Source organism: Oenanthe melanoleuca, chromosome 13 (genome assembly GCF_029582105.1).
Source record: "Oenanthe melanoleuca isolate GR-GAL-2019-014 chromosome 13, OMel1.0, whole genome shotgun sequence".
Lineage (NCBI taxonomy): Eukaryota > Metazoa > Chordata > Aves > Passeriformes > Muscicapidae > Oenanthe > Oenanthe melanoleuca.
Window position 1 is genome coordinate 17,386,820 of NC_079347.1, and position 144,179 is coordinate 17,530,998.

Sequence of the window (144,179 nt, forward strand, 5' to 3'; positions counted from 1 at the left end):
CAAATGAAGAGGATGGGACCCAGTTTATCAACTTACCATCTCTCTTTGCCACCCTTTTACTGTTTAGATCCTTAGTTACCAGATATAATGAAGCAAATTTGTGCTTGACACATGAATATTGATGAGGAAATGACTCATGGTTTTTAACAATTTATAATAAATAGCATAGAGGATGGTGCCTGATTTCATAGAGGAAAACCACATCTGCTCTTAAGAGCTTCTAGTGCTCCTAGTGGCTTTCTCCCTGTGTTTTCACTAAAGTCTAAACTCTGAAACTTAGGTTTTTTTCCAGTTATCTGTTTTTCAGCTTTGCTCTACTTCTGCTTGAAGAAAATAAAATAGAAGAATTAAAAGTGATGCTTGAATTTAATAGCAAAGGTGCTTTCCTTTTGGTTGATTTCAAAGCAAGTTGTGCAGAAATCCTTTCTGCAACCTGAACAGAGCAAATGCTTCCAAACAGTAACACTGGTGGTGTTTGCAATATCCTTATAGAGCTCTTTTGTCCTAACTCATCCTCTTTTCTTACTGATCCTCTTTTTTTCCCTTCTCAGGAAACTGCTTTTAAACTGATGTTGCTAAACAAGCCATAGCTTAACAAATTCTTTAACTTTTACCAGGAAGAAGGAAGGGAAAATGAAATTATTTCTTATAGAATCAGAATACATGCCTCTGTTTACCTTAACCCATGACTATGAAAATTCCTGTTATTGGCCATTAACTCAAATTTATAGAGAAAACCCCTGGGAATCAGGCTACTTCATACCTGGCTTACAGTCCAACACAACTTGAAAAAAATCTGCTTTAACTTGGCTCCCTGTCAAATCTCTTGCTTTATCAACCATTTTAATATATTTCTTCAAAGCATATTTAGTTTGCAGAGGAAACTGGTGTTGAATTTCTCTCTCAGGGCATTTTAAACCCATTGTTTTGTTCTGTGTGCTCATGTTTTCTATTGGTTATGACAATCATTTGTGTTCTATGAAGTGCTGCATTTATTTGCTTAATGTTATTCCATATCTTCTCCAAACAGCCCTGGACCAGGCATGGGTGGCTGCCTGCCTGGAATGCTGACAAATATCAAAGTTCATGGATGGTCAGCAGAGCAATGAGCTGTGCACCACCCTGTGTGGAACATACTGTATTTTTGAAAGGCATAAGAACAAATGTATTTCTCTTTCAAGTGTTCCAGAATGGGAATGAAGTTTTTTTTTACTGGCAATAGCAGGAATAGATTAATTGGCATAGCAAATCCAAGCCACATTTTGCTTCAGCTTTGGGCAGGGGCAGAGCAGAACACAATAACTTGATTTCTGACAGAAAACTCCTTTTGCACCACATAAATTAGTCAATTAAGGCTCACTGATAATGCACCAGAATATATAGGGGGTGTGTATGCATTATACCTGCCCTACAGCACCATGACTCAACCTGGAAATGGGTTAAACTGCTGCTTAACTGTTTATATAAAATTCTTCTTCTTCACTCATGTGAAAGTATTTCTTTACTTCTTCATTGGTTTCTTTGACTTTTTTTACAGTTGCAGCCCTAATTTGTATTTTACTGGGTATTGATGGTGACTAAGAAATATTTTGCTGATATATTCATTTCATGAATTTTCAGGAGTAGCTGGGACTAAAAATGGGTAATGAAGTACATAATTTAAACTGATAATATCCTCTGAGATGGTTAGTCACAGGAATTTCCTGTGCTTGTCCTGACCAACTCACTGCTTAAAAGAAATTAATAGAAAATTTCTATGTAACGATTTTTTGGGAAGAAAAAAAAGAAGAAAAAGAGGTAAAAGAAATTTAAAAATAATCAAATTTGATGAGTTGGGATAGTTGGCATACACTGAGATCAGAGTGGTTTGGGTTGCAAGGGACCTTTAGGATCACCTAGTTCCACATCCCCTGCCATGGGCTGGGATCTCTTCCACTGGATCAGGTTGCTCCAAGCCCTGTTCATGAAAACTTCCAGGGATCTCAGTTGCAACCAACAAGACACCAGAGCTCGGTGCAGCTTAGAGCAGTCTTCTCCTTGAGAGCAGATCTTCCTAGAAAGCCAGAGCAGGCAGCAAAAGGCACTGGCACGATCAGGCCAGAAGCCAACTTTATCCATCAATAGTGATGCAGTCACTGGGTTTGCCAGGGACAGAGGCCACTGAGCTGCACTCAGGGGTACTGGCTCAGCCTCAGAACCATGTGAGTGCCCCTTCTCTAAATTCCTCTCAAGATCTCCAAGTTTAAGCTTGCAGCATGTCATTTTTTTGAAAAGAAAGGCTTATGGCTCTTACTATTATTTTTAGGAACACTTTATTGACTTTGCTGCAGGCAATAGGTAGCAGGTAACAGCACTGTGAGTCAAGAAAGGATTGTTAGCAGTCAGTTAGAGTAAATGATTGCTGTTAGCATTCAGCTGGAATAAATGATTACTGCTAAGAGACAGCTATACTGCAAGCTCTTCAGCTGCTCTAGTCCAGTGTTACTGCTCAGAGTTGATGAGCCTTCCAAAATCCTGTATTCAGTCTTCCAGAAGAGTTATCACAATATGAGATTTCTACTCTTCTTGGGGAATGAAGGGGGAAAAAATAAGTCTGTGTTTAATGCTCAGCATAAGGAAAAGGCTGCAGTACCTGCAGCAGCCTGAGAAACATTCCATGCTCTAGATTGTTGATTTTAAAGCTGCTATCACTTATATGTTGATTAGGGGAGAAAAAGATGGTGAGAGGTTAAAGGAGAGACATGTTTGCTTCTGAATTTTTGAATGGGATACTAAATGCAATTGGCCACCTACAGACAAAATTCGTTAATACAGAATTTCATTTAATGTTGGAACTGCAGGAGTTTACTGATTATAACTGGGGTAAAAAATCCAATCCATTTAACTCCTTTCACAGAAAATCTTTCTTCCAAAAGCTGAATGAATTTAGGAAAAGTGTAGGTCTCATAGTCATACAATGGTGGCCTATTTCTAGCAAAAAAATACAAAAAAACAAATTAGATCATAATATCATGAAGCTAGAGAGTCACTTTATGTTGTCTCATTTATTTGGAAAGATTCCAGTGAGCACACAAAATGTAATCCTGTGGCCATTTCAGCTTTAATCACACAGGTAGAATGCACAGTCCTTTGCAAACTGAATTCTTGCCTCTCAAGACATCTACCTTTAGCTTAGCTTCCAGTGTAGGATTTAAGGAAAGGGAAGGCTGTTCAAAGCCAGGGGCTATAGAGAGTGCAGTCTGCCAGAGGGGGGATTTTCTGTGGAGATGAGCCTGACTTTTCCAGCAGCATCACCTGCCCAAACAGTGCCCAGCTGCTGCTCATGTCCTGGAGCTGCAGGGCAGAGCCAGAGCCAGACCCAGAGCTGGAGGATTGGGATTGCTGGGATGGCTCCAGGAGCAATGGCATCCTGCAGGAGGAACGAGGAGCAATGCTCTGCTCTGACCTGGAGCATTCACAATCCAGGCTCTGCTTCTCCAGTCTCTGATCAAAAACCTCAGTGTGCAGAGCCCTGGGAAGAACTGCAGGTAGACTTGGAATGAGAGTGTAACTTGAAAGATAATTTCATGTTGCAGGAGGCAAGATAGGAGAGAATAATGCAGGAAATCTTTAATAATGCAATACATAAAAACTTCAGTATATGATTTGATCTGACAAGAATCTATCAAATTTGAGGATTTACAATTACCTCTGAGTGGTGTAATTATTCTTTTGAACTCTGCAAGGAAATAACTGTTAGCTTGTGTACATGAAAAAGTAACTGTCAGTGTACATGCTCATTTCACCTTCCTTAGAAAATAAAATTATCCTGGTTACAGCTGTTGGTTTCACTGCCATTCCCCATATTAATTTCCTGGGTTTTGCCATAAAAGCAGTTTACTTTATTTGAACTTTAAATTATTTTCTAGCCAAAATACCTTTTTTAAAAAAAATACAATGAATGTGCTTTTAAAGAACATGTTAATGTATATGTCTCCTTTCTGAATCTCTGCAAGGATGAGAAAGCTGAACTTCTAGCTCTCATCTCATGCCAGCTCAAAACCAGGAATAATATCTAGAAGAAAAGGTAATAGTTCAAAGTTCAAAGGCCTTTGTGAATGTGCAAAATGTGTTACACACTTTGTCTTTTCCCAGAAAGATACTTGCCAGTAATTCAGATGTAATTTTATGCCACCAGAAACGACCTTTGTTTTTTTATCCTAACAGTTGAAAAAACCCCAAATGCAACCTATATTGGTGTGCTCTTCAACAGGTTTTGAGCTCAGCAATTGATGTGCTGAGTGTGTCCTAAGTTTATACCCATGTGCTGAGGAAAAAGCTACAGAATGGAAATGAGGGAAGGGTCAGAGTTAACACTGGATCCTTTCTTTGTAGAGTCAATTATAGGTAGGAACCTTTTGCATACTGAAGGCAAGACATCATGTTTGCAACATGAAATTTTAAAAAAATTTTTGGTTTTGTTTTTTTTAAGTGATGAATTAACAGAAAACCCTCATAAAACCAAAGTTCATGTGGGCATGAAAAACACACTGTGCATTCCTAATGGCTGGAGGAATTTCCTGTTGGAATCCAAGTGTCCATTTGTATGTGGGGTCTGACAAAGCTGGCGTGGGCATTGCTGGGTGTAGTGGTTAATCAATCCTACTTGTGATACAAGCCCAGAAGTATGTTAAGATCAAGCTCATATGATGATGAATAGCATGGCATAACTGATGAATTATCATATTTATTTCATCATGTAAAAGCATTTTAGAAAGCCTTTCCAGGCCCACAGTTGGCAATGCTCACTTTACACTGTTTTATGTTTTTATTTTCTTCTGTTTTTAAAAGGATACTGTGCAGTATAATTCACTTGCCAATTTACATTTGCAGTGTTACAAAAACTCACAGTTGTTTGATTTGAGAAAGGCTGTACCATGTCCTGTCAAATTTTGTTTCCTGGTCTGTAACCTTCATGGTTGCTTGTTACATGTGGTGAAGACATTTGACATAAAGGGCAGCCCAAAACACAATGAATTTGACCTTATAAATTAATAAATAGAATACAGATACCAACATGACATCTGTGTGAAATTGTATTCCCAATTAAGAGACTGACTGTATTTTTTTATTTGTATGTTTTCTATCATTTTTTGGTAGACAGTTTGTTTTTTTTTTATCTGGAAGTTCTTCACAAAGAACAGGGTAAAGCCTGCTTGCAAATAAGGAGGAACACAAGTTGGAATGGCTACTGACCCACCTAAATAGTCAAATACTGAGATCCAACATTGGTAGTACTTTTGAAAATGTAAAGTTTGTATTGGTAAGAAAATGTGCCAGCAGGAACTTTGCTGTCTTGGTATGGACAGCATAATCTGTGAGTGACCCACCTCTGCTTTCTCCTGTGCACATCATGAAATAACTTGTAAGAAGTGCCATAGCTTGTCTGTACATGCTTCACAGATATAGATGGGTAGATGAGGTAAAAACGTATAAATCAAAATATTCTAAAGCATCTGTCATTTAAACGAGATTTTTTTGAATTCAAGATAAAATACAGTGGGTAGGAAGCCTTCAACATTTTTATAAAACACTTCCTCTTGGACACAAACTTTCTACAAGGAATATTCCATTAAGCAGAAAAACTGTAAGCTCCAGAGTGAGATTTTTATAGTGACAAAGTTCAGTTCCATTACTGACAAAATGAGAACTTGGCCCTGCAATTAAATCAAAATGTTCTGACTGTAGCACTGGCCCCCATATTTAGTGAAAGGCTTTTAAAGAACATCAAAGTAAGTTTTTAAGCAGTTTTCTTGTATGTCAGTGTAAGGCATGCCCAGGAATATTTACACATTTCAAATTAGAGGATTCCATTCTATTTCTCAAGTGTGAGTGGTTTTTAATTTTAATTTGATTGTGAAGTGTTTGGATTTAACTTGCCTGTAACACAGATGAGTCCTACAAGTGAGACTTACAGTAGGAATGATGGATGTGTAAGCTAAATGAGAAATGGCATAAACATAATCTTTTAAGTTGTATTCATGTTAGGGGCTAGAGAGGAGAGTGAATATTTTGTTTCTTCATAGAACATTAAAAGAAAAATAAAGCCTTAAAGCTTGTGATGTCAAAAATAAACTTCACTCCATGAGGCAGCTGAGAAAGAAAAGGTAGATGTGGTTTGGCAGTGAGAGCAGTTCTGTTAGGGGGTTAATTATATACATAAATAGACAAATCCTTACTCTTACAAAGTATCATTACCTTGTATTTTTCTAGAATAAAATTCTAAAAATTCTTTACAGAAGTAATGATCTGGGACATAAATGGCTGTTAACTGCACAGCAGAGTTTCCATGTGACAGATATATTGCAAAATAGGGATGGCCCTGACCAAGCAGGATTTATAGCTGTGAAGGTCAGCAAATGTTGTAATAGTTTCTTTCTCATTTGGAGTTTATTGTGCTTATCTAGATTGCTCTGACTTCCACATGGATTATAAATGGTGCCACTCATTACCTCTTAGGATACTTTAGTGTTGTTAATAGAGGTATAAAGCTATTACAAGATCAGTATGGGAGATTCTAGAATTTCCTTCCTCATCAGTCCCAATACAGATTAAGAAGTCACTTTTTTTACAGAAAGCAGGAAGATCAGGAGGGCAAAACATGCATTGATTTGCTTGAGAGTGTTTTATAATGTGTTTGCAATTGATAACCTTGTTGGCAGCCAGGTTTCTCCCAGGCAACCACAGCCTCCAGTTGCCCTAAGCAGTTTAGTTACAGAAAACCAACATCAAATCACTTATCTGACTGATTGATCAAAATATGAATTTGCATATGCTTTTAAAAGGATCTGCAAGTGGCTGTTTCTATAAGCAAGAAGCACCCAGACATTCTAATTCAGGGCATCACTGGTATCTGAGAATGGCAACTAATCTGCATATTGTGAAATCATGAGATATTTCCCAAAACCATAAAATTAATCTGGCATGTCCAGATATTATCTGCTCATCTTCACAGTGGCTTCTTTATACACCCCCAGGAAGCAGCTAAAGAAGTGCAGGATACTCTGCTTTGCTCCTTTTGGCAAATTACTTAGTCTGCTGAAACTTTTTCTGCCACCTTATGGATCAGAAGGAGTGTGGATTGCTGTACTAGCTTTGACTGGGATTGAGTTAATTAAAACTGTGTTTTGGATTTGTGTTGAAAACACAGTTGCTAGCACAGGGATGCTTGCACAGCATCAGGGGTTTTTCTGCTCTTCACCTACTGAGTTTTTTCACTTTTAGATTCCCAGTTGTCCCCCCTGTCCTGCTGCAAGAGGGTGAAGGAGTGGCTGAGTGGTCCTTGGCTGCTGGCTGGGGTAAAACTCCAACAGTCACACAGGGAGCTGCAGTGTGCAGGTTTTCCTTGGAATGCTGAGAGCTTTCCTGTGTCCTCCTGCTGGCAGTGACCCGAGGAGCAGTGATCACATTCAGTCTGGCAGCAGGCACATCACACTGCAGCTTTTGGCAGCCAGATCTGCTTGGACTTCCAGGGAATCCCACTGTCCTTAAATTAGACACCTGAAAACAGAGTCCAAACTTCTCAGGTGTAACCTAGCAGTCTGTTAAGCACAGAACACAGTGACCTTCTTTTTCCATTTGGAACACAGAAGAGGGCAAATTTAAAGACAGAAATGTTTGTGTTGAATCAACACAACAAGAAAACCTCAGCCTAAAACTGTGGGAAAATCCTTTTTAGTCATGATGAGCAAAAGGCTCACTCCCAAAATCCCCCTGTTCAATTATGTAGATTGCTTCTAGAAAGTTCTCAGTACTATTGATTACTTTTCCCTGCAGAAATTACAATATTCTTAATCACTTCTTCCCATTGGATCTCTCCCTCAGACCCTGCCTTAACCCCTCCCTGCACCCAGGTGTATAAATATCCCTGCTCTACCCTGGACCCTGCTTTTTTCCAGTTCCTTCCTAGTACTGCACACGTCATTAAAGTTCTTTTAAACTCTTAATGAGTTTTCACCTCATTACAGTTCTTTTTCTGAACAATCAGCTCAAAGCCATCTCTCTCCATGAAAGTAGCTGGAGCTGTTTCGTGGGGAAACCACCAGCCAGACTTTCTGGGCTTGGACCAGGGGGGTTTCACAGAATTATTCTATGATTGTGAAAAATAATGAAGCTTAATATCAGCTCATATAGAAAAAGTGGTGGTCCTCCTGTAATTTCCCCAACATTTTTTACAAACAGGACAAGTAATGGAGATATTACAATACCACATCAGGTGTTGTTCTGCTGGATCTAGTTTGCTCAGTGTCTAAAACTGCCTCAGTTATGGCACTGGGATGGCAACAGAGGTGGTTCCCATTATGCATCACCTAAAGAAAAACAAGCAAACTTCTGTACTTGATATTGCTTTTATAAACACTGGAAATAGATTCCTTTCATTTAGAAAAGACTCCAGTTATTCAGCTAGCAATGCAGTTCAATATTTTATTAAATAAATAATGTTGAATAAGCAGCATAAAACTAAACAAATTATGCATCTTCACAAAGGATGCTATTGCACATCAGTCCAGAAACACCCTGACACTACTGGTGTAAAGTAAGAGTCAATTCCTCACCTGGAACCAGCAGAGGTGCTGGTGCCTCGTGAGACTTGTCTCATACCTGGCTCATTTTTCTAACTATACTTCTAAAAATGGTGAAAGCTTCAAGAACTAAACAGAAGAACAATATTTGTTTGTAAAGAGTGTCTTTCAGAGGGAGGTTGTCTCCAAGACTGAGGGGATTTTAGTGTTTAGTTTTACATTTTTTCACAAGAAAACAGACTGCAAACTTTTTTATCTGGTTTATGTGCAAACTGTGTGAAAATTTACAGAGAATGATGAAAATGGGAATGGTTGGAGTACATGCCAGTTTTAACAATGTTAACATTTTAAGTGTTTTAAAAAAAATAAACATTGGATCCTGCCCAGTGTGGGGTAGATATCTCTTAACTCACACAACTTTTTCTTGCTTATTTTCTTATTAGTTCCAAATAGACTCAACAAAATGCAATATTTAAGGCTTGTGACCCATAAACTTCAAGACAGCTGTAATTTGAATTTTACTGATCTGTTTCCCAAGCACAGTGTGAGACAGAACATTTGTTTGTCTAGTCCTCGTTAGCAATATGAAAAATCTCCTTCTATTCACAATTACAGTCTGAGTTGCTGTTCTGGTTATGGAACAGGAATCTTGATTTGTTGTGTGATAAAAACTGCAGCTCAGTAATGAAGCTGAGAAAAAAAGGAAAAAAGTAGAATATTTGTGCAAATAGAGTTTCATCTCTACCAGTATTCCTGTTAAAGCAGGAATAATTATACATTTATATTTTTTGAACTGTGCTTTTTCCCAGTATTCATCAAACACTTTTTCCACCCTTCAGTAAAGCAGAGAGGAAGGAACACATGTAGAAATAGTGAACTAGAAGTGATGATACTGAGGAAGGATAAAGTTTCATACATTAAAATAATTAAAATAAAATGAAACAAATACTTTTCTAATATTACTTTCCCAAATGACACAGAAAAAAAATACAGGATTTTGAGCAATGGAGCTTATAGAGTTACATGAGCTAGATCATTGCAAAGCAGCTCAGAAGTAAACACCTATACAAAGAATATCCCAGGAGTCTTCATGTGAAGTGAATGCATAACATTAAGTAGATTTGGACAAAATCTACTTATATATAAGAAGCACTAATCCATTATAAGTTTTCTATCCTAAATTTTATTAAATAGGGGACAGTACATGAAAACACCAGAGTATTATTGTTTGATCTGATCAAAATTTCAGAAAAAGTTACAGAAAAATGTTTTTATATCTTAATTTTATGCATTCCATATCTTGTAACTAAAGGTTTATTGTGTTTTGGATCCTGCAGACATTGTTTAGGGCAGTTTTTTCTTTAAGTCCTTAATATCAGCAGGAATCTAACTGTAAAGCAGTTCCTGAGAACATGCATTTTACAAAGATAAAAATATCTAGACATGCCAGATACTTTAATGTTGTTATAAAATATTATTTGATAATTTTATGATCATGTAAGGTTTATACTAATGTTTTACTCCTCCTGTGTACAAAGAGAATTAAAAACTTAGCAACTCCACATCAGAGTAAATATTTGGTGAGTGAAGAAGTTGCCTGTGTAATTTTCATGCTGAGTATCTGTAACAGTGGCAAAGCCCAGAATTTTTGTGTCACAGCACTGAAAATTATTCCATAGAGACTCGTTTCTTCCTCATTTTCAAATCTTGAGCTCAATGATAAACTGCAGAGCATAAGGAAAGTAGTCAAGTGAAGAGAATAAACAGGACACAATGATGTGCAATAAGAGTCTGTGGGGCAGCTGTTCAGCTGGAGCTCAAGTGGGAGTAGGTTTCTGAGAAAACAAACAATCTGATCTCTGAGCATCCATAGGCAAGAAAACACACAACAAGCCAGTTGTTTTGGTGAGAAGCTTTCTCACTACAGGAAAAGCACAAAACCCAGCAGCTATGAATAACAGGAAGAAGAAGAATAAATCATATTACATCTTATAATAATGCAACTCTATCTGGAATTAGGGATTATACTGCTGTTATTACCTCAATTGGGAAAAAAATAAAAATATCTTCTTAACTGGAATAGTTTCACTAGCAGAAAAGTTAACAATTTTCCAGGAAGCTCCTATTTTTTAATGGTTTTTTTTTTGCTATTTTTTCTACTTGGGTTTATTCCAAATGCTTAATTTTGTTTCATTTCATTAGGTTGTTTTATAGAAAAGATATGTATTTTTATATAGGCCCTCATGAAGTAATTTCCTCAAATTCTTCAAATACCCAGGTTAGGAACCTCCATTGTAGTGAAATATTTGGAGATAAGGAATGACTGGAAAACTTGCTTTTTTCATTAAGCTGAAGGTAGTGGAGCAGGGGTGGGAAAGAAGAACTAAGTAGGTCACCCCTACCCCTGTAAATAAGCTAAATAAATATTAAGCAACAAACTGTTAGGTTTTAACCATTTTGTATTCTTGAATAAGAACAACTTAAAACTTACCTTGAAAGAGAAATAAACCCAGAAATACTTTCTCATATTTAAAATTTTTACATGCTGTTTCTTTTTTTCTCTTAGTTTTTCTCCAATAGAAACTTACTCTATTCTTGTTAGATTAAAAGGCTAAGGCAAAAGTCCACAGAAATACATTTGCAATTGAAATGTAATTTGCAGCAAAGAGAATGCTCCCACTTGAAGCAGTATTGGTTATTTATATGAATTACCTAATCAGAAATTTTTTAAAAATTACATTGCATTACTTAGTTTATTAACACCTCATACATATTTTGAACATGAAGCACTTGTGATAACTACTCCAAATTCTATTCATGGATTCAGAATTGTCTGCTAAGGGATAGGATTGAACATTTAAATTGATATAGGGAGCAACAGGGAGCCTGAGAATGGAAAGAGGAAAAAGTAACTGCCTATATAGTTCAAAACAGCTCTGCATCAATGGATGCAGATTCTGCACCACTGCCAATCTTTAGGGAAAATTAGATAAAAAATTCATGGGAATATGTAGCTAGGCATATCTGAAGCTGCTTTGAGGCAGGAGAATAGTCCATTTAACTTAAAGGAATACCTTCTTCCCTGACTGTTAAAATATTTTTCATTACTCTAACATAGATTTATTCATTGTTGTTTTTGTTTTGTCTACCTGAATGAGAGGAAAGACACTGGAACATTTTCTACTTTGCTCTGTTCATGCTTAATCTAAACAATGAAATGCTTTTTCTGTTTGTGAACAGAGGCTTATTTCTATTCAAGTTTAACAGAGGCTTGCTATCTGTCAGTAGAAGTGCTCTAATATCAAACCATAACTTTACAAAAATTACATAAAAATATGTGTTTGTTCAAACAATAAAGTATTCAAATGCCTGCCATTGAACAGGTTCTATATAGTATGAAGGTGCAGATGGTTTGAAAAGAGACAAATAGCATCCCCTCTTTCTATGAAATGGATAGTCATATTTATAAGACAATGGGAAAAAAGATGCTTAGGCTTTCTTAGTGATCTGTGTACTGCCAGTAAATGCATTTCTGTGCAAACATCTGCTCTGCAGTGGGCAGCTGTCTGTCCCTACCTGTGCCAGCTGTGCCACCTTTGCAGGGGTGGGCAGAAAGCTTTCTCTAATGAAGTGTAACAGCTTGAGAAAATGCGTTCTGAGGAGTGATCTGGACTGAAAACAAGCCAGGCACATCAAAGGACCTAAATCTCTGTCAAGGGGCTTGAAAAATAGGTCTGGGCACACAAAGAACAATAACATGGCAAACATAGAAGGGAATTAAAGTCCCTTAGGACTATCCCATAGGATAATGTCCAAAAAATGTTTGAGACTGGACCCCTCTTTCTAGAATTCTGGTATCACTTTGCTGAATATTTCACTTAGAGGGATTTCAGATATTTTCTGTCAACCATTCCTCCTACACAGCTGCCACTTCATTTATGGCTCTCTTAAAAAATACCTTTTGAGGTTTAGATTGGGTTTTATATCTTGCCACCTTCAAGAGAATAAAATCTTTTCATAGGTTAGGAAAAGTAATAAAGGATGAAGGGTTGGATTTGGAAGACTGGCATATTTTTTCTTGTTTTCTTAGGAGATCTAAAAAACAAAGCAGATATAAGTAGGCAAGGAAACAAGTAGGAAGAGGTCCAGAGCAGCAAACTGCACTTTTTGAGAAAATAGTTCTAGTAAAATAATCAGAGGTTTGGAATTTAATAGAATTTTTTGAGTAATGTCAGCACATTTTTGCCTATGAAAGCAAAAATAATATTACAATATTATATAAATATTACATATATATATATTATATAAATATATATATTTTATATAAATTCCAATTGAATTGAAAATATTCCAACTCTAGCAGTGCAATGAGGAAGACATCTATGCCTCCCTCCTCAAAGTCAAGCTTTAGGAATTGTGTACTTCACATGACCTGGTTTTAAATCTATTTCATTTGCTTGTGCTAGCTCTGGAGAAGTTGAAAAACAAGTCAGAAAATTGACTTGCTGATTTTTGCAGTTGTTCTGGCTGTGGAGAAGCAAACAGGAGGACTCTCATTGCTAGTTCAGTACATTTTTTTTTTTTCAGCTTCCATTTAGATCTACAAACCCTTTTCTGTCAGCAGCATGTAGTGTTTTGTTTGTTTGTGCTGATGTTTATGGGCATTGTATTTTGTTTAGGCAATACAATTTTAAATCAATCTTCTGATGTTTAAAAGCTCTTTTCATTAAATATCCTCCTTGCTTCTTTTCTTGTCTCCCCAAAATCACACCCTATTCTTTTAATACAATTGTTTTTCAGCCACATCCATTACATTTTAAAAGTATTTTAGGCAACTTTCCAGAGATCTTTTGGGTTTATTTAACAGTGCTTATTAGTCAAAATTTCTCCAGCATGTTCCTTTCTTCTGTCCTGCCTCAGCAGCAATATTTAATACCTAACTGGTACTGGGCACTTGGCCCAAAACTGGTTTTGGTTCTCTTCTGATTACCTGAATTTCAAATCTGAAGGCAATAAAAGCTGTGGTGCTTCTAAGCTAAGACAAAAGTAGGTGACTTGAACATTGGTTTTTTGATCTTCAGTTGCAAAAAGAGTTTGAGTTTTGCATCTGAAGAGCAGTGCAGTGACTGATCTTTCTGGCTTTGGTCTGTTTTGCAGTGTGAGTTCCAGCATGGACCAGCAGAGTTTTCAACACAATTTTTCAGTGCAAAGTTGCCTTTGAGTTTGAAATATTCCCACTCTGTGAGGCAACTTTGGTCAGGCAGATATAATACTACAGAGGCATCTTGTGTCAGCAAAACACTGTCTGTAGTATGAATCAAGGAGAGTACATGCTTAAAACCCTTTAAAATATAATTTTTGGCTTGAAAATGGAAAAGAAAATAATAATAGATTCATATTTTATAATATTCATATTTTATAATAACTGTTTTGGAGATAGAAGACCAAACTGGCTATTCCCAGACCCCTGGGTGTTTCATTAGCACCTGAAAAGTCTCTGCAGTGGGAACAAACAATTTGCAGAGAGAGCCAAAAAGCAGATTTTCCCAGGATAAACTGGTCCCCACTGAGGAGTGTAATCCTTGAATAAACTTATGATCTTGGTGTGAGTCAATGCTGCTACTATCAAGCTACAAATTATGAATTCTCAGAAGATCCATGTCTTGAACTTCTCCACTCTAAATCACTCCCTGATATTTCATTTTTCCCAATTAATTAATAATCAGGAGACTCTAGGAGAAGAATACATTACAGAAAGCCTGCAAATGAGATCAGATGCTTTTCCTAAATTAATTCACTAATAAAATTAAAATAATTTTTTTCAAAAGAAAGAAAGAGATGTCCTAATTTTCCGTATTAAGGAAACTAAAAATAAAGAGAAAATAGAAAAACATCATGAGTTTTAAAATGAAACATTGCAAATTTTTCTTCATAGGAAAATTGAAATTTACTTGAAGATTAGAGGTTATTTATTAGTGTTGTTGTCTTAGCTTCAGAACAGATAAAATTGTGTATACAAAATATTTAATAGTCACACTTATTGGAGGTCTAAAGTTATACACTGCACAAAATAATCTAAATAGTTCACAGGCAGAGACTATACTTATTTATGCTTTATATTTTGCTATCAATATAATTTGCACAATTTTGGCCTAAATAATCATAAGGAAAAAAAAATCATCTTTGGGATTTGGACAAATTACTTCATTACAAAAGTTGGAAAATATTACCTCTTGGTTTTTATAAAATGTGTTTATTTGTTGTTCTCATTCTTTAAAAATTACATGTTTAAAAACTAGGAGGTTTTTTGTTTCACAACTGTTCAGAGTCCCCACAGCTTTACAACTCTTGTTCTTAAATTTCTGAACAGCTGCTATGGTGGGAGAACTAGGAAAAAATTACAGTTTGGGGATTGATAATTAAGTTCTACAACTGAATAGGTTTTGTATTTCTGTATTTCTCCAGTCTAGGCAATTTTTAGTATTTCAGAAGTTTCTAACAAAATTGACTTGTATGTAGGGTCGAGAGAAATGGAACATATCAACTGCCTCCCTTCTTTTAATTAGAATACTATCTATATCTGCCATATTTACCCCTCATGTTTTGTCTTGTGTGAATGATTTTTAAATGCAATTTTTTTTGTGTAGTACTGATATTTGTACAATCAAAACCCGATTTTAACAGCTAGAAATAGTTTACAAAGTTCAAATCAAACAATCAGGAACAGAATTACTCTAATCTGAGTTTGAAAGATTAGACAAAGACTGAACACTTGAATAAACCAAAACACATTTGGAGAGTTCTCTATAGGCTGCAATGCATAGCTTGTAATGGATTGATAAAATATAAATAGTTTTGAGTGAGAAAATGGATAAATCAAATTAATTTTCACCACAATGTTTGTGTATGGCTGTTCTGTTCATATTGTAAGTATGGAATTAATTTTATTAATAAGGAAAGAGGTGTATTTAAGGAAAGATGTTTTAATTTTATTCGGTTTTGATTTTTAGATATTGCTCCATCAAGAAGCTAAGGGAAAAAAGCTGTTGTGATTTTAATAAATTAACTTATTTAAGAGTTCAAAGCAATCCACTGATGTGCAATACGTGCAAATTTCTAGTTTACTCAAGAAATTTAGAGAAGTTAAATAGGGAGTAGAATGTTTCCTGATGCCAGAATAAGCAATATGGATATTTTAATGTGAATTTGCTGCTAGAACATTTCTTGTTGGTACTGGATATTGAAAGTTAACAAAATAATTAATTGTAATGTATAAAATTGTTTTATTGATTTATATTTTAAGTGGCAGCTGGTACCACTTGGTTGCAAGAGACTCAAAGGTTTAGACCCCTAATGGCAGAGCTGGAGGCTCAAACAGGAGAAGCAGACAAAGCATAATCCACTAATACTCCAAAATAGGAAGTTAAAAAAGGTTTGCAAATTCACATATTCCTACTAATGGATCACATTACTGTCCATGCTAAGACCTTTGAGATATATATGGTCTTTTAGTCTGATTCAAATTATCCCATTGTAAGCTTGGGGTGTTTTGGACTGCTGGAGAATGCTCTGTGTGCAGGGTGATGATTCAGGATCCTGTTCCAGCCAGAGACAGGGAGGTACAAAGGCAAGTGGAGTCAGGCCACTCTACATTTATTGCTGTCAAAGTAAAAGAACATGGAGCAATGCTTGTGACTTGCTGACATTTTGCAAGAGAAAACTGAAATCAACTATGTCTGTGCTGTTAGAAACTGATGTCAAAACTTCAGGGAGTTGCAGAAGTACAATAGGAGAGAGTAAAGTAAAACAAAACCACAGTGTGATCTTGGGATCTTCAAAAGTGCCACTTTCAAAATGATCCTTTGTGTTCCTAAAAAAGGAAGCAGTGTGTGAGGCAGTGATGGCTAACAAGGTTTTGTCCAGGTTTCAGGAGTTTATCTCCCCAAGCAGGTGGACACCACAGTGCAACAAATTTCCAAATTCCTGTGGAAGAAACGGACGGTGTGTTCCATGGAATCCCAGGCAGCAGCTATGGTTTATTAAGAAAATACAGCCATGGGATGCAGTAGAATCAAAACAGCCAGCCTTGCCACCTCTCATCACCCCTGGAGTTTTGTTTTAAGTGAAGAAACAACCTGCAAGACCCAGTGCTTGGGAACTGGTGATTTAAATCCACTGCAGACAGAAAATGCTGGCTTGTGAAAGCTCAGTTTTTATATTGTGTGGTCACAGCACACAAGTGCCAGTGCTCTGCTGCCTCTTCCAAGCCTCAAGGTGATTTTGGGAAGAAAACAGGGATTTTGGCTGGTGTGCATAGGAATATGACCTGATTGTTTTCCTGTTCTGCTCTGGCCTGGGGAGCATGCAGGCTGCAGTGCTCCACCAGCAGGTTTGGCACTGCTGGGATGGGACTCTTGGGTTTCCATGCACTGACAGAGCTCTGCTGGGTCTGAGAGATGTGGAAGGTGCTCATGGTTTGTGAGTTCCTCAGGATCATGTTGCCATTAAGATGCTTCCTCTCCAGATTTCCACACTCAGACATTGAAGTCCTAATGCACTTTTATCCACAATAAAACCTCTCTTCTCCACTCCCACAAAATCTGTTAGAGTTCTGTATGACTTTCTAAGAGGAGTCCCAGCGAAAATTACAGGGCCTGCAGAATTTGATAATTTTATATTCAGGAGTATTTGCAGAAAATATTTACTCATCCTCTGAGAGGGATAGTGAGATTTTTCACATATTTCTTATTAAACTGCAAACTTCTATGTTTGCATAACAGACTGCTTTGCTTGCTTGGTTGCATACTCGTTTTGCTCTTTCTAATTATTTCTATTCTTATGCAAGAATCCTTTTCACCTTCTCTTTGCTCTGAGCAGTTTGTTGTTGCTCACAGTTGTATTTTCCCTGACAGCTTGCTTTGCTGTGTTTTCAGTGCATAAAGAGCAAAACATACACTTCAGTCTCAATGGCTTTCATTTTAGATTAGGAAAGCTGAAATACACAGTGAGAACAAATATAAATTCTTCATGAGAGAGAAAGCAAAGAGTCTATAAGATCTGCAGTTTGGAAAACTCTGTAAACCTTTTATGTTTAATCCTATTATAATGCTGTCACTGGCTGACAGGCAGGTGGGGAGATTTTCCATTTCATGGCATAGAAAGGACAGATTTGTGATTAAGGCATAGATTGGGTTTCAAAGGATTCTAGTTCAGTTTACATCTTTTGATATAAACTTTGTATGGGTGTCAGTTTAGACTTCACATTGCCTATATCTTTTTTTTCTTTTTTCCTTTTCTCTGTAAGGATAGCAGTCCTCTGTCTACCTAGATGTCATAGTACCAAAAATGTTGTCTTTTGCAGGGGAGCTCTGAATTTTGCTGTAATCTGAAATTTAGGCCTCCAGTTCAGGGATGCAGCTGTGCATGTGCCTAATCCTGTGGGAAGTCAGACCTACAGAGTATTCAGTGTGTCCATACACCCACCTGATGCTGCAGAAGGAACACATATCAGAGAAATTCAAGGCACCAAACAACGCAATATGAAATTGCAAAGAGCAATATGAAATTTGCACAGTACAAACCTTCAGCAGATTTCTGTGTTGGGGGTATGTTTATTGCTAACCCTGTACCCAGTGTATTACTAAGCCTGCACATGCAAAAATAAATATTCATCTTTTTGGTGCTGCACAGACAGCACTGGATATTTAAAGGGCATCTTCAATAGAGTTTGAAATGCATACCAAAATTTTAAAACACTCTTATTGGAAGCTATTACTTAATTTATACTTACAGTATTAGTCAAGCAAAGACTTCTACACCAACAAAATAAATTAATTTGTTATGCTTTGTCAAGCAAGACATTTTTTTTTCCAATTAGTGAAACTAGAAAGTTGTTTTTTAATTGCACATCAAGAAACCTTATATGGCTCATTGAGAGCCATCTGATGTCCTTTGCTTACAATTTTAATATTTACAAGAAAGGTGAATTGTGTCTCTAGGTGTTTTCTCACTTTTTCCACAGTCTGTAAAATAGGTCAAGGAGGAAAAAAATCAACTGAAAGAATGGAAAAAGTGAGAAGAGGCTTGAACAAATGGCCCTTGCATTTACCACTTCTCCAGTAGCAGTATCATCAGAAAAGTTCTTGTTAGGAATAATTGCTTGGCAGTGTGAGCCAATTTATCCTGGTTTGGCTTGCAGATAATGGAGACAGAGCACTATAGGTGGAAATTTCTGTGCAGGTGTCCAGGATTGCTGCAGTCTCTGCCTCCCTGGGACTTTTGTCATTTTTTCCTAGTCAATGCAGAAACTATCCAGTAGATTTACATTCATTTCCTCCTTTTATTCTTCTTCAAAGACAGCTTTCAGAAATACATTTTCTGTTCCTCATTGCCTCCAAATATGTATTTCAGTCTTAAATGGATTAAACTCAAGGGATGGGTGTAGAGTCCACATCCTTGGTTTCTATGGTAGCAAATGGAATTTATTCCAAGACTGCCTGCATGAGTTAATGTGAGGTACAATTGTAGGGTGATCACCTAGAGGAGGATTCTGGTTTCATGAAACTGGAAAAATCTTAATTTTATGTAACATTATTAGTCAATGATTAGGGAATCAGTATGGGGACAGAGAAACTAAATCCTGGGGTTTACACTGCCCACAAGTGTCCTGGCATGTTCTGACATGTGAGATCATATTTGCCTGCTGCTGGTAAGGAACTAAGGTGAATAATTTCATAAGGTTAATAAATGAGCTGAGAGAGCCTGAATGTTGGCTGTAGGTTTGTTAATTTGAGGTAAAGAGACATTTTAGATTCAAAATAGAAGGAATAATGCAGTATATCTTTATATGTCATCCCCCAACCTACAAAAACACCCAAATCCAAAATGCCTTGAGACAAATGGGTCTGCTTCTGTCTAGAGGTGACATTCATAGTGCTCCCTCCTTAATGGGGATGGGCAGTTTGCTAGGCAGCTTAATAATGCAAAGCAACACTTCACCTGCTCTCCAGGCAGAGGGATGCCTCACAAAGAACATTTGGGTAATGTTTATGAATAGCATAAAATGGTTCACTTTCTTGTTTTCAATATTTACTGTAAAATATGGTTAAACTGAAAATGACCTATGAAGATGGTGTCCCCAGCTGGTACCTTAAACATTTAGTGGTAGAGAAAACATATTGAAGGTATGAGTGAGATACACTCTAATGAATGTTATTGACTCTTTATGCACCTTAATATTTAGATTTATATTTAAAAAGTGTTAAAAAGAGATGATGTGATAACTTTTTAAAATTCTGTATGCACCTGTCCAACAACCTGAGGAAAAAAATGTTTGTTAGCATCCCTCTTTGGTCCCTCCACCTTACAAGGTGGGACTGATGGCTCCTTGCAGATACTGGCATGTCCCAGGAAGCAGCTCTGTCCTGTGTCAGTTTAAAGACCTTTTCCCTGTGTTTTACAACATACCTCAATGAAATATCAGCTTTTTCTCTGTACAAGACCAGGGGAAACAGTGCAGATATGAATTCTGAAGTTCCCATAGATGACTAAGTAGTAACTTGCCAAGTTACTTTTTTTTTTTGGTGAACTTCTCTCCTTAGGATTTCACTGTCTAAATATACTAAGGACAGGTGGCATGAGATTTATATTTTTTAAAAAATTGTGCAAAGAAGACTTTTGAAAGAAAATTGGTATCTTGTGCTGAATGAGAGGAAATGAAGTAAAAATGCAGATCTACAGAGCTAATTGCAGATGGTAACTTTACTTTCAGGTGGGGATGTACTCATTGCTAGTTGGGACATAACTATCCAGTAGTTCTGATTTTTGAATAATAATGTATTCCAAATTAGTGGAAAAATGCAAACTTTAGAATGTTAATTCTTAAAATGTATCTAATTGGTTTTTAATTTATGGTTTCCATTATTTAACCATATTTTCAGGGATATAGTTCTTTTGACTGCTTTATTTTTACTTTCATTTCCTATGTAATTATTTTAATTTTTTTCTTAATAAATAACATATTCCTTTTGTATTTTAACTCTTTGAAAAGCATGTTCCTTATAACTATAATTGCAGAACTTTAGAAGTTTAGAAACTATTGCTGTTCAGAATAAAATTCATTCTGTTCTACTGTGACATGAATGATTTTGATTAGCATACTGATTAATATTTTGCCTGCTACCTATGAATTAAACAGAAATTTCAAGTTAGTTAGTTTTTTATTACTAAACCTGAGACAGAGGTACTTTCCTTTTCTGTTTCAAAATGTACATTTTCTCGACAACATCAGAATGTCAATCCATTTATTGGAGCTGTGGTGATTCAGATAGGATAGAATTATTTAATTTTACTAGTAATCAAAATGATGTAGGGATGTGGTAGTACTTCTTGCAGGAATGGTCATAACTATACCAACAATAATTTACTAAATAAGTAAAATAAGTGTGGTTTGAATTTTTCTAAGATGATTAGAAAGACAAATAGAGAACAGAAAATAATCTGCCAATATTTGTCCCTTGCTATACCTAGAAAAGTTCATTGCATAGTAATTTAGAGTTTTTATTTTTTTAAAACTTCCTCCCAAATGCTGCTTTTTACTTCTATGTTTTTTTTTTTCAGGGTTTTTTTGGATGACTGGGTAAAATAAGGGCATCTTTGAAGAGGAGCATCTTCTCCCCTTGTACTTTTCCTTTCCACCATGTATGAATTCAAGAATACTGAGATATCATTTCTTCTGTGCCTGGGTCCCAGGTGAGTGGGAGGGAAGGTAGAAGGAGCAACAACAGAGTACTTAGCATTTATTTGGCAGAATTCCCAGAGGAATTCTTACAATTATCTCAGATGTACGTGGGGTGTGAACTTCAGCCTGTTTGCATAACCAGAACCCGTGTGTCTGCATTAACTCAGCACTGCTGCCTCTCCCCTTTGTACAGCTGGAAAAACATCTCTGGAGACTCAGCTGCATGTTCATGCAATGAGCTGGCATCCAGCTTATCCCCTAGGAAATCTCATCCCCACAGAAAATCTTACTGCAGGTTTGGGATGGATTTTATTCTTAAATTCTGTTCTATCTTTAAATTCCCTGTAAAGGACAAAGTGGCCAACACAGAAAATAAAAAGTCGATCAGATTATTTTCAAATTTCAGAGATTTCAAACAAGGCCATCCATTTCACTACTTTACCAGACAGGCATCTTGTAGTTTTGTTCACTCTCAGTAGCTCTAAGTTATGAAATTACAGAAGAAATGTGTCATTTCCACTTAGGCAATGTTTGATCCCAACTGCTGATACCAATGCTAAAAGAAATTGGCAGAAACAATGTAGAGAAAAGGAAAAAAACTTCTGGTTAGTGTTATTTTAGTTTTTTGGTTATTTTTGGTCTTTTTTTTTTTTTTTTTTTTTTTTTCCTGTGGTATATTTGCAAAACAATCAGTAGAAATAAAAGGGGGAAAAAACCCTTTTATATAACTACATGGCCATTTCTTTAAGTGTGTTTTGCAGCAGTTTAATTTTGTGGAGTGTTTTCATTTTTTTGACTTATTTCTTCCATATGCCAAATATTTGAGCTGAAGAACAAATGTTTTATCTTCATTCAAACATAACATGTAATAAACTGCCTTCTGTCATGCCTGTATGGTCTCTACCTGTGATTCTTTGATGCTGATAATCTCCAGAGAATATTGGCCAGTGTATAATTCTCCAACAGAACTGCTGAAGACTCCTAAGAAACTTGGCAAAGCTACTGGAACCAGCCAAAAATGTAAGGAAGTGTTACCTGGGGTTTGAAAGAATGAATGGCATCTGTTTTGGCATGACCATTGTCTTTGCTTTCCAGAAATTCTCGAGGAGTTCAGCAGCTGTAGGCAGCTGAGGCCAGCAGGACAGATCCTGCATGAGGAGGGCATGGTTTGGGGGAGATTTGGGCCACACCTGGGTGTTGTCAGGGTCTGCAGATGTGCCAGTGTGGGTATTTTCATCAATTCATCATAGAGGGATGGACCTTAACAAGAGCAGTCATCAGCTCTCCTGAAAGCAGGTAAAATAAAGGTGAGCTTATAGTTAGTTTTTTGTTTCCTGATATCAAGTCCATTCATTTTATGATTTCAATTATAGCTTTTTTAAGAAGTAACAGTTTTCAAATTGCAATAATTTTCCAGGGTTGCAATGGAATCACTGATTTAGGTGAAACTGTGGGGTGGTGATTTTGGGGACAGAAGCATTTGTGCAAGAAAGATCCTGAGCTGCTAAATCAGCAGGGAGCTGTCAAATTCAGGTGAATGTAACTGAGGGCAAAGGAGTTGGAAAGAGCACAAGGAGAGTGCTCTCTTCCAAAAGAAATCTCACTGTGGCAGCAGATTAAGAGTTGTGATATAAGTAGAACTAGAATGAGAAGCAGAAAAGCTTTTGAAGTTGGAATAGGTTTGTGACATTGTAGGAAAAAAAAAAACTATCTGTCTAGTCTTTCCCTTCTAATCCTAAGGGAAGCACTGAAATGAATTCTGAGAGTTTATGGATATGCATTGTTTTGTCAATACAAACATGGAGACTTTAAAAAAAATATTAGTAAATGATGGTAAATTTAATGGGATTTTTTTTTTGTTCTTTAATACAGCAAAATATCCAGATATGCTAAATCCTCTCTAGCAGGTGCAGGGCTGTCTGACTTTCAAGCAGTTTATAGCCTGATTTGCTATTTTTATAGACATCTTGTAAATATATTAGCTGTGTGCTAATAATGTCTCTGTGCTTCTGTCTCATTTTAGGAATGAAATAAGTCTTGATTTGGAGCATTTTTGGGGAAGGTTGGTGGCATTTTTGTGGGGTTTTGGGTTTTGTTCTTTTTGTTTCTATGGGTAAATTAAGATTAGGCTTCTCACAGCGAAACTGAATCTATAGTTATCTACAGGCTTATAGCATATGCTTGAAAATTCTAAAGAGACTGATGGCAGATTAAATCTCATCAGATATAGGTTTCAATATGCCAGTATTAAAAAGCATGTTTCTGGTGGAAAGATCAATATTTCTGATGTTTTTCATACTGGCTGAATTAAAGCAATATTAATATTTTCTTATTTACTTGTCTCATTTTGATAATCAATATGAATTTTATGTGAATCCAAATGAGAATACCTAATCCCATCTAATATCCTGTGGTCTGGGTATTTTCCCCACGAGAAAGAAAATCTTTTTTAATGTATTTTTGTGAAATAATTTGACATTCTGGCATGAATTATTCAAATGTGTTTTCTGACTTGTAGGCAAGCTTTTAGTTCATGTCTGTTATTCAAGAGCTTTTAAAGGTCACCAGCTTTCTTTTACATATTCAACAGGTATGTTTTTCATTGTAAATCTTGACTTTAAAAAAAAGCCCCACAGTAATGTGTAAGTAGGAAGTCTAAATCTTTTCATCTACAGAATCCTTATAAATAAGGTGGGGAAAGTGCACTGGCTTTTAATTTTTATAAATGGAACAATAGCTCTCTCATGAGTATAATAAACTGATTTATCTGTGAAGCTTTCCATGAGATTTAATTAAATTCTCAGCAAAGCAACTGAAATTTTGTTTAAAAGACAATACTTACTTTTTAAAATATTGTTTTGTCCCCTGGGCTGTAATTAGGTTGTGTTTAGATGGATTCTTCATATTTTACTTTTCTTCTTTTCTTCACTCTTACTACTGGGTTCTGCCTTGGATGATGCCTTAGTTTAAAATAACAGGCTTTAGTGCCTCAACTGCAGGAGCCCACAGACAGTCTTTATTTTTCATGAGGACCTCATCTTGTAGCTGTTAATTTCCAAATAACATTCACTTCCTGCCATGGCATCCCTGAAATCTGATCATGCATGTAGATGAAGCCTGAATCCCAAAGGTTCTCTATTAAAAGTTCAGAGAGCTGCAACCTTCATTATTTTAGCCTTGAAAATTGTTTTCTGTAGATCATTTTGCCTCTAATTTGCCTTCTTAGCTTGTTGTTCTGGGCTGCCACTTTAGTCCCTTAATGTACAAATTCTTTTTCTTGCTTGTCTAATTCAGTTTTCAGCTGCAGCCTGGGTAGAGCAGATCAGTTTAATATTGACTTCAGCCTCTGTGGCACATCCAAGCCTCAGTTTCTACCCTCAACTACCAAATTCTCCCACAAATTCTTTTTCCACATTGTCCTGCCCTTTGCTCTGAAGCACGAGAAACTCTTCAGCAAACCTGGAAAAGTCCTTGCTTATCAACTTCCAATCCTTTTTTGAAGCTCATCCCTACCATGGTCCTACAAACCCCAGATTTGGTGGTAAGGCAGGTTATCCAAAACTGTATTTTCCAAAATATTTTTTGTTCCCTATACAAAAATGCTATCCACTAAAATTTGTGCAACTAACAAATCTTTCTTGTTCTTTTTTCTGACATTATTCACTTGTCTGATTATTTTATAAGTATACTTTATTCTTCTTCTGCATGTTTTAATACTGAAGGGCTTTGGGGGCACAGGTGGAAGGAGTTCTAAATATTTGGACCTCCAATAGTTGTTGCAATAGCTGTGTCATTGGAACTGACACACATTGTTATTCAGCCATGTTATTACATGTAACATACATGATTTATGTAACTGTGGAAAAATAAAAAGTAAATGAGATGGAGTGAATTTTAAAAGAGGCTCCTTGTTCTCCTTGTTCCTCTTTTTTAGTGTGTGTGGTTTTATTTAACTTTTTTTTTTTTTTTTTTTTTTTTTTTTTTTTTTTTTTTTTTTGGTTATACAAAGGCTAAAATTATTCCATACTTGCTTGGCAAAATATATATTTTTGGGGCTGGCTAACATAAAAAATAGAACTATTGTTGAGTCATAGGATTTTCCTCAATACTAGCTCTTTATTTACAGATTGGTTTCGTAAATGTTATAAATGTATAAAGATTTATAAATGCTTTGAAGGTGTCCTGTTTTAGTATAATCCCTGGGACAACAGTGTCAGGATATTACATGCTCTTGGAATATAAATAGCAAGTAAATAATTGTGCCACTAGAGTATACTTGATAAAACTTCCAATGGCAATCAGAACATCCTCAGACACATCCCAGAGCAGTAATATTTATTTGCATTGTGATGAGCTTGAAAACATCTCAGCAAGCCTGGTGCATCAGGAGAGAGTTTCTTCCCTGAAATACAACAGGGAGAGTTAGCATGTATAATGTATATATTAGCATAATGTTTTCTATACTATGTGTACATGAATGTGTCTATATAGATGGGTTTCTGGGCAGTTTTCTTCTGAATAATAGCACTTATTATTCAGACATTATTTGGCCTACTGTTTTGTTCAGTGTGGTGGCAATCTGGCTTTACAACACAAAGGTTTGTTTCTCTCCTGAATACCTAAAATAATCCCTGTGAGAGGAACACTTAGTTAGCACTAGATTGCAGTCAATTTCTTACTGGGAATTATGTGTTTCTTCATGAATCATCCTTTTGAATTTCTTCCTTTTTCCCCAGGAGGAAATTACAAATCCACTCAGTATGAGTGGCAGGAGAGAGGTTTTGGGTAATGACTGATTAGAATCTTATTTCCTTTACTTTGTGTAGTGATACATGGTGAGCAAAGTTCATCCACCTCCTTAAGGCAGATGTGGCACACTTTTCCAATTTGTGTGGTTTGCATTATTGAGATGAGGAAATATAAATTCTTAACTCCTCCCTTGCTGGAAGGAGAAGTCAAACTTGCACAAGTAAGGGATCAGATAATTTGCTCCTCATTATTACACCTGATTCATCAGTACTGCAGGTTTTCTGAGGCACAGGTAACCTGATGGCTGAACTAGAGTAAAGTGCTTAGTGTCACACTAATTCCACAGATCATGGCCAAAAAAATTCTGTATATGTTAACCAAAATGCACTTGGAGTGAGGGCATTAAAGGGCTGGTTTGGGCTGAGTTTCATAGTGATAAATATATGAAACCTATAAGGGAACAGGGAAAAATTGAAACTTTAAATGTAAAACAGTCACTCTTATTAATTGGAAGAAAATATAAGAAAGCTCTTAAATCAATGACTACTGGGAAAAAAAAATTAGAGATCAGTCTGGTACCAGTTGAAACACCTTCCCATGTGAAAGGAGATTGGCACTAACTCAGATAGTGGAGACTCTCTTACCAGATAAGGGAAGGTTATTTCTCTTTAGAGTACTTCCAATTCAGTGAATTTTTAATTTTTTTTTTTTAAATAAGATAACCTTCAAAAGAGTTAGTCCCCATTCTTGAAAGTTATGTGTCAGTCATTTGACTACAAAATGAGACAATGCAGAGGATTATAAGGATTATATTCATTTATATTTAGGTAGCTGATTAATCCAACTGGTCAAGCAGTGTAGTTCTGAAAGCAGGCTTTTAACAAACTCATCACAGAAAAACTGGAGTTGAGTGCAGCAGTTTTATTGAAAAAGTCCACAGTTGTGTGCAATTCCTTTATTAAAATGTTTCCAAATACATTGGAATAGGAGCAACTGATGATCAAGAGATATTCCTTTTTCAAACATTTTTATTTCCAAAATTATACAAACATTGGAAAACTTTCCTTTTCCTCCATTTCAATTAATAATATTTCTGTAGTGATAAGTTAGAGGTCTCCCTTTTCAAGCTGAAAGCCCACTTTTCTGTAGGTGGCATTTTGCATCTTTGACAATTAAAAAAAAAAACAAAACAAACCATCAGTCATATTTACATGTGCTTAAGGTTGCATAATTGAGCATCATACAGGTCCTGAAAACCAGTGGTTTTCAAGACTCACCCAGGTGGGTTGAAGGTTTTAAATACATACATAACTGCATACATGTGATTTAGTAGCCAAGACACCCTCTGCTCCCTTTTATTTTCAAGGCTATCTATAAACTCTGTGCTAACCATGGCAAAGGTTTGTTCTAGTAAAGGTACTCACTGAGTGAAAGCAGCACTGACAACAGCTATTGCTGACTGAGGACATGAATGGGCAGAGAATTGTGTGTGTATATACAAGAGAAGGACTAATGTTTCCAAATTAACTAGAAGCTCTTATGGAAAAATAATGTCTAGAATAAAAGCTATTTCCTGTACTGGATTAAAGAATAAAAGTCCCAACAAACACTTGTGTAAGGAAAAAAAGTGGAGCTCAATGTGGGAAAAGAACAATAGTAGAAGCACATGGATTGAATTCAGAAGCTGGTCTTGCAATGTATAATTACTGGAGATTCAATTGAAATATAGGAACATTGTCAATGGGAAATGAAGGTTACAACTGCAGAGGACACATACATTACACTTTATGAGCTATTATATTGGCCATACAGATTTGTCTATGTTATTTAGTTGAATCCTTAAGGCTTCTCTAATATCTTGCATGACAGTGGTGTCTGCTTGGATCTTCCATGCATGAGGGAGAGGGGCAATTTTTCAAGAAAAAAGAAAATTAGGTTTGTCCACATTTCAATTACAATAGCACATCCAGAGACACAAAATAAAAGACAAAACTTTATGGTACCTTTTTTCATTATTTTGGCCCCCAAAAGATGCATGCACTAGGCTTTATGTACTATAACATATTATAATATTTACAGCATTGTACATGTTACAGCTCTTAAAGGGATGGCAAAGGGTAAGGTCTGTTTTCATCTTGGTGGGAGTAGAAGTTAATTTTCCTTGCTTAATAATACCTATTCAAAGTGAGAGATGACTCTTCCAGAAAGAAAAGCCCACAGAGAATAAAGCTATGGCATAATTATAGCCAATGTTAACAAACTGTACAGCACTTTACCTGGGAATTCTCCTCTCTCTCACTCCTGCTTGGAATCACAGGACTGATTCCAAATATCAACTATTAAGGGATGTCGCTATGCTCCCCTTGCCCTGTCTGCCCAGTTTCTCTCTATTCCAGCAGGTATAGGTGTATATTACCTATTGACATGTTTCATTTTTAAATTATTTTGGCGTGTGGAATGGACATGTAATTCACAATAACCCGATGTCAATTTTTGGACGAACGACATGACTGATATTTACGGGATTATGGCACTAAAGAATTCAGATCACTAAAAAGCGCATCGTGAATACTTCAAGTGGATTTAGGAAACCATCTCTCTAGGAAATTCAGCGAGTAAGGCTGGTATCACTGGCTGCCCACTGCTCTCAGAGGTACAGGTATGACACCCAGTAGACCAGGTTGAACAGGCAGAAGGCGGTTGGGAAGAAGATGCGGGCGTACGAGTCCATTTTGGCAATGCGGATGTGTATCCGGCCGTGCCGCCACGCGCCCGTCCGGCAATCCTCGAAGCAGCAGAAAAAACTGGCACAGTCCTTGCCATCCAGACACTCATAGCCATACTCCTCATCCCTTTCTTGCAGGTGTGTGGCATTGTTCATTTGAATAGTGGCCGATCGGGGGCGGATGTCGATAGTGGGTGCCTAAGGTGGAGCGGCGAAAAAGAAAAGGGTGGTTGGGGGAGAAACTTTGTTATTATCAGCAGCTGGGGCATGGTGGTCAGCATGTGAATGATGGCTCTGCAGGGGGATTCATGGGAAAATGCTGAGGTGTTCTAATGGCAATATTACCTCGAACTCTAAAATCAATTGCATCATACCCTTTGGAGGAAAGCAGCACAAATCAATCTAAAGTTAACAGCTATGGGCAATTAGCTTCACAGATAAACTCAGTAAACATGAGAGGTTAAATGAGATTGGAATTGTAATCTGGTGATGTAATTGATGCTATTTTGAATTTTTGTTTTGTAGTTTACATAGCTGCTTGATATCTGAGGGCAATTTGTGTATTGCACATGAAAGGAACTGCATCAGTTGTAAATGCAGGATTTTAAAAGGAGTGGTTCATGTTGAGAAAAAGGAAATATGTATACACAGGAAAAAGGCAGAAACTAGGTCTCTTGAATAAGATTAGGAGAATCTCTATAAGACTCTCCAATTATTTGAATATATGCAGCTCACCACCTACTGATGTTCACCAGCTAGAAGGTTCAACATGTTCCAAATTTTATATAGCAGCTGTACATGTATATATATACATATATTTAGAATGAATTGAACAAGTTGAGCATTTAAAACACATTTCAGCACTGGGTGAATGCTGGGATGATAGGCATTGAAATTTCATGCTGATAGTTATTAGGGAAACATAACAATTCCACTCCATAAGTATGAAAATTTAATGTCATTTATTTTATGTGGTTTCTTCCCCTGCTACCCCCCTGCATTTTAATTTTTTTTTTAATAAAATCTCTGCATTTCTGAATGGAGTTAAGGTTTTGATGTGGAACACAGCTAGATATATTTCTTATTTTCTAAGTGTGTTGATCCAGTGACAACATTAAAAATCTATATGCATTTTAAACCCTTTCAAAACTCTGATTTTTAATTTTTTTTTTTCATAATGAACAGCATTTGATTAATTGATGGTGACACTGAGTTTTTTTTCAGATCAACATCAGAACAGATTTGGTTTTATAATTAGGAGTGAAATCACAGAGTAAAATCCAGGGTCAGAGCTGAGTTCTAAAAGGGTGTGTTGGAGGTTTTAGGATGGCTTGTGCTATTGGATCCCATGGTAAATTGAGAGAGAGCAACAGAAGTGTTTTAACATTAAACTCTCTTAATTCATGTGATCCAATAATGTTGGTCACTCTTGAACTTAGGTAAGTTCAAAACCACAGTGCATTGGTATTTGGGCTGCTGAATCAACTCTACAAATTGTTTAGAAACTTGTAACCATTCTACTTAATTAGCAAGTAGCTTGAGTAGTTGTCTCATTAATTAAAAGACCAAACAAAACACCACTCTCATCTAAGCTCAAATAGTAAATTCAGCAGTTGCATGCAGTGAATTTCCATTCCAAAAAACATTATACCTTGAAGGAAAACATCCGAAGAAGCTTTCATTTTGTAGACAGAAAAGAGAATCAGAGGGTTTTGTTTTAAATTAAAGAAAGGAAAGAAAGAGACAAAAATAATGCAAATTAAAAATATGTTTCTAAAACATGGTAAGTCAAAAATAACTACAATTATAGAAAGATTGTGATTACAGCAATTGAAACAAGTATCTGTAACATAAAATCCCCCACATTTTCAACTTGCCACTGTCTTGTTTACATTTGGGCCAAAGAGAGAAGATATCAAACTCCTGTTAGATTTTCATATCCTGAGGGGATTCTAGTCTTTTGTGCTGGACTGTTTTGAAAGAGACCATTCACAATTTACAGAAGCACTTTTTAAAAAGACTTTTTACCTGCAGACTGTGCCTGAACACTCTACTTTTAGGCTTTTTAGACTCTGTGATTAGTATTCAGGCAAGCATTTATAGTTCTGTTTCTTCCCAGATGCTCACAGGTGAGCAATGTAAATAACAAGTTATTTGTCTTTATATGGACAATGTAAAGTGAAACAAATAGGTACATTTAGTTTTGCTCCTTTACCTGACTGCATAAGACACAAATACCCACAGACAATTTTATTTCCATCTGATACAGGACACATCACTTTATCATTTTGTTTTGTTTTCTCAGTCTATCTCTCAGCAGCTTTTAAACTTGAAATTAGAGGAATAGTATGTAGTGAAAGGTTCCTTAATTGCTATTTTTTCTATATTGATTTTTGTGATGCATTTTAAAACTAAAAGAGAATGTCTTCAAATTCCTTGAATATTTTAGCAGAGCAAATCCAAATTACCTTATTCTTCGTTAATTGCCTGAAATGGAGATGAAAATACTCTTTATTAATGTAAAACACTTTTCCTTCACTTTTTTTTTTTTTTTTTTTTTTTGGTTGGTTGGTTTAAGGGTGTTTTTACAGTTTCCTTGTTTGTTTGTTTGTTTGCAGGGTTTTTTGTTTATGGGGATGTTTTGGGTTTGGGGGTTTTGGGGGTTTTTTTGGTAGATGATTAGGCTAAATGTTTTAGAGATTCTAGACAACACATTTGTCAGTTCAGTTGCCAAAGGCAAGGAAAAATCTGTCCTGTGCAAAATAAGCATCAAATTTTTTCCCTGTGTGGGCAACAGCCCAACTCACTGCTGAGGGTATTTCCAGAATTTTTTTATTGTTGCTATTATATACATTATTTTTACTATTGGGTAGCATATATCCATAAGTATCATTATAAACTACTGTGAAATCACTTTCTAAGGCAGAGAAGCAGGTAAATAAGGTAAGAAATATAAGAAAAAGAATTTAAGGAAACAATGGAAAAGAAACAGATGCTTAAGGGGAAGTGGGAAAAAGCACACACCAAGGTTTGAATATAAAAGTTTAACTGTAGTCCTGATAAGCAAGATAGTCATGTCAATAATGTGGACATAAGTTTATGGCATAGAATATTGCTAATACTAAGACAAAAAAACTGAGATATTTTCTATAAAGAAGTCTATATAGCATAAATAATGGCTTTGATAGTTGTGGTTTGCAGAACACTTTGGTTAAAAATATCTTTATCCTAAGAAATTAGTTTATCTGGCATCCAGAAAACTGTAATAGGTGAGCTTTTGATACTCAAAGTGAATGTTTGCATTCCTATTATTATGAATGATGGGTATATATGTAATAGAAAATTATGAAAAAAAGAGACAGTTATAAAGAGATTTAAATGCTCTCTCACAGAAAAACTAATTAAATGTTAGGCCTTGCTGGTAAAAAGATACATACTGGGTTTTTCTTCTTTTTGTCTTTATCCTTGCTTGGTTTTCTGTTGCTGACAAAGTAATGCAAAGTTCCATATTCCACCAGTGCAGAGAACACAAAAATAAAGCAGACTGACACAAAAAGATCCATTGCTGTCACATAGGAGACCTTGGGAAGAGATTTACGAGCAATTGTGCTCAGGGTGGTCATTGTCAGGACAGTTGTAATTCCTGGTAGATAGACAGAAAACAACAGAAATCATATTACTCCAAGTAGCAAACTGATTTTCCAGTTACCTCTCTCTCTGATTGGTTTTGAAGTGTGCCTGGACTTTAAACATACACAAAGATATTCAGTAGCACATTCTAGCAGTGAAATCCCAATTCAGTGGGAGCTTAGGGGATTAACAGGGGTAGGTGACAGTTTTGAATGGTCACTGCCCCTGCTGCTCAGCAGAATACTTCAGTTAGATGAATTCTAAGAAATTTTATATGTTTTGGGTTCATAGTTTACCTCTGGGGAGTCTTTATTTTTATTGAAAATTGAATTTTAGGGTCTATGTGCTCAAATGCTTAAACAGAGCAAGAGAAAGATCTACAAATAAGTACTGTGACATGCCTCACCATCCCTTCCCTCTCAGAACATTATTGCATGCACTGTGGTGTGAAAAATGTTAAAAATGCATCAGAACAGTTGAAATCTACCACACTTTTCATGGCAGATTTCATACCATTGGTTTTACCTTCTTAGTGGTGCAAATAGACTAATTCTCAACAGAGGGACAAGTCTGTTTTGTGTATCTAGGTAAAATTTAAAATAACATCTGAATGCCTTTAATAATTCTGTACATCTTTAAAGCAGCTTTTATACCCTCTTTTTAAAGAGGATGTGAAAAAACCCAAAAACAATTAAATGCTTAAAGCTTTTTCTTATGGCAGCCACTAGTCCTCTGCAGTTATGTTCTTTCTAGTTAGTCTGTAATGAAAATTGTGTCCCCTACACTCCAGTGCTCTGTGCTATGGTTCTGTGAAGAAATGAAAACACAGAAGGAAAAACTGAAATAATTCTCACTTGGGTGGATTTAATGTAGAAGTAGAAAACGTGTTAAAGTTTCTCTAGCTGAATATTTCTGCTTTATTTCTTACTGTTACAGCTGCTTTGCACAAGCAAGATTAATTTGGTCTCTGTGGAGCAGTTGCTTGTGGAACAGTTTCTAAATGTGTAGAAATTTCTAATTCTGATTAATTGTATGTCACATTTTCATGTATAAGGTTTTGGATACCACCAAATTAAGTTGATTTTTTTGCCTGAAGTCTACATTTGATTGCTGGTTTCTAAAGTGGTCATGGTGGTACATCCTCCCCTCGTTACCCCTTGGACACACAGCCAGAAAGGTGGATTCCTTCTTGATAATTATTTAATTTCTGTTGCCAGTCACCATGAAATGGAAGTAGAACAAGCAAAAATAACACATCCTGCCTCTAATCCAGCTTTTATTGTTGACAATCTACAATAATCAGAATCTGACATCCTAAAAATGAAGAGATGCAAATATAACTTAGGCTGTGTTATTCCTTGGAAATTACTGCATTCCTCTAAATGAGGAGAATTCATGTGAAGTTGCCTGTTCTCATATTTACAAGCTGGTGATCTGCAGAGGTGTCAGTTAAACATCATAATGCCTGAAGAAAACAGGGAAGATAAACTTACCCAGTGATGTTCTGGCTGGAACTGCATCCTTATTAATCCAGAAAGAGACCCAGGACAAGACAACAATAAGTGTGCAGGGAATGTAGGTCTGAATAGTGAAATAACCCATTCTCCTGCTCAGGTTAAAGAAGACAGACATGACTACATAGTCTCCTGTAAAACAAAAGCAGAACAAGAGAGAATAATATGTTAGAAAACCAGCATAAAATCTGTATGTAAGAGCTAGGGGTTTCCTATTTCACATCTGGGGGTTGAGTGCATAATGATTAAACTGATGACAAATATGTGCATACATCTTCTTCAACTCAGCTGGAGCTCAAGAGCTGGTGAGTTTTCCCCACTAGGAAAATTAACAGTTGTGCAGATTCACTCAGGTAATTTTGCTGTGATTTCTAGGGTAACCTGCCTTGCATAGCATGACTTCTACCCAAGTCATTCCTCACAACCAGACCTGCCTGGTGTCACCTGCTAGCAGCAGATTTTCTGTTGTATTTTCTCCCCTAAAATGATTTGAATCTACATTTCCTAAGTGACCTCAAAATCTGGAAGTTACTCAGGTGTACATAACACATCATTCTCATTCAGTAGTTTGTGATTGTCTTTTCAGGTTCTTTTCCCCTCTAAAATTATTAAGTAAATTCCATCTGAGTTCAAAGCTTCCATTTTTGATGTGGTTTCTTTTTTGATGTTATGGAGGTTTTTGTGGTTGTTTTGTTTTGTTTTGTTTTTAGCTCTTTGTTTGTTTGTTTGTTCTGTGGTTGGTTGGTTGGTTGGTTGGTTGGTTGGTTGGTTGGTTGGTAGTTTTTGTGGGGTGTTTTTGTTTTTCTTGGATTTTTTTGTTGCTGTTGTTTTTGGTTGTGGGTTCTTCTTATCTAAACTAAAAAAAAAAAAAAAAAAAAAAAAAAAAAACCTAGTTCTTATCTTTACTTCAGATTACAGCACTCCTGGGAAAAATCCAAATAGAGACAACCTAGACCAAGGCATAGTGCAAGCCCTCCCTCACACACTCTCCTTGTTCAAGAGCTGTGTGTGCAAACCCAGCCCAAGGGTGCTGTGGATAGCATATAAATATATATTTATGTGTGAGAGAGAGTATCCTCAGTCCTTCCATTTTATGCACCATTCCCAAATACTTTTCTTTTTTTTTTTTTGTTTGTAGTGGTGATCCCCTGCTGTCCATGGAGACTTGTCTGGATTTTTCCCTTAACCCAAGGAATGCTTTTTATGCAGTAAACTATTACAGTGATATTTGTACAATATTGTATGCATTCCTTTAATTTTTTTTATTGCTGTTTATAATTTAATGCATATAAGACCTTTAAAAACATAAACCAACTTGTAAAAGCCTTAGTCCAGTCACTGGCAGTGAAACAGAACTTTGAATTCTCTGTTATCTTGAAGATACTTCAGAGGGCAGTTCATTCCCATAGAGCATTAGCAGTGTCCACAGGACATTTACTACACAAACTGGGGATACTCTAGTTGCAAGTGTTTCATCTAATCAAACACAACTCCCGCTGCTTTTCTTTTTTCTTTTACTTTTCCCTCTGCTTTTTTTTTTTTTTTTTTACTTTTCCTTTTTTTTTTTTAATACATAACTTCATAAGCAATTATGTTTAGAAAGAACATCTCCCTGCCAATAGGTTTCAAAAGTTAAAAACTGACATAATTGTAGGATTTTTCAACCCTCACAGATATTATTGCATATTCCTTTATGCAAAGACTTTCTTCCTTAATTGATACTTGCATTCAAAAAATCCAAACTACTCCAGAATTATATTTGTAGAGAATTCTATCAGTTTCTGATATTTAAAAGACTGAAGCATTGTTCTGGCAGACCTTATTTCTCATGCATTGTAGAATTGGAAATGTTTTACTGAAAGTTCAAGGAAATCATATATATATATATATATGAGAGATAAGAAATAAGGTTATATATATCTCATATACATATATATGCACATATATGTATATACACACACACATATATATATATACACATACACACATATATTTATTTGATATGAATTTCTACTAATTGAGAAGTTAAATCAGGGGAAGTAAAACTTCAGTGTCAACTATAACTTGCCAGGCAGTCTGGAATTGAGCAATATGAAGAGTCATTCAAGGATGCATAAATTCTTTTAAATTACATCTTACTTTCTCATCTGAAAGGCTGCTGATGCTGCAGACACTGTTGTATTATGGGACATTTCAGATCCTTATGAAAGAAAGGAATAATGTTAATATTTTACCTTGCTTTCTTGGGGTTTTGGGAAGTGAGATGTACAGATGACTTTTTTCCAAGGTAAAAGTAGGAAAAACAAATGGAATTTAGGAATTGCCAAGACAGAGCAAGTCAATAATTCTGTAATGTACTTAATATCTCTTCTAGCCTTGAAGAAATATGTTGTGGCTTTGTCTGGGACAGTGTGCATTTTCCTCTGAGCAGCTGGCACAGGGCTGTGTTTTCATTCAGCATGTGAGTGATGTTGATGCCATAGTGATGTTTGTTGTTGCTAAGCAGCTCTTAACCCAAGTTAAGGAGTTTTCTGTCTCATGCTCATGCCAGGCCCAAACTGGCCCAAGGGATATTCCATTCACAAGGGTGACTTGCTCAGTGCATAAACTGGGCTGGGAGCTGCCAGTCACTGCTCAGGGATGGGCTGGGAATATCAGTGTTTGCTCCTGACCAACTGCATTGTGCATCCCCTGCTTCTCTTGGCTTCTGCCACTTTCTCCCCTTGTTTTTACAGTTAGTGTTATTTGCATATTTCCAATAACAGTAATATTTTATTTTAATTATTAAGTTGTTCCTATCTCAGCTCATTGGGTTTACCTTTTCTTTCTGATGCTCTTTCCCCCTGGGGAGGGGTGGTGGGTAGGGAGTGAATGAAAAGCCACCTGTACTCAATTGCCAGCCAGGGGAAAGTCACAATAATGAGACAAGGAAAACAGGACTAAGTGGTGGAATGCTCCAGAGAAATATCTTGCTGGGATTGCCAAGTTTACTTAAGTGATGTTGGAATGTTATAACAGCAGGTCTTCTGAGATTTTGAATAACAAAAGTACTCTGAACATACAAAATAATGTGAGACCTGAGATGTGAAGTTTAGGACTCAGTCTCAGCTGTCAACACACATACATCCAAAATGTCAAACACAGTAAGTCCCCTGTGGAACATGGACTTGACAGTGCTTTGCTTTAATCACACCTCTCATGATGGAACCTTGCCTCAGCCCTGTTTTTATCCAGATTAGGTTTATTTTCTGACATTTATGCACTTCTCAGCTCTTTACCTGAGACCAGCTCAAATACTCTGTTATTTTCAGATTATATCTGTGCCTCAGGTGATTTTTCACTCCTGGTGTGTTGTCTGCATGTGAAGCTGTAATGTGAAGCATTAGTTTAGTAAAAATGGCTAGACTTGATCCTCAGCACAATGTCATTTATTAGTCCCCATTTGGCAAATGGATAATCTTTTCATTATTCATCCTCTCTCCCTGAGCTCTGGCTCTTGTTTGTCCAGTATTGTCTGCTGCAGCAAGAAAGCTTCTCAGACTGCCAGGTTGCTGTTTGGAGCACTAATTCACTTTTGGAGTTATCTAGAAATGAATAGCAATGCAACCTGGCAATATCTTTGTAAGACAGCATACTTAAGTACTCAGCATTTGGCATCCTAATTAGAAGACTTTGGATTACTTAGCCTTTCACCAGAGACCTCTTATTCCTATTGTCCATTCTGAGGTATATTTCTATTACATGTGTCTAGAAAATAACACCTCGATAATTTTCAATTTTTAAAGAAATACAGTTTTTCCCTGGAAAAAATAATCTTATTACACCAAGGAGCATAATAGTTGATCCTTCATATATTTAGACCCTTCTTTTCTTTCTCTGAATATACACATTTCTCCTATTCCTCAGGAGTCAGCTGTGTTCCTATCTGCATATAGGCAGACACAGTCCTTTTCATCTGAAGATACAATAGCAAGTTAACCACTTTCTTCAATGACATGTATTTAAACCAGAACACAGTCCCTCAGGAAAATGGTATCCAGGTCATATTTATCCTCATGTATAAATGCTCATATCATATTTTCTGCTAAGTGCATATTCCTCCCAATTGTGTTTGGAAGATGAAGAGAAAGATCAAGAAACTTGGGACACAGCATCTTCAAGCTGCCACACTGAATGGGAAGCTGAGTATTTCTCTTGGGGCACACAGAGGAAGAGCATGGATCTTAAGTCATTTCCAGAGGAGAAAATTTGAAAATTAGATTCATGCATCATTATTCAGTGGTTGTGACCTTAGTAAACCCTTGAAAAAGGTTTTATTTCTAACAATCCTGTTCCATCCTAATTTACACAGGCTCACAGCAGTCTGTATGAACTTTGGAAATTATGGTCTTCCTCCTGCCCTACACTTGAGTGGCATCGTGGTTTGAATACCAGGATTCAGGCTCTGTTAGACAGTAGGGGAAGTGAATCCCTGACTTGAGGAACCATCTGTGCATATGTCCCAAAGGCTCCATAGAGGAATTAGTCGTGCCAGGAAGCATAGCCAGGGGAAATGTACACTGTACTTAAGTGATTTAATCAGCACAGTGGGTGTGATCCTTCATTGCTTCCTGGTTGAAGAGTCGTTTATACCTGTGCAAAGTGAATGGGGAATTATACCCATCACTGCTCTCTTTATGCATGTTTAAGTGACTGTGCAAAGTATAAGGTACTGGGGGAAAAAAAACTCTAATTTGTATTCAGAAGTGATTTGGAATCTAGTCCAAATGCAAGAGTGAAGAATGGATTGATAACACCACAAGAAATTGGTGTCTTAATTATAGTTCAGGTAGCAACACTTAGAGCTGAGATTGTCTCACACTTGGTGCTATGAGATTCTTTCAGTTGTTTAAAACACTGCTGGATTTAAATTATTGAAAGAACTGCAGCAGAGCTTCAAAAATCATATATTGGCCAGATGGTTGGGTTACTTGCATGTGTTACTTCATTCTCAGATGGTTTTTGAGTGGGGAAAATTCAGTTTTTCATGTCTGTTAAGGATATGGAGTTTTGAGCAGGGAAATTCAATTAGGTGAAGGACTGGCCTTGTTATGGGTTCACATCATTAAGTCATTCCTGGCTAATTGAAAAGCTTTGGAAAACAGTGAATGTGTGCATAGACATGTCCATATGAAGAAGATTCTTGAGAGTTTATAAGATTTTATTTCTCTCTCTGTTTCTTACAGAGCTACACACCACTCTGAATGGCACTGCAGAAACAGATGGACAGTAGAAATGGTTCTCTTATCCTCAAAGTGTGTTTGTTTCTTTATAATTCCACTACCTAAAATCTCCAGGATTTGCTGGGAGTTTACAGCACATGAGGTCATCACCTCATGCTGACTCCATGGTGTCAGGAGTTTCATTGTGGAGCTCTTCTCCCCTAATAATGACAAGCCTTCTATCCCAGGGTCTGAAAAGGATTTTCTTTGTGTATTTAGTTACCTTAAATATTTTTGTCAATGTTTAGTATTATAAAAATCAGTGTCTGCTTGAGTAATTCTGAGTATGTTTATAATGTAGAGCATTTTGTTCTTAACGTTTTAAAATCTGTGGGACAAATAAATTATGTAGGAGAACATTGGTAAATTAATCAATAATTGCCAGTAAAAGCTACCAAGTATCTTTATTATATTCTTTTAAAATTCAAAGTTTTTCTCTACTACTTGAATTTGTTAAACTGCCAAAAAAAGAAGTCAGATAGGAGAAGAGTAATGCATTATCCAAACTCTCCCAGAGTTTCTAGCCATCATTTTCTCCTTAAGGACAGACCAAATGACTAAGCACTAGGATTGATGTATGTTACAGATTATATGGTGTGTAATAGGCAGAGTTTTGTTAGTGCAGCCAATAACAACCACATGGTTGTTACCAACCACATCCTACAGACACAGAGATGCACCAGCTGTCCAGATTCCTAATAGGCTTTTATCCCCTGAAACCAGACAGAGAAGAGCAAGCACTTTTTAAAATATTTGTTTAAAAAGACATGTAACAATATAGATAGAAATGGAACCTTTTCTCAAAATTACTTCATGTAAACAAGTATATAAATAAATGGCATGCTCCTAGATGGGAAACCCCATTCAGTTCATCTTTCTGGATGGAGTATACACAGGGGGAAAAGCAAATAAAAAATCTCGTGCCACAGGAGGGCACTGTCACCTCAGAATAGAAATAAGAAAAGCTTGCAAGTCTGCCAGTGGAAAATTGAATCTTAAAAATTTCTAATTATTCTTGCCATTAAGTGTTTATACAAACACTGAAATGGCACAACTGGCTTGTGTGGGTCTGTTATTAGAGGAGCACTTTTAAAGACTAAACCAACTCTTGAGTGATAGAAATATCCCCAAAGTAATATCACCTTTGTGCTACAAGTAATGAGTATAAACTGCATCAATTGTTAATGAAGAACAACTGTGTTTGCAGAATTTATCTTCTTTTCCTCATAAATAGCTAATAGATACATCCTTGTTCTGTCTCTCTTTAACTCTTAGCTTGGCCAGCCTCCTTTTCTGTCAGGCAGAGAACACAGCTAGCACTCTTGGTTTATTTTAAAAGAATTAATAAGTTAATGGTAGTTTGATGGAATAGATTTGTTTTCTTGGGTTTAGTCATGTTACATGGAAATACCATTAAAACAGTGGTGTATGATGCCTATGAGCATCTAAAGGAGCTTCTTAAAAAGTTGCTTTATTAGTACAGACTATAAAAATAATAGTAAATGGGACCAAAAGGATTATTTTGAATCCTTTTTATATCCTTCTTCATAAAAGAGTCAAGCTTGGTGCCATTTCTAGACAGATATTCTAGACAGATATTCTGCAATAATAGAAAATAAGTGATTGGTAAACTTGTGGGGCACTGTCTGTAAAGCAGCTGATTTCCTTCCCACTGTGTGCCCTCCTGGCACACTGAAGGACGGTGAGGTTACCCAGAAGGTGCTGCAAGTGGAGAGAAAATGAAAGAAAAAGAAAAGAATATGGACAAAGATTCTTCTCTTTCATATCAAATCAGCTGCTGGCACCAGAGCTCTGGTGTGTGCTCTGCTCAGCAGGGGCTGGAGGCAGATCCCTGCCCCCAGAAAAGGCAGGAAAAGGGGAGAATGGGAGACAGGATCAAACCTCTCTACCAAATCAAGCAAGTATCAGACTGTGGATTATATTGTACAGAGCAGCTCTAATCTAGGATGAAAAGTCAAGTAAATAGCTTAAGATTGGTGGATTTGTCCTGATGATCTTCATCTGGCTCTTGTGCCCATCTCTTTTCTTGCCTTGACAGGGTCTATATTTGCAGTTTTGCTGGCATTTACTGTCTTGGTGAGGGTAATGAGTCAGCCTGCAAATACAGTGAGATGTCTTACACTGTTACAGGGGCATAAAGAAAATATGATATTTGTTCTAAACACACAGTCGTCTATGAAGATTCAGTTTTAACCTATTCCAATAATTATCTTGTGTGAAACCTAAAGTGACCTATTTTTTTTTTTTCATTTTCCAACAGATCAGAAGTTTCATAAGTCTGTCAAATTTAGTACCAATGTACTTCTAAAACTGGTCTTTTGTCACATGGAAGAATTATATTCCCTCTTACAGTTCAATGTTTGTACATATATGGCAGAAAAATAATTTTGGCTGAAGTATTTGTTCACTGGGCACATGACTGAATTCATTTTCACAAAGACAGGACAGAAATTTGATCACAGTACTCATCATAAGCTGATGTGTATGAGGTTTATTTGTTCCCACAGCCAGAAATGAAAAGTCCAGGGAAAAGGTAAAACCAGAGGGAACACTGTTCCCTAGGTAGCTGACCATGAGACATTCTCCTTATCTCATTCTTTTCCAAATGCCCTTTTCATTGGTTCTGTCCCTCACACCTTTTTTTTTCTTTCATTGGCATTTTTAGACTGCATAAGGGCCAGAGCGTTAAAAAAAAAATCAATCTTCCTTCTTGCTAAAAATGCTCAATAATCTCTTTCCCTCTGAGGTTTATGACACTAATTGTGTCATAGAGAAGTAATGATGCAAAACAAAATGGTGTGAATATTTAGCCTTTAGGACAAAGAAAGAAAATATGTCATGGCAGTGCAGGTATTTGCTTTTAACAGATTTGCACATGGAAGCATTACATAAAGAATGGGGTGAGCCATGGTCATGGGACAGCACAGCAGCACAGTGATTTCCCCAAAATATCTAATAACAGAAATTCTTATTATCCATTTCTAAGCTGTGATTATAGCTTGATTATGCAATGAGGTAAAACAATATTAAGATTTTTACAAAGTTTGCACCATAGTCCATTTATATAAGATTATCTCTGGGGTTCAGATAGCTGCAAGCCTGGTTTCCAATTTACATTCCAAAGGATGAATCCTAACTCCATTGCACAGTTGGATGGAGGGCTGGGGCTAGGAGGAGATCTGCTTTTTTATTTATTTTTTTGTGCAGTTTTTAAAAAGTAAGGAAGCAAGGTGTATTTCTCTATGCTAATATGTCTGACAATAAACACCTTGATTTCTTGTGGGACCAGGCAGGAGAGAGCTGCAATTAGTTTATGTTTGTGAAATGACAATCTCAACTGATGAAACTTCTGCAAAATGAGATGAATCATTACACTCATCCAAGCAAATGAAATTTCTTTATGTATGACATGACTTTATGCCCAACAGTTCTGGATTTTGTTTGGTGCTTGGGCACTCAATGCACTTGAAGTGCTGTTTTCTCAGTTCATTTGACAGAATGTGTGCCATATCTCATTAGTTTCTAATTATAGGAGGAAAGAATGTAATGACACTAGGCAGTAATTAAAATCTATTACTGTTGTCTGCACCTTCTCTTTGAAATTGCAGAGACAAAATTTAGCCTGAGAATTTTTTGTTGCTGAAAGATGTCAGTATGTGGAAATGTATTGCAGGACTAAATGTAAACTTAGATGTGTTTGTTTCTAAGGTTTCTCCTGTGAGTGCCAGAACTCTGAAAGGAAAATGAACATTACTGACCCCATATTTTGCCCATTATATGATATTTTCCTGGTTTGTGACATAATTACAAACAACTTTTTTTTGCTTGCCTGTGAAGGTGCATAAGCTACTGCATTAGCAAGCACAGGAGGGTTTTTAGTGTGCAGGATTGCATTCAGATGTGACAGCAGGAGGGGTTGCAACATCTGTGAGCAACACATTATGCTCCAGTGTGCAAATAACCTTCAGATTATGGTGCCTTCATCTTCCTTCCCTGTGCCCCCCTTGCCTAGGAAGCACCAGCCAACATCTCATCCCTGAATGCTCAGGAGTCATCCTGGTTCTAAAGAACCTGTTTGACTCACTGTGATGAAAAGTCCATCCAGTTCAGGGATGAGGAAATGTGAGGATGACAGGAAATCTCAAGTAAGGAGAAAAAGTAGAGAGCCATAATTTCCAGGCAGCAGCACCAGCTCTCAGGAATTTTTCTGTGCCTGACACATCCTGTGTCCCTGTCTGTTTTGGATATCTGTTCATTATCTGAATACCTCAAGAAAAGCTGTCTGCTTCAAGAAAATTATGGACCTATAGCATTATTAAAATAATGACTTGCTTAATTTTGATTATTAAACCTATTGCCATAATAATACAGGTTTTGATATAATGCAATCACCAACATAAGCAACTCAGAAATGTTTTATTATATTTCATTCTTTTCAAGGTATCCAGATGGTATAACCACTTTCTGACAACATTCAAACCTGCCTGCTGCAGGGAGAACTGGAAATAACTTCTGTTTCTGTACTTCAAAGCATGAAGTACAACACATCCCTGGGACTTTAGGTCAAATACATTATCAGATTTATGAAAAGGCATGGAGTAAAGATTGTCAAAACTATGTGAATTTTATCATGGTGAAATTTTGTCTGAGAAAGAAAGCACAAAATGGTGAATGTTTCTTTTATGGGGTGGCAAAATACAAGATTGATACCATACTGTGGATCAACATATTTGGACTTTCTAGGAGACTCTGCAAAGGATTTGTCTGAAAAGAGAGTCTGGCCAAGTCCAGGGGTAATAAGAGAAATGTAAGATGTAAAAATGGGAATTAAATAAATGTGACACTTTGAGGTCTAGGTTAAAAACTGCTTATAAAAGTTAGATAGTTAAATAAGTTAAATAACAAGAGTCTTACAGGTGTGTTGGAGAACTCCCTTGAAATTTGTACCATTTCATGAGCTTTGTGCAAGGCCTGGCTGCTGAAATAATTGCACATGACTAATGCAGTTCATAAACACCCCTTCTCAGATTTGCTTTTACATCTTTTTGAATTGTCTTGCACAGCAGAGGTCATTCTTGAATTCCTCCAAATGCCTTCCATTGGAAGAGAAGAGGAATTTGAGGATACAGCACATTTAATCTTTGATTTTGACGTTTTCAGTTGTTTTCAGGGCCAGTAGTTCATAACTTGAGGCTGCAATAAAACTTGATGTTTCCTTCTACTTCCTCTCCAGAGGGAAGGAGGCATGACTGCATGGAGGAAATGTTCTGCAGGGGAGCTACAGATTTCACAGATTCATTCTGTCTGAACGCCCCAGCAGAAGAAATATTTATACAAGGGAGTACCACTCAAACAGCAGCATCTTGCTTCCAGTGGGTGTACAGGGAGACAGCTGGGAAGACAGAACACTAAACAAAGAGCCCAAGGGCACTGGAAGGAGGGAGGGATATATCTGCCTTTATTGCTCAGCTTCCAGCATTAAATAGGCTTTTTTTTTTTTTTTTTTTTTTTTTTTTTTTTAGTGATTCAATTCCATATAATTTTAGCTTCTGTTAACTATTTTAGAATATTTCATCAGTGGCTATTTACTTTAAAACCCCCAGGAAACCAATCCAACTAACCAAGAAAAGATTAAATTTCACTTGAGTATCAGGCCCTGGGAGGCAAAACATCTAAGAGCAAAAGTTAGATAGATCAGACCCAATGCACTCTGGTCACCTACCAAATGTTGGGGGCTCCAGAGAGCTCAGTAAGAAAAGAAAATGTCTTTGAGCACAAGAACCCAACAAAGATACATGGTAAAATGTAAATTGTCCTGTTGGAAAACACCATAGCCAAAACCATGTCAAATAATCAGTGTGGATTATTGATCAGGACGCTGAAGCAAGGCAAGAGATCTCAGGTCTAGTCCCACCTCTAGGACCAGCTGTAGGACAGATGTTTCTCTTAGCCCATGAAAGCCATTTGGAACACATGCACACTGTGTTCCAACAACATCTGGAGATTCTAAACTTGTGGGAAAATTTAACAGGAATAGATGAAAATGGGAAAACAAGAAAATGATGTAATTACATAACATTTATGAATTTTTATACTTCTATAATAATTTCTGTTTGGCTTCTCACATGAAAGGAAACTCAAAAATGTTTGATTACTATTACTTTGTTTCCTTTGATATGAAAAAGTAGCAATGGAGCCATATTCATCCAAAGAAGCAAACTAAGATATACTCACACATATTCCTATTTAAACCCAGAGCTTTTAGTCAGTGCTATAAAGTTGGTCTGGAATTTTCTGCTATTTTCCAAAGACATTTTTCTTATAATAGCAAGGAAAATCCAAACTTCATTCAATTTTATGTTCATGCCTTGCCATGGTTCTGGGATGCCAGAAAAAAGCCTTGTATGTTTTGAAAAAGTTTTTATACAACATGGAAACAAGATGATGTCTATCATTCATAAGAAACTTCAGCAGATGGAATTCTTTTAAGTCACAAAAATCCCCATACACTGGGCCTTGCAAAAAAATAAGAATAATAAAAGTGAAAAGTGCATGAGTGTTTTATTATGTCATTGATATGTAGGACTGGATTCCTGCACCTTTCACTAAAAAAATCTTTTCCTATTCAGAATATGATGAAACACTCAGTGATATGACTTCTCAAATGACTGGTAATTCTGAACTTCCTGATATCCTTGATTCTTACAGGGGTATTTATATAGCTGAAGAATAACCAAATGTTTCATTTACTAGTTAATTACAATCTGAGTAAGTGCATAAACCAGGTAGTGATTACACCATTGAGAGAGACAGTCCACAGTTTTCTGTTTTTTTTATCAGTGGCAGATACAGCTGGCACCAAAACCAAAATGCATTTTTAACTTTTTACTTGCCTCTGTTGAATCTTGACTTCAAATGAAATTACACAGAAAAGATAATTCAGTTGCTTAAAAATTCATGGGATGAAAATCTTGCAGAAATATGCAAGGAATTATCCCAATTAACTTTCCATGGCTACTTGTTGATGAATTAAATTCTCCAGAAACCAGTGGTTTACCCAGGTGGGGTACTGGTTACTCCCAGGTAGGGAGTGTGTTCACACACCTTTCTGAGTTCCAATGCTAATTTCTTGTGTAGAAATTTCAGTGCCTGTCTTGGTGTTCATCCTCACTAGCAAGTGGACTTGGAAATTGGGTGCATCAGGAGGAGCTGCTGTTTGAATGAGTCTTAAACATTTCTGTGTATGTATATTTCATGTAAGAAAAAAAGAAAGGAGAAGAAAAACACGTTTTTTTGTGAAGTTTCAGCATGCATAGTTTTGTTGAGGTGGTGTTGTGCTGTTGTTTTGCTTGTTAGTTTTTAATTATGATTTTCATTGCCATGGCAATCTCAGTACCTGTGTGTAGCAACTTATGGTCCCTTTGAATACCAGGAGAGATGTTACTGACACCTTTCTGAGCACACAGCCCAGTGGAGCATCCCCAGCATCACTGCACACTTACAGGCCAGGTTCTGTCTTTTCCACTTGTATACAATGACATGGGACTGTTTAGGAATGGAATGATTACTTTTCCTCAGACAAGACTCTGGTAGAATGACCCTTAGAAACATTTCCTGACAAAAGTACTCATTTCTTGGGCTATCAAGTGCAGGGAAGGTTCCCCCCTGTGCCTGCCTATGGTGCTGCTCCAGTTCTGAGTTCCTGCCCAGATGCTTTTGCTGACAGTGGTGACAGGTTTATGTAGATGATCTTAGTGTCTTTTTAAAGGTGGATGAAAGTGCACTTGTTTTCCTCTAATTATTAATATATGACTGCCTAAAGTTGATGTTGAGATAGCTGGATAGTTTTTAGCTCCAACAGGCTTCTACAATACTCCAAAGAACAAAACTATTGGCTTCAATTTGCATGGTCTGTTCAAGGCATGTGAAGAAATTGCTTCTTTCTCAGCTGCTGCCTACCTCCTTTGTGAGCAGAACGTGAGACACTCCCACGTGAGCTGTGCATTTCTCTTGCTGGACATGCAAAAGTCTAAACAGGAGATGCTGCTCCCATTAATGGGCATGGCTCAAGAGGGCTGCCTGCCTCGCAGGATTTAGAGCTGTAGTTACATTTTTCCATGAACTGAACTTAATAAAAGGAATATAAATTTTATGAAGTCATATATATTTCAGAAATAAGTGACATGTTACATATATTACTATATTCCATACAGCCATACACACATGACTTCTGCTTTTAAAATATCACAAATCCTACATACAAAACTCAGAATGAAAGGAAAATATTTTTACTAGCATCATCTGGATCTGTGCTTAGGTTGACCTGTGTGAGGGTTACTCATTTATAGTCAACATTTTGTAAGCATCTAAAATCAGTTAAAACTATACTTTAAAACCATAACATATAAAGAGATTACCAAACTCCCTGGAAGAGTTCACATCTGTGACTGTTAAAAATGTATCATTCTTATTGTTGGTCTTTAGAACTACTTAGAACAATTTTTGATAAAAATACAATAAATGTATTTTTCAATTTGAGACATTCTTCTAGAAGAGACTATTGTGGACTAGTATTTGAGAGGTAAATATAATTTTTTTCCTGCTATCAGTTTGCCTGAGGACAAGGCCAGCTCTGTGTGCAGATTCCAAATTGTTTCTGGTTTATTAAGTATTTTGCAGAAGCCAGGTGCAAACCTTCAACAATGTGCAAATTAATCTTGTTCACAATCACAGGTAGCAGCAGAAACATTCACTGACAAGAGTAGTGTTGCAAAATTGTCTAAGGTGAGGAAATGAAATGGAAAAAAAACTAGTTCAAATAGAACAGTTACTGAAATGGAAAAAATCCTAGCTCAAATAAAACAGTTACTTTTATACACTAAGAAAGGAGATGGCAAATGTGTATGGGTGTGTTTTTAACCTCTTGAGCTTTTTAGGAGGATATTATTGACATCAGGTAGAAAGTAAAAGTGTTGAAGGAAAGAAAGAGCCTTTAAAACAACCATCTCTTTAGCTACTAGAAGGGGGAAATAAAGGATTTCTGAAATCAGAGAAGAAATAGACACTGAAGTAAAAGGAACTAGGTTATTATAAAAATAGTAAGTAAGTGTAGAGTTTAAGAAACATAGAAGGTGTTCAAGAAACCAAAAAAAAAAAGAAAGAAAGAGAAAAAAACAAACAAACAAACAAAAAAAAAATTATCTACAGCTATACTTAATATCAAGAGTTAGGGCACAGGCCTGCATGCAACAGGCCTGAAGGGAGGAGCAGAGATAAAGAGGATGCTTGGTTTGAAGATCATGTCTCAAGAGACAGCTATGAATCCTGAATAATTTATACCATTTGAAGTCAAACAGATCAAGCTCAGGACATGAAAAAAATCTTTAAAGACCACAGATAACCATCTTGAAGCTTCAATTATCAGCTTCACAGGTAGAGGCAGAGCTTCTAGGCATGTGTAATCACCCTAGTCCAAATCCTACAAGGTATTTAAATGGCTCACTCTTTTCAAGAGGAGACCTTTGAAGAACTATTTATTTCTCAAATGAACATATCTAAGATAAAAATTCACAGCTACTACAAAACAAGTTCCCATGGGAGTCCCTGTTCCATGTCTCAGTGTGTATTGCCATCACACTGTATGTTTTCAGGCCTGAAAGTGCAACTTCTTAATACCTTCTTAAAAGTGAGGTTACAACAATGTGAGTCCCAAGGGTAACATCTTTTTAGGGTTTTTTGTTATAGCATTTGAAAGTGTTATGTCCTGGAAAGCTTTTAAAAATGAACTGGCAGTTCTGGGCCCAAATTACTGTGTGTCATACAGAGAAGGATGCATTTGGACTCCCACAGGTGGGGGAGCTGTGGATTGAGCTGTACCATGTAGGCTGGGGTACCCTGCATGTCACAATGCAATGTGATTTCACTGGAAGCCAGATCTCTGTGGGATCTCCTATTTTATTTTTTTTTTTTTTTTTAGACATTTAGGTGCTGTGTTTTTAAAAGAGAGGTAAGGCTGCAAACAAGTGACAGGCATCAGAAAAGGCTGATATGCTCAAAAGAGTCTTTCAAAGTGTTTTGCATTTATCTTCCTACAGAGGTTACCAGACATCAGGGTGGGGTGACAGGCTGGATACAGAAATGATGCAATAGTCGTTCACTCTCTGGGACAATCTGATGTCACCTCAGATGCCAAAAACAGAGAAGGATACTCAAAGCCCAAGAGGCAAAGCAATAAAATTGCAGACATCAACTTCTCCCACCCAACAAAATATTTGCTTTGAAGGGCTCATGAGTTTGCAGGAAGTGATGTAGGTATGGAAATGCTATCCATTCCTTCAGGAGACCCAGATTCCCACCAGGAAATTGCAGCCCTGCTCCTCCCTGGTGCCATGCCCAGTGCAGGGTCAGCTCCTGGCTTAGCCCTGCTGCCACATTCCCCAGGCAGCACTTTGCTGTTCATGTGCAAAGACTGCAGGTGGGAGAGAGTAGCCAAAAGAGCATTGAAAATACTGCTTTACTCTCTTTTACCCCACTGAACTCAGAGGTTTAATTTTAAACACAACTTTCAGGCTCCAACTGCTGATCAGCTAACCCACCCTTTTATAACACCATCTTCATTGGGCAGGCAAGGTTTCCACTCCTCAGTAATCAGTACAGCTGTAATTCACTTAGGAAAATTGCCTTCTGCACTATCCTTACAAACATCCTCCTACAATGACTGATGGTAGTTTTTGAAAAATACATGTTTTATTGATGTAGTTGCCTGCTAACATCTCTATGAGAGCACATTTTAAAGCCAACTGAATGCTGGAAAACATGAATACAAGTGTAAACAATGTTCTTCAAGCAGCTCTGAACACAAAAAAAATTGTTTGTTGTTCATTTCCATTACCTTGAGCTAGACACCTTGATTGTGGAATACAATTCCACTATCATAACAATTTTATCTCAAAGAAAAAAGTGTTCATATCTCCCAAGTTTACATTTTGAGAGGAAATGGATTAAATGTCATAAAATTAATACTCTTCATTGCCCTTTCCTGAAAAGCTACTTTTTCCTTTAAATTGATTTTTATATTGTATTGTAAGTTGATTTTTTCATGGGCCTCTGCAGCACTGCATTCAGATAGGCATACTAATGATTATCATACACTTCTTTTTGATTTTAGCTTTTTACTCTTTGCACTATTCTCTAATAACAAATTCTTTTGATTAAACTTTTTACTTTTCTTGTCAACAGAGGTAATTTTTTTTTCTCTCTTTGAATGGAAGGATATACAAAGGTTTTCCTATACCTATACTTGAAAATATGCTAGTTTTTCTCTAAATATTGTCATAGAGTTATTGAAAAAATCCTTGTTTTTCAAAATAATATTGGAAAGACAATTAATTTTCTTCATATTCAATAATATTTTTGCTTTCTCCAGGATAAAATAATATTACTCAAGCCTTAGAGCAAACTGGAGTGACAGCATGCTCTCATGAATGACCTGGTTATTGCTCTTGCATTTTATAACCAAAGTCAACATCTGCAGTTAGAAAATTCACCTTAGGATTCTTAGAAGGGACAATGTACTAGCTCTGTTTCTAACCAGACATTTGCTACTGTAAGATAAAGGAAATTTTGATGAACTACAAGGATGGTTGGAAGCATTCAAACCTGTTTCCTTCTGGTTTTGCATAAGTATTACAGGGCAGCAGCAGAAGATAATCAAATCAATGCTTAGTCTTTGTTGACTGTGTGTTTCTGCATTTTGCAGAAGTAGAGGGGGATTGTTAAGGTCAAATAGTTATTGCTCTCTGTAATTTGAATGGGTCAACAGGAGCACAGTATTTGCATTAGTCAGAACTTTTCATAATTTTCTCAATTCTTAGAACAACAGAAATAAAAAATAGCAATTACTGACTATTTTCATAAACATTTCTAGTCTCTGGCATTAAGACACACAAAGGGTGTTGTGGCACTTTACACATTAAATCTTGAAAAATATTTTCAAATTCTCCTATGTAGGGCATGGTACAAGAAAGTATTATTACATAAATTTTATCCTGCAGCTCTTTAGCCTTAATTATGCAATCTTCTTGAGAGTAGCAAAGAACTCACTTAATAGACTGTATCACTTTTTGAGATAAGTGGCTTATTTTTAGCATCTGTAATGTACATTGAAATGAGGGCAATTATGCCTTGTTTCAAAAGGCAATGTGAAAACACACTATTTACAATTCAGAATTTGTTTGAACAATGCAAAATGAGGGAGTTAATGTTTGAGAAATATACAATGATGGTGACAGCTGTTTGAACATTATGACCATGCTTAGTCTTAGCATTATGTTAGGCTAGATATTCCTCTGTGAGAATGTGTTGTCAGCACTGTGGGATGGGATTTGGAATTGTAGGTAATAAGTATCTAAAAACATAAGTAAAATATTTTGTAATCATAAGTTGCAGCAGAGTGCTTCAGTAGTTTGTACATCATGTACACGTTTTCATTGAACACCCTAGTGTATTTTCTTTTTGTTTATCTCATTTTATATGATAAAAATTAACAATTAAGCTCACTGTGAAGGTCTCTTCAAAGTTAGTAATGTTAATTTTGTTTTATTTCCTTTTTACATGTATTTTTTAACATATGGCTGGATTTGAGCTTTATTAGCTCCCATGGATGCTGCATGGCTCTTGTTATATGTGACACAGAATTATTGTCTTATTTCCAACCAGCCTTTCAATTATATCTATTCAAATACAGTGACAACAGCAAAACAGCATCTTAGATAAGTAGGTTACTAAAAATGCAATGTAATGACAGGGGTTAGAGAAACTAGAAACTGCACTTGCAAAGTGAAGGGATTTAACTGTGTAAGAACAGCCTTAGAGGAATATGTTTATTATTTAGGACATATATGTGCCTCAGGCAAAACTAAACCTATTTCAAATGAACTATCCCTACTCTATACACATTATGAACAGCAAGATGTCCTCATCTTCAAGCATCTTAATGAATTAATTTTTCTCCACTGAGAAAGGAGGAAGATGGTGAATAATAAAATAAAGCCAAGGGAATTCTTTTATAATCATTGTACTGCAAACGTTTTTTGACATAAAAAGGGTCTGGAAGTGAAAGTTCAGTGCAGAAATTGACAGTCAGTTCTCCACTGCTCAGTTTGCAGGCTACAGAGATTATACAGTATGCTGCAGATGAAAGGATGAAGTACTCAGGAACCTTCTGATTGTTCACAGGATTGCTTGAACTTTAGTTATTTGAACAGCACACTAAAAAATTATTTCTTTATGGCAGTGTTTTAAACATGTTTATTACCTATTGTAAAAATGCTTAATATTCAGATTTATTTAAATTCTAAAGTAATTGTGACTATACATTGTTATTCCACTACTACATCACCTGGTCTGATCCTTTTGGACCAAATATTTCTCCCTGCAATTCATTATAATTAGATCTAGCTGCTGCTGGCAAGAGTGACATTACAATGACTTTCTCTTGTGATGTTTCTGAAAGTCACCCAGTGGTTGGAGCAAGATGATTTCATTGCCAAACAGGAATTATAGAAGAGAATTGGGATAATATACTTTGTCTCAATGAGTCACCACTACTTATGAAATATATTCGTAGGGGCATCACAAGAATTTTTATCTTAGTTATATCCAGGAAGTGTTTTAATATATAGACTCACCCTCTTAACTTGCTGATTTTATCATAGAATTAGAAACCATCAACATTTTTTCTTTCCTTTTAATAATTCAAATAACCTAAAAGATCTAATTATTTTCTTTCTGTTAAATGAACAAATATTATTTAAAGGCAGTGTTCTATCATATCTATGCAACTATATTTGCTTGTATCATCTGTGTTTTGGCAATTACCTAGCAGTAAGTTCAGTGAAAGTGCTTGTAAGATCCCCCATTACCCCTTATTCTCTGGTTACTCGTATATTACAAGTATATTACTTGTATATAATTCTTTTTATCCAGATCTGATCTTTCTGAAGCTCAGTTTCAGCTCTAGAAAGCCATGATTTTAGATGTGGAAAGCCTTACAAAAACAGACTCAGGAAAAAAACCTTGACACTCAAGAATCTTTATTCAGTTGGGGAGTCATTTAAAAGGAAGATTTTAGACCTCAACAATACCTTTCCTCACTGACAGTCATGATTTTGTTTTGCTGAGGTGAGTTAGTTGGCACAGAAAAAACTGAGAGGAAAAAAAAGGCTGAATTAATGTCACTGGAATTTGAAGAAAGTCTTTAACCTCTCTCTAAAGATATAAAGTAATCACCAAAGAGCCTTTCAACTTTTTATATTATTAGGTAGAAGCAGGAGGATTTGAATGCCTAAACCTGAATATCTAGAGATATAAATCTGAAGTCAGATTCTCTCAGTCTGTGAGAATTTTAAACATATCAATTCCCTAGGATTAGTGTTCACTTTTTTCCTGCCTATTAAACCAAAAGGATCTAACCCATTGCTGTGAAAGAGATTGCAAATGAAGGAGTCTTTGTGCTCTGGTGTGGGAGTCAGCCTGATTGGTATTCCAGGTCAGACAACCATTGCTAAAGGAGAATTGTACCCAGCCCTACAGCTTGGGAGGCATTTGTTGGAGTTGTGGTGATCCCAGAAGGGAAAGTTCCAAGGAGTTCTGGGATTGCCCATGTTGATGCCTCATACATATTCCCATCTCTCATTTTCCAGCTGATCACCACCTCTCCCAGTCCCCAGAATGTTCTCCCTTCCCTGTGTCCCCACTGGCCCAGCTGATGCAGTGTCCCACCCAGCCTGCCCCCCTGGCCCTGCCTTCCCTCACCCACCTCTGCACCACTTTCCCCTGGACCCACTGGCCCCAACCTCAACTCCAGCCCCTCTCCTGCCCCACATTTACACCTGGACCTCCCTGCATCTTGGTCTTCAACCACCAACACCTACAAACACCTTGTCCCCTTGGTTGGTGTGTTTGGATTTTGGGCCTCATCCCACATTTACTTTCACTATTATTAAAGTATTTTATGTTGCTGAGTCATGGTCATCACACTGCTCTTCTTTTATTTTTGCCACAATTGCCCTGATACCTGAGAACCCTAACAAGTACTGTCAGGGACCCCTCACCCCTGACACTGCAGGTGCTTTCTGCCCTGACTCCCAAGGGTGATGTCCCTGCAGGGCAGTCGTGGCCCCAAGGCTGTGCTGTGGCTGGGTGCTCCTCCCTGCTCCCATCCACATCTTCCCAGGGACTCAAACCAGCAGGGTGATGAGAGTGTGAGTGCAACTACCCTGCCACAGAAACTGGCAAGATAATTTTTATTGTGATCATATCTGAACACAGAACTGAAACCAGGCCAACCCTGGCTGTTAATTATCAGTCTTGCTTGGACCCACAGGCTTTTTGGTCGGATATGGCATTTGTGTTAAATTCCATGGCCTGTGCTGTTAAGATCATCTTGGTTTTCTTCTTGCTCTGCTGCCACAGGATGGGTCTATAGTGATTTGAAAATAAACTACAGAGCAAAGGATGAACAGAGAGGTGCTTGAATGACTAAATAAGTGAGGAGGCAACTGTGTAGATTGTTAGCCAAGGGCTGAAGCAGCCAGTACAGAAGAACTCCAGTGTGTCTGCCCTGAGTCCTTCCCAGCCATTCCAGGTCAGGCCTCTGTCCTGTCTTTTCATTGTCTGGTGTCCTGGAAGCCTTTGGTTTGTCCCTGTAGTTTTGTCTCTCTCTACAGGGATTATATAAGGATAAATGGTACTAAGGAGGTCTGATTTTGCAGTTCTAAAAAAATGCACATACATAGATCTTGGGAGCCTGCATGACAGGGAGGATTCAAAATGCCTGTTTACTGAATTAGTTATTTATTCAAATATATAAATTTGTATGTAAATTCTTATTTGCCACACAACTAACCAAGAAAAATGTACAATATACAAAAGGTAGAGAAGTAATGGAGTTGTACTTCAACTTTACTCTTTGAAGACACTGTCCTGAAATATAGATTATTTTCAGTGAAAAAATTATTCAAGTTAAACTTTAGTAAATATTAATTAATTAATGTGGTTTGATACATGACAACCAGCAGGAGTATGTGGATAATTTTAGGAAAAATTTGTTTTTCACATTTTAGAAATATCTCTTATCCACTATTCTCCAAGAGAATATACAAGTGTAGTTACCTTAGACTGGGTTTTGTGCCATAAGAGCAATATCAGTCTTGTAAGCTGCCACCATAGCTGAATTCCTGCTCACAGAAAGTGTCTGTAACCCTTTTTAATGGTATTATATGAAAGTCAAATAATACAACTCCTCTTGTGCTTTCTTTCACATGATGATATTTGGATGCAGTAATATGGTGATTCATGCAAGTTGAAATAAGGGAGAGTTTTAATAAAAAAATGCATTTATAGGCAAAAATATTCCCTGTTGACTCAGTAGGATAGGTGGCTATTCATAATGGAAGTAAAATCTTAAGGTGTAGTTATTAAGGTGTTTTGGGATTATCTTAAGGATATTGGCTTAGAATTTAGGACTTCTATTGAGGCAGTAAACATAAAAATAGGTCTTTCTGTCTATTGTGTCTGCCTTCTTTAAATGCTTCACTGTCCTACAGAGACAGTATTCTTTTAGCAAACATGTTTAAGGTAATAATTTAATGTAGGTTTTCAAAAATAAGGATACTGAGATAAATATCTTCCCATACCATAAAGAGAGCCATAACAACAAACTACACTTTAATAGTCATCTGACTTACAGCTTACAACATTATTTGCTCCTCTGTAAAGTGGAAACAAATGTGTTTAAATTCTGCCAAAAGCAAGATGCAGCTAGTAGTGCCTTGTACCCATTCACTAGATCAAAATCTTTAGATAAAAAATGTTTTGAGTTCTCAGATGGATCTCCCTGGCAATGCCATATACTATAGCCAACCCATCCTAGAACCTGAGGCTGTCTGTGGGGCTGGCAGGGATTTCTAGGTGCAGTGGCAATCACTTGTGCCCATTTTTAATGTCAGGACTATTTTCCAATGCAGATCTACAAATCTGATTTGCAGCTGTCATATTTTGCCTTAATAAAGAAGCAGAAGAAGACTCCTGGGGTTTTTTGAGCATTATGAAACCTCTGGAGACTGCATATCTGCCAACTGTTCAATTCATTTAGGGTATAATATTGAAATAAAGTATAAAAGCCTGAAAATACATCCTCTTCTACAAAATAATAGTCCTGGCCATGTTTTCCTGATAAAACAGAAACCAGATCCAGATTTACTTACGTGGTTTAATAGAAGCATAGCAAGATGAATATTTAATTACCACTTTGTTTATCAATTATGAGCAATGCACTGTCTCTAGTGCATATCTCTGATTAGCTCTCTAAAACATAGAAAAGGAAGAAAATAAAAAGTATTTATAAATAGTGCCTGACCAGTCTTGTTGATTCTGTGCAGCTTGTTGAATTGCTATTTATTAGCCTTGTAATGTCTTTGTATCTAATTAAAAATTCAGGACAGGCTCTGCAAATAATCGGTAGACAATGTCTGATCTAAGAAAAGGAACTACCCAGTCATAGAAATGAACTGGGAATACCAGAAAATCCATCTGTCCTGAATAATTACACATTCACAAACTGTTTTGCATAGTATAATATTTTCTGTGTTCAAAACAACTGGAATAGTGAGTAGAAGTGCAATTTATCTAGGAGTTGTATGAAATTCATGAAAGCTTATTGATAGAAATAATTTCAAGATTTAAGCTACTCCTTTCCTCTAAGTCTGTGGTATGATTTCATAAACTCTCTGATTTTATTTTCCTAAGTACTCTCTATTAGTGTTGATCATTGTTATGGTTTAAAAACAGCATAGTTGTTTTTACTCTTTTGATCATCGATAATATCTTCTTCCAGACTTGTTCCATATTTCCAGGTATTTCTATAAATCATGTTTTCTAAACACTTTACTTGTTATATTCCCCTGCACTACCCTGTCATTCTCAAAACATTGCACTTTAAAGTGATTTTTTTTATTAATCAAGTAGAATGCAGCAACCATTTGACATAAATATTTCACAGAGCTGCATGGTAAATATTTCTCCCAAGTTTACACACAATGTTGAGTAATACATCCCAGAGGCAGCTTTTTGCAATAATATCATGTTCTATGTCCTTGGTGGACTACTACAGCCCCCCAATTTTTTTTTGCAAAACTACTGATGTTTTTATATTTGTGCAGCTGATTATTTCCTTTCTACAATCTTTCCCTCTTGAATTACCTAATTACAAATTTTGAAATATCCTGTTTTCCTGTTCCCAAAGTGCAACATGTCCTTCCCAATATAATCCATGTGTGCATTATATTTTGCAAATCTTATACTTCTGTATCACTTGTTGCTTTCTTTGTAAGTACTACTCATATCAGCATGCATCCAAATTTTGCAAGTTGGTGAATCTTTGTTCCCAAGACTTTTCCATTTTATCCCATTGTTATTGGAGAATCTCATTGCCATTCAGTGAAAGGGCCTTACATTGTGAATAAAAAGGTCACACACAAGAAATGGTAGTTTCTTAATAAGATATGCACTCTTTGAGCAGTGGTTATTGACATACATCAATAATACAAAATATCTTAAACCCATCTTAGTTTCTAATTGTGTGAAGTCAACTGTTATAGTTTATTTAAGTCAGATGATATTAAATCTCAACGTGGACTCTATGGGAAATAATCTAAACAACCAATGCTGGTTACACAATGTAGATTTTAGTGGAAAAGCAAAAAATATATGCAGATAATGAATATTGACTATTTAGTTATTTTAATAAAATGTCCATAGGACAGAAGGGTTAACTTTTTTTAAGAGTCCTCACTATTACTGGATGGTGGATTCCATTTGCTACATTATTTCTTACTGCTTAGTCAGTGAATTACTAAGAAAATTGAAGTTGCATGTAAATGTTCAGTTTGGAGAGAAACAAGCTGGTAATTCAGGATGACTTGCTTCAGATAAGAGAAATGGGTTGTAACATTCCAGTTGGTTTTTTTCAGCTGTTACTGGGATTTGCTGGGATTTGCTAACTAAGGAACAGAATTCTGCCATATGGCCCTTTGAGTTAATCTTGTATTTCTGCAGTGTGTGCAAAGAGTATATAAAGTATATAGTATATAAATGTATTCATCTCAGCAAGGCCCTCAGGTCTTGGGAAGCTTACACTGAAACAAGCCTTGTCCTTCTCTGCCCACGACCCAGCCCACAGCTCAAATGTTCATCTTTGACATGACAGAAGGAGAGTAATGGAGTCTGTAATGGCCAAATCTCAGCCATCCTGATTCTTTCTCCATACACAGAGCAAGCATAACCCTCAAGGATGAGAAGGTGTTGGTTGATGGGAGGTACTAAGCCAGAAACAATAATTTGTTTTGAAATTGAGTAAATTAATCCCAGTTTCAAATGCCTTAACACTAGCCCCAAGATCCTTTTGTTCTCTAATTGTTCAGTTTTCTATTCTCCAACACCCCTTCTTGTGTTCTGGTTTCTCTGGGGTTTTTTCACCCAAATTTGACTTTGGGGAAGGTTTTGTGGGAGTGTAGCCCTCTTCCCGACATCTCATTAATTTTCCATTGCCTCTTCCACTGTACCTCAGATTCTATCCCCACCAAAGCATTGGCATTAGTTTGTACTGAAATTCTGCATTGAAAGTAATGGCATAAAGTATCAAGATTATTTTAGCTGTGTGGGTACTCAAACATTTAACTGGGATGCTCAGGCTGCATCTAGGTTGCTTATAAACGTGGAATTTATTTTTTTATCTTTACTGTTCATAAAACTATTAAAAATATGCACATGCAAAGAGTGTAATATAGGTAGAGTGTGGGTCTGGCTGAGGAATACTGGAATTAATGTAGTTGCCAGCATGCTAATAAGTCACTTAAGGAAGCCATGAAGACCCTTTAGCCTCCACTGGCTTTAAGAAAACACTTGTAGGACATAGACCAGATTCATGTCAACCACTATGTTGTTGGTTTTTTCCCCCAGTTAGTTAGATGCCATGCATAGATCAAAATAAAATCTACTTTGGTATATCTGTGGTTATAAAAACAAGAGGAGCAAGGAAAATATAACACAGGGTAACTGCAGCAGAAGAAATACATATACAGGACATTTTCCCAAATTTTTATACACAGCAAGCCTGTGAAAGCAGCAGCAGCAAGCTGAGTAGCTTTCATGTGCTTTTTGACTTGGGAATTGAGTGATGACTTTTCACTGCTTTAAAGTGCATGCTAGCTGCTAATTATTTTAATGCAAATAAAATTGAGTGGTCTGTGTCATCATATTAAAAACTATGGATGCTACATTTTGGGAGTACTCCAGGTGAGTACCAAGAGCTTGAATGAATCTAAACTGAAAAAAGGAAGGTTTTCTTTGCATGAGAAAAAAGAGCAAAAATCCCTGTGTTTTACTGTTTATTTCCCAGTATTCACCCTGTTCACCTTAGCAGAACATTACAGAATGCTTTTGAGTCACCAAGGTGTGGGAAGTTTGTAGCATGTTAAGATTTCATTATTTTCTGTCTCTGGTCAAAAATAAAAAGGGTTGACTAGAGAATGGCTCAGGCAGAAAATTAAAGAAAACAGCAAATAGAAGAAACTCAAATTTAGTCTGAAATATAGCTAGTTTTCATCGTGGGCAGGATGAGACTGGAAGCACACTTTGGTGCCACGCTGCCCTTTGTGGGGAGATGTATTCACTGCTGCTGATATTTTTGCTTTGAGAGCCTGTGTAATGGTGGCTATTGGCAGCTCTGGCTTGCACACATGCAGTTCTCCTGTCCTCTTTTGCACCTTCATGTTTGTTTTCCTGAGAAAATGGAATCAGTTAAATGCTTTCTTCAATAGTTGACTAAATACCTTACTTGGCTAAAATGGCAGAAGGCTCCATGAGGCATACATTGCTGTTTTCTGGTTTTGCCCTGCTCATGAGACTAAACACACCATTGGTGCTTAATGTCCAGTGATTCAGGAGTTGGAACTTGAATTAATTCTCCATCTCTTTGCTTGTTCTCCTCTGTAATGTACAGCAGGCCTCTCTCAGCTCTGCTGTATCTCACTTTCCTTTTTGAATATAACAGCAATTCTAGACTTTTAAAAATAAAATGGGTGGGGGTATTTCTGAAGTCAGAATAAACACAGATGTCTGAATTTAAATTAAGATACTTGCCAGAACTATAAAGTTAGGTAAAAATTGGAAGCAGCCTAATAAAACCCCAACCTGCTTATATTTCATTGTTCTTTTGAAAGTAAGAAATGAAAGACAAGAGATAGCATGCATGTACAAGAATATTAGTATGCAGTTCCTCTTTACACCCCTCCTCATAGTCACTGGTTTGCTTTCCACTGAGAAATAAAACAATATATATGTCTAGAAAAATATATACTTTGTTTAGTTCGTAGGGTTAAAATTGCATTTTTATTAAGCACTGAGTACTTCTACTTCCTCATTTATCATTCTAAATTCCATTGCTTGTTTCCAAGGAGATAGAAATATGAAGGAAAGCCATCTGAGACTGATTTGTAAGGCTGTTCTCTTTAATGAGAGTTGAATGTGCCTTATTTCAAGGAACAAAATAAACTTGGAGCCCCTGTAGTAAAGGGGTTGGGACTTTGAGTTTCATTTCTGTGCAGGCTTCCTTTCTGTGTCTGGTAGTGGGATTGTAAAATGTTCAGTGTCAGATCATCCTTTAGTGGCTCAGTTCTGCTTTTCTACACTGAAGCACTGCAAGTTCCCTCACCCATCCACCCCACTTTGTAGTAGTGGCTTTCTCCTGACAGTCAGAGGGATTTTTGGAGGACAAGAATGAGACAAGGATGGGTTTTTCTTCCTGTGGGGAGTTCAGAAATGCCAAAGTCTGCTGAAAAGCTGTAATTGCTCAGGGCACCGTAAATACAAAGTTCTAATCAGAGATACCTTTCTTGGTTTAAAAAAATAAAATCCTAGCTGCATCTGGAGGAAAACCCTTCAGTTGCCTTACCTGAAGTAGTCTTCACCACCTCAGTTGTGTTTCTCAGTCCTGTAAAGGCGAACTGGTACAGCCTCCAGGAGCGGGTGTCCCCCACCTCCACCGAGCTGCGCTTCCACTGGTAAATGATCTCTTCTCTGGGGTACCCATCTTATGGCAAGGGAAACACACAATGCTTTGTTTCACAGCCACTGCTAGGGGTTGGGGTGCTTTGGGGAGTAAAAATACTACTGCCTATTTCTGGAAAAAGCTGCAGAAGCATATTGCATGTCAATTATAGATATGTTTTTCTCAAGTTACTTACTGGCGCCTTTTCCTTAATGTCGCATTTTATTAATTATAAATTATAATAGCACTTTAGATAAATTTTTCAAAAATAGGTTTTCCACTTTTGTTGACTTAATAGGATGCAATTTTGCCCATCCTCCAGATCCATCTGCAGCTGGACCAGGAATTCACACCTTTATTTAACCTCAAAATATCAAACTCTTGACTCCAACTAGCACAATAATAAAACACCCTTTCACAGAGAGAAAATAAAAGGCCAGGACACCTTGATGCTGAAAGCAAAAGTTTCCTGATTTTTGGTCAGATATAAGCATAAATTTATCACATAGGGTCCAAATATTTCAGATTTTTTTTTTTTTTTTATAGCAGTCCTTAATGATATTTGTGAACATATATGATACACATACTGAAAAAAAATCAAAATAAAAGTAAAAAACAATGGGGTATGTCTAATTAAGTACATAACCTTCACTGACTCTAAGTAGGTATAAAATAAATTGTGTGGGTCAAAAAAAGGAATCTTTTTAAATATATTACTTACAGCTCGAAAATTCCAGTGGGCAGGAATGGACATCCATTGGGAAGTTGTGTAACTGTAGCTGACACTCAGCATCAATTGTCAGCCTGAGAAGAAAAAGATCAGTATATAGAAATGTGCTTGAGAAGTTTGTCCTGAAAGCAAAGCAAGATTCTTACTAATATAATATATATATATATATATATATATATATATATATATATATATATATATATATATATTTTTTTTTTTTTTTTTTTTTTTTACATATATCTTTCTTTTTAGATTTGCAGACCCTGATCATCTATTTTCTGGACTCTGTAATGGAAGAAGGTATTAAAGTTCTGTTCTGTGCATCTGAAATTGCAGCATTACTCATGACTGACAAATCCATGGGTAGGTAGATATACAGGTCATCTCATGAGCAGTGACAAATCTTTGTGTCACAATATGCCTTAATGCACTAAAAGTATTTTATGTGACAGAGATTCTATTTCAGAAATGATGGATAGGACTCCAAATTTAGGCATCTGCATCCAAGCCAGCCATCTAGACTCCTTTCACAGCTAGTGCAGAGGTGCTCTGAGGATACACTTCCTCTCACTCCAAAATAAGACATGTAAATTTAATCAGAAGAAAAATATACCAGAAGGTGTTTGTCTCCACTGATTATTAGGAGAGGCTCCATGATAACTCAGTAGTGTAGGTGCTAAGCTCAGGTAAAGAAAATTACTTTTAGAAATCCCAAGTAATATGAAATGTACCCTCTGGTGTTCCTGCTGAAAATTCTGCCTTTTTCATTCACTCCCAGCCCAAACATGAGCTGCTGGATGCTTGGACTTTGGAAGGAAAAGAAGAGATGGGGTGAGAGATGGAAAACAGAAAAGGATGGGGTAAAATATTTGTTCCACAAGGTGTCTCTATGAAAACTGTTGGTTTCTGGTCTTTGCTGGTTCTGGGCTGCCTAAATGATGAGCCCTGGTTTGTGTCCGGGTTCCTGAATGAAGGTGTTGTGGGCAAATGACCCTGAGTCTCATCCTGGGGGATGCAGAGACCCAGAGACCACCAAGGTAATGGAGTCCAAAGGCAACCTTTCTGCATCAGGGATTTGGGAAGAAATCTAATTTTCACCATCTTCAGTACCACAGGTACTGGATTTCCTTATGGCCAGGGTGGTTCTTAAACCTAGGGGAGGTGACTGAGAAAAATCAACAAGTCCTTCCAGATCCCTCTTCAGGACAGAATCCCAGCTGTGTGATACTATCACATTTCATTTCTGCATTACTAGAGTTTGAATCCTTGGTTTGAGCTTGCTGTGGATCACCAGCATTACTAAATATACATTGATATAGCAGATAGCTGTTTCCAAGTTCTACCAGGAACATCACTTGTAAGAGAAACCAAAGATTTTGAAAAGAAAGGTTCTAAAATCCAAAAGACAGTAGTGTAGCCAAGTCCAAATTTAACATTTAAAAAGTGGATCTAGGCTCATTTTTATCAGACTAAGTTTGATTTGCATTGGGTTTCAATTCTGATTATTCTGTTAACTCTTCTGGAAATGCAATATGCAATATATTTAAAATACCAATGAAATAAAACTCCTTTTTGTAATTCAGACAGTTGCAACTTTAAAAGGTTGTCTTAACCAAAGCTTCATATCAATTCATTAAAATTATGTGTACTTTTCTTCAAAGCATTATTTTTGGCACCCAATAAATTAAAAGCAAAAAAAAAAAACTTTCACAAAACGCAGATTAAAACTCAGATAATCTTATGTCTATCATCTTTGATTCTATACTCTCATTTGCAAAAATGCTGTGTTTATCTATATTTTACATAAACCAGAATATTTTATCACATGCAAGAAAAAGTATAAAAAGCCTCCACGGAATTTTCACATTTAGGAAGTATCTTATGATCATTTGGAATATCATATTTGAATTGTTATATATGGCATATGCATAACTTAATTATTGTAAAGGTTATTTGTCTTAAAAGAAAAACTGTACATGTGACTGAGGAACCTGGACAGGTTGAGCACATCAAGTTCAGATCCATGAATATTTTGGTGTAATGGGGCATATCCATAGGTTTGAGTTAAATATTCAGTGCTGGGATGGTAAAACCTTATTTGCCTAAGATATTTGAGGAATAAATTGCTTTTCAGGGTGGAATTTCTCTGGTTAAATTGTAGCCAATTCAGAATAACAGGCATTTGATGTATAACTCCTTTTATACCATCTACTTAATTCAAGGATATTTCACATATATCAGTTCAGCACAATAAAAAAGTAAAAAGGACCAAACCAAAGGCAAACAATAAATTATAACTAAAAATGAAGACTAATTGCTATAAAAATGCCTGTATTAATGTTAATATAGGAAGGTGAGTATTGTGGAGCAAGATAGTACAATCTGTAAGAAGAAATAAAACTTCTTATTGTGCCAATATAAAATAAATTCCATACAATTGATGTCTTCTAAATTCTCAACCCTTTTTCAGGGTTGTTTGCAAAAATATATAGGAAAACCCAGTATTTTTTTTCCTTCAGATTAGTGTCAAATAACCTGAATTTACAGGATTTTTCTTTTTGGCTTTCCTTAGAAAAAATGCAATTAAAGTTAGGTATAAATACCTCAATGTGTACAAGACTCTGCCATCGTTCCAGATCCTGAGCATCCTGTTAGGAGTTGTTATCCAATGAGCATCAGCCTTCTTGGAATTTCGGAAAAACGTGTCTGGAATCCAGATCTTCCCAACCATGTTGCTGTTTAACCTGAGCACCTTGATAGTGCTGTTGAACTTCAGACGTCTGTCATACCACGTTTGGGCGAAAAATATATCAATTGTATATTCCTGTTGTGTTAACCAGAAACACTGATGAAAACACAGCACTCAGCATTCCACATAACTCCTGATATGCTTTCCTTAATTTCATAAAATTAAGGAAAAAAAAACTGTGAGCTACAGAGGAATTGATAAAACTAATCTCTTTGGGTGAAGTTTTGAGGCATGTTTTACCAAAGATTATTGTTTTAAAACAATTTATTATTTTACCATTGAGGGTAAAACTAAGGTGCAAGTGAGTGCTATATGCACCTTTCTAATTCTGTAACACCTCAGCCCACACCTGCTCAGGTCAGACAACAATTACTTATTTCCTTGGACCTAGGACAGGAAAAGTTTTAGCTGACTTAATTGCCTTTGCCCCTTGGTTATTCTCAGAAATGGGAAAGTGTCTGGAAGAGTTCTAGGCCTTTTATTTATTATCTCTTGGTGGCAAGAGTGGTAATATCACTCATTAATGGTTTTCCAGATTTTGTAGCAATCTGGATGCTTGGTTTTACTGGAGTTAAAGCATTTGAAAGCAGAGCACATAAAAATGTGAGGATATATTAAAACTATTATTTTCACATTTTTTCAGCCCAGTTTTCTGACTGGTACAGATTTATAGCTCCGAGAGTCCTCCCATCCATAATTAAAATGAGATTTTAAAAATAATATAGCTATGCCACAACATTAAGAACTAATGAAAGCTTTGTAAAGCAGAAATGATGGAGGCTTTGTAACAAGAAAAATGGGCAATCCTTTACCTACCATATTGATAGCATTCACAGGGCCAATGCTATTTACGTACATGTCAGTGTGAATTATTGTCGGTTTAACTGCAAGAGAAACAACAAGAATCAGTTACCAACGAAGGTCAAAATCAACTACATGAAAGTCAAGCATGAGCATGTTACTATGGCATCTCTCCTCTGTGGTTACCCCACATTTATATGTGCATATAAAATAAATACAAATTTACAACAATGTCTTCAGTTTGAAATCAGTTGGAGATACTTTGAGACAAATTCTTACATCATTTATTCTATCAAAACAAATTCCCTGATGCTATGAGAACAAATACTGAAGCCAGTGCTGATAGCTTAGAGAGGCTCATCTGACTGAGAGGATCTACATTTTCTGTCAGGTCACAGCACCACATCAAATCAAAACACTATCAACAAAAGGAAACTTATTTCTCTTATGATGCCTTGCATCACTTGTTTTACATTATAATGCCAAATGCAACATGACTACTGTTGCCTGCATAGGTGGCTGTAGATAAGTAACAATTTTGTGAGCCCAAAGCCAAAATACTTAAGGCTAAGGCAGAAATTAATAATAGTTGTTACACTGACTTATTTTGAAATTACTCCATTTCAGCTTTATTCTTCTTAGATACCTTGGCTGCAGCATGATTGGTTTTTTTACCCAGATGATTTAGGAATGCCTTACTTCCTTCTGTTTCTAAAGTATAAGTGAAGACAAATTCCTCTGCTAATTTGCACTGTATACTTACATTGTAGGTTAATGATTCATGTTATCCTTCACTGTGAAAAATTCCTTAGTTTATAAGCCTCTATAAACTTGTTACCTTCCTTCATTAACCTTGGTGCTCTCTGCTCTCCTCTGTCTGCCTCATCCATGAAACCTGTGCCTTTTTCTATAATCCTCTTACTTCTGTATCCTTGTCTGCCTGCTCTGTGCACTCATGGGGCTTCTCAGACTGACTTGCAGAAATTCAGGGATCTTATTTCCCCTGATTTTTACCTCAGTAATCAGAGGAGAGGAAGATTCCTCCAAAATGTGATTCTGTCAAATAAGACTTCCATTCTGAGTCCAGGCTTGGCTCTGTGTTTGCTGTGGAATCATCTGGGCAGATTGGCTTTGCTTGACTGCAGTTATCTTTTGTGAACTCTTGCCCTGTGCCCTGGTCTGTCACCTCCTGCCCTGCTGTGTGAGCAAGGGCCAGGCTGCATCATCTGTGCAGCCCTGCTGCTCTCAGAGGCTCTGTATCCATCACATCATTACTAGCATTAGGCTGTGTCTTTCTGGCCTTTCTTTCCAATGTATTATTTGTGATTCTCTAACAGCACCTCTCAGGTAGAAAAGAAGAGAAAAACTTGCTTTTTCATTCCCCAGAAGTTATATTCTGAATGTCCTATGCAGGTAAATCATCACAAGCTGCCTTATTCAGCAAATTATATCATTCTTATTAGATGTCTTCAGGTAGATTCAGCAATCTTAATTTATGTCAGCTTCCAAAATCATGGCTACTTTACATGGCTCTGATGTTTTTCTGCACTGCATTTTATTCCCGTAACTACTTTGAGTGGATTCTGCTTCCTAAATAACATAATATGACATGACAATCCTTTCTCTTCACTGCTTAATCAAAAGTGGTATAAAAACAAAGCCAACATACCTCCTATGTCAGGTCTCAATTTGTTGTCATATCCTTCCAGCAAGCCATTTAAAATAAGAGTCACATCACTCTCATGGACTTTGGGAGTCAAAACCCAAGTCTTATTTGTAGTGTAATCTTCATAATCATCATCTCCCTTTTGGGTGGAACTATTAATGAAACGAAAATGAAGAAAAGAAAAGCCTTGAAAAATACAAATTTGGCGGTAACTTCTTGGGAAAACAGCACACACACATTTCAGATTTTAATAATACTGTAAAAACATTTTTAAAATTTCCCTTTTTCAAAATTAGACTCCCACTAAAGATGCCAAATAACAGTTGAGGATACAGATCACTTTATCAGCATTTCCTTTTAATATGGTTGAGATCACATTCTGTCTGTTCAGAGGAACATCAGTGCTTATCACCTTTGTCATAGCTATTTTTTCTCTCATTGACTCAGGTGGGACCTGTTATGAAACAAATCTGTCACTTATGCAACTCTCCACCAAAATATCTCTTATTATGTACACACTGTTGTTGATTTACTTCTATCAGAGAGAACTATTTGATGAAACACATTACTGACAAGACCAATAAATAGATTTGCTCAGACAAACTTCTCATGCAGCTTTTCTCCACTCTGATGAACTTTAGTTTATTGTGCATTTGGAAAGCTGAGCACAAATTTTTGCCAAGGGTTTTCCTTTTCACTTTTGCTCACCAGAACCCACAGAAGATAAAAAGTCTGTCTGCTGGGTTTTTTCTGCTACTCAGAAGTATGAGAGCAGATCGAATTCAACCTGCTTAGCACATTAAAAAAAGCAAGTTTGGAGTCAGAAATGTGTAGACTAGTGTTAATGGATGTTTTGTTTTCTCAAAATCGGTGCCTCCAGTTCTAGAGAAGAGCATTGAAACTACTTTAGAATATGACATAATCAGATATTTTCATTTCAGAATGTTAGTGGTAATCAGCTGCACAGTGCTAGGCAACTGTGTGGTTTTTTTGCATAATATGTCAGTGTTCTTCTTTTCTGTCCTGCTTCTGTGACAAAGTTTGAATGCTGCTGGCTAGATATGGAAAATCTTAATGATGCTACAAATGTCTTAATCCAGTGGATAGAGTTTGTATAAGAATGGGTGAAAAGCAGAAAAAATAATTATTTTCCAGTTTCATCCAGAATCTGAAAAGGAGTGGGAAATAGCCCAGAGAAGCAGATTGTCAGGGATCTTCTGGCACACAAGGTTAAAAGAGGCACAGCTGGTCATGGCCATGTGCCTATCTGGGAGCTCCAGCTTCCCAGTCAACAACTGGCAACCCAGCCTCTTAATTCTGGCTGCACAAGCCTGGACCTGTGGTGTTTTATTAGGAATCAACAGCAAAGTTTTAATTGGCAATATGGTCCATAGTCTTCTGCTGGTACTGACAAACAGGCCAATTTCATTAAATTGGGAGAATTTTTTTTTTCTATTCAGTTGTCTGGAGTTCAAAGATCTAATTGTAATTCAAAGAAACATAATTGAAACCAAATTCTCTCTCCTGGAGGAAAGGAAATACTTCTAAAAAAAGTCTTTGCAAACAGAAGGCACTAGATTATATGTTTTCAAACTATGCAAAGCAAATGAAGAAAAATAGCTTTATTTATAAAAAAAACCCTTATTCATGTTTTATAGACAATTAAACCACCATTCTCTGAAAAAAAAATCTTTTTCTGAATGGAAAAGAAAAAATAAATCAAATGTATTCTTTCAGAAAGGCAACATGTTACTGAATATCAGTGCAATGAGAAAACTTCAAAACTCAAACCAGCTAATTAGTAGAGTCTGGTCTGCTAGACAGTGCAAGATTAGAAGAATGTTTGTCTAGACATTTTCTCAGATCTACAACAATCTTATTGAACAGCAGCCCACAGTAACTGAAACTTCCATTCCATCATGGAAATTATTTGTATGACAGAAATAGCTGTTTGTCTGCTCATCTCTCATCTCAAGTCACTTTGGTACTCCACATCTCCAAAACCAGCAAAAGCTTTATGAAATTAGTGGGAGACAGAGGAGAGAAGATACAGCCAATGTAGCTGGGGAAAAATGCAACTGAATTCCAGCTTTTATAAGAATTCCACAAGGATCATAAGTTAGCATGGGTATGCAATTGTCTGTCTGTGTAAATTTGCATTCCAGCCAGAAAAATCGAAGGTGCTTTTCTCTCTAAATGAGCAGAGCTTTAGTCATGCAATGCCATTAATACAATGAAAATTATAATGACAAAGCCCTTTTCATCTCCTTAAGACTTTCAGATCAGTCCTTCTCATTATATGGCTGAAATTTTGCAAGTGCTTTTAATGTCCAACCCAAATTTGTTAAAGCCTGGATTATACCCAAATGCATATTGAAATCTATTTTTATTTTTCTGACTGCTAGAAATTTTCAAATATTGCAATATAGATATGAAAAAACAATATATTTACCTATTTGCAGATTAAACTATAATTTTTTGAAAGTTCATCTTTCAGACACTGATAAAAAATCTCACCATTTGAGATATTCCCACTGTGATATTAATGCCACTGCAAGATGTCTGCAACACTGCTTTACATAAATCCATAAATCCATACATTTCCCTAGCTGGAAAAGAGATTACTTAAGAGGGTCAGAACCCAAGCTTGAAACTTCAAACCATAGAGTAATTAAATTTAGGAGGCACTTTTGGAGGTCATCTGGTCCAATCCCTTCTCATTTTGCCAGCTGAGTCTGCATGTGGTGGCTCTGATGGTAATCACTTACAACTATATGTATATATATATACCTATATATATAGATGTATGTATATATATGTGTGTGTGTAGCCATAAGTGTTTAACTTTCAGGGGGATCTTTATATGTCCGAAATTACTTGAAATATATCTCCACAAATCAAGGAGAGGGCAGAAATTACTGGTGCTAATAAGCATTTATTAATTTCAATGTGATTTTCTTCATAATATATGCAAATATCTATAAAATAGTATCTCACTCTACAATTCCATAAAAAACTCATAGTGCCAATGAGATTTTTACCATGTCAGGGGCTAAATGGGTTAAACTAATGTTTTTTTCTTCCTTCCTAAAGCAAACACATACTAATCCTAACCCTGCATTGAGGTTGTGACTTGATTTATAAATTTTCTTGGCTCTTTTGAATGCTCATTGGTGAGGAGTAACTTTAGCACAAGCTGAGGTTGATATAAACTAGGTGTTCAGGAACTTCTTCTTCAGACCTTTGCCAGTGCATTTGATCCATACATTTCTTTGCAATACTTCTGGGCAATATTTAATCATTCTTGGTGCAAGTGTAATCCCTGTGGGCAGAGGTAAGCACTGCAGGGGGACCTGGGGTCACCAACCAAGGGAAAAAGGATTAATGAAATGATGTCACTTCCATTGTTATGGGCCCCTTAACACTAAAGGCATTATATCTATACTGAAAATACAACTGAAATTACTGCTGCATTAGGAAAACAATTTTCTTCCAACTTATTGATCCTTCTTCAGAAGACATGGTCAAACTCATTACTTAAATGTTTCATTAATGTGCTGTTACACCATTCTTTTAGCAGCTCAAAGGCACCCTATGGTTTGGGAAATTTTTTTTATTTTTTTATTTAAATAAATTCAGCATGATTTTTTTTTTATTTTGTGCTTTGATTTCCCTGGAAGTTAGTTTGATGCCTATGTAAAAATAATCTGCCCTTTAGTAAACCTTAACAAATAATTATATTAATGGTATATAACTGTCTTACACTGTTATTCTTTCAAGTCTTTTGGCTTAAATTCTTTAATTCAAAAATTAATATAAAGCATAGGTTACCCATTTCAAAACTGCTGTGTTTTAGTTAATTGTTAACATAAAGTCAATACTGTAGCTTTGGATGATCTCTGCTATCATCTCTATATCAAGACACTGTAATGTGATTTCCAGGAGAATCAAATGTAATGTTTCTTGGAAAGACACTACCATGTGTTGATAGAAACAGACCATGAATTATTTGATAACACAGACAGCAGCAATAATTTTGCAGTCTGAATTGGGGGACAGATTTGGCACATCTTTTTTAAGTAGTGAGCAATAACTTACAAAGGATATCCCTTTGAAATAAGGTATTATTTCCTAATCCACGAGAACATGATTTTCACAACTTGTTACAAACAATAGAAGGGAAAGAATACTCTTCTCTGGCAAAAAAGCCTTCCAAGCTGGTCAGTCTTTCAGCCTTCAGAGATGAGGTCATATATTAATTCATCAAAATCTCTGTAATTCTGGTGACTTTAAATGATTTATGCCAGTTTGTACCTGCTGTGGCTCTTCCTTTAATTTTTCTAAATGTACAAAATTAATTTTAACTACTAACAAGAATTTTGTTGTGAAGCTTTACCTAACAGTGAATTGCTAATTGCATTGTTGTTCATAAGCAGAACCAGAGTAGCCACCAAGTGCCTAAAGGGAAAGACCTGTAGCAGTACTGAATAGCTAAAGATAAATAATTTAAATCTAATTAAAATCTTAATTTTATTTATCAAAAAATTCAGGCAATTTCATCTTTTATACAGAGCAAGCTATAGAATTTTCACCAAAGATTTAACAAGCTACTTGATCATAAACTGAGTTTTCCATTGAAAGCACCAATAGTTTCTACCACTCAGGTAAGAACTGAAATAAGGCTTGCCAGTTCACCTAACACTTTAACTAGCACTGTTTAATTTACTGAAGAGTCGAGTTCGATTCATTTTCTGATGTGCATAAAAAATTACCCTAATCTATAGGTGATCCATCATTCATGGTGATAATCAGGTCACTAAGAAGGAAAGATGGATTCCAGGCTCCCACTGTGGATGCAGAGATGCTGCATGCAGATGTGACATATGAACATGTGGAGAGAGCAGATGTGGAAGAGAATACAGTGTCTCTATTCCTAACAGTGTCTAAAGTCTCCCTTGTAGACTCACATTTTGAGTAAAGATATCTTGATTGAAGCAGAAAATGTTTTCACAAAGCTGTGCCATGGATTCTCTTGTGCTGCTTGTTTTTGTTTCTGTTCCGTGCATTTGTGTTGTTTAAATCCCAAGGCTATGCACAGGACTGAGTTCCTGCTCCTGCCATAAAAATGGCACCTATTTTCTCTTTTACTACTAAATGTTCACCACAAATAGCAACCTTTGATTTCATTAGGACTGCAAATCTTATAATGCAAAGATTAATCTCTACCCAAATAATTTCCCACATCAAAGATGGAAACTTGGATGTTTTTCTTAAAGAGAGGAAGAGAAGATCCAGTCACTTATCAGAAGTTCCATAACAGAAAAATCTGGACTAAGAAATCACTGAGAAACTGTCTTTCAGTCCTACTCCTTCACCTAAAGTTGAGCTGTTGCAACTACAATTCTGGATGAAATTATAAAGTTCCAGAAGAGCCTGAAATGCTGGATTCACAGAGTTTCCAGCTAAGCTTGTATTCTCATGGCCACAAGAGTGTATAAGTTGTATTTTGGCCATTTGTTGTAGCCATGCAGTAAAGGGGCCTGAGGAAGTTCACAGGAGGAAAGAAAATAGTTTTGACCTCTATTCAGTGGTTTGGGTGGGGTGAATTTTAGGTAGGTCACCTGTAGAAGATTATTTCCTAGGCACTCTTCTGCTGCAGCTATCATTCCATGTACTACTCAAATTATGAAATGTAGTTAAAATCTTGGCATGAAATGATTACTTAAAACAAAGCAAAGCTAAAATTTTCTGGCATCCCTAAGCCACAGAGGGACTGAAGTGCATATGAAAATAATTATTAAAATAATATTAATGTTCCCATAAATAAATAGGTAGAGCTGAAACAGATGATGGGACAAGTCTCAAAATGGTTTTTTAAGAGGCAACAATTCTAGAGGAGCACAAATGAATGCTCCTAGCAATGACTTCTCAGTCATCTTTACTGAACATGGAGGTCCCAAGCTGCCAGCAATCAGTTATTTCTGAAAACTGTGCCTGCCCTGAGATTTAAAGGCTGTCTGGATTTCTGTGGACATTTACACTCTCTTCCCCTGAAGAGGACACCTGGCAACACAGCACTTATGGATCATGCTATGGATTTTACAAGCTTTCTTGCAGTCATTCAGCAGCTTCCAGCAACCTCACAGGTGTTTCTCAGCCATTTTGAGTAAAACAGTCCAGTTCTTAAACCTCTTCACAACCTTCTAAAATATTAAATGGCAGTGGTGGTTTTGTATTGGTGTCTATAAAACTGTCCATCACAGCAGGCTGATTTATCTTACAGTCCTTCTACATCTTGCCCAAGACATACACTCACATTACTGCACTGAAGATGTAATAAGTTTTAGCTCTTTGTAACTATTGTTACAGCATCTATCTTCCATATTTTCAGATTCAACTGAATTTGACTTCAGCAAGAGTTTGTAAAGAAAAGTATAAAATGAAAAATTTAACATGGTTTGCATTTTTATCATTCCTGTCATTTCATGAAAACACTTTAGAAAAAAGCCCTTTGGAGTGCGTTTATTGAGAGTGCTAACAATAAAACTTCTGGTTTGCAGTATTTACAGTGTTTTCTAGTTCGCTGTGCTGAAAAATTGTAGTGCCATTTCTGCATTGCACAACTGCTTGGATTGAAGTCATGAGTTACCATGAGAGTTGTTGTCCCTCTTAAAATATTTCTAGTTTCAAGATAATGGGCTCACAGCCAGTTGCCACAAAAATTACCAGAAACAGAGACCAGTGTTAGCTGCTCTGGCAAAGAACCAAAAGCTGAAATGTAGCACCCAGTTGAGAATCTGTTTCTTCAGCAGAACATTGAGGTATGTTGTTAAATAAATTCATAAGGGATATTCATGTCCAGTTCTATCAGAACAGATTGGTGTTATTAACCAGTTACAGAACTGATGCCTAGAAAGGCTGATGTGGAACAGAGACTAGACAGTTAAAAGGAGTAAAATAGGTATTTATTGAAAAGCCTTATAAGGATGAACTTTGGGCAGTACAAGAGCCTGGCCAGGGCTGCACCCGGGTTGAATCCAAGATGGATCCGTCACAAGTTTTTAAAATTTTATAAGTTTTGGTTCATCTGCATATTGGGGTCAATTTTCCAACCACAGCCCAAGGTTATGAAGTCTCAATTCCCTGGCTTGTCCCCTTCCCTTCAACATTGTTTCTGCTTTTGAGTAAGGGTTGTCCTTGACTCTCTGGCTGGGGAGGGATTGTTTTGTCTAACTCCTCTGTGAAGAGAACTTACTAACACCTAATATCAAGAGGCAGAGTTACACACCAAGCAGCAGAGAATCTGAAAAATATAAAAGCTAAAACCCAAGGCATCATTTCCTCCCTTTAGAGGCTTGACAAGGCATTTACCTTCACAAGGCTTCACCACAATATAGAACTTGTGGGTATGGAGAGGAATTGTATGTTACCCTGAGGGAGGATAGCAAAGTATAGAGAGATGAAGGAAACTTTAGGCCACTAAGGAATAGAGAGACAATTATAGAAACAAGCATACATCATTCATTTTGAGCTCTCTGAGCTTGAAGTGCAGCATTTATAGTTACTAGAGCTCTGGAGGAGTCTAAGATGTGATCAGGTGATTCAGATAATCCTCCATAACTTAAGATGAATATTTCAATTTTTTTTTTTTTTTAGCTGGAATTTTGTATGACTATGTTTCTTTATATTTTATTTACTGGAGGTTACATAATCTACTTCTGTATCTGTTTTCACTGTGGTTATGGATATTCATGTTAGCAGTGAGCAAAAGCATTAGAAACAAACAGAAAAGGGAGAAATAGCTATAGCTATTCTTCTGCACCAGTAATAGGGTTAGCTTCAGTTGATCTGCTTTATTTGAAAGCATCTACCTATATCTAAGTGTAAAAGGTTTAATCTTGGAATTATGCAAACCTCAGAAGGTTTGGTTTTTGTTTTACATTCTTCTTTTTGTCATTCCTCTCCCCTCCCATCCCCATCTCTCCTTTTTAAATTTTTTTAACCATTCTGTGAATCTCTGAATGGAACTCTAAGGCACTTGGAGCATGATTTTTGCCTGTTGCTATTACTCAGCTCCTGCAGATTTCCACTATAGCTAGCAAATCTCAAGAGAAAACTACTATTACTGAAATGTGATTTGACTAGGTATGTTTTAACTTGAGCTCCCTTCATTTTTTCTGGCAATATTTTATTGCATATAATTGTCATCTGTTAGTATTCCATGTGATATCTCTTTCCCAATGATGTGCATTGCTTTTATAAATGATAAAATCTCATAATAAATTAAAATGTTCAATTCTCTTCTCTAAATGAGAAATATTAGGAAAACATGGATGCCCTCCAGCCATCTATTTAAACAACATTAACTCAAAACCCCCAATCCTATTGCTCAATTAGACTTGAGAAATGAAGAACTAGGCCCTTGTTCTGTAATACCTTATGAGGCACTCATATTTGTGGTTTTTCAAAATTCTTGCACAATTTTTTTCTGTATTTTGTCTGAATGGTAATTTTACCCAGAAGGAAGTCACTTCTGGAATGAATCACTCATGATGTAGTCATCTTCTCATCACTATCTGTCAATGTTTAAAAACAAACATGTGAGGTGTTAGAAATGTCAGCAGTTTTGCTCATTGAGTAACACTCCTGAGCATTTTTTTGAAATTTAAAATACTTTCCTTTCTTTTTTTTTTTTAATTGGTCTGCCAGTGTGATCTATAAATTCCAGTTAGGCTGAACATAAATTCAAGTTAAGCTGCATATAAATCCTTGTTAGAATTCAATCAGGGAATGTTTTCATTCTCCATCTCAGTACACAGAAGAGCACTATAATGAAGTGTTCTGGTGTTGGGCCAGGAGCCAGGAGCTTGGAATGCTTACCCCAGCTAAGGGACTAGTGTCCTACTTGCTGTGCTAAGCCAAGTGGTATCTTCTCTGCATGTAAGTGTAAAGCATTTTTACAACAGCAATAAGCACATAAATGTCCCTTATTACTTGTGTTTGGTGAAGACTGGGTATGATGTTAAACCATCTCATGATGGAGGAGGAAACAATCCCTAACCATTCCTTAGGGGATGACTTTGCACTGTGCTTACCAGCAACCTTAAAGCCCACATTGTTGATAAAGCAAGTGGGTCAGATAATTCCTCAATGTTCAGGGAGCCAGTTAAAAATAAATGTGAAACTAGTGTAGGTTTTTTCTGAGTGTATTAGTAATTCTTATTTCTCTCAGATCATGGAAGTATCAATACTGGAATGTGCAAAGAAATTCACTTGAAAAAGGAGCAGAATGAACAGAAAATAGCTGCTCAATACACATCTTTAATTACATCATGATGTGGCTAACTCATTCACAAAATAAGAATAAGCAAATGGTGAAAATTAGACTTTTTTGTTATTTCTTTTTTAAACAATGCTTCTGATTTAACTTCATTTTTAATGCATGGTAACCAATAGTAACCCATGTGTTCCCACATAAACCAGCTTATATCATGCAAGACGCTGTTTGCACTCATGCTCATAAAACAGACTGTGCAGGGGTGGATGTGGAATTCACTTCTGATAACAAGGTAGATGTGTGATACACTAAGAATGTAAGTGGCAAACTAAAGTCTCTGTATCAGCTGAGCAGGAAAATTGTCAGCAAGTATTCTGCAATTCCCCTATGGAAATTATTTGTTTTGATGGACTTTCTTTGGTGGTTAATACTATCAGGATGCCTCGTGTCAGGGTCTTAATCCTGTGGGACATATAAGCATGCCAGCTCCTGGGTAAGGACTGTCAGCACCTCTGCTCTAAACTGCACCCAGGCAGGGATCCTCAACTCACCCCATGACAGTTTAACCTGAAGAAAAGGAGCTTTTCATTCCCTACATCTCTCTGATGTAGATTGTAGCCAGGTGGGAGGGGGTCAATCTCTTCTGCCAGGTACCAAGGGACAGCACAAGAGGATACAGCCTCGGGTTGCTCCAGGGGAGGTTGAGGCTGGATGTTGGGAATCTTCACTGGGAAGGGTGTCAGGCATTGGAACAGACTGCCCAGGAAAGTGCTGGAGTCACCAGCCTGGAAGTATTCAAGCAGCATGGATGTGATACTTGGGGACATAGTTTAGGGGTGAATGTGGCAGTGTGGGGTTAATGATAGGACTCAATGACTTTTTAAGGCTTCTCCAGCCTTAGTGATTCCATGATTCTGTGCCTTTACCCTGCTGTGCTGTATTCTATTTCTCAATGCCTCTGCTGTTGTAGTAGCCTTCTATTCTGCGTACTGCACAGTGATATCAGTAACTCGTTCTCCATGGAGTCATGGATTGTTACTATTGTCTAAATAAAACTGGTTGCACCATATAAAAAGTCAAATAAATTAGCCATAGATGTCTAGTCAATTAGATAAATGGCTGTGGCAGCTAAACCAAGTAAAACAAAGCTGTGGGCAGGTCAAGAGGAGTTCAGACCCTGACAAGCCTCTGTCCTGAGGCCCTACAGGCTCAGTGCAAAACAGTGGCTGGGGTGGGCTGCTGGGCTGCAGATGCAGATGGTGCTTCCAAAAATCATCACATAAATTGTGATGCAAAGCTGATACATCTTATTTGCCTATTTATGCCCCCCTTTTCCAGAGACAATTTCAAAAAGAAATGCTGGGGTCCTGAACATTGTCTAAAAAGCTTACTTTGGATATGTAGTCCATAGAAAGAAAATTTCACCATTCAGCTATATTCAGCTATCTCACTATATCCAGCTTTATATGCACGAATTTCAGAACCCTTTTTTCTGAAAAAATGGTCAATTGTTTTAAAGGTCCTAGCTAATAAATATGACAGTGATGCAGTAATTTATTTTAGTGAGAACGAACTGTGTATGGGCTCACTCGGTGTCTTATCTTTTTTCTTTTTCTGTCAATCTCCAATAAGTAAAATGTAAGGCACATAACATGCAAATTCTACCTAGCTCTGAAGTTTTTGATGTTTGAGTGGGTTAGGCATAATGATCACTGCAAAGCCTATCTTCCCATCCCTTGCATTTGAATGTGACTATTAAGGCTCGTCAAAACACCAGGAAAGTAGGAGCAATCTCTATTCCATACAAATAAAAACATCTAGCTCCCAGAATTTTCTTTTTCCTCTGCAAATATTTTGGCATACCTTTTTTTGTACTCATCAGCATTATAGAATTTACCTTTAGAAATTGTCATTGCTCTGATTATGGTCAGAGAAGTTTTTCCTCATAAAAGGAATGAAAATTTTACAGAGAAAGATACTAGAAACTTCTTTTCTAAGTAGATATTATTCAGGGCTAGAGGCTGGATGCCTCATGTCTGTAAAAGAGAGAAAGAATAAGAACAATAACCAAGTATAAGCAGAAGCTGTGAGTGGGTTTGATTAATGTATAAAACTGTCTTCAAGGGTCAGAAGTATTATGGATCTAAGCGTAGACATATTCCAAAAGCATTATTCAAAACACTTTTTTGAGACCCAAGTTTATCCAGCATTATTATCAGTTTATTTCTGAATTTTCTGGAGAGAAGAAACCATATTAAAAGCCACTGAAGTAAAACTTTGCATGTAATTTATTCCTTTGAGATCCTGAGGAGTTTGGCAAACACACCTCAGGATAATTTGTTTAATAAAAAACAGGTGCTATTCTAAGCCCTACAGTTTTCCAGGACAGATTACCAAAGAAACAATTTAGAAGAGAGGACATAAATGGAATACATTTGCTGGCAAACGTTGCATTTTTAGCTTATATCTCTCAGATTTTCTAGGATTATGCTTTCCCTACTGCCAGCTGCTCAGTATTCTGACCCTTGTGCAGAAAACCTTGTTGATAAACATTTAAACACAAATGAAAGTATGTTCCTGGATAAAGGCTTGAGTGCTCAAAACTTTGCAAAACTGAAGGCCAGCTTAGCTGCCTCAGCCTGTTTTCCAAGGTGTCATTGCAGACATGACATCTTTGTTAAAGAAATACATTGTTTACATGCCATTTGGAATTGTTGCTCCTTAACTAAAATGAAAGGTCCTATTTAAAATACCCACTATTTATAATTGGAGGTAATTTTACTATTAAGCTTCAGGGCTTTTCATTAAATCCTTTCATAACTATTTTATTGAGGAGATCAGAACATTGCATATGCAAGTAATGATTGCAGTAACAAATGTTTCTCATTTTTTAGTCTGAATATGTGTTGCATTGAATTTACTCACATCTGTGCTTGTCTACTATAGAGAGATGAAGACAGAGCCTTGGGGATAGTAACAGAAGAATTTATTTCACAGATATATTTCCTCTTTCTTTTTTTTTTTTTTTTTTTTTTTTTTTTGCCTTCCTTAACAAATTGCATAATTAAAGCTGCTAACAATTTTCTCTTCTAGTATTCTCCATGAGCCTTCACATACTCAGAACTTTTTCAAAGTTACCATAAGAGCTGAATTTCTTGGTTTCTGGCCAAAGATTAATTTCATTTCAAAGCCTTAAATAAAATCCCCTTTTTGAAATCAGTAAGGCTGAAATTATTCCTCTTCCCTTTTAATATCAAATCTATATAGGGGTTGTTTTCCCACATATATTCCCTAGATGACAGAATAGTAAATTTTAGAACTCATTTTAGAAATAATCCTTAGTAAGAGGTATGTGTACCAGAGTAAAAGTAGTTGCCTATTAAGTGCTTAAAATGCATTAAATGAGTAAAACAGTGGTTGAAAGTGGTTTGATATTAATAGCAGGTAATTTGGAATTGCTTAATTTAATTTCAGAGCAATGAACTGTCCCTGGAGGGGCTGGTGGCACGTGCTGGGAGGAAAGATACACTGTCCTCACCTGGACAAAATAGCAGTACCTTAGATTTATAACCTTTTGACATCAAGGAGGCAGAGCTGTGGAACTGGATCACAATAACCAGCTCAAAGAAAAGTATTTTCACCACTTTTTCTTACATAGGGGTTTACAAGCCTTGTTAGTTGTGCTGGACATGGAATTTAGGAATTTGGCCCAAAGGATTTGTCATGACTTTAATCTCATGTGCTACATTAGAGCCTTATTAAGGTTTTAAGTAATTTTCAGTGCATGCTATAAGTCTTTAAAGCAGCTTAGTGGGGTTTTTTAACATTTCCTTTAGAAACCAGAAAATAAAATGAGAAAATTCATTGTTAATGTATTGTTGATTTTGCCCCAAAGAGCTTACAAATATCCAATATGTTTATTCAATACAATGTGGTCTGTGATACTGGTTAATTATTTGGCTTCAGTAAAATATTTGTAATTGTATTCTAAGGACCTCCAAGTATTTTACTGCTGGTAACCTTCCCCTCTTTCAAATCCTCACCTTCCCAGAAAATAGTGACTTCTTTACTCCATTACAAAACAAAATTTTAATACTCAAACACATTTGAGCTCTCACAGGGTAGAGGAGCAGAATGCATCATTTAAGTTACATATACAGAAGCCAAAAGATGTCTTTTCAGTGTTCAAGTTCAGCTACCAAGACAGTTCTTGGCAGTGTAAATATCATTACATGGGTCACATGCCCCATCTTCTTTCTGAAGCCACTCTCAGCTTTCTCACTTGTGTTCTTCTTCAAGTGTGGAATGTCTCTGGTCTCTGGCTCCCAAAACATACCCAGGCTGTCTTCACTTCATGCAAATGATTGCCTTGCATTTCTCACCTTTGTTAATCTGAACACAATAACTCATTTTACCAATCCCTTCGCTTGTTTTCTCTTTGAAACATAGAAGCTTCTTGTCCCTATGTTAAAAATGTTGCATAATTCTGGTCTTCATAATTCACTTCCAGATCAGGCTTAGTTCTGCCTCTTATTCATAGCAAGTGTACAACCTTCCTGGACTCATGGCTGAAGTCCTTACTCCTTGAATTAAGTAACTCTAAGGGCTATCAGTAATTCATCTAAGAAGGTGAACCTGACTGTAATTTTATTTATCTATAAATTAATTTGTGGTATTCTTCATTCACTGACATTTGTGTGCCTGTTTGCCTTTCATTTGTTTTATTTGTTTGGGCTGTGGTATCCCAGCTGTCTTGAAAATATTGTCCATTCCCAAAAATAAGAATGAGTTAATGATTTACATATAGAATTATGTTATTGATTTTTAGGGGGTCAGGTGATTATTTTTCTGCACAGAGAGTCAGTTCAAAAGCTTAAATTTTGGAAGAATGGCTTTTAGGGCAGAGGCATTCATCAGGGTAGCAGAGGGGAAAAGCAGCTGTAGACTCCTTGATAAACTGTTTTCTTTTGCCTGCTTCAGTATCTGCTGTCCACTCAGTTGAAGCCCTTTGAGTGTTAATTTTTAGCATGAAGTCTTTTGTGTCTTCAGCAGCTCTTGGAGAGGAAAAGCAGAGTACAAGCTCTGCCACCCTTCCCTGGGATGTACACAAAATGTCCAGGAGATAACTGATCAGTGTGTCTGATTATCATGGGCACATCTCATTCTGCTTTGGTGACACACTTCTCCACCTTTAGCAAATATATGTGCAGTTCAGTAGGTCCCAGAGGTGCATCACTTAATAACATATTGACTCATACATTGATTAGTTTAGTAAGGCTTTCCAGCATTATCTGATTAATTGCTCTTAATGGTTCTCTTTCTGGTTCTTTCTCCTGCTATCTCTTTTTCTCTCTTGAAAAATAATCTAAGGGAATTAAATGAAAGTGGAATTTAGTGGATAATCCTCAATCTGTTGCAGCAGACAGAGTTCTATTTGGATCTGAAGATATCTTGCTGCAGATTAACAAAAGCTTCATATGACCAGAGCATGCTATTTGTGTTACACAATATAACATTGAGTCACTAGTGAAGGAAAACTCTCATTTTCTCATGTCATCCACGTCTTTGGGGGGAGGAATTCTGGCAGAAGATTATTATGGGTATGTATGAGATCCCCCTTAAGCATTTCTCATCAATGTATAGAATCATAAGTATTTTTCAGCAGAACATAGAGCATTCAAAAATTGAAGAAGATAAATAGTAGCTCAGAAAGAAAGGTAGCCTTTTATCTCAAAGGTTCACATTAAAGTCCAAGATGACATTCAGTAAAAAATACAATTTCATACATGACTGCATCATACCTGCATCATTTGGAAAGACTTAATACAAGCATAAAAAGTAAATAACTTCTTATTCCATTCCTTCCAAAAGGTCCATTATTATATTTTATTTATTTTAAATAGCTTTTTTACATATATTGAGCTTTTATTTCTGGTAATGATTTATGTATGTTTTGCTGGCTGTCTGCAAACAGATGAAAGTTCTATCTTGTAAGACTAACATTTAGTTTCATGCACAATGGCCAGATTTCACAGCTAGGCCTACACATTGTGTTGTTCTTTACTGAATATGTGTGAAAATGTCCTTCCACTAGATCTGAAAAAAGAGAACTGATCCTCAAGATAAAAAATCTGCAAACAATAGTTATTTTCTTTATTAGTGGTGATCTGTTTCACTAGGATTCTTGTATGATTTACTGAATTTCTGTTGCCTGCTATCACTTTGCAGTAACCATAACATAGTCATTACTCTGTGGTATCAGTGGTATTTTGTGTCATGTACTGTGCATCTGGCAGCTGCCAATAGCAGAGGATAAGAGCAAAAGATAAGGACAGAAATATCCCTGATAAAATCTCTCCTCTTCCAGAAACATGCAGCTAGAGATTTCCTATAATGAAATGCTATTACTAAATTAAATGGATTTAAAAATATTTTTCTTATCTTTGAATCTATATAAATATTTGGGCTCTGCATCACCCCACTTATTATACAGAAAAGCATTTTCATAAGTTTTCAGCCAGGGATAATATCATTGCATGCTCTATGCCCTTTATGTAAGAGAGAACAAGTAAAGCTGCTGTAGTCAACTATTTCCATGTTGCTTAGGACATCACATGAAAAAACATTATGCAGCTGAGGCAGTCATTTACATGGGTAGGTATTTCTTACATTTCTCTTCCTCTTATGCAGTCACTGGTGGTTTTCATCAGCATTAAAGCCTCCTTTTTTTGACAGCAGTTGTGTTAAAAATATTACTGTTATATAAATAAGAGGATATCACTGTGTCTCAGACTGAATACCCAATATTCAGTCTGACAAGACTCACATATTAATTTCCTGTCACAACTATACAAATACCCCAGAATCACACTAGATATAATCCTCACTATTCTCTCAATAGTGTTCTTCAACCTACTACCTTCACCCCTCTTTTACCTCAGTTTGTCTGAGCCAGTTGGCAGGTGTTGGAACTTCTGAAAATATGTATCTCCCACTACCCACTCTTTTTTCATATGGATGAAAAAAATATATAGTCCTTTTGTAAACTTCTCACATTGAAGGAGATGGTTACACATTCTGATATAAATTCTAACCACTTCATATGAAAAGGTTAAAAGCAAGTAATATTATTTTTTGTTTTGCTGTTTACTTTTTGGATCAATGCAAAGCTAAATTTCTTCTTAATTAGAAGAATCAAATAAGCAGGTTACTTCTGGACATTAAAATAGGAAACCAGACCCAATTCAAAGAGCAAAGCTCCTACCTAGTGCACTACAGCTCTCCTGAGGGAGATGCTCACCTAAATAAAATGCCTGTGAAGACATTACACCTCCACAAGTATACACTCTAGGTGAATTCAGACTCTCACACTCTGCTTTTTACAGCATCATGACAATTTAGGCCATAACCCATTACCACAAGGAAGCATGCAGTGAAGCTAAGTTTAAAGTCATCAGAAGTCACTCACCAAACTGAGTCTAAAAAGATCGGTGCATCTAGAACGGACACTTTATACTGTTCCTTTCTCATCTCTCCACCACCTAAAGTATCTCTTCACCCTCCTTTTTGTGTGTTGGACATTTTCCCTAGGGGCAGTTGTAGTTTCTGATTTCATTGGTGCTCAATGAGTTTTAGTCCCATTCTATGAGAAAGGATCTTCCTTACTAAATAATAGTTATATTTACCTGACTATGGTGATGGGCTCTTTTTTCTGGAATTTATGGTTCTTTCCTTGTATTTTCTGAAATCTTTTTGTTCATTGCATAAGGAATGTATCTTGTTCTAAGTAAACACCTTCCTGCTTTAGGCCTAAAAAGTTTACATCTACTTGCAATGAAGTAATCTGGATGCCCATTTCTAAAACGAAAATGAATACATCTCTTTCTCCTATATTGCCAAAAAGAGTCCCTGGTGCTTGTTCAGAACTTCCATTCACAGAAAACAGCTCATTTTCTAGAATGGAGAAATTCCTTTTTGTCCAGAGGGCCAGGAAAATACTTATGTGCTACTTAAGATCAATTTACATTACAGTCTGTGGACTGAAGTGGAGTGTAAAGTTTTATCTGTATAGAATAAAAAAGAAAACAATGAAGGAAAAAATATTTAGAGGTACTGTGAATCAGGTAGCTGGAATGCTTTTTTCAAAAGCATTATGCAATGTAGGAAATACTTTTCAAAGATCTTTACTGAGTTATAATTTAATTTTGGGTGATTTCCCAGTTCTTAGATGACCACAAAATTACTTGTAAGGATCTACACTGGATAAGCCCTGGATTTTCCTTCTGCAATGGACTGATTTCAGTGGAACAGGGGTTACTGAGAGGATAAAATGTGGCCTGTCATGTGAGAAGATTCCCAGAACTGCTGAGATTTTCAGCATTAGGTGCTGGGTATAACATTGGTTTCTTAATAGGCAAAACTGGGAAAATGGACAATTATATCTTATCATTCAAGGTAAAAGAAATTTGTATTGCAATAGAAATCTGTTTTTAAAAGTACAACACTAAATAGGCTATGGAGCATGACAATGAAAAAAAAACCTCTTCAGCTCTGCCATCCTGTATAAGGTTTTGGGGTGGGTTTCTTAATCTCTGTATTTATATGTGTGTGTCCAGACCCTTTTCAGTGGTGCCCAGCAATAGGACAAGGAGTTATGGCCATAAACAGAAACACAAGTTCCACCTCAACACGCAGAACTGCTTTATGTTAAGGGTGGCAGAGCCCTGGAACAGCTGACCAGGGAGGTTCCTGGAGTCTCCCTCTCTGGAGACATCCCAAACCCACCTGGACACATTCCTGTGTCACCTGCTCCAGGTGACCCTGCCTTGGAAGGGGGGTTGGACTGGATGATCTCCAGAGGTCCTTTCCAACCACATTCACATTAGTTAATCCCCCAGCTTCCACTTTGTTCTTCACTTGCAATCTTACACAAGTCACTGCCAGTTTCACACAAGCCACCTCTTTTTTTGCATTAAGGTTTTCTGAGTGGGACTGCAGTGGTTTGCAAAGCGGCAGTTCAGACTGCACCACCAGAGAACCCCAGTACACTGCTATGCTAAAAAATAAGTAATCAAATGATCACTCTAATAGAATGTAGGAATATATATGTAGGAATATATATATAAGTTTACAGCTGGAGTAGCTGACAGTCACAGTAACAAGGGGAAGGCTAAAGGGCACTGAGCCAGCTTCAAATGAGCCAGTGCATCTCTGCAGCACAGTGCCAGGCAGAGCTATTGACCTTAAAACTGCCTCTGCTTTGGAGTGTACTTGAATGTATGTCTACCAGGTACTGTAAAGAATCAACCATCCTGTGAGCATGTGCACCTGATACTTGTCACCTGTGTCTAATGCTTTTTCTAGTAATTTCATTATTCATTATTAAATTCACAATTCAGTTCTCTATTGGAGAAAGTGGTGGTCATTACCCTAAATATATAGGAGTTTAATTGTGCTGGGACTGAGACTTGGAAAGAGTTCCCCTTGATAAGATATTTTCTTCTTTTCATTTCATCCATTCACTCCTATTCTTCCCTTTTAAATTTTTGTGCAACTGTTACAGAATTTGGTGACACGTCAATAGAGCACATGTAGCATAAATGAAAACAATGTAAACACAATCCAAATCAACAAGATACTTTTTCCAGGTTACCATTAATCACTAACATTTTAAACCCTAAGGACCTTAAAGCATGGTTTGGATGGTCATGAAGAAGACATATAATATGAATAATATGGGAAATATTTCCCATTTCCTAATATATCTTTACTGTAGTTAATTTCTATAGTTTTTTATTACCAGCTTTCACATTTTAGATTTTCAAAGATTCAAACTTTCTGAGAGACAACTAACATAACATTCCATACTGGAGTATTTTAGAATACATGTTTTGGCATGCAGGTATAGGTGGTTTAGTCACTACAGCAGAAGTTGGTTAAAGAATTTCATCCATATTTCTAAATAATATATTTTCAAGTAGGAAAAGAATGGCTATAGTCTTTTTTTTTTTGTCCCATCAAGTTATTAATAGTAGAATTTAACTTAATTTTCAAATCTACTTTAGGTCATTAGTTTTGGTACTCTTTTTATGACAATAATAGCTGTTCTAAGTTTATGTCCCAGCACTACTGCTCACAGCACTCAGGAGTGCAGCATGGCTATAAAAAACACATAGGTAGGCCTTGTTCCCCCTGACATGCTTGAGTAGTGCAGGTCCTGTGTGCACACAGCTGTAGCTCTGCTGATACAAACACTGGAGTATATATAATATTCAGTTTCATGGTATCATAGAAAAGTCATATATAAAGTCATATTTTAATAGCACTTAGACCCACATCTATCATGGCACTTCTTTCTTTTAATCCTTGTGAGGTGAGGAATTGTCTTTTGCTGAGCAACTCCCTATTCCAGTAATGGGACCTCTGGCTTAGTGTGAGTGTTATACACTGTGTGAAAGTATTGCCAGTGTATGAATCACTAGAGCTGCAGGATTAACACCAAACTGATATTACCAAGTTTTACAGTAATTCTAAATGACTGTCCATCTGAATTATATTATTTTCATCCTTGTTTTTAAAACTCATCACTTTACAAGAGTAAAAGAATTTTATTTACACCCATGTTCATTAACTTACTGATGAAAATACATGTACTCACTTAGGCACCAGATTATTTTGATACTAAAATGATTGCTTTATTTATGGGGTTTTTTTTGATGAGTCTTGAATGTCTTCAATTTTAGGCACGTAGCTGAGCATAAAAACATTGCTGTGAAACTACTTGGGCACAAACAAGTGAAAAAAAGAAGTCCTACGTTTTCCACCTGAACATTAGTTTCTACTGTATTGTGTAGGTTTTGCTGGCAAGCTCTGCAAAAAATCTAATAAACTCCATATATAAATAGTGTGCACAGTACAGCTTTAAATAATTTTGAAACTTTGCTGGTGAGTTCTATTGCATGCAATGTTTTGAATACATGTTACATGTTCAATAAGGACAATAAAATAATTAGTTCCTATTAAACCACATCAGGTGTACAAACATATTTTTTTTAAAAATCTTTTAAAATTGTCTCTTGATTTAAAGATTTTTTAATGTGCAATTTTCAGAAATTGGGAGCTTGATCTGACTAATTTTCACTGAACACAGCTCCAAGCCCATGTGATGGGCTGCACACACACTGCTCTTACACTAACCTGAGGGGTAAGATGAGGAGGGAACTTTATGCAAGAAGTTTGAAGTCTAGTTATGAATGTCAAAAATCCAACTGGAAGAAGGCACTTCCTAAAACTTTAGTGTGCCCAGTTAGAAGGATGTGCATTTAATAAAACTGACACAAATTCAGTAAAGCTAAAATACCTCGGTGTTGTAAAATGACATTTTTTCAGAATCCATTCATGATTTACTGAAGTCAATGCTAGAATTTTAGCTACTTCCATTAATGCATGACTGGCGTCTTAACTTTCCTCTTCTTTCTTCAATCTTCTAAATATTAATGATTTTGCAACAATAAATTTCTCTGCATAGTAATTTTTTTGTATTAATAAGGCTCAAACTTCTGCACAGTAATGTTAATCATTACTTTGATCAGATGCTGCAAATACTTAAACTTCTGTGTGTATTCTGCTTGATGTCAACACATTTATTCAGATGTATAACACAAAGCACCTTTATTAGTGTTCAGTTGGTCCTTCAGAATTTCAGTGTCCAAGAAAAGTGGTCCTTGAGTTTCTAAAACTAGTAACAAGGTTTATTCCACAACGAGGAGGGAAATGCCCTGATTATTAGAATTAAAATCATATATGCATGTTGATACACTTAAAATATTTCTATAAAGTACTAAGAATAATTTTCCCTTTTTTTTGGCTACATACAGAAGATAGCTACAAACAGAATATAAACCTTTTTGCTGAAAAAAATTTTATGTTGTATTATGAAGAGATTCTTTTAAATCTTATGAAATAATTTTGGCGAAATTCCTCCCAGGCGATGCTTTGCTGAAAGATGAGTGAAAAGAAGGAAGTGTGCTAAAATAAGTATCTGAGATTATTTTAGTGGAAGTTTTATGTCAAAATGATATGAAAGCCTGTATCATAAAATCCTGTAAAAATTGAATTTTCTATTTCTGTATTCAGATAGTAACCATAACTGGTTCTATAAGGGTTGAAAATACCTCACACCTGTCTTACTTCCTACACCAAAGTACCCTCATGTAGGCTCATAGAGTCTTATCTCATTTTCTACTCAATTTTCAACCGTTTTTGGTTTCTTCTCAGAGGAATTCTTTACAAAGTCCTTTCTGTGTGAAAAAAGTTACTCAAAAACCTAGCAACTTTTCATTTCCCCAGCCAATCTTTATGGCCTTTTATTTGGCTTACAACTAAGATCTATAGTTGCAGGTATGAAGTCTGATTTTTCTTAATAAAAACAAACATTATTAAAAGAAAAAAAAAAAAAAAAAAGGCAAAAAAGCCAGAACAGAACAAAAACCACAGCAAGAACCCACTTTTTGGTATGGTATTGTCCAGGTAAAAGGAAGGAAGGAGAAAGAAGGTAAATTTGAGGAGCTTGTGTGAACCCAGCACTAGTAATAGCAAAGAGAGTGGCACTAACTTCTCGAAGGTATCAGTGGCAAGATGGCTCATGCAGCCGTGGGGAGCAGCCCATTGCCACCTGAAGGGCCACACACTTTGCCGTGCAGAGGTATTTTCTCACCTGACTTGTTAAATGCACAGTGCACACATTTCTGCAGGGATGCCCGCTCCAGCACAAAGCTTGGCACTGCAGCAATCCTCCCGCCCTCCACTTTCTGCTCATCCACATACGAACTCCTGCTTCCTGTGCTGCTGGGATTTTTACCCCTTTGCATTAAGGCGCATGATGCACGTATGCAGCACACACGGGGTGTCTGCCGGCAGAACGCGCCGGGAAATGGAAACACTCAGCTCGTGCGAACCCGAAAACCATCGCAGCCCTGGGGAGGGATGTGAGGGACCGGGGCTGGCAGGGACCGGGGGGTGTGAGGGCCATGGGGGATGTGAGGGACCCGGGAGGGTGTGAGAGGCCATGAGGGGCTGTGAGGGATCCGAGGGGGTGTGAGGGGCCATGGGGGGGATGTGAGAGACCCGGGGGGATGTGAGGAGCTCAGGAGGGTGTGAGAGGCCATGGAGGATGTGAGGGATCCGAGGGGGTGTGAGGGGTTCAGAAGGGCTGTGAGAGGCCCAGGAGGGCTGTGAGTGATCCGGGGGAATGTGAGGGACCCGGGAGGGCTGTGAGAGCCCCGCGGGGATCTGAGGGACCCAGGAGGGCTGTGAGGGATCCGCGGGGGTGTGAGGGGCCCAGGAGGGCCCTGAGGGGCCATAGGGGATGTGAGGGGCTATGGGGGCTGTGAGGGTTCCGCAGGGATGTGAGGGGCTCAGTTGAGCTGTGAGAGCCCCGGGGGGATGTGAGGGGCCATGGAGGGTTCTGAGGGGCCATGGGGGATGTGAGGGGCCCAGGAGGGCAGTGAGAGCCCCGCGGGGATGTGAGGGGCCCAGGGGGGCTGTGAGAGCCCCGCGGGGATGTGAGGGGCCCAGGGGGGCTGTGAGAGCCCCGCGGGGATGTGAGGGGCCCAGGGGGGCTGTGAGAGCCCCGCGGGGATGTTAGGCACCCAGGAGGGCCGCGGGAGCCGCCCGGAGCCGCCCGGAGCCGCATCCCTGTCCTTGGTGCTGAGCCCTGCCCGCGCTCGCCGCCAGCTCAGCCATGATGGGGCTGCCCGCTCGCAAAACAAGCGGGATCGCACGGACATTCTGCCGCAAAACACAGCTCGCCCTACAACTCCATGCACCCGAGCAAGCGATTAACGCAGAGATAAAAGGCTTCATTAACATGGCACCAAATTCTATGAGCACTCCGGCATGTACCACCATCACACGCACCCGCCGCTCACCCTCCCTGTGCCTGTCAGAGCGACAACAATTGTAAGAGAAATAAAACATTCTAAGATCTCAGCTGCTAGACGCAGATGAATGCGATGCCACTATCCAAACCTCTGGCATTCTCACGACAGCTCAGCAAATTTGCAGATTCTTCAACCCCCCCAGCCCTCCCTCTCCCCCCACCCTCCCAAACAGAATCAGAAAGCACATCTTACCACTGGATGAGAGAGAGGAACAGAAGTGCCCACACCATCATTTTGAGAGAAAATGCAGGATTCAAGAATGCAGTGCTCCCCAGGATTGTTGGATTTGGAGGAATCATCTCTATTCCAGCCCCCCCCACCCCCCCCACCCCAGCTTTTTCCCCCTTTCCTCTTGGTTGCAGATGGATCCGTCCCCTTCCTTAATTTTTTTTTTTTTTTTTTTTTGGTAGTAGCTCTCCCTCCTCCCTACCAGGTCCCGTCAGTGAGATGAGACATTGCGCCCAGCTGCGGGAATTAATATGCAGGGGGAGAGAAATTAGATCTGCACAAGCCCTTTGCAGATATAATCAGAAAACGTCAGCTCAAGCAGCAGGCAGCAGCTTCCAAATCTAGGGAAATAATATAATTGGGAGAAAAGGAAAAAAGATGAAACCCAAACAAAAAGCGAAAATCACAGACACTCACAGAATAAAAACAGTCAAGGGAAGGAGCACGTACACATTTACAGAACTGCTGACACACATGCAGCAAAATCTAAACAAAAATAAAGCAACAAAGAGCAAATGAGAGAGGAAAAAAGAAAAAAAAAGAATAAAGCAATGGAGATTGTGCCCGAATGCAGATTAACTCTGAGGTCAAAGTGGAAATGATGCACTCTGCTGCAGCACAGATTAACACATGCGTGGTGTCAGCCAGGGTGCTTTTTAACCTTTGATTACACATATGCAGGCAGCCTGGATTTTCATTTTGGAGCTGAGAAGGATTTGGCAGGCATAAAAAAGGAGGTTGGAATGAAAAGCTTGCCCTATGCTGCTGAGCATCCTCATTTTTCTAAACAGTGTGGAAATCGTGATGGCAAAGGGGGAAAAAAATGAAAGGTGGGATGGGGGAGTGGAAAAGGGAGGGATTGTTGTTGCTAAGTAACTCAGGAAATGGGGAAAGCAGCATTGGTGGAGTCAGTATGAATGAGGTGATTTAGTGTGTGATAGGATTAGGGGGAATATGCAAGGTTTTTATCTCCCCTCCCCCTAATAAAACGAGGCTATACAGACACAGGAAACACTTCCTGGCCAGAGGGGAAACACTAGAGGACTACGGAAGATGGATGCTGCCAAATTTTGGAACCAGAATCCCAAGCTCCATTGTCCAAAAATGCAATTTAGCAACTACTAGTGGAATAAAAAATTCAGGGAGTCTCATGATTTCCTGAAGTATGAGCACTTTAGTCTAAAATAGGTACTTAGAATGTGAACTACAATAACATCTTTTTTACCTCCCCTATTTTTTCTGTCTAGATTGAAGTAAATATAGACAATAACAAGCTTACCCAATTACATTTATGAACTGGGACAACTTAATCATCAGGAACTTTTTTTTTCAGTTTCAAGCCCACTTTTCTAAAACTTAAGGGAGAAATAAATAAAGAATTATCCTAAAGAAAACTTAAATGATGGGAAAGTGAAATGTTCCCAATAAAATAAAAGCATCAAAATTTCCCTCTAGTCTAGTTTGAACCAAATTTGACTCTTGGATTCTGCCCAAACCTTCTGATAGACTTGGACAATTGTTTAGTTCCCAATGTCCAAAAGCAGAATGAAATTTATCCATCAGAATTACATACAGTAGTTGCTTTCTCAGAGTCTAAAAACACAGATCCAGCCTTCAGCCATCAAGTTAATTTTTTTCTGTTTCAAAAACAATGCATTTAACTTTAACAATAATCAATAGATCAATATTATTAGTTGAATTAAATACATTTGGTTCCTGGATAGTTCAATGATTATTGGAGTCCATATCTAATATTTTCTCACTATATTTTTATCAGTTTTTATGAACAAAGTAACAAGTTGTAAACCTGTTACTTAATATTTCCAGTCAATGGTCTTATTGTTAATTAATTTATTTCACCAACTTGTGAAATACAGCCTCTTCAGTGATAGAAAGCTATAAAATATTTTAAATACTCTCCCCATATCTCTCTTACTCTTAGTGTTTATATATATATATATATGAATGTGTGTATATATATGCATGTTTAAATATCAACATTTGATCATGGTTCAATTCAATTCATTACCTGTAAACATGAAACTTCTTCACCATTCCTTTGAAGGATGAAAATGCTGTGTATATTTTGGTGAGGGAATCAAAATTGTTGATAGGAGAGAATTTGAACTGTACAAACACTTATTTATTCTCTTGGATACAGCAAATGTGTCTGCACAAGTATGGCAGCTTTACTCTGCACATTTTTACTGAAAATGTGTTCCATTAGCAAAATCTTCTTGTCTGAAAAGAGCTTCTGGACTTCCTACAGAATTCTTACACACTTTCATTCCAGAGGGTCAGCTTGTTGTTCTTTCTAACAGAGGCAAGAGATCTGTAATAGAACAATAATCTGTGGGTGCCAAAGCTTGAGAGAGTTTTCCAGCCTTCCCATCACACAGATGGTATGTCAAAGAGAATTGGATACTGCAATACTAATCCTGAATTGCTCTCAGGTTATTAAGATGTAGAGACCATTGATAATATTATTCCTGTAGGTACTTTATTAGCTGTAACTTCTATTCATATTTTTAATTGGTTATCAGTGGGTTTTGATAGACAAGCATACTCTGAAGGTTGTGTAGATTTTTCTGCATATTAAAACTTGCATCACCATAATATGATAATTTTTTCATCCCAGACACTTGGACTTTTCTTTAGTTTCAGCTGCCTACAATTGACATTTAGACATTGACTTAAGTGTACTGGGAATTGGGATCTTGGCCTCTGATACAGTCAGTGGACCACACAATGGCCAAGTCAGGTTTTTGAGTGCTCCTAGATAAGATCATTGCACTGTTAAAATACTTGACCCCAATACATAAAACTTATCCACCAATAATGAAGCAATAGAAATTTTGGCTGTAAGTAATTTTAAATGCAAATTTGTCCTTGCAGTTCTTTGCAACCTCAGTCTGAAGGAAGGGAAAGGAAATCCACTTTTTATGCTTAAAGAATTTCATTATTATATTATACTTATAACCTGTGCTAGAAAGAACTGCCATAGAAAACAAAAAAGTGCCAGGCTGTTTTCTCTCTGAACACACATTGTCTTTGAAGTACAGGTTTTTTTTTCTGTGCCCACAAGCTCTATCAGACACTGATGTTTTAGGATTCCTTCATAATAAATTATCACAAAGGATCAAATTTACATGAGGACAATGCCTAGTGTGCAATGTTTTCCTGACACTTTTTTTTGATAAACCAATCCCACACAGTAACTTGTCCCTGGGCACAAATGTGGTATCATCACAACAAATAATTTCAAGGTTTTGAAAAAAAAAAAAACCTCTTATGAAGAATAATTAAACACAGAAGTCATTGTTCCAAAAAGATGCATTCTGTATCAGACTAGAATACTGTTAGAATTCCTTAGTTAATTTGGCAGGCACTTTGCTCATTAACAAGGGGGTTCTCAGCTCCTGTGATTTCCCTATGTGTCTGTATCCTTAAGCCCAAGGAAAACATGGCTTTTCCTTTTCCTAAAATTATTCATTTTCTGTGTATCAAATATTAGATCACACATCAGAAAGGAAGAAGAAAAGGACACATATAATAAAGCAATAGCAAAAGTAGGTGTTACAAAATATGCATAAAGTGAAAAAAAGGACTCTGTCAATGTCAATATCTTGCCAGATTGTCTTTTATCACATGTTCCTATCTGGAAGTTCTTTCTGTTTCAGCTTGTTGTTCCTTGACTTGCTTTAGAAAAAACAAACAAGCAAACCACCAAAAATGAAGAGCAAATTTCACTCTGTCTGAAAGGGCACATGATTTGGGTAGAGGTAACTGGTTTATATGGGTCATGCTGAAGATGATTTCTTAAAGCCATAAGAAGTAAACATCTAGGTAGTTAAAATTTCTATAATTATGCTTCTTGAAACTATTTATTACATATCAAGTATTGTTTTGATGCTTATAAAAATACATTAAAAACACTGTTTCAAATTATTCTTATTCTGAAATAAAATATCCTAGTTATAAATAAAAAACTTTTGAACTGCATGAATCTACATATTTAGAAAAATAGCTTGTATAAACCTGTATATAAATATATATTTTATAATGGTAGTTATAACTTTGATAACGTTTTGGTTTTTCAGGGATTCTCCTAGCATATTTTAGCCTGGGAATATCTTAATTCTGCATTCTTGAGGAAAACAGTACCCAATATAAAGCATTTTTTGTATGGAATTCTAGGATTTTATATCATCTCTCTTTTTTTCCCTCCCATGATCTATCTTCTAACACATTTTCTGGTCATGAATAGGTGTATAAATGTATATTAAAGCATGGAAAACCTAAAAATTAATCTTGGAACACTTCTAGGAGAAAGGTGGGTCATGGTTTTACATATTTTTAATGTACATGTGTGTTCATGGTTGGGCATGGGAGGATTTAATTTAGAACACCCAGACACCTAGTTCTCTTTTAATCCATGTGCTCAAAATACTGTGAAGGAGTGGTGTGGAGGTGGGCTGAACAAAAACTGCACTAGATAAGTGCTAGACTAAAACCATAGTTTAGAGATGATTATTGACTGAATCAACATGAAATCTGGACCTTTCAAAGAGCTTTGTAAACCAAGTCCAATACCATTACTGCACCTAAATGCACATGCATTCATGTCAGTACCAAGTAGATTAATTCAAAAGTATAGTGCACAGTGTATCCAAATATAATTCTGTCTATTTTGCCAAATATAACCTAAATATAACTGTTGTAGTATTAAAAAATATAAGTCCCATCTTAATATTGAATCTCACTGCTACTTTTCTCTGGTAAACATTGCATGGAATCAGAAATATTGCCTATCATTGTGTAGAATATGGATGCCACAGAATTTCAAATTAGCACTCAAAGATATATTTAATTATTTAACTGGAAAAGTATTGTTTAAGCATTGTTTCAGTCTGTTTATATGGAAGATGATTCACTTAAACTGTCAGAATAAAAGAAAAAGAAAATACTATATGTGTTAAAAATAGTAATTCTTTCAAGAAACCCTTCAAGCTGAAGCCTCCTTCTTAGAGTATTCAACCTATTGCATTTTTTAAAAAGCCAAAATCTTATGCTGCTTGGAAAATATTTTCAAATAATTACTTTAAATCTTAGTGATTAAAATTGAGAAGTGTTTCCTAAGACAGACATACAATGGTATTTCAGGATCTAACACAAAGTGAACGTTTTTACAGATAGATATTATTCAATCTGTATAACCAGGCTGCTATTCAAAGCAAGAATTTGACTTAAAAGAAAAACTTCTAGTAGCCTAATACAACCAAAACACAACCCTAAAATACTCTGTTTGCTTATGTGCTTTGATCTTGTGCTAAAAGAGCAAAGAAAACAAGTTGTTGGCTAACAGCTCTCTCACTGTGCTTAGATTTACAAGCTTCTGCCAGGAACAGACTTACCAAATGCTATTTTGAACTGCAAACATCTAAGGTTCCCTTGTCACAGAACTCCTGGAGCAAACTGCATTCCCCATCTCCCTGCTACTGACCTGATTAAGCTTCCTTACCCTGTCACATTACCTAGAGGGCCCAGTTCCTCCACACTAAATTCTTATGTGAAGAAATCAATGCTAAGGTACCTTCTGAGAAATATATTAGTTGTTTCATCTGAATATTTTTATTAATGACTAGGAGAAGTTTCTGCTTCACATGAACTTTGAAGAAGCACGATTTTGAGGAGTCATTTATTGATATGTATTCACATATAACAGTCTTGTGCACAATATTCCACACAGTTTATACTAAGAGCTTAGATCCAACCCCTATGTTCAAACTACAGCTTCCTCCCCATACTTGTCTTGTGCTGAATCTCTAAGTTTAAGACCACTTTGAAACCATTCCAGGAAGCCAGACTCTGCTTCCTGTACTCAAGTAGCAGCCAAAGGAGAAAGAAGAATGCTGGAGGTGTCCATCTCTCCCTCCTGGGGTTGAGAGAGGGTGGGCAATGCTGGGCTTCTTTCTGGGGTGATGACAGAACCTCTATATGGAGAAAACTCTTTTTACATAATTGCACTTTCAGTGGGACAAGTTGAATTCTATTGTTCATAAATATGATTATTACCCATGATCATTCAACCTACTTGCATCTTGTTTTGGATATTTACCTGCATATAACTTGTAATTGTATATTTTGTCTATTTAGCAATGAGAAAGGAAGAAATACCATGTGCACAGTCAGCACTAAACATCAAAGGGTATTTTGACTCTTTTCAGCACTATGAAGCTCTCAGAACTGGGACAGAGAACACAAAATCTCTCTAAAAACTTGTCACAGAAAAATGTATCATCACCAGGCTGAAGCCTGAGGCCTGGGTACATTGTTGGGATGTACACAGGGAGTCAGATGGGCAGGAAGGGAGGGCATGATATCTGTCATCCAGCTCCTAGTCAAAAGAGGTGCCAGTGCTGATTACACTTAAACCAGACCTTGCTGTTCAGTCTAGAAAAGCATCAAGGTTAGAGATTTCACATCCTCTCTGTGCAGTTCATTCTAATCTTTAATTGTGCTGACATGAGTCATTTGTTTCCCCCCTTTGATTATGACCCTTATCTCTGGCTCTGCCTTCTGCCCCCTCCTGACCCCAGGGAGCTGCTCCATGTGCAGCCACTTCCATGGTTCTCTGGGGGCTCACTTATGTTTATCAGTTGAATTACTCTACAATTTCTTGTCTTAAAGCCCCCAAAAAGGACACAATGGTCCAGATGTGGCCTGATGAAGGCTGGGTAAGGGTGAGTGATGACCTCCTCAGGTTTGCCTTCATCCCTGCCATGACTCCATCTCCCTGCCAGTCAGTCCCCAGCACTGACTGGGGAGGGATTAGTCCATTCCATATGCAGTACTTTAGAGATATTCATACTGAATTTCACGTTATTCCTTCCAAATGAAGGCTCTCTGAATGGCAGCCCTGCTCACAAGCACATTGCCACCATGCCCCAGCTGCTGTCATCCACAAACTTGATGGGGCTGCATCCAGTTTCCTTTAGTACACAGTTTTATAAACAACAAAATGTAAAACCTAAAGGCTCTAGCTAAACTACATGGATAATAGATAAAATTAAAAGTAAAAAAATTACTGTAAAGTACCATCACTGGGAGCTTCCCAGGAGTATATTTTAGGTTATTTATTTGTGCCTTTGAATGCTACCTGTTTGTGCATCTTCTCATGGAAAAATTATTTAAAATAATTAATCTTAAATGCCTTTATTTTCAAATAGTGGTCATTTAGTTTCCTGGTTCTTTTACACTAAAGCCTTTATTATCAGAGGGGCTGTTACAACTAATGAGATCATAAAGGGTTATGCTCATGTTTCAACACAATCCCATTAGCACTTCAGCAAATTAAACTGCATTTGGAAGCAAAAATAACTGAAGAAAAGTTCAAATAAATTTAAATATATAAAACATTGAACACATAATCAGGTAAAGTTACATATTATTATTGCAATGATAATTATTAAAAATGATGCTATTATTAAAGTTGATCATGTGTTAATCATGATGAGGCAATATTGTCTAGTTTGAAATAGTGTGTGCTCTATCATTCTAGGGGCTTGGACTAAACTAAAAATTAATATATATATTAATTATCAGGAGGTGAAAATTATGAGAGACAGGGCAACTGAGAAATGTTTGAAACGTTTTAAAATGAGGTTGGTTGCCTCATGGCATGAGTTTCATGGAAGGGTGAGACATTAAAGGTGTTACATCCAATGCCATAATATCAGAAGCTGCTTGATTCTTAGTTACAATGCCTTATGTTATTTTTTTTAGCTAATCAAATACTCCTATGAAGCTTGCCAACATCTTTTTATACAAATTATAAATTGCTTTGCTTTTTGTGGCTTTACCACAATGCATAATTTTTCAACCAATCATATAACATTTCACAAACCTATATTGATACTTCTTAAGAGTCTTTCTAAAAGATTCTATTGCTAAACTTTAAAATCTTTTACTATCTTACTTAATGTCTTGCTTTGCATGCATAATACATATCTGTTTGCTTAAAACATATTTCTACTTAAACTGCAAACTCATATTCTTGTTTTATGTCTGTTTCACTCTTAGTGCTCTAATTCTCCAAGCCCTCTCCAAGGTCTTAGGGCAAATATCGTCTCCATCTCTATCTCTGAGCCTGTATGCACAAAGCCCAGAAACCTCTCTGTGCCTGCATTTCCTACATTAATAACAAAGCAAATTAAGAAGAAAATTAATTAAACCAAATACTATGAGAAAGCTTCATTTAGAGTTTTCCTGTATCTATTGTCACTGCCAGATATACAAAACCAGGTAGAAATTAAATTAGGAGAATCCAAAACATATCCACTTGAAAACAAAGTGTCCTCTACTCTGACATGTCAGTGAATCCACCAGTGAATTGATATAGAAAGAGACCATCCAAAGCAGGCTTTCAAGTGCTTTTTAATTAGTACTTAGATGTTAAACATTCCTCTTTATTTAGAACAGTGTCTCAGGAGCTGTAAACCAAGATTTATTTTACTGAAACTTCTAATCTTCCTCCATTCAGCAAATATTGATTTAATCTTTCATACTCCTCCTAAAGAACGAGCCAAGAAACTAATGGGCTGCACACCTTGATCTTTGTCAGATGATGTCAACACCAGTGAATGCCAGGGTAAATCCAGAAATAGAGGTTAACCTGCTGCTTTCTGGCTGGAAGTTTAGCAGTGGGCTAAACTGCTCCATCATTTAAGCTAGAGTCAAGTGAAGATTAAATCAGTTGGGTTTTTAAGAGATACTTAACTAAGTTTTATATTGTTTCATAGCAATCCTGAGAAAAAAAATGGAATCTGCTTTTTATGCCTCTGAGTTAACAAGTTTGCATAATCACAAGCAAAATATTTTTTATGTGTTATTCATCAGGGTCTATGTTACAGGTTATAGGAATACAGAGAGGTGTGGTGAATATTACACGTTTAGAATCAAAACTGAAATTTCACAGACTTCAGAGGAGATATGGGCAATATAAGATTCAGAAATTTTAACTTGTTTTAAAGCTGATTATCCTACTGGTCATGGAACTTGTTTTAAAGTTGATTATCCTACTGGCCATCTTGAAATAGATGAGCTCACTCCACTGAGCAGAGTTTGGCTTTGAAATGCTCAGGAAGGGAAAGATTCACCTGCTCCAACATTTGTGTGTCATTGGGGTATGGAAGGAGTGCAGGCACAGGGAACTCTTTGGGATTATGAGTATTATGTCCTTTAATGTAAGACCATTCTTACCTTCTGTTAAACAAATGTTGTTCTTTGAACCTGCATCACTCAGTTGCACTTCCTAGGTGTTCATTCAGGCTGCTGCTGCTGAACAGCAGGAATGGGATATGTGAACAGCTTTTTTCCAGGGAGGCAAAATACTACTTAACAGCATTTAAAAGAGACAACAGATGGGAGACTGTTTCTCAAAATAATCTTCCCTAATGGAAATTGCAGTGACAATCCTGCAGAACGAAGGAGGAGAAAAAATTTCTGCAGCATCTGTGAAAGGAAATCCTGGAAAAACAAATAAATTTGGCTCTTTTAAACAGGCAAATGACTGCCTGTAGTTATTTATGCACAGCAACATTTTTTTTAGTTACTTCCTTCCATTTTGTTTATGGATGGTTTAGTTGAATTTTCAGATGGGTTCTGTCAGATAATTTTCCCAGCTCTGCTTATTTTCCACTGCTTCAAAGTATGAGCAGAAATTTGCTTAAGCAGCTGGGGAATTCTTGGCATCAGGATCCCAAAGGTAATGCCAGCCAAGTGATGCCATGTTTTTTGCCACTTTTCCTTGTCCTTCTCACCAACATGGTAAGTAAAATGTTGAGAGAATTCTCCCTTTTCTTGCTTCCAACACCATCCACATATGCAGATATATCTCATCACTTCTGTTCTTTTGGCAGTGAATAAACTATTAATGTGTAAATCTTCACAGATTTCTAGTGCTTGTCTCAAACTTTTTTTTTAATGTAACTAAAACAAATTTTGTTTATTCTGTTTGTTGACCTGGGCAGTGACTCTTGTATTCCTTTGTAGGGTCTAGAGCCACTGCTTGTTCTATGCAATATCCATTACAACTGCTCTCTAACATTTTGGTTCTGTTTTTATACGCAGACTGTTTTCTCTTTTTTCACTGCTATTTTTCAAAAATCTTGCTATTTTTGGAATTTGCATATTCATTGTTTGATTTGGTCGATTAAATTTTATGGAAATAAACATGGATTTTCCCTGTAGCAAAATGTCACAGAATGAGCTCCAGTACTGCTAAAATCAGTTTAACTAAGGGAATGAAACAGAAAAAAAAAAAAAAAAAAAAAGGAGTGGGCTGAAAACAGGAATAAGAACAGATGGCCTAAGTTAGCATTTTTAGATATTATATTACATAAAGTGGTAGGAGGGAAACTAAAAAGGTAAATACCAACCTTTTTAATAGTAGAAGTGTTCTGTTGATACTCTCTCTGTATTGTATGGATATGAAAACTGAAAACCCCACTGCTAAATAGTACAAATTTCAACATTAAACTGGTTAATTGGTTAAACTGGAAATGTAAGGATACCTACGACAATTATGAGTATCTCTGTGGTTTATTAAGAGTTTTATATTTCTTTGAAAGGAAAAATTTATTATTTTATATGATGAGATCTGTACAGCTGATTTGCAAATTAAATGCATAATAACATTTCTCAGAGTCATTCTGCCACAATGTGTCTTCAAAGGAGTGTCTGCAGTTTCTGCCTTGAAGCTGTCTACCACACTTCATGTGTGAATTCTCCAGTGCCTGTTTCTTTATTTAGGAGCTCAGTTCCTACCCAAACTTTTGTAACATTGCCACGAAACTTACAGGTGAATGCTGGCAGTACTTCTTATTCTATTGTGTGAAAAGAAAAACAGAGTAGATTCACTTGATTTTTATTTTTTTTTTCCAGAGAAATGTTGTTCAGCATACTCGCTGGGACAAGACAAAAACTTTTTTTGTGTGTGTATGAGTATGTGGAACCTGGATACATCCTCAGGGGATTGTTAAATTATCATTGGCATCATGTTAGAACACAACTATATATATAAAGATTAAAAAAATATAGGTCATGTCTGAAAGTGTAAAGGAGAGTGCCATAGATGCAATGTTTCTGAAAATGGTCTGGGAGAGTGATTAATCATCCCATCATTGCTGAGAAAGTAGCAATCCAAAACCCTATGGTATTTTTAAGTACTCAGTATTTAGACAACAGGTCAGGGGATGATCTTTGAAGTATGCCATGTAGATTTCAATTTATTTAGGTATAAGAGGCCTTGAATCTGTAGCAGAAATGAATTGCTAAAGCTGGAGTATTTTAATGTTGGAGAAGAAATCAGGCATATCTGAGATTTGTCAAAACACCCTTCCTCACTTGTGCCCCAAACTCATTTATCAGTGTGATTACCCAGGATAAGAGCAGGACATAAAGTGCTGCTCCTGTGATGCTTAGAAAGAGCAGGTACAGCCTGGTCAGCATGGCCCAAACAGGCACTGGGAGCAAAAGCAGATCCAGAAGAATGATCAGGAATCTCCTGCTGACAGCATCTGGGCCCCACCCCAGCCACACAGGAGCAAATGACTGCTGCCAGCTGCCAACCACCAAAAACATGGGGCTCCCACCTAAAATCAAAGCTCCTTCAAGGTCCTGGAATCCTTTTATGAGTCTGACAAAATACACAGAAGATATAATTAAGAACAGAAGACAAAGAAAGGGTGAAATTTAAAAAGGATAGTTCTGTTATAAGCACATACCTACCAATGGTTGAGTATTCAGTGAATTCATTAAGGGCCAAAACACAAGTTACATCTTTACATGGTAAACATAGTATTGAAGTCAGATGTTCTTCACTAATTTATTAGCTAAGAAACTTTTTCTACTGTCTGAAATAATTTTTAATACATTTCCCTGAACCACTTCACAATGCATCTTTCCAGTTAGATAACACCTGAATAGCTGGTCAGAATTTTGCCATAATCCTCTTTATGACTGTACCTATTTCATATCAAAAACCAGATAGTGTCATTTTATTCATGGCATTGAACAAAGCAACACTCTCCTACATCATAAAAAGTAATTTTCCTTTACCTTTTGATGTCTTTGCCTTTCCAAGAATTTCTTATTTGCAATGATAGTCAGAATATCATAAAAATGAAAGTACTTCTGTGAGCAGCTCTGCTGGGTCATGTTCATCTGTGCAATGAGAATGAATGCATAAATGATTTATTTATGTCACTTTATATTTTGTTTTTTGAATTATGTTTAATATAATGCTTTTATTATATATCTTCCAAGAAGTATTTTCACATAGATAATGGGCAATAAACTTAAATAATTTCTTAACATAACATGATTTTAATGAGTGCTGTGAATGAGGCTCATCATTAACATTTCTTGCTGCCCAGAGAAACTGTCTCTTCTTTTAGAAGCTTTCTCTATACCAGGAAAAAAAAATTAAAAACCATTTCCTCTGTGTTTGCTTCCATTTATGCCATTTGTGTAAAGCATAGGCAAACATTGATAAGAGAATGATTCAGATAAAACATAGACAAAGAGGTTTATCTAGATTAAGTATATATAGTCATTGGTTTATTTAGTAGATACATTAAGAACGAAAATTAAATACATTATAAAATAAAGCTTTACTGTAGCAGGCAAAAGCCAGGGCCTTGCTTCAGCTGAACCTTGTGTTTCTAAGCTTTGGCACAACAAGAGCAGGATATTTCAGATTTTCTAGCAGTTTTTAGCTGTCTTTCACAGTATCCATCATCTTTCTTGTAGACTTTTCATGGGCCTTCTTGCCTACTCACTGGAAGAGTTCTGCTGGTGAGTTCAGAGCAAGAGCTACACTTTCACCAGTGATTTCCTGGATTATAATTCTGCAGTAAATTCTGTTTTTTTCCCTAAAGCTTTCTGTGAATATTCTATTATCTCAAGACCAGGCAAGAATCTGTAAAAAGTAGCCATCCAGATAAAATCCAGCACATCATGAATTTCTGGGAGGATTTACATTTCATCAGAGGCATCATATGAAGAAATGAACCTTTCAAAGTACACCACTCACTCCCTAAACTCAACCAAAGATTTTTTTTTATTCTTTGCAGCTTTTTTGAAAGCTTCTCTTTCTATACTCACTCTCACTTTGTTAGACAGTATTGTACTGAAGCATTTAAGTATCTCTTCATTATCAGTGATGTCTCAGAGTGATCAAATTTAATCAAATGCTAGATAAATTGTTTTGTAGGAGTTAAATGTATTTTCACATCTGGCCTGATTTATTAGCTGTGTGCCATATTTATTTTATTTTATTGTTGTTACTATTTTATAACACTAATATGTCATATTTAAAACAAATATATATTTTTCAACTATTCTTTTTTCTACACGTGCTCCCCTCCTAGAAGGCCATAATAATGCTAATGACTTATTTACAGGGAGGCCAATTTTATTTTGTTGCAAAATGATTCCTATTTAGGCTAGGGACAGAGGTGAAAAACTGAAGTCAAGAGACAATACTTTTCCCATAGCAATTGGACAAAATAACACTATCTGTGAAATAGAACTGATTTGTATTTAAATGTTCCCATAAACGTCATTCAGGCTCTGCTAAGCCTGCAATAATTATTAATCCTATCAGAGGGAGAAAAACACCTGTATACAATAAATACAATAAACAAGCCTTAAGGCAAGGTGAAGAATCTACCATTATATTATGGATCCAGTAGTAGCTCTGGGAACAAAATGAGCTTTGACTGGTCAGTTGTCATCCATAGAGTCAGCACCTGAATTGTGTTAGTTATTGTAGTTATCATCCATAGAGTCAGCACCTGAATTGTGTTAGTTATTGTAGGTGCCTCACTGCCATTGACCATTCATATCATGTTTTTAAAATAATATTCAAAGTTCTTTTATAAACTCTCTTTTAGTGTAGGAGCCATACACTCTATTCTTTAATCTTAGTTAAGTTTATTCCCTTTGATTGGATAGGCATTGCAAGAAAACTGATAAAATAAAACTGGGTAAAAAGCATGCCATGAAGGTTTTTAGTACTGAGTATGTTTGGTTCCTGTGGTCCTAAAAACATTTAAAACTTTTTTTGCTGTGTGCAAATCCATCAAATAGCTGCTGGAGTCACAAATCTCTCTTGTGCCAAATCAACTCCTTTCTTCTTTTCAGTCATGGGTGAGTTTAAAAAAAACTATAAGCACAATGTGAAAGTAGGATAGATGAACAGGGGAAAAGTACTGTAAATTATTTAACAGATGAATGTTTTATATCAACTCACATGTTCCCTTGTATTCATTGTGAATATTTCATGTTAATATTGATTTAGATTTGGCTCATAAAGTATTCTGATGCCTAAAATCTTAGCAGTATGTAGGAATATTTTTTCTTGAAACATATGACTTGTCATGAAAATTTTTGTAGCAAATTTCTCTTCCCAATCACAAAAGAATGTATTTATTACAAGTTTATTCACATTGCAAGTTTATTTATTTTTTAGAATTGTGATTTAGTGTACCTTAAAGTGTTCTGAAACTTTCCATTCTTACCCTACTGCACAGAATCATTCATTGGCATTGTAATTGCTAATGGAGTTCATGTGAGAATGGTAAGTAATAATGGGAGAAAATTGTTGAATTATTGATTAGTGGGAGTATGTGTCAGTCTGTTGGAAGGGAGGAGGGCTCTGCACAGAGACTGGAAGGGTTGGATGGATGGGCAGAGCCCAGTGGGATGCAGTTTAATGAGTCCAGTGCCAGGTTCTGCATTTTGGCCACAATAACCCCTGCAGTGTTACAGGCTGGGGATGGTGGGGCTGCACAGTGCCCAGGCAGGAAGGGACCTGGGGGTGCTGCTGAACCCTGAACATGAGCCAGGGTGTGCCCTGGTGGCCAAGAAGGCCAATGGCCCTGGCCTGGATCAGGAGTGGGGTGGCCAGCAGGAGCAGGGAGGTCATTGTGCCCCTGTGCTGGGCACTGCTGAGGCCACACCTGGAGTGCTGTGCCAGTTCTGGCCCCTCAGCTCAGGAAGGACATTGAGACACTTGAGCACGTCCAGAGGAGGCAGCGAGGCTGGAGGGGCTGGAATACAAACCCTGTGAGGAATGGCTGAGGGAGCTGGGGCTGTTCACCTGCAGAAAAGGAGACTCAGGGTGACCTGATCACTCTGTGCAGCTCCCTGAAAGGTGGCTGTGCTCAGGTGGGCTTGGGCTCTTTCTCCAGGCAGCACTGACAGAACCAGAGGATACAGTCTTAAGCTGCACCAAGGGAGAGGTTGGATATTGGAAAAAGTTTTTCACTGAAAGAATGATAAAGTATTGGAATGGTCTGCCTGGGGAGGTGGTGGAGTCACCATCCCTGATGTGGCACTTGGTGCCATGGTCTAGTTGAGGTATTAGGGCACAGATTGGACTTGATCGTCTTGAAGGTCTCTTCCAACCTTGTGATTCTGTGTGTGATGCACATGAACTACATGTGCCAGTTGTGTTCTCAGTCATGAGTCCTATTGCAATAGAGATAAATTAAATAGTGGGAAATTAAGTAAGATTAGGCTTATAAATGCCCTAGAAATCTCTGTTAACCATCTGAATTTTCCTCCTGTGCTGTGGATCCCACTGGCTCTCCCTTAACCTCAAAATCAAGCTGGATCCTGTTAGTGACACTATGACATCATGGAGTTACTGTTTCAGATTTGCCACTTATAATCAAATCACCATTTCCTCTATCATTGGTTGCATTATTAAGTGACACTTAAAAGTAATTTTGATGATTAAATGAGCTCTTCTTCACAACAAGCACATAATTTTCTTTTTTCCATGAAGCTTTCAAATCAAGACATAATATTCTTTACTTGGCACATCTATGCCAGGTGTAAGAAAACTGGTCTGGAGTTTTACTTCCTTCTTTATCTGCTAAAAAGATGTTTCCATCACCTGTAGTATGTGTTTCTCTGTGGTTTTATTTTGTAGTGAGAAATTATTTTGCTCCCAGAGGCAATTCTGACAACTGTGAATAATTATTTTTGGAAGTCAGACCAGAAGAAAATTAAGGTGAGTGTGCTGAGAAAGTTGGTGGTATTGGTTCCTTTTGGAGTTATCAACCATCATTGTGATATCAGGTGATATCTAAATTTTAAAAAAAATTATTCTAAAAGCCTCCTATGAGAAAACAGTTGAATTTTTTTTCACTCAGGTCTCAGACTCAGATGTTTCTTACACTAAATTAAATGCCATTGTAAGTGTAAGAAAAGTGTAAGAAAAGTCTATCTTGTTACCCCTCTTCTTCAATCTGATTGAAGATCTTAAGAAAATATAAGAGGCAATTGATATTATGCTATCTCTAATAAATCTTTCTATTACAAATTTTAATTAAACTCTCAACCCTCTTAGTAACAGGCATGTGTGAGAAATAGCAGCAACTCAGACTATGAAGGACATTTCAAGCACAAATTAATTTGTTTTTCTCTGATGCAAGAGAGTTGAATTTTACTTTCTGCAAATAAACAGCTGTAGCTGCTACGATGATAAATTCTCTTTATTAATTTGACAGGTAAGATTTAATCATAGAAGGAAGGAAACCAGATGTATTTTATTAACAGAGAAGAGCTTTATCTGTGTCCATTTTATATTATTTGAGCACTATATTCAATATTCTATATTTTGGATGGATTTATTTTGTTCTTTGCTGGAAGGCTGGAATTTCTGGTTTTATAAAAAGGCTATTTCCAATCCTCAATTCGAATTCCTTCTAAGAAATCTCACACTGGAGCACATGGAGTAAAATTCTGGCCTTGTTTGCACTAGCAGGAGTTTGATGACATTTGTTGCCCCTTTTCTGGATATCTGACACACCAGTCCAATCTCACAAGAACATTTACAAAGACAGTTGTGGTCATGACAACAGAACTGACTCCAAGTGCCTGCAAAGGGTGGCCAGAGAGTTCCCAACACATCATCTCCTGCATCCTTCAGGGCAGAGGGATGAGATGTTTCCCTGTTTGTCTGGGGTCCCACTGGAGAGTGAGTAAGCAAAGGGACCCACAGTCTATCAGTGGAGCAGTTCCAGCCCAGAAGTGCAGCCAGGAGGAATTAAAGGCTCACACACAACACAGCAGTGCAGACAGGATGAGAAAGAAGTGAAAGAAATGTACATCATGGTGTAAATACATGTAAAATGTGATGAATTTAAGGAAACAAGTGGTCTATTCAATTTATCAGTGAGATTTTGCTTTTACATCACATAATCCTGAATTATGCATTAGTATGAATATCTTTACTCCTGTTTATACATTTCAATAACAATATGTTTGTATTTCTGTTGCTTACTCAGTCTTTGTTGCTTTATGCCTTAAAATCTATTTAATTTTATTTTTAGGGATGTAATTCAACACAAGCTTTTGGAAAACTCCAAAAATTATGGAAGGAATTTCTAAAATGACAAGTGCTGTCATACTAATCAAAGAAAATTTCCATCCATTTTAAGTGCTTTATTATGTCTCTGTTTTCAGAGCTGACTAGTCAATATCTAACTTCATCAGTTCTTTTAGAAATTAGAGAAACATATACATATTAAAAATTCTGTTCTGTTGGCTGAAAACATAGTATTATTTTTCAAATGTCTGCAGCAGTCTGTTACTTGATTGTTCTTTTTGTAGCTCAATTTCAATTTTAGATTATGTTTAAAATTATCTGCTGCATTCTTGGTATCAACTGCCAAGCACATGATATTCTGGAAGGCTGAAACTGCTAAACCTCTCATGCACATTTTTTTCTAAATGTTATACCTAATTTTAGCACTGTTAACATTGTCATCTTGCAATTATATAGGGGTATATACAGTATGACCTGCAAATAATGTATCAGCAAAGGGTTTTCCCTCCTACAGGCTTCTATTTCAAATGCTCCATGAAATCAGAAGGTATGTAAAAGTTATTCTGAGCCACTAGCCCACCTACAGCATGTCACTGTGGATTGCTGAAAAGTACTACTTAAAAAATGAATTTAAGATGGTGAAGAAAATAGGAGCTGTTACATTTGTTGTGACGGAATTTGTAAGATGTTCAGTTTTATGTGTCAGTTAAAAGCAAAATAAATCAAGATTGTCTTATTTCAATCCACAGCTTCCCCAAAGTAGTTTCATGAATTATTACATTGCCAGCTGCCAGATGGCCAATGACTTATCTGAGGCTCAGATAATTTATCGATGATGACATTCATTCATTTCTATCACATTTTTATTTAGGAACAACTTGTGGTTTTTCTGTCTTACTATTTGTCTTCCTGTGGAGTGAGTGAGGAAATGAAGAAATTTGAGATGTCCTCCTTGCTTTGCCTTGTCCTTAGCAGGAATTCATGGGGTATTTTGAGCATCTCCTGGATGACAGTGCAGGATTCCTTAAATGCACAATGGCTTTCCAGTTTTGAGTCATTAGGATGTCTAGCTGAGAGTATGGAAAACAAGTTGAGCTGGACCAGCTGGTCCAAAATTCAACAGCACACCATTCAGCATGTATTGACAAGATCCCACATTTGCAGCTCACTAAGGAAAACATTCTTATTTGCAAGGACATTTACAGTGTCCAGGTAACCATGTAAAGGATGGAGGAGACAAAGCTCTTGTTTTTGAAAAAGTTTAATTCCTACATATGGGACCAGCACAATTCTACAGATGCCAGACACAATGGTGTAGTAAAAAGTGGCAGTTTGGAAATTTTACATAGCTGACAATTTAAATCCTGGACTATGGATAAGCTTTGAAGACTTGTGTACAGATGTGACAGAATTGTGACTTTAATTGCTTCAGAGTTTACTCATGAGTTCTGTCTTAAAAATCCCACCCTACAGTAATAAACAGGAGTGAAATATTCTACCTGAATATCCTGAGATATTGTATTCCTTAACTAGAGGGTTTGAAACAGAAATAGGAATTATTTTCACAATGCTCTGAGGCAAGTCCAGCCTGCAGAAAGTGTAATTTCATCATATCCTACATAATTTTTCTCTCTCTTTGCAATGTCCTTATTGCCTGAATAACTTGCCCAGCTTTACTGCATTCACACAATCTTCTTGCTGGAACTTGGGAGGCAAAGGAAGGCAAATGTAGAGTTTGGTAATGGTCTTTAAATTGCAGACAGTTTCTATTGACTGCTTGCTTTATGATACCACTGTGTAAATAATAATTCTTTTTCTCATTAAGAGGAGGAAGAGGGGAAAAAGGAAAACACTAAAATGGTATTACCAAGATTAAAAAAAGTAGGACAGCTAACAAAATAGGAAGATTGAATAGTCAAGGGATAAGAGATAAACCACATTGAACAGGAAGGTGAACCTGATTGATTTAGAGCTATTATTTCGAGCTGGGAAGGCAGAGAAATTAGAAATAGATCCTATTTTTATATCTTGCATAATAACCTCTATGAACAAAGTGATGCACTGGAAGTTGCTTAGGAAGTCTAAGAATTTGAGGCACTGAAAGCTCTTAAAGCCTAGTAAAAGCATTTCAGAGCATGATCTCTTTCTGTTAAGGCAGAACCTGTCTTTTGATATGCACTACTTTGGACTTGAGATTAAGATTTGACTCTAAGCCCCAAGTACTAACATAACATGGAAAAATATTAAGAACTGAGAAAGTAACTACCTGCAACATTCACTGGGGCTCCAGAGCCCTAATAAATTGTGTGTCTGAATGGGCTGTACTGTCTGTCAGAGTAAAAATGGGGTATTTTTAAGTGTAAATCCATATTAATGCAGATATCATCATCTGGTAGTCTATTAATCTGTTGGAATCAATAGGAGCTAGACAACAGGCTGGGTTTTGGTGCCTATGTGCTGCCTTCAGTCACCAGCAAGTCAGTACCAGAGAATGAATAAAGGAATAAATAAATGAATAAAGGAATAAATTGATGTCCTGACTGCCAGCTCCTCCCTCTGAATTCTAAACAGTGATACTGGAGGAAAGCAGCATGAAAGAAAGGTGCTACACAGTGTTAGTGAGAACAGACACAACCTCTAAATATTCAGCTGTGGTGGTTTATTTATTTTAGAGCCTGTTATTGGCTTCTGTGGGGTTGTCATTCCCTGGACTCCTGTTGGGCTTGCACATGTGGTAGCAAGTGTAAGAAACCTGCTTATGCTCTAAAAAATTAAATCCTAACCTAGCACAATGGAGAACTGCATGAAAAGTGGAATGGTTGCATGTGATGAGCTCCATGGAATGTTTCATATCTTGAAAGAAAAATACAAGTAACCAGAAGAAGAATCCTGCAAGCTTGATTTTAATAGAAAAAGTTAAGAGGGAAAAATGCACTGGGCTCAATTTTTTTTTTTTTCTAAGGGCAGGGGGCATATGTGGAAATTGTAGAGTATTCCATAGCAATATCACATCCCATGTGACAGTTTTGTGCCCAAGGTTAAGAGGCACATACCATTCCTCAAATATATGATTAATGGGAAATATTGATAATGGTGATCAGTCTACTATGTAAAAGGGGGAAATACTAAAATGAAGTTATTCAAATGAATAAAGAAAAGTAAGCTTAAAAAATCAGCTCAGAATGATATATTAACGTACCATTCTGTTTAATTTGTATTCTAGAACTGGTCTTAGAAAAGCACTCTGCCTGTTTTGGGTATTTAGTGTAATATTTAATTTAAAGCTGTGATTGAATTCTGAGAAATCTAACAAGCATTTAGCTTCATTTATTAATATCTAAAGATGCAGTATGCATCACCAGTGATTTTGATTAATGTTCCCCTTCAACAATGATATACAACAGTAAGATGACCTTGATAAGAGAACATTCCACGCTATTAAATAATAGACATCCAAAAGATTATTTTGGTTTCTGTGTCTGCCTGATTCATTCATTCCTTTGGCAAAAGTTGTTTTTGGTAGAATAAAGCCATGCATGCAATGAGACAATTCTTTAAATTTCAATTCATTCTTCTTTAACTTTTAAAATGAAATTAACTTCCTCTGGGGGCCATCATCACTAGATATTAAAGGTCACTTGCTGATGAATTAGTTTTTTTCCAGTGACTGGCTTATGCTTTGGAATTTTTTTTGTATTTTCCAGATAATTCTCATAATACATAAACATAAAGTTAAAATTATTAATTAAATATTACATATTTATGAGACAAGTTGCATAAGTGCTCCTCTAGGATACTTTGGATGTAATTATTCACTGAACTTAATGGAAAGACTTGGGAGGAAAATATTTTTACCTGCCACTTAACATGGAAGTGATCCAAAGGTAGGGAAAAGTTCAACAAGACTGGGAAACAAGAAATTATTTTTATGGATAAGGATTTTATTTAATAAATAATGTTTAATAATACAGAATTTCAGAGAGGGGTAAATGATTTAGTATTATAAGAAGAAGATAATTTGTCTTGAAAATTTATTCTTCAGTGTTCTAGAGTTTCAAAGCAGGGTCAGTTCCTGTCATGACTAGTATGGCACAAGCTAATTGAGTAGTTATGATTGCAGTGATAGTCACATGGAAGAGAGAAATCTTATTCTGGAAACAACTACACTGGGCATAACTTTCTTCTTTTAGTGGACTCTCTTCTGCTTCTGAGTCCTCTGGAAGGTCTGCAATAACAATGCCACAAATGTATCACCCACTCCTTCTCAGTGAATTATAAGATCAATAGAAGATAAATATGAGCTGGTTTTGCTTCTAATGTCCTGAAAAGCACCTTTGATCACTATCACTTGTCTCCAGTTAGCTGCACATCAATCCTTGAATTTGCTGAATGCTCTAGTAACCATGCAGCAGGTGAGAGGAAGTGCTTTGGAAAGTGCACTAAATGTATATTTATGTTCAGACCCCTCAATACCTTTGAAATCCAGCCTCTGGTCATTTGCAACAAAGCTAATTGCTGTAGAGGTCTGGTGTATAGAAATACTTGTGGGAAAGGCAGGGAGTCCCTCCTAAGGAGCAGTTTGTATTCAGGAGGTGAGATCTGCAGATGGCTGGGTGTGTCCTCAGTGGAACTGGGCTCAGGGGTGGGCACTTGGGTGAACCACAGAGTCTGTGAAAGGCTGGTACCAGAGCAAAAGGGCTGGTACATGGGCAGCAGGATTGAGCTGCTAAGAGAGAGAAAGTGATAAAGCATTCCAAAGCCACTATGGGGCATTGGGGGCTATTAAAAGGAAGCAAGTGTTCCAATTTCAGTTGTCACTAGCATTGTAATGGAAAAAATATGGTAAAAAGTCTTTTTTTGACATGGTTTACTTATGTTTTATTATTCTTTAGGTAGTACCTTGGTCTATTTTTTCTTTTCATACACAGTGTAGCTAATCCTTCTCATTTAGACTGGCTCACTGCTTTTCCAAAAATCTGGGTGGTTTTTTTTTTCTTATGGTCTTATTTACTGCGACTTCTTGATGAGAGAAGGTTTAGTAACAGCGTGTCTGAAACAAAACAAAATAAAACAAAACAAAAAAAAATCAGCAGAATTGCTATTTCTTTGGCATTATCTGCAAAATGTGGTGTTTGGTCCCTTTTGGGTTTGAGAAACTATTGCAATGTGAGCAAGCAACATTCTGAGCAAAGTCAGGCTGTGGATCAGAAGTTGTCACTGTACCAGCAGTAGGTGTGCATGTCAAAAACACTGCCAGAAAACAACTGGGCATTATAGTTTAGATGTTAGTTGGAAAAACCTGATGCAGGTGGTCGAAACCAATCACTTCTATGTTTTATGAGAGGTTTGACTGTAAAAAAAGCTCTTAAAAATAAATCTTATGATTGCTTTTACTCTATGTTGTTTTTTGGTTTTTTTAGGTATAGATAATAGGCAGAAAGTAGAGATACCTTCCATTTGTAAGAGGAAAACTCTATGACCAATGTTTAATTATGGCAAAATTCTTGAAGTTCCTATTACAGGGAAAGAAACACACTGACTGAACTAATAGAAGTCATGAGTGCATGCTCACATTTAAAAGACTAAGTAACTTCATTACAGGTTTTTAGAGGCAATTCTGTCCTTGTTGTTGGTTTATATATTATGGGGGTTTTTTTGTACCTAAACCTGATATGAAAGTAAAACCAGCTTTGTTTCATGTGCTGAAAATATTTGAAACAATTTTCAAAATACTCTTTCAAATATCTTTTATATCCTAGTTTTCTCTACTGTTTGTAATCTACTGTGACTTCTGCTCCTCCAAATTCATATGGAAGCACTCAGAATATATCCAAATCCTCATCCTTGGGAGGTGGAGGCTGTTCAGGTCAGGATGCTCTTTTATAGCAAGTCTTGGCTCAGGAATGAATGTCCAGTTGGGTAATAATGGATAACAACATCCTCTGAAATTACTTTAAAATCTTTTCTCTTTAAACTTTAAAAAGCTTAAGAGCAAAATAGTGAAGTTTTAACATCAAAATAGTAAATCAAAGACTGCTTAGAAAGGAAAATCATGTTGGAGAATTCTTTAGCTCATGGTTGAAAACAGAATAGATTTTTGCTAAAGAGAAGGGAAATAGAAAAATATCATAGAAAATGCAAATTAGACTTATGATATTACTTCAGCAGTTTAGCAGCACAATTTAACACAAAGTAAGCAAAATTTTACTTCTGAGTTTTACAGGTGATTGATTTTCCATGCTTGGTTTGAAATAGCTTTTGTTATGGCTATAAGAATAGTGATTTCTAGTTTTATCGACCTTTGCAGATTTTGTGAAATGCATTATATTGCAAATACTTTTTCTTCTACTTGAAAAAAATTATAGAAAAAAAAAAAAAAAAAAAAAAAAAAAAGCAGGCCTGCTGTAGCTTCAGAAATCCCTTGAACTCTAATGCCTGTAAACAGCCTAGCACTGTGCTGTGGCTGTTATGCTGACTACCCTGAAGCCACCCAATTTTATCAATGTTGAAGTCACTCTGTAATTTTACTGTCACTCTTAATGTAAACACCATGGGCGAGATTTCCTTTCAAACCAAGAGCCTTCCTGCTCCTGTTCCTGTAATTGCACTCACTTTCATGTATATCTTATTTGAGTGTGGGGATCTCACCAGGACATGCTTAGAGTCCAGCCCTTTCACTGCCACAGGCTCTGGAGTTGGATGCTTGAAGGACATGTATGAGGTTTTTCTCTGTCATAACTTTAGTACTTAGAAAACTAAAATAATTTCCTGTACATCACAAACTAACCATCTTTTAAAAAAAAAAACTGAGAAAAAAGCAAACTTAGAAAATTAACTTCTGATGAGTAGGTATTTTTTTTAGTTTTTAAATGATGCAGATTTGGAAACTAGTAGTTGAAAACTTGGTTCCCATATAATGCTAATCATGGCTGTCTTCAAAATCTGTAGAGCTGCACCTGTTTTCCTTTTTGACTGCTGTCTGTCCCTGTTTTTGCTACAACTCCTAATTTCTTTCTCTGGATCCATATGGTCCTTTCTGGACTCTGGAGTAAGATTTATGTCTCCAAGCTACAGTGTCATGGAATTGCACTTTTTAAAGCTTTGTGTTGCTGCCAGAGTCAAGTTTAGGATGAGGGACATTCAAAATAAAACAGGCAGGGTCAGCAAATTCCTGCTGATCCATTACTGGTGCCTAAGTGGCCATAGCAAGGCAATTCAGCTGCATCTGATCTGATCCCATTCATCCCTTTTAGGTTTATAAAGGATTATGTTCCACCACTAGAACACTTAAAACTCCTTTTGCAAAATTATCTCAGTGTCTGGAGGCCTCTATGTTCATGTGCAAGAGTGAGATCAGCATCTTTCAACCTAATTCAAATAGGATTGCTATAAGATTGTAACAAATGGGATTGTTGGGAGATCTCAGGTTTTTGTGTGGTTTTAAATACTTTTTCTTTGTTTGTGTTTTCATATTTTTTTACAATGGGATTCAATTGTTCATAAGAATTTCTTTAAGTATTACTGGTTTCTCTTTTATTTTAGCTTAACTTGGCAATTGAATTTACCAACCTTGTTTTTAAAGGAAAAAAAAAAAAAAAAAGAGCTCTTAGATTGTCAAAATACTTTTCAAGGGATTAAGTGTTCCAGCAGACTTTCATGAAAACCAGTTCTTCAGTTGTCATCTAATTTGACTAATGAAACTTTTCTACCAAATGCTGAGGTTGTCATATGGGATGTTTGGGGTTATTTTAAGGAATTTGAAATCACTATGTATGAGTATATGTTAATACCCTCTGTGAATATCCCTTTGGGTGAAGAGATTTGAGGTTTTTTTTCTTGAAAGCCTGGCCTGCCATTGCAATTCCCATTTCATTTGTAATGTATGTCCCTTGGGCAATGTCCCTTCACTTCTACTTGAAGACAAACAATTAATAGAATAATCAGACAGTTATTTCTTATAAATGTTTAGGATTAGTGAAATGTTTCAAAGTAATTAGTTTGAAGGTTTTTGTGTATTTCTCATGTACACTTATATAGGTGTAAAGTAGCTTGTACACACATCTAGAAGAATAAATGTTGATACTGTGAATGTTCACACAGGGACTGATGATGCATCTTACATCACTGATTTCTGTAAAAGAACAGCATAAAATGTTTAATGTCACAAAAGAAGGTCAAGTGAAAGCCTTTAATTAGGTTTTTGCAGAAATTGAATGATCTGCCTTGGAATTAGTGACATTCAGAAATAATTGAAGAGTGTGGAAAAATTAAGTCACTTGGTAGGAAGCAACTTTTCTTATAGCCAGCATAAGTAACCATCCCAGTAGTTTAGTAAAGTAATGTTAGAGAATAATTTCTATTAGTTTCTGGTTTTCCACGTACTAAAAATGTATTCTGCTATTTGTAATTGTGCTCTTCTCTTGACCTTTGATCTGCTTCCACTCGTTTCCTCAAAATCTTTTCCACATTTCCCAGAACTTTTGCTATTTCATTTTCTAGCTTCATGCCAGATTTATGGAGGTTCTTATTTACAAGCACAGATGTTTCAACCCACCTCTAGAATGACAGTGTGACATGAGTCCACCTGCTAGATAGAAAATCATGGCATGTTTTTCTGACTTGTCCTCACACACAACCTTCTCTTTCAACAAAAACATACATGTTTTCCTTTTGCTGTCTCCTTCCCCAAAGACAGCAGCTCTTTGATTTCTCTCCTGTGCATCACTATTTTGCTCAGGCTTTTATCAAGGCATTTGCATTTAGGTTGTGATGATTATCATGAACCAAGATCTATATATATAACATTGACTGGGGTCGTTGCTGGAGACAGATGCAGCACAACCCTCTGTGATCCATGTGACAAAAGCTCTATTGTTCTGCATTCTCCTTAAATAAATAATCTGAATTTCCTGGGCACACACATGTGATTGGTTATGCTCCCAGTCACTCAGTTCCTTGGCCAAAGATACATCTGCACTTATGGCTCAATAGATTGGCTGGGATTCTCTGTGTTTGTTCATAATTCATTCTATCTCTGTCACTCAAGGACCTGCCTGCTTACAGGTTGGTTGAGTTTCAGGCTGCAGCTTTTAGACCAACAGCAATATGCAACATCACATTGATAAGATATACTTTTTTATCTGTGGGAATCAGCCTGGCTGGGAGTAGGAGCCACCAAAACTTCATGCCTAACAACCCAGGCATTAACTTAAAGCCCAGGGAAACATTTATCAAGTCAGGGTGAGAAGTCTTTGAGGTTATTATGCTAAGTAGTCCCAGTTCTCTCCCCTGATTGGTTATTTACCACATTGTTTTACATATTCCTAATTTTACATATTCCTAATCCTAATTCCATTTGTGATTGGTCTCTTGCCCTCAGCCCCTCCCCAGACCTGCCTTATTTATTGCTGTGTCTACCCCATGTCCTGCTCTTTGGAGCTTGTCCCTATGCTGCACTTGTTCTCCCTGTTTTGTTTTCAATTAAAGTGTTTCTTTTTGGGGCAACTCCAACGTTCCTGCTGCTTTATTTTTGCCACCCTCACTCTGAATTCAGGGAACCTTAGAGGTTTGTTGCAGCCATCTCACTGCAACACTTACTTATGCAATTAGTAAGGCTTTCCTCCAGTCTCTTCTTCTGGCTGGCCTAAAATATTTAATGGAGTAATCCAGAATACCACTGTGAAAAATAATTTGCTTCACAAATGTTTTTTTCCTTACCCTATTACTTTATTGATGTGCCTTTCCCTCCCTCTTTCATCAAACACAAGCTACTTATCTCTATTTTCATTTTGCAGTCAACTTTTCCATAAGCAATCAGTCAGAACCAAGTGATCAGTCATCACATGCTGCACCTGTGATGTCAGCCTCTAATCTGCTCTCTAATCAAGCACAGAAATGCTCTATTGATTGTTGGCTGTGATCACATTTGCACAAGTACTTCAGGCAGACCTTTCTGGGGATCTCATGCCTCTAAGCCCAGATTTTTGTTTGCATGATTTTCCAAATTCTTTCATATAATGGTGGTGACAGATTTATCTGTCATATATCCATTTTTAAATTTTACCAGATCAACTCTGAGGTATGAAAACTCTTGTAAACTGTTATGGCTAAATATTCTGAATTTACTTCAGAAAATGGTTAACAGGAACACAATTGTGGTTTTCTAAAACACTATGACTACTGATGAACTTGCAGGGTAATATTATATCATTGTTAGTTTGTCTTCCAGCATTTCACACTCAGACCCACTGAAATATGATGCATAGTTATGTCAACCTTTTTAAAAATTAAGTTTCAGAAGATTGTCTGTAACCATCTCCACTTTTGCTCTTTGAGACAGGAATTGTCCTAATATTTCCAGATAGCTGTGAAATTTGTTTTACACTAAGCCTTTGTGGAGGTTCTCAGGACACCACATTTTTTCCATTCTCTTTCAAAAGTTTTTAATTGTTGAGAGGCAGCAGTGATCACTGTTCTCTTCATTCTGGAGGGTTTTGGTAAATCAAAGCACTGCTATGCAGATGCCCCTATGACTGGAGCTTTTATTCTGTAGCACTTGACAATGGCACTCCATAAACTATTTACCACAGTCACAGCCCTGATGGCAGAAATGTTCTCTAAGCTTGACTCACAGGATACAATCTCTCATTAGATTTTACCTTGCTAAGTGTTTATCTAATTAATGAAAACAGTGCCTCTGAAAAATATCAAACACAAATTTACTCTGGGTTTTCAGGAGAACAGTATTGAGTCAATGAGAAAAACAGCACCTAGCTGATTCCTTTTCTTCATAACTTGTCATATAAGAAATGATGATACTCAGATTATTGAATTATATTAATGTGTATGTCTGGCTGATATTTTGGAGTTTTTAAAATGAATAGGACATTGGAAAGCTAAAATTAACATTGTTGTTGTTTACTTATATTAGGTAACAAAAACTTATGACACAACTACATTGAAAATTTGCTTTGAACCAACAGGAGTAAATTAATTCACTAGAAGAGCTAGAGTTTAAATAATTCTTTGTCCTTGTTAGCCTAAAAGCTGTTGCCCTTTGGAAAGGATTTAGTTTTATTGTTTTTCAAGTTTTGGTATGTATTCTGCAGGGTTGGTTATAGGTATTTGAGATAAACTATGAAAACACTTGCCTTTGAAATTAGACCTTCAGTATTGCAGACTTTGTTTTTACAAATTCCTTGAGGTAAATGTCACTTTCTCTTTAGTCTGTAGAAGATGAAGACATGCATTTAAAATGTCTTTTCAAATGGTGCAAATATAGTAAAAAAAAACCAAATCCCACCATTTACTTACTATATACCCATATGTCTATCAGAAAAAAAGAACAATATAGTCAGAGATCGTGAGAAGCTGCTGACACAAATTTTGCCCTCCATCACATTCCTTTTTGAATTAAAACATTGAAATTTTTGAGATCTGTAGAGGTTTCACATAATACAGCAGATGGCAGGGGCTGAAGAGGGTGAAAACTGATCTAATTTTTCTTTCCCTAGCTTAGAATGCAGCTCTTTCCCAGTAGCTGTGTAAGAGGTTTTGAGGTGGTGTGGAAGGCCTGCTGGCAAGAATAAAGGTAGACCTTTCTGCATTGCACAGAGAGAAGGATTTTATGTGATTTTATCATCCCAAGGTGATATTGAAAAATGTCTAAGCCAATAACTTCTGAGAAGAAAATGTCTAGAGTGTGTAGCTTTAAGAGACTGTCCATTCATAAGCTGTCAGTTCTTTCTTTATCAGATTATACTCTTGCAATTAGGGAGAAGCAAAATTAATACTAGAAATCTTTTTCTGCAGAATTATAACAAAAAAAGGGTTGTGCAAATGGATCAGATATTACCAAGGGGAGCCACTCACATAAAAGGCTACTGAACTGCTAAATCAAATTTAGCTCTCAGTTTTCCTCACTTATGCAGCATTCTACTAATCTAGCTGAGGTCCATGTTTCAGTATTTATGGTGTGGAAAGAGAATCCTGATCGTGAGACTGAAATTAAACTGTCTATTGCCTTGAAGAGAAAAAGAAAAAAGCTTGAGTAGTTAGACTTATATAACACTTTCCAGTACTGACAAATGTTTATTTCACACTATTCTTCCTTACTATTGATCCTTATTTTGACAAACTTAAAATGTAAGCTTCTTCAAATGAGATACTTTGGAAAAACAAGCACTAGCTGAAACATCCTCTTATTAAATATTTTCATCAGACTGACAGGTTTATGACATGCTGTATCCTACCTTTCTCCAAAAAGTTATTTTACTGAAAAAGCTAAATTGTTCATTTCTGTCAAGTGCAGTTACATAAAAAAAACCACTATGTCATTGAATGTAAGCACAGCCAAAGCTAAAATGTTTATGAAAATTGCTTTTAAAACATTAAATCAAATTTAGCTCTAAGTTCACTTGCATCTAGAGATTTTCCAGACTGGACTCAGGAAGTGGTTTACACTTCTCTGATAATATATTTAATAGCATCTAAGCATGTGATTTGGCATTTACATATCTCTTATCTCCCATCCTTTCTCCTTTGGTTTACACACAGTTCTGCATCTGAAGCAATTTGAAGCAGGTGCTCAGCAGGTGAATATTTTGTGGGGGGAACTGTTTGCTTCTTCCAGAGGTGTCAGTCAAATAAGTAGAAACACACACCCAGGGTAGCAGTACCCATTATTTAACAATTCAGGTCTGCTGAAGTCAGTAGTGCTGAAATCATCATTTTCAGAACTGAATGTTGTCTCATCAACCCCTCAACATGCAGAGATCCTGTGTGCTGTCATTAGTGTGTGCAGAAATTAGAGTTTGCACATTTGTTCTTTGTCTTTGTTTGGTAGGAGCTGGATGAATTCCTTTTCATCTCTCAGAACCACCTCTAGAATATTGTCCACTGAGCTTTGCCAGTTCAAGGCCAGCAAGAAGTAGAGCAGAGTTATCAAACATACCAGAAATTGGACCATGCAGTGCCACAGTATCTGTAGCAATGCCAGAATGTCTTGCTGCTTTTCTGTGAAGACATATTTTCACTGTTGTCATGCTTTATCAGTGACTGTTTCTGTATTTCATGATTTAGCATTTATCTATGTTTCCAGAACATAAATAAATATATATAAATAGATAGGTGAGGCTGGTACATTGTGGGAATTTGCATGTGCCCTGAAAAACAAAAATATTAGTGTTACTTTTTGTTATAGTGGGTTTTTGCTTTTTACTGGCCAGTCTACTGACTGCAGGTAATATTAGTGAAAGCTGTATGGCTGAAGTCATACTTCTTGCAATGTATTCTCTCTGATTTTTAAACCTTATTGTGTCCCTTCAGACTGGGTGATGATCAGTTTGGATGGTACTAGATGAACCTGAATTCCATCCAGGCCAAATACTGCAAGAGCTCCTCCTAATGGAGCTAACAGAGGAAGAAAAGAGAAGAAAGAAGAAAAGAGAAGAGAAAAGAAAGGGGATGGGGGTGGGGAGAGAGAGGGAGATAAAAATAAAAAAGAGGAAAACAAATGTTGGAAAAGGAATATTGGAAAATTTGCTCCTAATTTGAATAGACTTGCCATGTTGCTGAAAGGCTTTGGTATACCTCTGAGACAATGATGTTTGGAATGTTTCAGAGAGAGGCATGCATTTCTTCTGCAGATTATTTTACAGTGAAATCCATGCTTAGATACTGGAAAAAGGTGCTGTAATACACTTCAGGTGTGTGCAAAAGCCAGTGCATTTTTCTTTTGAGGAGTGTCTCTGGAACAGTGTGCCGTGCTAAGCTGATCACAAATGCATCCTTTCTCTGCCTGCATTAACATGCAGGAACTTGTGTGCAAAGCTGCTCTTTTTGCCAAGTCAAATCTGTATGCAGGCAGCATTTACACAATGAAAAGATGGCTGGACTAAATTGAGTACTTGGCTTATAACAGAGACTCCTAGATTCTAATCCTATAGATCCCAGAGCTTTTTCACTTTAGCTGAATGTGTGCCTCACTGGTCTGAGTAAGGAGGACAACAGAATCTTAATCTAAGATGACAAAAATGTTCTCCACAAATATGGAGAACGTGTTTTAATTAAAGCTGTTGTCAGTAAAAGAGGCTGGCTGGGTACAACAGCCTGGAGCAGGTTGATAGGGAGAGACTGTTGGGCTTTTATTCTATTTCTTTGTTTTATTTCTTTTTAATATAGAGTGGTCACCTTGAAACAAATTTGAAATAATCACGTTGTTAAAATAAATATTGTAATCTAATGAATTCAGTGATTTCTACAAGCTGTGACTAAACTCATATTTTGTGCAAAAGTGTGGTAAGTTTTAGTGCCATTTAAATCAGTGGGACTACATTTGGCAAGGAAACAGATGGCAGTTATGGCAAAAGCAGTTTTCTCTCACAATGTTATTGCTGGGCACTTCAATCTCATGTGTAAATAAGAGCTCCCTGGTGACTGATGTTTCACACCCAGCTGTGATTCTCTCTGAGGGGCTATTTAACAGATGGACACCATCACAAGCCTGCTCATACCTGATGTCTTTCTGCAGGAAGCTGGACCAAAGAGCCATGTATGGCTATACATTGAGTTCTATATTGAGTTTCTTCCCCCATTCAGAATCCTGTGATGTATACCAGTATTTAGATAATCACTATCTAATTTCCATAGTGAGAGAAGTGCAAGGTAACAAGCAGGTTTAGCACAAGCCAGATCTGTTCACTGACTTCTTCCATGAGTGTTTTTAATTTCCAGGCCAAAATGTGTACATATGTTTGGTTCTTACATATTCCAGAAGGGTGGCTGTGATAAATAAAAATGGCATATGTTCCCAACATCAGAGTTTGAAGACAGCTGGTGGTTTTGAGCTAAATCACAGTAGGCCCAATTCTATTTTCAGTTTTGTTTGAAATCCAGAGCGCTGACTGAGCTACAGCAGTGTATGGTCTAATATTTAAATAAATAAATTAGAGGACAATGTGAGAAAGGGACCAAATCCAGACTAGGCAGACTACAGCATTGCATTTGAGCATTGCATCTTCACAACTTGAGGCAGAGACGAGTTAAAGGGTAGTCATGAAATATAATTTTTTCTGGCATTGAATAGGCATTGTATAATATGCATTTCCTGAATATTTATTCATACCAAATTTTAGATCTTGCTACTTGTTATACCTCATACCTGCTGTCTATAAAGAGAGGCTCTTCATTCTTCAATCTCCATTCATGGAGAGAGGGTCTTAGAGTAGAATTATTTTATTATCTCAATTTGAAAACTATATAATCTTCTTCTGTAGTCATTTTAGGAGAAGGCCACTTCCAACAGTCAGGATACATTCGTGTCATTCTGTTTACACAGTCAATATGTTCAAGGTATCTAGATGATGAACTTAAATATTTACCTTTATTCAGGATAATTATGGTGCATAAATCATTCACTAAATAATTTTAAATGAGCAAATTTGCATAGCTTAGATGTCAGTTCAATTAATTAATCTGTTAAAATAATTTAAAAGAATGAATTAAACTAATGTTTGCTACAATTAACTTGTCCAATTCTAGTACTGAAAAGGGTCAATTCAACCAATTCTAGAATGATGCAGTAGATGACTTATTTTAATTTCTAAGATAATCATATATAGTAGGACCAACTAATTACACACTTCCATCAATACTTAATTACTATTTGCTTCTCAGTTTCCAGTTCATCCTATGAACTTGGTGTCTTCTACTGAGCAGCAAGAAAAGTAAGGGGTATTTTTTCTATAATTTCCAGCTAGGACAGTTTATTTTATGTAAACTATGTTACTTTATTCTCTTCTCTATTTGGGCAAAGGACCTCTTCCTACTCTTTTCACTTGTTTGTGTCCTTGTTCTGCCTTTGTCATGTTCCTCTTCATCAGACATTAACTATATCTCCCCATTTTTAAAGCACTTGTACAATTGATTCTTAGACCCTTGCAGCATAGTTTGGGGGAAAACTTTGATTTTCTGCAAATTTCACTCCAGACTTTTCATTAAGAACTGCACAATCCAGAGAAAACATAACTATTGATGGCAGTTCCAACAACAGCTAACATGCTGGAAGTAAAATAAGATCCTTTCCTGTGCACCCTGTAGGCAATGGTGTCTTTTCTCAACTGGTGTCCTAATTGCAGAGGAACTGACTTAGGCTTTTCTGTTCTTTAAAAAATAGAATTCCACTGGAAAGGAGCTGAGACAAGCAAAATCTTCCAATTCCCACAAATAGTGTCAAGACAAGGTATGCGCTGCATAAAACTTCCTGCATGACAATAAATAACATTTAATGTCTAAAAGTCACTGCTGTACCATTTTATAAATAGTGGCCTGAATCAGGCTGGTTGTAGTTTCAGTTTTCAATACAGTAGAAATAAAGCTTCAAATTTTGACTCAGAGGATCTTTGCCCAAGGATTCTGTGCAGTGTTTCTACCAAAATGCCTACTTTTCCTCACTTAATTTAGAAGTGTCTGCAATAATTAATTGAGGTGGACTCAGTTCATAAAGGGCAGTGCAATTATACTGGTTTAGACATATGAACAAAGATCAAATTATCAGACTGATTCTCAAAAAAAAATAAGCTGATAAATGCAATTGCGAGTTTTATTGCTATAAAAATACTTTTATTTAAAATAAGTGTGCCATTAGCTTGACAAAAGCAGTGAGCCTTTTAAAGACTCCAGGTCTGTGTTAACAACTCTTTTCATGAGTCTGCAGTTTATCATATACTTCTGCTGTGAAGTATATTGCACTATTTCATATAATTATTGGTCTACTTCCTCCACTTTTAATGACCCTTCCTCACACCCTGGCTCTGCTTAAAGGACACTTTCTTCATCCAAAATTATCTAAATGTGAGATGTACAGGAGAGAGCTTTTATAGAACTGTCAACTGAATATTTTTTTTTTATTATCCATAGCAGACAGTGATTTGGATAGAGAATTGAAAGAATACTGGGAAGCTTCTGAAGTTGTTGCCTGAAACAAGCTGTCAGAATTCATGGTTTTGCTGTTGTTTTTTGTTCATAGTGTAAAAGGCAGCTTAGTTTAAAGAGCAGTGAATGGTGATAAAGACACCACATGCTGAATTCTCATTTGTCACATGATATAATGAGACCTGTGCAGATTACTCAGTTTTCTGTTCATCTATTCAGACACACCCAGTGCTCCTACTTATTTAGACAGTCTAAAGCTAGAACTCTTTAACCACATGATTATCTAGCAAGTAGTGTGTCATTTTAGTTTGCTTCAGTTTTCAGGAGTTAATTTATTCTCTAGATGTTTGTGGTGTGCTTTCATAAGCATGACATGTCCCCATATTTCCAGATATATATTTCAGTTATCTCACAGCAGAAAGTCTTATGAACATTACATTTTACAAGATTGCCTTGTTTTAGTGATGAAAGTGTTTGTGCTTGGGCAGAACTTGAGTGGGAGTCCCTAGACTTTCTTTTTGCAGTGAGAAACTTGGAATGTCCAAAAAGGTGTGTAGGCTTTGAAAGAGAGAATACACCCTGAATACTGAATTGCACTTTTGGAAACTGAGAGCTTGGAGTAAGGCTTGGCAGATCCAATTTTGCATACACCCTTCACTGTGTCTCCTTTAAAGTCTTCATCAGACTCACACTGCTCAATCAGTGGTTTTCTTGGCTAAGGCAATTCTGTCAATCTCTTCTTAGGCCCCCAAGGAAATTCTAACCCTTTAAAGGTAGGTCTGTTCTTTTCTTTCCATGGCACACTTTGAGCTTTTGAGCTCACTGAGCCTTCCTGAGTCTCCAGAGCTCAAACCAGCACCAAGCTGACTTAAAGCCTGTCCCTCACCCATCCCACAACTTGGCTGGGAAGATCAGGATGTGCCAGTTTTTTCCAAACTCAGCAGCAATTTGTAACTGAAGAACAAGTATGGCCTGCAAGATGCAGGCTCCTCAATGCCAAGTGTGATGACTGGGACTCCCTCATATGAAAATTCTGTTCTGTTGCTGTAGTTTGACATTGGGAAGAATTTTCTCAGAATATCTATGTATGAAGAAAAACTACAAATTGCAAAACAAGGTTATACATTAAGTGCAACTTCAAATAGGAAATACAATTTTGAAATTAATTGTAGTCATTTGTGTCTTGATCCTGTTCTTGGGCATTCCCAGCGCTTCTGTGCAGCACCACTGCCAGGGCAAACCTGTTTCTGATCCCAGCTAGCAGTTCATGTGTGATTTAGCAGATACTTCTGTTTGTAAAATAAATGCAGCTATGATCAAATTCTATCAATTTACCCCTTCTCAGACAAGCTTTCTTCCTTTTAGGAACAACAGGTTTATAAAAGAGCCAGGCACACATACAGCAAATTACATCTTGGAAATCTTTGGCAAGTTATAGCAGTAGCTGTTTCTGCAGTGCCACACTGTAAGATTCCTGGTTTAATCCAGAGGCTTTGGAGAAGATGATCCAAAAAGCATGGTATTTTAGAAGCTCATCTGTTCTTCTGCAAAAGTAAAAACTTCCCCTTCTTGCCAAATTCTGCTTTTTTTGTCAGGTTCTGCTTCCATTTACTAAGCTGAGGAGAGTGAGCCAGTCTTATTTTAAAAACTGACTTCAAGACTGCATTCAGCAAAAGGAACTGCTGGCTCTTGGTGTTTCAGATGCTTTAGCTGGACAAATTAATGCATCAAGAGTGGTGACTTTACTGTATATCTGAAGATGGTGATAGTTCCTAGCCCATTGGTGGTGCAGGGGAGATGAGAAGATGCTGGAGCTGATTCTGCAGCAGCTGTGCTGAGCCCGTGGGCAGCCAGCCCCCAGTCACGCTGGGCGTGGGAGCAGGTGCTGTGTCTGCAGAGCCCTGAAGCAGTCATATGGAGGTGACTGTCACATCAGCTAAACCCACAAAACAACCATTACTCATTGCTATTTTTTTAGCACAGCTCACTCTTTTCTCAGTCCATGAGACAACAGGTGTTTGTTGTCAGAGGCAAGCCATGCTCCTGCTGGAGTCAGAGAACAGAAAGTCCTGAGAATGCTAATTTTTCACCATGAGCTACATGTCAACACTTCTCTAAATGGAGGATCTCTAGTTCAGTTGTGTTCTAGCATTTAACATGGCTTTCTCAAAGTGTGGAAAGAGCAAGATACTCAAATGTGGAAATATCAGTGAACTGGTCTAAAGGGATCCTAAAGGTTTGTTCAGTGTTATGAGCAGGCAGAGGCATTTGGCTTGGCAGTTCAACGGTGTGAGACACCTAAAACTGAGATGGCAAAAATGCAGTCACTGCACCAAGATTTATATCAGCTAGAAGAGAGTTTTACCAAACAAAACATGGAGAAACACTTTTGTTGTTTAGTTTTTATGTAGGCAGGTCCTTTTGTCACACAAATGCATCATGTCTAAAATTTAGGATAAGAATATTAAGGTATATACTTGTCCCCAGAAAGTCTGGTTTGTAATATATGGGAGGATGATTTGTAAGGATAGTGCAGAAGGCAAATTTCCTCAATGAATTACAGCTGTACTGGTTTCTGAGGAGTGGAAACAGCCTTGCCCATCCAGCTGGGATGGGTGTCATGAAGGAGTGGGTTAGCTAGAGAGTGCTGCAGTTTGGGATGGAGACTGCTGGCTGTGCTGTGAGGAGGAAGGGACATGTGGTCATGCAAGGGACACACAAGGTAGGATGCTGTGTGAGGGACAGGCAGGGTTAGGTGGCTGGGAAAGGACAGGATGGAGTCAGCCAGAAGGAAACAGGAAACTTGCAGAGAGAAGGAGAGAAGTCCAGGGAAGGCATAAGAAGTTTTTAATCAGGGACTGGTGATGGTTCCAGTCCTGTCCATCTCAACAACTACCTAACTACTACAGTAATATAATGCAGGATGGTGCCAAATAGGGTTGTTGCTGGTTGCAACAGCAAAAAGCTGGTTGCTTTTCATTTCCAAATGGCAATAATTTCCCATTAGAAGCTGAAAGCCTTGGAAAAGCATACACAAAAAAGTAAAGACTGGATTACTTTTTTTAACACTAGCAGCTGGCTGCCATTTGTTTGAGTGCTTGACTTGTTTCTTTAAAAAATGTGATTTATTTGGAGGAGATTTTTCTGTGGCACATTGTTTCCCCTCAGGCTATCTCTGAGTCCATAGCACTGGAGATGGTGGTTAATGAAGACAGATGACATTCCCAGCCCCCAGGCTACTGTTTTCATTGTTCAATACCACTCTTGGCATCAAGGAATGAGCAGCAGCAGAGGCATTCTCTGCCAACAGCAGGGCCTTTGTTTTGTTTCCCAAGGTTGTTCCTTAATGGGGATATAAAAATTGTGTTTCTATAATTCTATGCTGTAGAAACTTTAAGGAACAGTATTAATTGTAAATGCAATGTTGAAAACAAGCATGACCAGCCAAACTAATGAGCATTCCTCCTCTCCTGTACCATTTCTATCATTATTTGATGCAGAGTGATGGAGTAGAGACAGGAGTGAGTAAATGAGTTTTGCTTCTTTGAAATCAGTGAAACTATACAAATGGATTTTTTTCCTCTTGTGTGAATGTTGGTTAAGCATTTTGTAATTTTTTGAGGGTGGCAGACAATATTTGTGTTTGCACAGCAAACATCAAGAGGCTTTGGGGGTTAAGTGAATGGCTGGAATTTGGCTTGTGGATAAATACCCTTACATGATTTTCAGGATTTCAATATTGGCCACTTAACTGGGTCATTTGTGTCCCTCACACAATATTATTTAGAACCTCAGCTGAGCTCAGATGAAACTGTGGTAGAATTTATTTTAAAAGAACAAGAATGGTGGTTTTCTAAAAAGTTACACAGACCTGCTGAAGTCACTTGAGTTCTGATTGCTTTCCAACCTAACAGATTTAACCCAGATACTTAAATATAGGTGTTTCTCTTTAAATGTGGAAAATAAAAATAATTTCTTTTACTAGATGTTCCTATATATGAATTTGCTTCCATGAGCTCATTTTTGTTAATATTTTGTAACTTTGATATTAACATTGCAGCTTCTGCAATTTTTCTCATAATAGGCTATTTACTAAAATATTCATGAAAGGCAAACACAAAGATGTCAGTTAATTAATTTAGAATATACATGCATATTCATTTATGTTCACTTGGCAAAGTTAAATTATATAATTGTTTTATACAATGCAGGGTTTAAAAGATTAAGACTGAAAGATGGAACTCAATATTCAAAAATAATTTTGCTTCCATTTCATTATGATTTTGTAGCTTTCTGTCAGCTTCTCATTTTCTGAGACTTTTGCTGTGTTCTAATTGCATATAATTAATTTACTGCTATAAGTAGAACACTTCAAGAAAAAAAAAACTTAAGATAGCTGAAGTCTCCCAGAGAATAATCATATTTGCTTCCTTGAGTCTAAGCACTTCAAAGTTAAAAATTCAAAGATGTAAGAATCTTTGAAGAAGGACCATCTGAGAAATGTGGAGATCAGTCCACTGGAGATCAGTCTACCTGTTTATACTTTCTTCCTAGTCCTGCAGAGATAGAGGAAATTGAGGGATAACATTGCATATAGGCATGTAATCATCTTTGAAGCTTGAAATCCTCTCAAAGTCAATGATAATTTGTAGCTGACTTCAATAGAATCACAATTTGATCCACTTTATGAACTTTCTAGTTGTAAAAAGGTCCATGAAATGGGCAGTGTGAGGGAAAGCCCACTCAATTCTCTTTGGGGGAGTAAAAGGACCTAGCAGTATTTTATATTAAAGAAGATTAAATATTTAAATAATAATTTATGTAAAAGATAAAACCCAGCATGGTTTGGAACCTTGGTTGCTTTGGTCTTCCTGCAATGATCTACATTTGCTCAAAATGACTAAAGCTGAAGAGTCATTTTGCTGGGGATGTTTAGAAGCTGCTGAATTCCATTTGCTGGAATGCTGAATCTCTTCTTTAAGGGAACTGGTTAGGAACAAGAAGTTTCTTTCTGCTCTGTATATGTAATACCATGAGAAAAAACTCAGTTAAAATATATATTTTGGGAAAGAGCACATCTGGTTGGAGAATGGTAAAAGGAGCAAAAACCACAGTCATGTTATAGGATTTTTCTCCACTCCTGAGAAGTTTCAATTTACCTACTCAAGTGACTTATTAACTTTTGGCAAACACATTTTTAAAATAATTATTTTTTCCCTTCTTTTATACCCAAACATGTTCCTCTTTCATATGGGGGATGGGGATGACACTTAAGAGCTAAAATCAGGAAACCAGGGAGGATTTTGTCATGTTCTCCATGATCATTGGTATTTGAGATGGCTGTTTTAATTGCAAAGGAAATAATTGGAAAATTAAATCAGCTCTAAATCAAAATGTTGGGTGAGCTGTCCTTAAGTGGTGTGCATGAATAAACTTCCCAATTTATAAGATGTACTGTAGAGCTTTTTTGACAGTTCCTTATCCTTCTCTCAGAGTGTTTCCCACCATTTTCCAGTTCATCTGTCCCCACCATGTGCTAGCTCTTACTCTCTCCTGCCCATCAGGGAGTGTGGAGATGATAATTGTGACAACCTTTGCAAGGTGGTGTTCTTGAGCAGGCTGGGAAGGAGACACAGTGAGCTTCCTCCACCCTCAGTAGAGCTATCACGTTTTGAAAAGTTCCTTTCATAAAAAAAAAATCAGAGTGCAGCTATATTAATTCAAGAGGTAAGGCTGAGTAAGGTTTTTCAGTCAGTGAAACTTCTGCATTGGAATTTGCAGGGAACAGACTCAGTATCAGCAGAGGGTAAAATGCAGTTTGAAAAGGGTCCTTGATTGCTCAGCTTTTTCTGATGGATTCTACTTCAGGTTATTCTACTTTCCACAGTAAACTCATGAAATAAATTACTTATTTCAGGGCTTTTGGACAGGGAAAGATCACAAGACATAGCCTTGAATATGTCTCAGCCTTTTCCAAATTCACTAAATTAATCTTTCTGATTTTCCTTCCTCACCAAAGAACGGAAGTACAGAAAAATTGTGTAATATTTCTTTGAGATCAAATAATTTTTAAAAGATAGATGTATTTAAGCCTATATATATATGCATACATACAGTGTTAGCCTAAAAATATGGCCAAGCTAATACAGAAATTCCAGTTCTTCATTTCATTTTTTTTCAATTTGTCTCCTGTGTAGCTATTTGATACTCAAACAGGTTTCATGTATTGGGTTGAGGTTTGGTTTCTCCCTTTTGGTCACTGACCTCCTCCCACTCAGCTTCAGAACTTTGAGTCATCCACTTCTGTGCCTGCCATGATTTTGTGAACCTTTTGTGAAATTTAATGTTCAGTGGGCACAGTATTGGCTCCCAGGCACACAAGCCTTAGTGAATTGCAAGCTGAAGCACTGCATTTATTTCAATTCACTTATCAATGATAACCTTGTTCCATGGCATGCAGCTTAGTAAAAGTGTGGAAGGAAAGCAATTCCTTCTGCAGAGAAAAAAAAAAAAAAGTGACTAGAACAAAAAGAGGTAAAAAAAAAAGGAAAAGGCCAGAAAAAATACCTGAGAGCATCTCCCAGATAGGAGTAGGCCTTTCATTGTGATAAAAGGGAAACTGAGGATATTTCTTGATGACACTTCCAACTCCTCACCTTTTCACAAAAATACAGTGGCCTCCAAGGGGAGGCTGCTAGTTTGTGTCCTCTTCTATCAAGTTGGGTTTCTCATTTTTTTATGTGTGCTGGTCTTTTAAATCATTCAAGGGGGTGTAATTCCTTTTATTAAATCAGCAACAGCAGCAAAAAAATTCTATTTATGCTTTATGAACTTTTTTCTTGTTTTGGCAAAGGCTTTTTGAGCACCTTGTTTTAGCTCAGTGAGAGAGATATGGCAAGCTCTGCCTCAGCTGCACTTTCTTCTGAAATCTATGAGCACTCTCAAAGTTTTACTTTTTTGACCTTGAACTGACTTTGAGCTGAATGTTGTCGTAGTTTCTCATGTTTCAAATGAGGTGCAGGTGTGCCAAGCACAGGGCTCATCCCCTCTGAGGGCTCTCAGGTGAACATCCATGATTTTGAGAGCAGCTTCCTCTCATCTGCCACTGCACTTCAGCAATTTCCTCACTCCCAGAAAGAAACACCAGCAATTAATCAAAGTTTACACTGAGGTGCTTGATGAAGAGATCAATAATTTGTCTGGTTGCCTTAAGTGACAAGTTCAAAATAAACAGGGGCATGGTGACACTGTTTAGGCTTGAGCAGAATAGATGATGACAGATTATTTATGAATTGGATTGAAACAGCTCCTTCCCCTTGTCTGTCTCCCTTCCCTCCTCATTTTCCAATGGAGCAAAAGATAATTTTTAAAGTAGTTCTTATGACCATTACTGCAATGCAACTTGTTCTGAGTTTTATCTCTGAGGAAACTGAACATTTTTGCTGTGACCCAAAAGGATGATTGAAATCCCCAAGGATCCCACCATGGGACTATTGCCAAGCATGGAAGCTGTATAAATTTTATAAAGTTGTGTTATCACTGCACTGGCACTGTAACACCATTTGTACAGATGAAGTTCTGTTTTGTTTTAGTGGAGCCATAAATGCAGGAGGCAAATGAAAAAATCAGAAAGTTCACCAATACAGAATCACCTGAACTCTTCAGGTAAATGTCAGAAAAGAGCAATAAGCATTTAATTATGTTTAGATAGCTAATAACACAATGTGTTAAATTTTAAAAGAATGGGAGACTGTCTCTGAGAAGTGATGGCTCAAGGGTTGTGGTAGATTATAAACTGAATAGGTAACATGGTAGCCAGAAAAAAAATAATGGATCATAATGTGTTTTTCACATGGTTACCAGATTGTACTCTCTCTCTTTATTTCTGGTACCTGTTGGCAAGGATGGAGCAATAGAAACAAAATAAGGTGTCTGGGTATAAACATTGGTGTGTTTTGAGTGTCTGAAGTTTACTCTGAGGAAAGAATATGGAAGCTTTAGCACAAAGAAGCAGCAGACATCTGTAAAGTAACAGCTGTTGAAATGAAATTTTGTGGTAGGGGAGCTGTATTTCACAAAAAGATAAATGTTTGTCTTGTAGGAAAGGAATAATAAATTTATAGAAAAAAAATTGCAGTTGGACACTTCCAAATATGACTAGAATATTCTCATTGATTTAAGCTAGACAACTAACAAAATGTAAGAATTCTTTGTTTGTGGAAATGAAACCAGGTTGGAGTCATTTGCCTCCCTCTCTGACCCTGTGCTGTGAATGAATTGCCCAGTAGTTTGTCTTATGTGGACACAAGATATCTGACAGCCAGTTTTGTGCCATCTCCTGGAAGAATCAAGTAGGCTGGAAACCTAAGCAGCTGCTTCTAGAATCCACATCCACTTGTAGGGAGCAAAACAAGAGTGACTAAACCCAGAGAATCCTTAGAGACAGAGTAGGAAAATATCAGAGAAGCAGCATTTATGTATTGTGGTCATTTAGATATTGAGGGTTAGGTGAAAAAGGTGGAAGTCAAATATATCTTCTGTCTTTGAACCATTAGTAGCTGATGTTTGTCTGTGTTTGTTAGTAGGCTGATCATTGCACCCAGTTAGCTGGTTAGTTGTTAGCAACGTTGAGTTTATTGAGAAAAATACCAGAAAGGAAGGAATCTGAAGCTAAAAACCCTGAGAATTCAAGAAAACATTTGGACTAAGTTCTGTGCTCTTCCTGAATGTCAAAAGGTAGTGGGTGTTCTCTTTGGCATGGCTCTTGTTGGGCACTAAAGGGGAGACATACACAGTGCTGCACATCCTCAAACTCAAAGGTTTGACCTTCCCCACACTCCTGCCATGGGTAGACTGCAGCCTAGGATATTTTTAGAGTATAAGCACCCTCTAAATGAGAGTTCTTTGAGACATTCTAATAGATGACCTAATTTACATGATCAGTCATTATTTATGCATTTGTTTTCAGAAATTGCAGCTAACAGCTTGATTGCAAATGCTAATGCAGAAGAACAAAGTGAGTTTCAAGAGATTATGAACTTGTATTATTTATTGACTTTAGGTCTGCCTGCTCTGCACAGTCTCTCTGGTTCTCTGGCAAGAGCACAATGAAGATGCTTTGGATGCTGATGCCTTTTCTGTTTGATTTAAGTCCTGGATGAACCAGGGTTAGAGTATTGCTCAACAGATCCAGGTGTATCACTCCTATTGATGATATGGAGCAAAATGCTTTAAATTATGGAGCTGTTTCAATTCAAATGAAACCAAACTGAAAAAATTGCCAATTTTTGTTAGGTAATTGTCTTGGTTTCAAAGACAGCTGTCTGCTAAGGCAGGTAGGAATGGAAAATATAACCCCCTTCCCTCCAAATAAATAAAATTTTGAAATTAAGGGGTTTTCATGAAAAGATATGAGAATAAAAATAAGAGTTCTTTACTAGTATGTAGTGTTTTAAAAAGCAAAAAACCAAATAACACAAGGAGAACTCCCAAAGCCACAACAGTGGTTTGGTGTTTGTCTGATGGTTCTATGGTTTCAGTATTCTAGCACAGATGTGCAGTTAAACATGTTGAATATAGGTAGTTTACCTAAAACAAAAGCTTTCATTGATCTGAAGCATTTTATGATAATCTCAGCAAGAAATCATGGAAAAATCTCCAGATTTTTGTCTATGGCTTGTATCCTCATGATGGAGTACTGAATGATCATGTGTAATGCTATTGGAGTGCTGAGTGTCTGAATAACTGCACAATCTCTATTAACAATTCTGTGATTATATAGATATAGTGAATTCCTACTTACCACTCCATAAAAACTTCACATGAAAAATAGAACAGACATAAAAGACTCAGTTTGTCATCTTGTGATTCTGAAAAGAGTTGGACTCTATATTTCAAATGCTTCTGAAATCTGAATACAAAATGCACTTCACATGCAAATATTTATCATGAAAGCTTGTAGCATTTTTTTCCACTTATTTTCCCTGTGTATCTTTTTTGTTTTTTTGTTTTTTTTTTTATTTAAATGCCCTTCAGTTCTGGATAATAAGCTAATATGCTGAAACTCAGGAATGGTGGGAAAATGTAGCATACAGTCTCAACAACCCATCTTACTAGGTGCTTGAACTTGGGTCTTGATTATAGAAAAATAAATTACTTATTCACTAATCCACACAGTACACCCTAATTTGTTCCTTTATCTCACAAAGAATTATTGCATTTCATCTAAATATCTTATCAGTTAATCCTCTCCAGAAAATGAGTTCATTAAATTAGTGTAGAAGGGTATTTTGTGTCACAATCCTTCTTGTGGTTGAATAAACAGAACTTTATTTATGTTTCATAGCAGGAACATTTTTAATTTCTTGGTGATGTTTCGATTATGACTGCTGATGCTATAGTTAGGAGCACAATGAAATTTGCACAGCAAGCCAAGGCCATTCCCAGGCTGTGTGTAGTTGTCACATTCCAGAATACTTCGTTTCTTTTTTTGATCCCCACAAGAACACATGCAAGAGGGGAAACACAGAGGTATTTTTTAAGCAAAGAGAGTGGTAATTAGGGCCATTGTTCTCAGTCCAAAATGGAGTGATCTTACCTGTAATTGTCACTTCGTGGCTGCTTTTGTTTCCTGTGAGTACCAAGCTGGTTCTCTGAGCTAGTCACTGGTGGTTAAATTCAGTGCACAGAACTTCTAGAATACATAAATTTAAACATTATTGTTCTAGTGAGACCCTTGTTGAAGGCAGGGAATGAGGGAAGTTGTGAAAATGCATTTGGTGATTTTCAGCTACACTGATCCTTAAACAGAAAAATGGTTTTTTGGTTTGTTGTTGTTGTTGTTGTTGTTGTTGTTGTTGTTGTTGTTGTTGTTGTTGTTGAAGCACTGATGAAAAAAACCACTAGGTTTCAAGTTGCTTTGGGAAGTCAGTAAGACCACACTAATTTCCTTAGCCTGTGTGTGTATAGTACCTGGAACAACATAGTATGGCCCCTGCTTATGATGTAAATGATGATAAAGGCAGGGAAAATGAAAAATCTCAGGCATTAACTGTGAGGCATTCAGGAAGAGAATAGGTGGCCATTTCTGCTAACATCCCTTTGTTTAAATAAACAAAATGTGACATTATCAGAAGTCTAACAGAGTAAGACATTCTTAATTTTAGGAAGGTTCATTTCCAGTATTAATTTCCCTTTTTATCATTTATAAAATTATACAACATGTATACTTGTTTCCTTTGCATATGTTCGTTCATTAGTTTAAGTTATTCCACAGATATTCATAAAGTGTGTTATTTAGTGTAGGTGAACTTATTTAATTTTTTGTTCCTGGATGACTTTTATTCATCTATAACCTCACTAGATGTCTCTGCTGTGGAAAAGCTGATTGTGCCTTTAAATGCCTGTCTTCAAAATGAATAAAGAAGCGTGTGCAACAATAAAATCTTTGTGAGCTAAAAAAATTCAATTTTCTATAACTTTTTTTATTTAGTCTCTTTGAATATCTAATCTAAAGAATTGTGATTATGATCCAGTCTGACAGCTGTCAGTCACAGGCTAATTGGCATGTATCTGTGCAAGGATCCTGAATTCAGTTATATGTTGAAGGAAATGCCTTAGAACTAACCTTGACTTCTTGTATATTAAAGTCAAAATAAGGAAAGATGTGTTTCAGTTTTTGAGTTTGTCCTGGTTTGAAGACTGGTGTCTGCTAGGGAAAGCAGGGCCTTCCCTTGAGATAGAGAAAGTAAATCCCTCCCTCTGAATTAGTGTAATTTTGAAATCAAGGGGCTCTCAGGCAAAGGGGACAGGAATAACAGTTCTTCACTGTGTATATAACAAGGCAAGACAAACCAAACCAACTATGGAATTAACAACAGGCAGAGCAGTAGCCCAGCTGCAGCCCTCTTGGCTGAGGGACCTCTCCCCTTTGGAGCAGTCCCTGTCCCAGCTGGCAGAGAGCACTGGCAGCTCCTGAGGGGCAGCAAGGATCATCCCTGGGGCTGCAGGGTGGTGGCAGCTGTGTCCCAGATGGGAAGGGATGCAGGAGAGGCAGGACACTTGGAAACAGCAAGGGGAAAGAGGGAGGGTGTCCTGGCAGGGCAGGGATGTGGGACCCAACAGCAGGAGAAGAAAAAACAGCTCCTGGCTTTGAGATGTCAGTGGCAGCAGAGACCTTCCTCCTCTGAAGGCAAGAACGAACAACTGCCCTCCCCACCCTCCTTTTATCTGCTTCTAATATTGAGGTGTTGTTCCAGCACCCCCCCTCTGAGAGAAACCCCCAAAAAACCCAGGGAGGTTCCTCCTCCCCCCATCTCAAGGACCGAGCCATCAGCGCTTCTTAGCGTGTCAATGGGAACAATTCCATGGCAAAGAGGAAAGGAAAAAACAACCCTCAACAGTGTTTTTGTTGTTTTGGGGTTTTGGAGTTTTTTAAGGACTGTGTCTGTTGTTTTCAGAATGTTTTTCTGTAAGGTAAATAAGATTTTGAGAAAGAACAGTGGATAAAAGAGTGCTCCCAAGTGCAGATTTTCTTTTATGAATAAGTGTTAAGGACAGAAATAACTACTTTAGGGTGTCTTGCACTATAACTGTTCTGGAGCCATTGTGGGTTAACAGAATTTTCCAGATCATTTATGATAATCCCTTTGTGTTAGAAAGATTGTCTGGAAGAGGGATGGAACAAGTGGGCTAAGATCACTTAAATCTATTTATAACATGGCCTATAGCACTTTGATTATCATGGGATTCAGAAGAGACTGGTTTTATATTTGAGTGCAAGGTCTGTCAGGGATGGAGATTAATTTTATAAAGAGGTTATATGCAATCTCTCCCAAGTCTTTGGATGAGGGTTCCAGCAGAGCTGGAAAGTGAGCCTCCAATCTGCTGTCTCAGCATCTTTCAGGGTCTGAAAGGACATGGAAATAATCAGTGACTGGGAAGGGGTGGCTGAAGCAGAGGGGTGATGGGGGAAGAATCTGAGATACAATTTTTATATCCTGAGTGGGATGGAGATACAGCATAGTATAGAAGTGACTCTGGGCAAAACTTGGAAAAACTGCTTCCCTTTCTGATATTAATCTGCTCTTATCTGTGTGTCTGGCTCCCTTATCAACTTTTCTTTCTCTTCCTTTGCAAACAGTCATTTCCTGGAGAGCTCTCATTTCTATCAAAGTGCCTTTTTCAAGGAAGCCACAGTATTGTCTGGGACTCTGAGCTGTCTGTTGTGCTGACTGAAACTCATGGGGGGCCAAATAAGCATTTACAAATATCTCTTTGACTGGTCATCAACCAAGGTGACACAGAGAGGATTCCCAGACTGGTCTGCTCATGTGTGTGCTGTGGTGGAGAATTAGCCCTAGAGGCTTACAATTGACATGTGAGTAGGATTTGGTGATGGAGGAGATTAATTTCCTCATTTCAGTTTGGGAATTTGGCTTTTATGACAAATAATTCCATTTTTACAGAGGGTATCCTAGTAGGGCAATTTATTTGACTTTGCTGCATAATATTAATTGGTTTAATCAACTTGCTTGATTACTGCTTCTTAATGAAACAGGTACCATGTCATTTTATGTATAGCTGTCCAAACTACTGCAAAGATTTCTTGTTTGTACCACACATCTTAATCTCTCTATTCTATCAGAGGCAGTTTTTACTTTTTAATTTATTATATTTTAAGAAATCATTCTGGTCTATATTAAGTCATATGATTGTCTTGGAGTGACTTTCTAATACTTGTATTCCCAAATTGTTTGTTGATGTTGAATAATGAATTCTGCAGCTTTAAGATTGCTTCCAGGACTAAACAGGAAGAGAAAAAGGTGCAGAATTCTTATCAGAGACTGCTCTTGCTCCCCCACATTCTTCACACAGACTGTGTTGTCTGCAGTGGATGATTGAGAGAGAGAGCTTCTTTTTGATTTTAGTTAATTTAACAGGCTAGCTAAAGCAAAGGAGTCCCCTGGATTGTTTTTTCCCTTTTTCTCAGAGTTGTTCAAACCTGCTCTGGACTGAAAACCCATTGGAGCACCAGGAGCTCACACCTGTGGCTCACCTGTGACATTTCCCAGGCCAGAGAGACTGAGAACAGCCTGAGTGAGCTGAGACCCACAGAGGGGCTGAGAACAGCCTGAGTGAGCTGAGACCCACAGAGGGGCTGAGAACAGCCTGGGTGAGCTGGGCTGTGACCCATGGAAGGGACTCCTCTGAGTTTGTCAATTCCTTCTGAGCAACAAGAGGTTTTGCTGTTTGGTACTGTGCATTTCTGTGCTAGAAAGTGCTTTTTCAGTTAAATAAACAGGGGTTTTCCCCACTTCTCTCTGAGGAAATATTTTTTTCTCCAAACCTGTTAAGGGCCCCATTCAAAAATTTCCTCCCAAATTTGCCCTAAACCAGGACAATGATGTACATTAGTTGTGTTGCTCAGGCACTGTAGAGTAACTTCTCCTCATTTTTTGTCTCAGTTTTCTCATCCAGAATTGAACAGGATTTCTGTATTTAAAATCCTATTACTATAGATGAAAAAAGTAGATTTTTTAAAATTTATTTTCCACTTCCCTCTCTTTGCATCTTTAATTCCAATTTTAATTTTCCTACTTCATGACTGCATTGTATCAGGTTGAAATTTGTAAATTTTCAGCAGCACCTCTCAAATCCCTACCCTGGTCCTAGACCTTGTGTCTGTAATTTTACTGCTTGCTTTTCTGTTTTATTTTCCCAGTTTGGGCATATAGGTTTTTGTTTTATTGCTAGGTAATAGGATCCTGCACTCATCTGCTATTTCTGTCTGCTAAGCCCAGGAAGTAAAATGATACTATAATCCACTTCAAATCACATTATAACAATCCTTATTAATTGAGTCTTTGTCTTTAATCACCTCATAAGATTATGATGATAGAGTTTTGCCTAAAAGCTGCTGCCCATGCTGTCAGCAGGGCCACTGGATCTCCCAGGAATCCTCTATTTCTATACAATTGAACATGTTACTTCATTAAAAACCTTTTTCTTTTATCCTTGATTCTGGCATGCACTTTTTCCCACACATGACTCAGTGCCATATAACCTGCAAATCTCTGTTCTGTATTGAGGTGCAAGAAGCTCACAGATAAAACCCTCCTAATTGTCAACTCTGAATGTGTGTCTAGAGCTGGGTGATCCAAACTGATATTCCTAATTAGGGCTGAAATTTCTCATTGGATATTTGGGTCAGGTAGGAAATGATCATGGCAATTATATTGATTAGGGTGCAGGAATGTTTTTCTTGTTCTTTTTCTTTCAGATGTCTCTTCTCCAAATTGATCAGGACTTAAATACCATTTTATTTATATTTATATTGGCTCAATTACTACACTAGCACAATTTTGTGATGTAGCTGGAGAAAGTCCTAAGTCAAATCACTACTTAGGTCTTGCTTTCTTAACAGGAATTAAAAATGTAGAAATACAGATACAACAGAAGTACTGGGATGTACATTAATTACTGGTAGATGGAAGGTTATTCCCTCTTATTTTTTTTCTGCTGCAACTTTGAATCTTTGAATCTTCCTTGTATTGTACAAAGAGCTTTTTTACTTCTTTACTTCAGCTTTCCAGCTGAACCTCTGAAATCCATCATCTGTGCTGCTTTTTCTTTTTCTTTCTCTTTGTCTTTTGTACAGAATACATTTTTTATGCTATTCATATAAAAGACAAGGCAGACTGCAGATATGAGAATGTTTTATATAGCAGAATATACCTAACATTTATAATATACTTTATTAACTCATGGAAATTGAGCAGGACTTTATTGGGCTATTATCTATTTCTTGTGAATCATTTGATAACACAATAGTATTGCTACATTATCAACCTTGCATTTTACTGATCATATATAAACCCACTTTTTTTTTATAGCATCTTGCATTGCCTATTAACTTAGAAATGAAATACCAACATTATATGACCAAAATCTTTTTTAGAGCAAAAAATACATTACTCAAAATAAAGTATATATGTATCTTTTAAAGGAAAAAAAAACCTTATGGAGCACAGGCAGTAAAATTTTATGTTTGAGTATTTACCAGGCTATTTTTTATACTGATAGTTCAGTCTTGCACATCATATGGTTTGATTGTACATAGTTCAGACTAGAGCAATTTTACATTGTTCTTCCTAATGCAAGTTTCTCAAATGGTATGTTACTGATTCCTTAAGACTGGACTACACATAGGTTGATGTTGTACCTGCTCATTAAGTGTCATCTAATCCAAGTAAGTTCCAGTATCTGTTTAAAACTCACCATGGTCAAACTAATTTCTCCATTTATTGAGTCCACATACAATTTATAATATGGGGGAAAACTATATTTAAAAAATCTGAAAACCAAAAGGAAGTTTTTATTAACGAAAAAGATCCAGTCTGATGATTCAGCAGAGAATAACAATACACTTTTGCTCCAGAAGCTAATTTTTTATCCCATACAAAGGCTCTTTTAGTTCAGGATAGGTGTCTCAGAATGGACTGAAATGCAGCAACTACTTAGTTATTTGTTTCTATGTCTTACTGTCTCCTTTGACTAGATTGGAGATGACTAAATGGGGATGTTTTATTTATTTTATTTTTTTTTTTGTATTTAGGCCATATGCAGTTGTTACAAGTCACAGCTCTGGGGCACTGCTGTCCCAGGACTACTGCTCTCTAATTCTGACATAGGTTGCCTGCAGCCATGAAATCTTTCCACAAGCTTGTTGTGTTCTTAATCCCATAGTCCCCTGTGGCATGAAACAATCTGTCATCTTACTCTTTTCCCTGAGTTTCTCCCCTATATCTTGCCCTGATATGTCTTGGTAAAAGCAAGAGTGAAACAAAAGAACACTATTGAAGGTTTAGCAAAATTGAGTGAATCTGCAAGGAAATTCTAGCTCAAGTGTTCCATTAATACCACTGAGAACCGAATTTCCATGGTTTATTATTTCAGCAAGTTGAGAGTGGAATTCAATACATTTCAGCCTGCATGGGCTAAGACCCCAAACTGGTTTAGGCACCCACATTTCAGTGATTAACTGCATTAAGATATATCATGTGCTTAGTCATCACATTTGGCCACCTTAACTTACCTAATTCATGAGAACTCTGTCTAGGTACACAGCTTGAAAAACAGCTTTGTAAGAAACTTCAGAACTAAAGCAAAATATACCCATACAATAAGAATTTGTGGAGAAAGAAGGAAGAAAAGGGGGCAGATGAGTGAAGAGTTCTGCATCTGTGTTCATACTGAAATATCCACTTAGAATCAAACCTCCAGGTACTGTGCATCAATGTCATCCACACATTGGAGTAGCTCACCATTCATCTCCATGGGAAATTGGAACAAAATTTTGGGGACATCAAAAATTTTTTGGGGACATCACTCATGAGGAGCTTGCTCTGGCTCATTTAAAACCATAATCATGTTGTGCATATGGCTTTAAGTCAAAGAGAGAGCTTGGAGTGAGTGTCAAACCCCAAATTTTCTACTGGTTTCCACAAAGTTTAGGAGGAGCTGTGATTCTGTGGCTCTGTTCATCCTTCTCAGGAAATTATGTAGTGTGGTATTCTGTGCACGAATCCTGTTGTGTAGCAGGTTCTAGACATCCAAGTTTAAGTGCAAATTAACACTAAAATTATGGCAGATAGAGGAATCATTTGAACTTGGGGAGAAAATTCATATATATGTATATAAATTAATAAAATTTTAAAATCATTTTAATAATTTGATCAGAAGTTTAGAACTGTTTCATTAGGGTTGAGAGTTCCTCCTCATCATGCCACAATTTAAGCTCTAAATACACATATTTAAGATATAGTTATTTTTCCTCAGTGACTTTGTGCCCTTGGCATAGTCCCAGAGCTGATGCAAATTTCTCTAAGGGTCAGCAGGTTTTACACTCTTTATGTTAGCCATAGAAATACTTGTAATGTATTTTATATAGATAAATACTCTACCATCCCCTCCCCCCCAAACAGTAATTAGGAGCAATGAAGAAAGAAAAATCTGATTTTTTTCTGTCTCACACTAAGACTGTTTCCTATTTACTGAACAGCAGTCTCACAGTGTCCTCCTTGGAAGATTCAAGAGCCATAAGGCAACTGGTTGCATTTAGTAATCTTCTGCATCAGTGGTTTTGCCTTTTGGCTCCAGAGCTGATTTTCCTCATCTTGGCATATTTTTACAGCTCTGCCCCTTGACCTCTGTTGCTCTGTACTGGCCAGGGGTGACATGAGTGGCAAAAGAAATGCAAGTAAGGCTGGTGATTTCTGGGACATCAGAAGTGACAACTGTAGAGGAGAGCTCATGGCTAGAGTGAGTTAAGACAGTTCTTTTGAAGTACATTACAGCTGGGAATCACTCACCACAGAGAGAGCATTCAAACTTTAAAAACTTTCTTCTTTATGAAGAAATTCAATGCAAGAAAGGGAATGTGTGTACCCTGCAACCACAAAACCCAAAGGTGTTGTCAAGACATTTTAGGCTTCTGCTAAGAATTCCATAAACTGTGTGAGAACCATCTATCTCAAAAATCTTCATGTCTTGATTTTTCACTAGAAACATGCTGGGGTGAAAAAGCTTTCCACCAAATGTATTTCTCTTTAATTTAGAATTCTCTTTTAAAACTGACTTAGCCACAATGTGCTTGTATGCTACTGCCTAGTACAGGCTAAAATTTTGGGTTTTAACAGCACATTTCAGTGCTGTGACTTCTAGCATACATTAATATCACCATTACTGTGGTGAGGTTTCCAGCTTCTCCTGCCTTTTTCTAATGACCTGCCTCTTAGCTCTTTGTTCAGCATTCACTGCTGAGAAGTCCCAATTGCACAACACAGATCCTAGCTGCTGTTAGAGCTAACAGCAGTAATACCTAGCTGATACCTGACATTTTTTCTCAGCAGATATAAAGGTCATTGTAGAATCCTGGGAGAGCAGAGTAGATCCTTGCATGATTTTTTCAAATCCAGTGAAATGCAAACTATTCTTCCTTCTAAACGTCATTTGTTTAAAGAGGGGAACATGAGCATCTATAAGCAGCTCAGCATTATCATTACCATTCCACATTATTGAAAAAGTAACTTATCCACATTCACTGAGAAAAAGATTGGGTAATTTGAGTCCTTGGACAGTTAAA

At 36.9% G+C, this 144,179-nt stretch overlaps 1 protein-coding gene across 2 annotated transcripts; it reads right to left on the reverse strand.

Annotated features, from left to right (window-relative positions):
- Positions 1-26,851: 26,851 nt before the first annotated feature.
- GABRG2 (gamma-aminobutyric acid type A receptor subunit gamma2) lies at positions 26,852-90,817 on the reverse strand. 2 transcript variants are annotated; one of them, XM_056502585.1, is made up of 10 exons: positions 90,664-90,808; positions 67,258-67,406; positions 65,604-65,671; positions 64,642-64,862; positions 62,030-62,112; positions 61,213-61,350; positions 33,898-34,050; positions 32,212-32,417; positions 30,426-30,449; positions 26,852-28,972 (listed from the first exon to the last, which is right to left on the reverse strand). In XM_056502585.1, exons 1-10 carry the CDS (start codon positions 90,768-90,770, stop codon positions 28,697-28,699), a joined length of 1,425 nt encoding a protein of 474 aa, XP_056358560.1. In that variant the 5' UTR covers positions 90,771-90,808; the 3' UTR covers positions 26,852-28,696. The 2 variants fall into 2 exon arrangements, with proteins under 2 accessions (XP_056358560.1, XP_056358561.1); XM_056502586.1 differs by lacking the exon at positions 30,426-30,449 and having other exon boundaries at positions 26,853-28,972; positions 90,664-90,817.
- Positions 90,818-144,179: the final 53,362 nt, after the last annotated feature.

What these genes read in the sequence shown, in the direction of transcription:
- GABRG2 (XM_056502585.1), bottom strand. Translation starts at nt 90,770, where the DNA reads ATGATTCCTCCAAATCCAACAATCCTGGGGAGCACTGCATTCTTGAAT. An exon ending in TTCCTCTCTCTCATCCAGTG is followed by an intron (nt 67,407 to 90,663) that starts GTAAGATGTGCT and finishes TTTCATTAATAG; the next exon opens with TTCCACCCAAAAGGGAGATG. An exon ending in TCCAGCCAGAACATCACTGG is followed by an intron (nt 32,418 to 33,897) that starts GTAAGTTTATCT and finishes TCTATCTACCAG; the next exon opens with GAATTACAACTGTCCTGACA.